Genomic DNA, 125,440 nt, shown 5'->3' with positions numbered 1-125,440 from the left:
TGAACACTTACTAGCCATGACTTTAGGCAAGTCACTTAACTGCTGTCTGCCACAGTTTCCTTATCTGTAAAATGAAGATAACAATAGCATCTACCTCCCAAGGGTTGTGAGGATCAAATGAGATAATATTTGTAAAGTGCTCAGTAGAATTTCTGGAACAGAATGCTTAAAAAAATGCTTGGTTTCTTTCTTCTTTGCCTAATGTGCCCAACTGAAGGGAACCCCATAGTCCTGTGTCTATGGCTCTCCTTGTTCAAAGCCTGACACTTCTCATTAAATAGCTCAGAAAGCACCAAGATCATTTTATTCCAGAGGTTTTTCATTCAGGGACAAACTAAAAAAAAAAAATTAAAAAAAAAAAGACAAAAGCCTGCCCTGTTCTTCTTCACATACAAAGATAATCCAGTGACTTACATCACCAATACTTTTGTGTTGTACCGTCGACATGCTCCCCCTAGTGAAACATGACATTCATTTTAGAGTGTTAGCCAGGGGAAAAGGACACAGTCCATGTTCAAAGAGTTCATCATAAGATCATATATCAGAGTTGTAAGGGATCTTATGAGATGATTTAGTCCAATTCTCTGATTTTACATGAGGAAACTGAGACCTGTTGAGGTGAAATGAATTGTTTAAGGCAACAGCAAGCTACATAGCAGCCAGTAGGGTCCAAATCAGACACCCTAGCGTCTCCTCAACTGATGTTAAAACCTGCCTTGCCAGAGCACAGAGCTTTCAGTTAAAGAATAGGCAATTCATGAAATGAGGCACCATAAACCATTTGTCCCTTAATCTTTAAGGACTGCATAGAATTTAACCAACAGCTGTATGTTCAGACAATAAACCACTTATAAAAATGCCAAGCAAATTACCCAAATTATACAGTATCATTGGAGACAAGAAGAAGTCACCCTTAAGGTTTATCAGAGTACTTCAGGACCAACTTTACCTTTCACTCTTTAGCCACAGTAGCTAATTATTAGCAATAACAACACAATACCAATTATAGGTGAAGCAATCAAACACAAACATTAGATTCCCTCTAGGAGGGCAAAGTACCACAAACTGAGGGGAAAAAAGTCCAATTTTCCTCCCCTTCGGAATGTGATATAGAACCTTCCCTGGGGTTGAATATAAGTTTAAAGGAGATTTTAAAATTGCTTTCAATCCAGTGAGGAAAAATTATTATTATTATTATTAGTCTTGAATGTAGAATTTATTTTGCCTCCTTCCAAAGTATTTTTTTAAATCTTAGATTACCATTTTCTCCTTCTTTGTAAAAGAAACATGAAGAAAGAGAGATGAAATATTATTTGGATTCTTTCTGTAACAATTGCCCCTGACTAGGAGGCAATCTAGACAATCTCTTATAAGGTCACCTGACCTAAAAAAAGTATTTTGCTTCCAAAAACTCCACCTCCTAAATTCCCTGGAAAACAGAGCAACAGCAAATGACCCACGTCAAGAGTGATGAAGAACCTACAAAGAGAAGGGGGTTGTTCTTTCAAATCGAAGTCCAAACTCTGAGTCACCTGAACTCTTTAACACTACTAGACATTGGGCAGCAGCCCTTCCATCTATGGGAGTGTCAGTTTCTGAATAATCAAGACTTGCTTGCCAATCAGGCACATAAAACATAAACAAAGAATCCTTGGATTCTCAGAAAAGCAACCAGGGTCACAGATTTAGGGCTGACAGGTACTTTTGCAGCCATGGAGGACAACCTCCTCATTCTACAGATAAGGAAACTGAGGCCCAAAGAGATTGATGTGCCCGCAATCCCCCAGGTAATAATGGAGTGCCATTCCTGAGTTCATATTTGACCTCAGACATTACTAATTGTATGACTCCAAGCAAATCACTTAACCTATTTGCCTCAGTCGCCTCATCTGTAAAATATGGATGCCAACTGCCCTTACCTCCCAGGGTTATTGTGAAGAGCAAGTGAGATAACCGTACAGCAATCAGCACAATACCTGGCACATAGTAAGCACTTTATAAATGTTAGCCATCATTATTATTATACGACAGAGGCAGAATTGAACCTAGGTGACTTTTCACGTGCAATGTCTTCCAAGACAAGATTGATTCATCTAACCATACACAGATAACTGACAAGTAGTAGCATTTCACCTTTGAAACACTGATAATTCAAATAGCAAGCAAAACTCCTCCTAGATAAGATTAATACCTTCCCTGTCTTCAATGCAAAGATCTAAACTTCAAAGCACATTAATGCATGACTGGGCAGTGTCTGAAGAGCTAACATTTACATAGTACCTGCTTTTAGCTTTACAGTCTTACATTTATTACCTAGCTGGGGCCTCACCACAACCCTGGGAAGTATTCCATTTTACAAATTAATAAACTGAGGCTACAAGAGGTTAAGCTCTTGGTCACACAACACAGTGTCAAAAGGCCAGACTCTAAGCCAAGTTTTCTTGACACACAAACTATCTACTGTGCCAAATTATTCTCCCCTAAAAGCCGACTCTGAAAGACAATGCAAAGCCTGCCTCCAATATGCAGTATTGTGAGCTCTTAAACTTTCTGTGACACACATATTCGTGATCATATATGCTGAAAAGGTTCCATGCACAAATGGAGTTGTGGTTTGTTTTTAGCAAGATTTTAATAAGACAGCACATTAAAAAACAGACCTCTCATTTACCAGAGGTCATTTGCTTTTGGGAGCTAGCTAGACACCCAAAATATAAAACTTAAACTTGACAAAATTTACTACTCAGTAGGGAAATAAATGATGAAATTACTTAGGACAAGCTATGCAGATGATAGACGCTCAGCAAGTCTCTACTGAAGGAATGACTACATTGTGATACAGTGAAGAAAGCACCTGAGGTGCAGCTGCAGCAGTAACCATGTGAATCTGTAAGTCATTTTCATCTAAGCCTTTTTCCTCAACTGCAAATTGTGAATATTTTTTGCCCCTCTCCCTCTCAAGGGGGTGTTATGAGAATGAGATAATACATGTGTGCTCTAAGGCAAACAAGAAAGCTAAGTAAAATGATTTACTGCAAATGAAATCTCAAAAACTTGTTCGTGATCAAGTTGATTTTTTTTTAAATTGTTTTTCTTTCCCTCAGTATCCTTCTTCAGGTGTGATTCAAGTACAAATTTTTTTTTACCTACTCTTATGGCAAATCTGATTTAAGTCACTGCAGCTCCAATTTCTGGGGATTTACCTTCTTTATCTATTAAGATGTCAAGATTAAGATTTTTCTAAGGTATTACATACTTTAACATAGTAGGGAGAAAAAACCTATTCAGAATATACCAGTCACAACATGCCAATTGATTGATAAATGACTGCTTTACTGCCCACAACTGTGTCAGGTAACCATATTTTTCAACTTACGCATATAAGAAATCCTGCCAACCTAGATGTACCCTTGGGAATAGGTAAAAATAAAAAATATATCATGACTAAAAAATACCAAATGATCTTTTCTGATAACTCAGATAAACTGCTCTAATGGTCTGCAAATTGGTGAGCTGTGAATTGGTCCAATTGTGAAAAACAATATAGAATTTTGCAAAAACAAGTAATTGTTCATACCCTTTGACCTACAGTTTCTACTACTGGACATAAATGGGAGGGGACGATGTCAAAACAAGGCCCATACTCAACAGAACTATTCAGAGCAACCTTTTCTTATGGCAGCAAAGAAATAGAAACAGAGTAGGAAGGCTGAAAAGCTGCGGTTTGTGAATGTTAATATTATGGTTTTTTAGGACTAAAATGAGTAATTCAGAGAAACATGGGAAAAATTAGCACGATGCATGAAATAAGCAGAACCTAAACATACACAAGTAAAAAAAAAAAACCTCAAAAAACACTAGGAGAGGCCAAACTTGTGCAACTGCAACAATTAGTCCTGGCGAACTAATATTTGGAAGGGAAAGGAGGGACTGGTGGGGCAGAATGTTACATCCATTTATCAAAATTAATCACTGTCTTTAACTATTTTTCTTTAACTTTTTGTTAGTAAAAATTTTATGAAGACCAACACAAAAAAACTTGTTGATTATATAAAAATCAGACTAAAAGCATCTAAGAAATCAACTGTTAACTCCAATGTAGCCATCTAATGCCCCCCCTTTAATTCTCTGAATTGAAAATATTGTCAAACAACAAATATTTGAGCACCTATTTATTATAGTGTTTCCTACTAGATTCTGAGGGTCACATATAAATAACATTAAGGCCTGATCACTAGTTTAGTTAAGCAGGTTGAACAAAATAACAGGAGGCAAAACAACCTGAATCCTTCTTGCTCATTAAAGCCTAATTCAAATGCAACCTTTTCCATGAAGGGTTCCTTATTAACCCCAGTCCTTTAATAACTTCCTAATCAGGACTCACAGAGAACCGGTTTTCAATTCACCTACCTTTATTATGTATAATGCAAGTAACTTCAGTTACTCTGGTCTTATTTGCCCAATAGCATGAGCACAATGCATACAGGTAAGGACTCTAATCTAAATGTTGTATTGTCTTGGAACACTAACACAAAGACCTACTGTTTAGAAAGCAGTATATTTGAATGGTGATCTTTCATGAGCCTTATAAATATAGGCTTTTTGAGTATAAAATCGAACTTTAAAGAGGCCTAGAAATAAGAAAGTGTAAGATGTCTTCCAAGGGGCAGTTATCCCTATAGAGGTATAACCAGCATTTCATATTTGAAAGAAAAATTGCAGCGGTCACAAATGAGATTTCCCTATCAATATAGTTGGTGTGGCAAAGGCTGCATTCAACGGCCTTTCCTAATAAAAAGCTTTATGCCATAGGTTAAGTGTGGGAAAGAATTTAGTTGGCCTAAAGGGTTGCTTTTGTAAACCATAAAATCAACTAGTTCTCAGTCAAGAAACCAGAGGAAACCTAACAAATGCCACCACCTGTAAGACCAAAGCTCCCTCTCCTGGCAGACTTTGTGCTAGGCCTGTGTACAATTCTTGTTCAATCTGAGAATCGCCTGGAGATACATCACTTAATTCCTAAATACATTTATGTGAAACTGCTGATCCTAAGTTTAACGGACACCAGAAAATAGGGCTGCTGATTTAAGTATGACAAGCCACACATTCCTCCATTTCACTGAATACTTTGGAACCTAAAACAAAAAACTTTGTCTACGTAATCCAACCATAGCAATAATGAAATCCCTTGCAGGAACAGGTCTTGCACTTCCCTTGCATAGTCAGAGGTCAGACTGGTGTCCAGAAGACTGAGCTCAGACACTTACTAAACTTATCTAAGATTGGAGTACCTCTTCTAAACGTGTTTCTTAACCTGTAACACAGAGGTCAATAGCTTCTATGTCCCAGTTAAGAGCTCATGTAAAGCTTATTAAGTGCTTATACAATGAGCTACGATTCACTTCATAACATGTACTATATATAGTAAAGTGACTGCAAATGACTGCATTCCTCAATCTTTTTCCATGTCATACAATGCTATTCAATGTTAAGTGCAAACTAATAAAACTTTGGTAATCAACCTAAATCTTTTAGTATTTGCATTCCTTGGATAATTTTAATAAAATTTTAAATGTGTGTTAATGACACTAAAAGCAAACCAGGAAGCTGATGCCACTTAGGTTAGGCTCAGGTGAGGGGCTGTTGCCTAGATTTCAGATACACCTGCTCTGAGTAGGCTGACCTAGAAGGGACCTTTAAAATACAGCACTCTTAACTCAACCCCTCATTGTGGAGACTGTCATACATGCAGCAACCTGCTCATAGTAAGTTAAATGTGATTAGGGTAACTTTAAAACACACATACCAAATTTATATATACTAAAAAGATTCAAACCTCTTGTCACTCAAAGGCATTGCTGTGTCTGCTTACACTCATTTTTAATACACCTTACATAATTCTTTTCAATTTGAATCTGACCTCCTACACTCTTGGGAATTCCAACTTTATCCAATTTTAAGTTCATTTCTATGAGTTAAACCAAAGCAGCTGTTTAAATGAACTCCAATGATTTATCATTTTGCCATTACTTTACCAGTTTTTCCACTGCCTCCAATTTGCCAAGCAATACAGCACAAAACTAAACTTGTCTCACCTTTACGTTAAACATTGTATGTAGAACAGTATGCTATGCAACTAAAAAGTGGAGTTTATTTATATATGAACCAGGTGAACTCTAAATGGCTACTGGTCATTATGCAGTTTTCCAAACCCCTATCATACTACAAAAAACTAGGGTTGTCTGTTCCCCCTGCTTTTAGAATTCTGCCCCCCCCACGAGCTTACACATCAAGAAAATGCCCACTTTTCCCTTTAGCTTACCTGTAATGGAAATGAGAATGTATAGCATTTTAGCACCAACCTTAGAGTTAAATAAACCATTTCAACCACTTAAAGAGATTCACTTACTTTGAAGCATGCTAGTACTAGTACTTCTCTTGCTTTAATCTGAAGCAATTAATCTTTATTACCTCATTTTTGCATTCTTTGGAGTTGAAGGATGCTTTCATCAGATGTACCTAACCAAAGCCTCTTACCATCTTTCCAATGCTTCCCCCTCATACTGTCTTCATACTTCTCATTTGTATGCTGCTAACCCATATTTCACCATACCTTTTCTAAAAGGTTATTTGTATGCAAGTGACCCCTTAAAATCTATTAGCTTTAGTAAAGCAAAAACAAGTCAGTTTAAACTATTAGTAATCCCTATGGCAAATCTGCTTATTTCTGTGCTTAAGTGCTTGCTTTAGATTTACTCCCAACTCTAATGGCTGAAACTAAACTTCAGACTAATCCATTTTACATCCTGAAATACATGGCTCCAAAATTCAACTGTCATCAATAAACACTGGAGTCTCCACAACCTGAAAATATCCCACTACTTGAGATCTTATTTTAAACAAACCAAAAAAACACCCCGAGCATTTTGGGAATGCAACAACTTTATTGAAAGAAAAGTGCAGTGAAATTACTCAAAAGCTTGAAAGAAACTTGAGGGAATTTAGACACCTCCCCTCAAGCGCAGGACCAAGTGCAGAGTGGATTCTTTCTGGATGTTGTAGTCAGACAGGGTGCGACCATCTTCCAGCTGCTTCCCGGCAAAGATCAACCTCTGCTGGTCGGGGGGGATGCCTTCTTTGTCTTGGATCTTTTGACATTCTCAATGGTGTCACTGGGCTCCACTTCCAGGGTGATGGTCTTGCCAGTCAAGGTCTTCACGAAGATCTGCATCCCACCTCTGAGACGAAGGACCAAGTGCAGGGTGGACTCTTTCTGGATGTTGTAGTCAGACAGGGTGCGACCATCTTCCAGCTGCTTCCCGGCAAAGATCAACCTCTGCTGGTCTGGAGGGATGCCTTCTTTGTCTTGGATCTTTGCCTTGACATTCTCAATGGTGTCACTGGGCTCCACTTCCAGGGTGATGGTCTTGCCAGTCAAGGTCTTCACGAAGATCTGCATCCCACCTCTGAGACGAAGGACCAAGTGCAGGGTGGACTCTTTCTGGATGTTGTAGTCAGACAGGGTGCGACCATCTTCCAGCTGCTTCCCGGCAAAGATCAACCTCTGCTGGTCGGGGGGGATGCCTTCTTTGTCTTGGATCTTTGCCTTGACATTCTCAATGGTGTCACTGGGCTCCACTTCCAGGTGATGGTCTTGCCAGTCAAGGTCTTCACAAAGATCTGCATCCCACCTCTGAGACGAAGGACCAAATGCAGGGTGGACTCTTTCTGGATGTTGTAGTCAGACAGGGTGCGACCATCTTCCAGCTGCTTCCCGGCAAAGATCAACCTCTGCTGGTCTGGAGGAATGCCTTCTTTGTCTTGGATCTTCGCCTTGACATTCTCAATGGTGTCACTGGGCTCTACTTCCAGGGTGATGGTCTTGCCAGTCAAGGTCTTCACGAAGATCTGCATCCCACCTCTGAGACGAAGGACCAAGTGCAGGGTGGATCTTTCTGGATGTTGTAGTCAGACAGGGTGCGACCATCTTCCAGCTGCTTCCCGGCAAAGATCAACCTCTGCTGGTCTGGAGGGATGCCTTCTTTGTCTTGGATCTTTGCCTTGACATTCTCAATGGTGTCACTGGGCTCCACTTCCAGGGTGATGGTCTTGCCAGTCAAGGTCTTCACGAAGATCTGCATCCCACCTCTGAGACGAAGGACCAAGTGCAGGGTGGACTCTTTCTGGATGTTGTAGTCAGACAGGGTGCGACCATCTTCCAGCTGCTTCCCGGCAAAGATCAACCTCTGCTGGTCTGGAGGGATGCCTTCTTTGTCTTGGATCTTTGCCTTGACATTCTCAATGGTGTCACTGGGCTCTACTTCCAGGGTGATGGTCTTGCCAGTTAAGGTCTTCACAAAGATCTGCATTGTCTGTTAAAACAGAAAGAAAATAATAATTTAAAGCACTGTCATTACTGCTTCCCTTATCCTTAAAGGCCAATTCAGTCCCTCTAGAAACATGAAAATAACTTCCTTGAAAAATAAACTATTTCCATAAATTTCTACCATTTAGCAATTAATGGTGGTACCTCAGTTGTGAAGATGAGAAAAGAAATTTAACCCAACCTTAGGGCTTCTTCACCCCTTTATACCTAAAAATTAAATGTCGAAGAAAAAAATTTAAATGCTGTAAAGTACCAAGTAGCTGATGTTTATTTAAAAATTGCTATTTTATTTTGAAATTTGAAAAGGTTCATCCTATCTATTTTCTTTGCTTATAGGCATTTAACCCAGCAAGAGTTTCTGCACCTTCATAACTAAAAACCCAATGTTAAAATAAAAATTTAAACACTAGATGGACCAAGCACCTATATAAAAACCATTTCATTTTGAAAGTTCACCTGTTTTCTTTGCTTCATGAGAAAAAACAAGCTGCACTGATGCTGTTTGATCCTTCTAATGTTTAGGTAAATACAAGAGAAAACACTTGAGACTTACTGCTTTTTATGCCAGGGCCCTTGTCCTTTTTCCTGACTTAAGTCCTGCGGTATCCACCCTGGCCCCCACAGCACCCCTTGACCGGCAAAAGAAAGCCCATCTCGAGCCAGGCTGCCCACCGCCCTCAATCCAGGATGAGAGGACAAACGGAAGGGCCGTATCACGTCACGTGATGAGAGGACAGACGCGCCACTCCCCTCCACGCGGCACGTACTTCCGGCCACGCCCAGCGTGCAAACGCAGACGTACGCGTCTTCCTTTACCTCCCGCCCCGCCCCCGACAGGCCCAGCTTTACTCGACCCTCCCTCCCCTGCAGGGTGCGCGCTTCGTTTCTCTCGCACAAGTCCCGGATGAAAGCACCTCCCCCCCACCCCCCCATCGGCCCTCCGGACCCCTCGCTCCCCGCTCCCCCGCGATTCCGAAACCTAATCTCCCGCCCTCGCGGGGTCTTTGTCTCGTCAAGACTCGCCACCGGCCGCCATCTTGCGGGCCTCTACCTCCCTTCCTTCTCCCCTCCCCCCAACTCCCCACGACCAGCCTATCGGTGACCTGGGGCCAGAATAAGTGCCACCTCAGGGTCGCGCCAAACCCTCCCCCAGGTCGCCTACCCCGTAACCCAGCAGCCACAAAACCCACCCCACCCACAACCCCACCCCTCCTGGGGTTCCGCGCTGCAAGGCGTCCCCTCCCCCTCTCACCAAGCGGTGGCGACGGCGACACACACACGAAAGAACAGAGTCAAGTCCTCTCCTCGGCGGATCTAACTGCGCCACACCCGGCGCGTCCTTATATAGGTACGCAGTGCGGTAGTTCTATCAGAGATCCATCCGCAGAAACGCCGAGAAGGGACTATTTCTTCCACGCTAGTTACCCAGCCCCGTCCCCGAAGCAGAAAAACGAGGCGACCGCTCTCATCGCCCCGACTGTAACCAAGTCGACAGCTTCCTCTCACGAAATTCTCTCCCGCGCTGGTTTAAGGGACTGGTGGGAGAGCAGCCCAGGGAAGGGGGAGGGGCATTGCGTGAGCGGAGGGATTCCGAACTTTGTAAAGGAGTGCTAGGACTGCGTATGACGTGTGGGGGAGGGGCGGGGGGAGTGGGCTGGCGCCAAAACCCGGCTTGGCCGGGCGGAACGGGCACCGCCGCCCCCACCTTCCGCAGAAAGAGTGGCCGACCCTTCCCCCCCCGCTCCCCGCGGGGCTCGCCCATTGGGCCCGAACGCTCAGGCCGCGGTGGGGGCGGGTCAGACAAACGAGAGATGTGGAAAGCTATCCCAAAAGGGACCACCCCTCCCCCAGCAGCCTTCCCCATAATACTGAGATTTGACCCCCCCAAAAGGACTTGGAGCTCCTCGCCAGGCTTAGCGTGCCCCATCCCCACACGGGTCCCTTCTCTGGGCCTCAGCTTCCTCATCTGTAACATAGGGCTGGGCACTGGCCCAGCTTCCCCACCTTTCCCCCACATCTTCACACATCCCCTCTCTGGGCCTCAGTTTCCTCCTCTGTCAAATGAGAGGGCCAGACTCAATGACCACCAAGGCCCCTTCCAGCTCTCGATCCTATGATTCCCATGACTGACGTCCTCGGAGGGTCCTCCCACCCCTGGGACTCTGTGGACCAGGTCAGTCAGAACCCTAATAAGAAAACCAGGGTTTTGCGCGAAGTGCTTTCCTCACCCTCCTGAAACCCCACCTTCAGTCATCTCACACGCAGGATATCTAAGTTAGGGCCGAATAGGGACCCAAAAGAAGGCTTCCCTAAGGGGCAAGGGCCCTTTCCTCACAACTAAGCTCAATGCATGCTTATTAGCTGACTATTAGTGTGTCTCTTTGTGAAATTGGGAAGTTAGGAGAGTGCTTCAGGGCTGAGTAAGCCCGTTGCTCACAGCACCGTGGCAGGAGGGTGGTCATCTGCTGCCCCAGCTTTCTTCAGGTGTGCTAAATTCCCACTTTCTATAAGACACACACACACACTCCCACACACCCCCTCTTGATCATATGTGTTGTTTGCATTTTGTCTCCCCCATTAGACTGTGGGATCCCTAAGGACTGTCTTTTGCCTCTTTTTGCATCCCCCAGGGCCTAACAGTGCCTAGTACAAAGTAGACTTAGTAAATATTGGTTGACCTGACCCAAAGACGAGTAAAGACAGTTAATAGAGATCATTATCCAACTCCAAGTTGAGCCTAACAAATGTTCACTAGGTTCTTGGGCAAGAATTGCAGTTTGATATCTTGGATGGGACAATTTGTTATCCTGTACATATCTAAATCATAAAGTGTTATATCGTTTCACTGGGCCTCAGTTTCCTCATCAGTAAAACAAAGATATTGGACTAGATGAGCCACGAGGTCCCTTCTAACTCTAGACCTACAGTCCTCTGTTCAATAAGGCCCTTTCCAGCTCCAAATTCTTGATCATTACCTCTTTTGGCAAAAATAGACAACCCTCATATCTGTGATCTCGTCAATGTGGCCATTTCCTGCACTCATAGAGATCTTTGGTGCTACTCTCATGAGTTTACTGCTGGTCATCCTCCCAATGTACTAGGGCAAGGGTGGGGAATTGTGGCCTTGAGGCTGAAGGTTCCCCAACTGAAGTCCCTAAGCTGCCAGAAGAACACACCGGATCTGTCTATTTCTCACTCTCTCCTACATGGCCAGCACACCTTTTTCAATGGCTACATTCTTTGATGTTATCCTTCCTAATTTGTAATGTGGGCCAGCCTGTTCATCTCTCCCATCAACCTGTACATTGCCCTTTGAGCAGTCCTTCAGTGCTTCAAGGAGTGTGTCAGGTATCAAAAGCTATTGGGTGTCAGAAGAATCAAATGCTGGCATTAAAACATAAGCCTTTGTTCAGGAACAAACTAGGAGTCATTAAAACAACTTTGCCCTTTTCCAAAAGGAGTCCAGTCTGCCAGCTTCCTCCTACCCAACTCTGGTCCATGATGGATGCCTTCCGTAGAGTGTCTGGCATCCTACTGCCTTTGCTAATCTGAAAAATAAACATTCAAACATTTTTATTCACTTGGTTTTCCAGGTGTGGATAGTAAAGCCTAAAGTCTTTGAATGGTATGGATATTATTTAGAAGACTGTAAGGTTTCTGGGCCTCTTTCTATTCATACACCTTCTCCACAACAGGAACATCTGGAAGTCTTCAAATGCAGAATGTCTTTTCCACATGGACTCAGACAAACCCCAAGTATAGATCTCCCTATTTTATATCCTAGTTAATGTTACTGATCAAGAGAACTGTAAAACAAGGCAGTCTCTGTTCTATTTTCCAAGGAATTCTGATATATGCATAAACTATATCAACAATACACACAGAATACAGGCCAGGAGACTCCTAATACTTTTGCTTTCGCAAACTCAGCAAAGCCAACATTATTTTCCCTCTGAACTACTCTTTACCCCTAAAAATTCTGTTAGTTTGGGGGTTTTTTTGTACCTCTTGTAATTTTCAAATTCAAAATCTCTACCTAGAGGAGATCAAAAATAAGCTTCATTGACATTTAGCTTAGCTCAGAAATTCCGAGAGGCTAGGGTGTTTTATTATGTCAGACGAGTCCTTATGTGGTCATTTGATGAAAAATCTTCCATAGAGGGAATTGTTGGCAAAACATATCAGAAGAGGGAAATGATTTCCACAGGGGTAGGGGGGTTCCACTTGAGAAAAAGGAAAATAGAGCTATAAATAAATGGCTACAAGTTAGAGTTGATTGAATTGACCATTATAATCACCATAAATCCCATTCCTAACAACCTACACTGCTTTATCTGTCAGCTCCCCAGTGGAGTTTAAGGTGTCAGCTATTCAGAAGGCTTTTCAACTATAGATAGGAATTTAAATTGGAAGTTCTTTACGTCATCAAGTCCAAAGCCCTTATCTTACAGCTCAAGTAACAAGTCCAATGACTGGCTCAGCATCAAAACAACAGAAACAGAACAAGATAGAAAAAAAAATTCATTTAGATATATTTGTACATTATATTGTTGACTGCTGTTTGTCCTTCTAGAAGAGGACCAGGACATCAGGAAGGTGAAGCCATGACTTGCAAATGAATCGGATTTAAAACTGGCCGATTTCCAGTTGGGCCACACAGCCCCTCCCTCCCCTTTCCCTTCCCCCTTCTTTGCCTTTCCTTTCTCCCCCACACAGGGTAGCACACCTTTATCTTTGGGTGCCCTGCCCAAAGGAACATAAATTTTGATGCTGAAACGTCACAAGCTATCTCAAGGTTTACCGGTTAGATTTCTTTCTTAAGGACAAAGCCTTAAACCCAATTCACATTGGCTTTCATTGATTGACCAACACTAGGTCCCAGTCCAAGCCCTACATGGTTAGTGGTCATTTGTTTGGGTCCTGATGGCTCAGAGTGAATGTAAATAGCAATTATTTCTGTTTTGGCCAGAAACTCTGAGGGTCTTCCCCTCCCAGAGCTGATTTTTTTTTGACTAGGTAAAAGAGACCATTCTTTGCCTCACTTCTTACCTAGTCTTAATCACTGAATGGGCATTGCCTCAGTTAAACAGACCTGTTAGAAACCCGAGCTTTAAGAGGCCCAAGTCTCCCGCTGCATGGGGACTGTCTGCAGTTGTTCTGATCTATGTCTTACCACTAGACCCAGATGGCTCCGGAGGAGAAAGTGAGTCTGGTGACTTTGCATAGCCCTCCCTCACTTAAATCCCATTCGACTGCAAATCTTGGTACCACCTTCCTGATGTCATGGTCCTCTCTAGAATGAAGGGCAAACAACAACATATTTGATATATTTAAATGTCTTCTATATTTAATTTATATATTTCATATACTTCATTTTCTATAAATTAATTTGTATAAAGTTGATTATATACATTTTTATATAAACCTATTTCTATAAATTTATTTTCTATGATGGATTTTAAATCTCTGCAGTCAAAAAATATTTCCCTTTCTGGCTTTTAAAAATTTATTTATAGAAATCTTCGCACACTTTAAACTATTTTAAATTATTTAAAATACAGCCTTTTAGGACAACACTGACATCCATATTACTGAAAATGAAACGTACAATGGAGATTTAAAAGAACCTCCCCACTCCAATTATTTTTTTCCTGTTGAAGCACAGGATGGGAACAAGCCATGTTTCTTTCTTTCGGCTGACCTAGTTTCCAGCGAAAACCACACCCTGCTTTTGTTGTATGTGTGCAGTAAAACTGGTGATTAATGTACACCAATCAGTTGGGTCACAAGTTTTGAAAGCCTAGGAGGGAAAACAGCTGTTAGAAGAGAGGCAGGGGCTGGGGATGACCCAGATTTGGGGATGGGGGGAGGGACAAATCCAAATTGAAAAATAGGAGTTCTGATGCCTGGCCCCTCCCCGACTCCTTTGCCAATATTGGAGGTGCACAAAGGGTGGAACATTGCCTGTACTTTCAGATTTTTAAATATGTTAATTGGTTTGGCTCTCTGAAGGAAGGATACAAAAGCTAAATATATCAATAAAATGCATTTTATAAAGATGTTATGATGAGGGGTTGGGAAGACCTTATGATGAGGAGTTACAGTGAATACCTAGAAATCCAAGAGAGTGCCCAAAGTTCAGGGGGATTTGTCTCAAGGCCAAGGACGTGGGGATGGGGGGGACATTCTAGGTCTAGGTCACTTGGGGGCAGGTTTTCTCTCTTACTGCTTTGCTGTCTAAGCAGAAGCTGGGCTGACCCTAGTAACAGATGCCCCTTTGGGGAACTAATGGGCATCCCTCCTTGCGTCAGCCTTCTCAACCTTGTCTAGCTTGGGAGTCCTCCACCTTGGGAACAGAGACCGGTTCAATCCATCCCCCCCCCCCCCCGATAATCCTGCCTTTGTATGCACCCAGTGGATGGAGCTGCCCTAGAGCTGGCGTTGGGAGAGAAGAAGGTGCCGCAGTCAGAGATAAGCCAATGGCAGACGGAGCAGGGCCCAGCAACAACTTCTTGATTGGTGGGGAAGTGAGCGCATGCGCGACCTCGCCGCAGCTCACAAAGGGGTTTGTGGGGTGGGGAGCGTGGAGAGGGGAGAGAGCCTCCCCTCCCAGCTTTTCTTTTTCTTCCTTCCTCCTGCCTGCAGAGAACGTAATCTCCCTGGAGAGTTACCTCATTGTAGTGTGCCTCTGTTGTTTGTCAATTAATTCAGCTTTAAGAAAATCCTGGTAGCTCGGGGCTGAGCCAAGAAAGGATGCTACCAAAGGAAAGAGAAGGGGAGGAGCCTGGCAGGTCTAGGTTTGAAGGGTCTGGCCACCTCCTGGTCTTCTGAGTGATGTGATCTTAAAGAACGTAAGAAGGGGGCCGGCAGCTAATCCACCAGCCCTAGGGGGTCCTTTGTTGTTTATCCCTGCCAGGCTCGGTCCAGGCTTAATTAAGTAACCCGTTGCAAAGAATTAATTACACTCAAACCTTTTCTAAGAAAGGGCTTTTCTCACCCCGAGCAGTCTCAGAATAAAAGCTTCTCCCAGTATCCTCTTTATCTTGATGCATAATGATGGCAGAATGATTTCATCTCGACCAGTGGAAAATTACTGGAGCCGCGATCCTACTGTCATTACTGCTGAACATTCCCGAGGCCCTTCCTTTCAAAGAAGCATATCCTATCTGTTTCTAAAGACAAAACCAGGCAGATGAAAATTCCGCTCTGCAAGAAGCCTTTCCTGGTCCCTCTTTATTCTAGCGCCTTCACTCTGAGTTAGTATTTGTGAAGCTTTAGCTCAGCATCCGGCACTTCGTTCTCTCGGCAACGATCCCGGAGTGGTTTGCCATTTCCTTCCCCAGTTCATTTTACAGTTGAAGAAACTGAGGCAAATAGGGTGAAGTGACTGGCTACTAAATGTCTGAGGCAGAACTTGAACTCAGGCCTTCCTTGACTCCAGGGCCAGCGCTCTGTCCACTGCTCTGCCTAGCTGCCCCAAGCATTACCTAAACGTCAATTACCACTATTTCCACTGTATCCTATCTATAGCTTGCTTGTCCGTAAGTTGTTTACACGTTGTCTCCCCCATTAGATTGTCAACTACTTGAAGGCAGGGATAGTTTTTGTCTTTCTTTGTATCCCCAGCCTTTAGCAACAATGCCAGGAATATAATGCTTGTTGATACACACCTTACAGATCTTCAACAAATAAATACACCAAAAATAAATAATCTCAACTAAGCGCCTCGTGTTATTAACTCTACCAATTCCAGCATCTTGGTTCAATCCATTAAAAAAATGTTTTTATTAATTTATTTTGATTTATCAATAATCATTTCCATATGCTTTTGAGTTCAAAATTTTTCTCCCCCTTCCTCCCCACCACCCTCCCCAAGATGGAGCACAATCCGATACAGGCTATACGTTTACATTCCTATTAAACATATTTTCACATTAGTGATGTTGTAAGTAAAAATTAAAACCAATAGGAGGAACCATCAGAAAGATGAAACAAAACTCAAAAGAAAAAAAAAATAGCAATTCAACTTCCATAGTTTTTTCTTTGGATGTGGATAGCATTTTCCATCAGGAGGCCTTTGGAGATGTCTTAGATCCTTGTATTGCTGGGAAGGGGTAAGTTTATCAATATTAGTCATTGAACAACGTGGCTGTTAACGTGTACAATGTTCTCTTGGTTCTGCTCATTTCACTCAGCATCAAACCATACAAGTCTTTCCAGGTTCTTCTGAAGTCAGCCTGTTCATCATTTCTTATAGCACAATAGTATTCCATTACATTCATATACCACAACTTGCTCAGCCATTCCCCAACGGATGGGCATCCTCTCAATTTCCAATTCTTTGCCACCACAAAAAGAGCTGCTATGAATATTTTTGTACATGTGGGTCCTTTTCCTATTTGTATGATCTCTTTAGGATATAGCCCTACGAGTGCTATTGCTGAGTCAAAGGGTATGCACATTTTTACAGCCCTTTGGGCATAGTTCCAAATTGTTGTCCAAAAAGGTTGGATCATTTCAAAACTCCACCAACAAAGCATTAGTGTGCAATTTTCCCACATCTTCTCCAACATGTATAATTTTCCTGTTTTGTCATGTTGGCCAATCTGATAGGTGTGATGCGGTACCTCAGAGTTGTTTTGATTTGCATTTCTCTAATCAATAGTGATTTAGAGCATTTTTTCATATGACTATAGATGGCTTTAATTTCTTCATCTGAGAACCGTCTGTTCATATCCTTTGTTGGTTCAATCTATTTGCTTTGTGGTTGAGTAATCCACTGTTGTCTTTAAAACAAGTATCAAAAAAAAAGAAAAGAAAAAAGATTAAACAGGATTGCTTAGTCTTTGAAATAATTTACACAATTTGGATTACCAAATGAGTCAACCGCCAGTATTGGGGTGTGTTACATGCAAAGTGGAATTAGGAAATGACTGCATTTTGTCATGATCAGATTGGAAAATTACTTCAAAATGTACGCCCCTCGCTTATCCGCAGAGGTAAGGAAGAGTGTGGAGCACTGCATACTCTCAGAATCAATTAACAATCGATCAAACAATTGCTGAATTGTTTCCCTTCCCCATCCCTCTTCCTTTTCTGCTGTTACTGCTCTGTGTTACTAGGGATGGCTAGCTGGATGGAGGAGGGAAGGGATACCTTCTGAAAAAAGGGTTGTTTAAATGCAAAAGATATCAATAAAAACAATTTTTAAAGTTATAAAGGGAGGGAATTATTTGAAATGAACTCGTGAAAATGGACTTTGTACTATTTAATGGGTTTTTTTAAAAAACTTTTTGGCTACAAGTTTAGTACTCTAATCGTAGTTTGGACTTTATTCATTGATACCACTTTTGAATGACTTGCTACATACAGACTGTGTGTCAGAGCTGCGGAGGGTCCGAAGATAAGCAAGCCCCATCCTTGACATCCTAGAAGTTTTCAGTCTAAGCAAAAGGGGACCAATTTCACAAATACCTAAAATAATAAACAGACTGTGACAGGTACCAGATGGGAAGGGTTTGGGAGTGGCATTGGGTGGAGGAAGGGATTACACAGTCATGTTTAGGGTCATGCTCTCAAATAGGCGTTCTTAACCTAGGGCTGTGCCCTTGTATCGTAAAATATTTTGAAAACTGGGTTACATTGTAATCCATTTCCTCCCTACTCCTGTATTTTCTATTTTATTCATTTAACAACATGATTCTGAGCAGGTGGGGTCCAAGGGATCCACCTCATTGGCCAAGGGGGGGCAGGGCACAGAAAAGGTGGAGATCCCCTTCCCTAAAATGAAAGTCTGGTATTGTAAAATACCCAGAAGTTGTAGTATATAATAGCCAACGATTGTTGAAAAATAGAGGTGCCGTTTTCATGATAACTGGAATGGATGCAGAGAGCGTTAGTAAAACAACAGGCTCCGCAAAGTTTTGCAAACAGAAGGATCTAAAGCATTTGAGGATACCTGTCCAGGGCGGGGCCTAGGTTATTCCATGCGTACGTTCGGGGGGGGGGGGGGGAGGTGTAACTGACAGCCGTTTGAAGCAAGAGCGGAAAAAGGCACTTGGAGATGCCGGGGATTGAACCCGGGGCCTCATACATGCAAAGCATGCGCTCTACCACTGAGCTACATCCCCAACCTCCTACTTCCAGCTTCCCGAGAAATCCCTAAAAAGGATGAGTCTCTTGATACGCTTCCCTCAGGAGAAAGGTTTCCTAAAATTGTTGTTTTAAAATGAAATGAAATCGTTATATATTTCCAAAACATTTCACGTTCTAGTTGGATAGCAAAACAATCAACAGGAAAAGAAAGCTAAATTTAAATTAAAAAAAAAGGAATCTGGCCTCTCCTTAATTCAACTTCTTGGAATCACAGAAAAGACTGTGTGCTTCTTGTCAAACTGTTTGCAGATTCTTTCGTTTGCAAGTTCCTATGTTCGGGTGTGACTCAGGAATAAGGGAGACAGAGGGAGGGGAGGAGAGGGAGAGAAAGAAAGAAAGAAGAAAATAAAGAATGGAAGGAAGGAGGAAAGAAAGAAAGAGAGAGAGAGGAAGGAAGGAAGGAAGGAAGGAAGGAAGGAAGGAAGGAAGGAAGGAAGGAAGGAAGGAAGGAAGGAAGGAAGGAAGAAGAAGAAAGAAAGAAAGAAAGAAAGAAGAAAAAAAAAGAAAGAAAGAAAGAAAGAAAGAAAGAAAGAAAGAAAGAAAGAAAGAAAGAAAGAAAGAAAGAAAGAAAGAAAGAAAAGAAAGAAAGAAAGAAAGAAAGAAAGAAAGAAAAAGAAAGAAAGAAAGAAAGAAAGAAAGAAAGAAAGTTATCAAAATATTTAAAAATAAACAAGTTTTGGAGGTGAATCTCTGCCCAGACAATAAGGAGCCATTAAAAGTTCTTAAGTGGTAGAAAGACTCAACCCGAGATAGACTTTGATACACTTGTGACTTCATGGAGATGAGTACACCCTTTACTGGTACGTAGGGTGACCTAAATGTGCCTTTTTATCTGGTATAACCTTTGCTAGATAATTTCCACAAATCTTCCAATGAACTTCCTGGATCATAGATTTCAAGGCAGAGAAGACTTTAGGACCATCCAATCCAGCCTCCTTGTTTTCCCGAAGAGAAAACTGAACCACAGGGAGATTAAGTGACTTACTCATTATCACAAAGCTAGTAACTGATAAAAGCAACCCTGATCTTCTGACTCTTCTGTTTCCAGGGTCCCACACTGCCCTTGCTCTCACAAATAATAAGACAACCCGAAGTGCTGCCTCCATTTATCATCCTTTGCTTATATTAAATGTCACTGGGGTAAAATATACTTAGTCTCTCTGGTCTGGGTTACTAGGCTGATTTCTTTTGAGGGGCCTTGGAGCTCCTGGAAGGACCCTTGTGCTGTGCCAAGCCTGGATAAAATCAGAACAAGGCTATCTTCAGAGTTAAATGAATTTTAATAATCACCCTCCCCAGAAATCGTGCTCTGATGCCTCCTCTTGACATAGAGGTTACCCACCTGGAAGGTCCCTTCACCACCAATCTGGCAAAGGATCATGGATTTAGAATGAAGGACCCCTAGACATCATCGTTCTCATGCTGGGGTCCACAGACCCCATAGACCTCGGAGGGTCCTTGAGCTGCGATTGGAAAAAAAAAATGACATCTTTCTTTTCCCTAACCTTTAACTGAAATATGGGGTTTCCCTCCATTTAGTTATGTTTTTAAAAGGAGAAGGTGGCACAGGTCTCCTTAGATTGCCAAAAGGACCCACCACCCCCTAAAAGATTAAGAAAACCTCTTCTAGTCCAAGCCCTTCATTTTGCAGACAAGGAAAGTGATTTCAAGAGACTGGCCCAGGCTAAATGGTGCAGCTAAGATTTTAACTCAGATCCTCCGACTCCACCTCAGCTCCCCAGCTGTGGCAGTTGTGTAAAAGTAAGACTGGAACCTGTAGAGATTAGTTGCCTTAAACTCCTTTGTTAGAAGGCAAGCTCCTTGAAGGCAAAGGGCAGTCTCCCTTCTGTCTTGGTGTTCTCAGCGTCCAGCTGAGTGTCTGGTGGTTAATAACTGCTTGTTGTTTGGCTGATTGAGGTAACCAGGGCAGGATACTGCAGGTGTCGTGTGATGGAAAAGGAAAATTAAATCCAAGGAGAGGAAGGGAACAAGCACTTAGTAAGAGCCTACTATGGGCTAGACACTGCTAAGCACCTTACAAAGATCATCTTATTTGATCTCACACTGATCTTGGAAGGTAGATGCTGTTACTATATAGGTTTATCATTATTTATTTTAATATTTTATTATTATACATAATCGATAATAAATATACTATAGTATATAACCATATATTATTATACAGATTCCCCATTTTACAGATAAGAAAACTGAGGCAGAAGAGGGTTAAAAAGGAAGAATGGCCAGAAGAAGTTTCTTTCCTTCCCTACTCCTGAGTAAATATATACTCAGGAAATGTGAGGTAATTATAATAACAGAGTAAGTAAACCATTATTAATAATAACAACCGATATTTATATAGTTTAAGGTTTACATATATTTTTCACTGGATCGGTTTAAATAGTGCATTTACTAAGCACTTACTTTGTGCCAGGCACTCTAAAACCACCACTGAAGAGGATTACAAGAAGACAAAAAGAAAATTTTTTGTATTATCCACAGTTTTCAATAACCCATACCACCTAGAGAGGCAGTGAGATGGAATGGATGAGCCCATCCCAATGTCTCATCAAGGTTTACCTTGGACACCCACAGTCTGTATGCCCCTTGGCCAGAATTTAACCCTTTCATGCTCTAGGCAACTTTTAAAGATTATACATTTTAGAGGAGATGCTGACCATCACTGGCAGTTTCCTCTCCAGGGAGTTCTCCAACCAGTGCAATGACAAGAGGGGCCATTTCCAGTTGTCCTGATCAATATCTGGCCACTGGACCCTAATGGCTCTGGAGGAGAAAGTGAGGCCCTCCCTCACCCAAATCAAAGTCAATTGCAAGTCATGGCCTCATCTTCCTGATGTCACCGTCCTCTTCAAGAAAGGACAATGCTCACACAATGACAAGATCAGTCTCTAGCCTTGCAAATTACTTAGCAGGGCATTCAGGAACGCATTCACTTTCCCGCCCTTACTCCACTCATCTTCCTGCCCATCATCTATTCCACTATGTGTCAACAAGATAGAGATAGGATAGGTGGTCTCAGAAGATAGGCAGGAAAATTAAGGATGATCAGGAAAGTATTATTGCAGAAGGCGGCACTTTAGTTGAGACGTGAAGGACACCAGAGAAGCTAGGAGGTGGAGAAGAGGAGGGGGATCGTCCCAGGCTGCTGTGGGACAGCCAGAAAAAATGCTCAGAGTTGGGAGATGGGAGTGTCCTGTTGGAGGAACAGCAAGGAGGTAGCTGTGTGACCCTGAGCAAGTCACTTCACCCTGTTCGCCTCAATTTCCTCATCAGTAAAATGAGCTGGAGAAAGAAGGAGCAAATGACTCCAGTGTCTTTGCCAAGAAAACCCCCAATGGGGTTAAGGAGAGTCGGACACGCCTGAAAAGTGACTGACCAACGAGCAAGGAGGACTCTATCATTCCGACTGCAGAGTACAGGACTCGAGCAAGACGACTGGAGAGCTTGGCAGAGTCCAGTTTTGAAAGTCAAACAGAGGATTTTTTATTCTGTCCTGGATGTAATAGGCATCCAATGAAAGAGACACGGTCAGGCATGCATTTCAGCACACGAATTTGACTAGTGAGTGGAGAGACTTGGGGCAGGGAAACCAGCCAGCCAGCTATTCCAATAGGTGGGGAGTGAGGTGCAGAGGAGAGAAGGGGGTGTATTCAGGAGATGCTGAGGACAAAATGGCAGGGGCTTGATCAGTGACTGGATGGAGGGGGTGAGAGATAGCAAGGAGTTGGGAGCCTGGGAGGATGGTCGTACTTCAATGTTAATAGTGAAATTAGGAAGAGGGGAGGTTTTGGGGTAGGGGAAGAGAATGAACTCAATTTTGGTTATGTTGAGTTTAAGATGCCCACAGGACATCCATTTTGAGATAAGCAGCTAGAGATGCAGACGTGGAGATCCGCAGAAAGGTTAAGGCGGAGAAGTAGATCTGAGACTCCCCTTTAAAGAGATAATCATTGAAATCACGGGAGATGATATCACCAAGTGAAATGGGATGGAGGGAGAAGAGAAGAGGGCCCAGGGCAGAGCCTTGGGGGGGACCCCAGCAGGCATGACCTGGGTGAAGATCCAACAAAGGAGAAGGAGAAGGCACAGTCAGATGGGTAGGAGGAGAGAGCAGTGTCCTGAAAACCTACAAAGAAGCCAGTATGAAGAGAGTGACTGACTTCGTCAAAGACTGCAGAGAAGTCAAGAAGAAAGATTGAGAAAAGGCCACTAAATCTGTCAATCTAGAGATTGTTGGTAACTTTGGAGAGGGCAGGTTAGTTTGAACGACAAAGTCGGAAGCTTGACAGCAAAAAAGTTAAGAAGAAATGGAGAGGAAAGAAAGTGAAGGCACCTATTGCAGACAGGTTTAGCCTCAAAGGGCAGAAGAGATATAGGACCATAGCTAGCAGGGATGGGTGGGTGAAGCAAGGGTTTTTGAGGATAGGGGAGACATGGGCATGTTTGTTTATTAAGAGATGGAGGGAAAGGGAGAGCTTGGAAGCGGCAATGGGGAAGCAAGGAGCATGCAGCACCCTGACCTGAAGAGTTGGGAGGAATGAGTGAAAATGCAGATTAGTGTGAGGAAGGGATGCCAGGGAGTCCGTATCATCAGAGGGAGACAAATCTCAGTGACTTCCAAAAGATGGAGGGAGCAAGAACGGAAAACATTCAAGATGAAATCCAGGTTGTTTTCTATGGAGTAGGTGTTCCAGACAGCACAGCGGAAGGATTGGGCAGCTTTTGGGTGGGAGGTTGGGGGAGGAGGGAGCAGGATTGGAGTGAGGGGGATGAGAATAGGGATCAGTCATTGAAGGATGGATCTCCAAACCACACTTCCCTGAATCCTCCTCTCCTTGCCTCTACACTTAAAAATATCAAGTAATGATTATATCCATTTATTTCCCCATCTCACTGCTCTCCCAAATGAATAATAAGAAATAACAAAACTTCTCAAAACAAATATGCAGAGTTCAGCAAAACAAATCAGACCCATCAAAAAATGGTTGTCTCATTTTAAATCCATCCCTTCCCTGGCAGGAACTAGGTGGCTTGTTTCACCTCCAGACCTCTGGACTCTTGGTTTATCGTGGAATCGATCAAAGTTCGAAAGTCTGTTAAAGATCTTTTTCTCTATAATATTGCTGTCATGTATACACTGTTCTCCTAGTTCTGCTCACTTCACTGCATTAGTTCATTGAGGTTTTTCCCATTTCCTCTGGAACTGTCCATTTCATTATTTCTTATGGCACTGTAATATTGCTTTTCATTCATATATCCCAACTTGTGTAGTCATTCCCTAGAAAGTGGTCCTCCCCTTTAGTTTCCAGCTTGGGGCTATTATGAAAAAAGTCACAATGATGTTTTTGTACATATTGGTCCTTTTTCTCTTTTTTTTTGATCTCTGTGAGGGACATAGATCTAGTAATGGTATTGCTGGCTCAAAGGGCTATGTACAGTTTAGCAACTTTTTGGTCATAGTTCTTCATTTTTTTTTCAATTTACAGAACAGCTGGCCCAATTCATAGTTCCACTAACAGATCATTAATATGCCTGTGTGTGCTCCTCCAATATTTATTTAGCTGTGTGACCCTGGACAAGTAACTTCAACTCTGTTAGCCTCACTTTCCTCAGCTATAAAATAGAGATAATAATAATAATAACACCTACCTTTCAGGGTTGTTTTGAAGATTAAATTTATGTAAAGATAATTTATGTGCAAAGTTTAAAGTGTGATATAAATATTAGCTATTATTATTAGTCATTTTCTTTTTTTCATCTTTGCCAATTAGATGGGTGTGAGGTAGCATTTCAGATTTGCTGTAATTTAATTTGCATTTCTGTAATTATTAGTGATTTAGAGCATTTTTATATGGCTTTAGTTAGCTAGGATTTCTTTGAAAACTGCCTGTTCATGTCCTTGGGCCATTTATTGATTGAGGAATGGCTCTTTGTCCTAAAATTTTGCATTAGTTCTTTATATAGCTTAGAAATGAGACCTTTATTAGAAAAATTTGCTGCAAAATCACCCTGGCCCCCGTTACCTGTTTCCCTTCTGATTTTAACCGCATTAATTATCAATGTGAGTAAAATTCCACAAAGGTAGACTAAGGCACATCCTCTCTAAGCAAGATAACATCTTATTAACAGGGGCACTACCTGCCAATAGAATGGGTCAATGGCTTGCCTTAGTTTAGCGCCGAGCAGGACAGATTCCTTTTTTTACTTTTTGGGGAGTAAAGAACAAAGAAGAGAACCTCATAGGTAGGGCAAGAATAGAATTGGTTATAGGGTTGGCAGCATTATGGGGATGAGGACAATGTCATTGATTACAGAGTTGAGGTGTCAGGGACAATATGATTGGTTTGAAATTGGGAAATGAAGGTCTAGAAACAGCCCCTCCTTCCATCTTGTGACTAAGAAAAGCTCACTGTTTGAATCCACATGTAAGGTCAGAGATGGTGGACCAGAATTCTTTGGACAGCACCCGGACATCCTTGAAGGACAGGTTGGTGGTGTACAGGTACTAGACCAGACTCCCTGAATCCCACAAGGATAACAGATCTCTGAGGCAAGAACGGAACAGAGATTAGCAGGAGAGCTGAGTTTCTAAACTTAGGCCAGCTAAATTTCTGCAATAAGTTTAGGGACAAAGAACCATGACTGATTTACAGGATAAAATCAATTAATTGTAAATAGGATCTATAAAAAAAATCAATAAAAAGCATTACATTTTCTCTCTTTTTTGTTTTTCCTTTCTTGTGTTTTTTCCCTTTTGTTCTGATTCTTCTTTTGCAACATGACTAATGTGGAAATATGTTTAATTATTATACATGTAAAGCCTATATCAGATTGCATGCCATCTTGGGGAGAGGGAAACATTTAGAACATAAAATCTTATAAAAGTGAATGTTATAAACTAAAAGTGAATAAATAAATAAAATTTTAAAATATTCTCTTTCAAAAAAAAAAGAATTCTGGCTTCTCTGTGTGTGTTGTCTTCCTCCTGTCAGAACGTAAGCTCCTTAGGTGTAGAGAATTTATCACTGTTGAGTTTGTATCCCCAACAGCACAGAGCTTGGCACATAGCAGACATTTAATAAATGCTTTTCCATTCATCCTTTTTCTTTTTTTTCTCATTATAATTATTTATGTATGACCATTTCCTCCTGTTGAATGGCAGGGAAGTTGAGCAAACAGCCTTAATCTTACTGAGACTCAGTTTCTTCATCTATAAAATGAGAATAATAATGTTCCCATAACCAACCTCAAAGCACTGTGAAAGAAGACCCTTAGTCAACTTTAAAGGACCACTTCGGCCAGAAAGAATAACTGACGTCAGGCATGGTGTCTTTGTGGTTCCCATGTCCAAATGTGAGATCTTGAACACAATAGGCGCTTCATTGGATTCTCTTGGATTGAAACAGTTTTCCATCTTAGCTTTTGAAATCTTTCTCTTCCTTTACTGAGCATTAAAGTTCAGTACTTGTACCATTTTCTCCATCCATCCATAGGCATTTATCTTATAAGCACTTACTATGAACTAGGCACTATGACTAAGGATAGAAGAAGAAAAACTGAGAGGCCCTGTCATCAAGGAGTTTATACTCTTAACAAGGAAAACAACCTCCATGAAATTTTCTTCTTGGACTCCCCCAGGCGAAAATAATTGTTCCCCTCTGGAATTTCTCCCACCAACAGGTTTGACCTGCCCTGAGCGCATATCACAAGCAACTTATTACAGTTATTTGCACATTTCTGTACTAGATTGCAAGTTCATAGGGGGCAAAGGTTGTTTACTTTTATTTTTGCTGTTCTTGGAACACCTGGACACATAGTAGGTCTTTAAGAAATGCTAGTGGACTGTGTGACCCTGGGCAAGTCACTTAACCCCACTGCCTAGCCCCCCCCCAAAAAAAAAGTACTTTGGGGCAGCTAGGTGTTGCAATGGATAGAGCACCGGCCCTGAAGTCAGGAGGACCTGAGTTCAAATCCCACCTCAGACCAAACACTTGACACTAGCTGTGTGACCCTAGGCAAGTCACTTAACCCCAATTGCCAAAAAAAAAAAAAAAAGAAAGAAAGAAAGAAATGCTAGTGGAATTGCTAAGTTGAAGAAATTTTGAGGTCCAGAAAGGTCAAAAGTAGATTTGGGAGAAGCTATGGGTTTTATCAGACTATTTCATGTACAGCTTCACTCTTCATTCAATTAAACAAGCATTTATGAAGCATGTGCTATGGATCTGCTATAATTTGAGGTAGAAGGCATAGAGCTGTTCTCTAAGCCTGGAAGAAGTGTGTCCACATTATGCCTCCCACACAGGGGCCAGGTGTTCCTAGGCAAGTCCCAACTTACAGGTCCATGAAGGTCATACCTTCATGCTAAGATGGAGGATGCACCAGACCCTTCCCTCCAGGGGCTTCCCTCCTTCTCCTCCATCACGCATCTTAAAGTTTGCTAAGTGCGTTTACATACACAGATTCCCTGAAGTAAACTTAGAGGCCATCTAGGCCAAGCCCTCCATTTGACAGATGAGAAAACTGAGGCCCAGGCATGTGAAGGAACCCGCCCAGGCTCTCTCTCTCTCTCTCTCTCTCTCTCTCTCTCTCTCTCTCTCACACACACACACACACACACACACACACACACACACACACACACACACAGTGGTAGAACCAGTAGTTACAGTGGATCATCTTAAGCCTCTGGTTCCCACAGTGAGGGAGAGAGAGCTGCAGTCAGTCAACAAGCATTTCTGAATGGTTAATTAGGGGCCAAGTGCTGGGGGTACAAAGAAAGGCAAAAACAGTGCCTGCCCTCAAGGTGCTCACCTTCTAATGGGAGAAATAGCATATAAATAATTAGGTACATACACACCCACGTCTATGCATGTACATATACATACACATATAATATACCATATATCATTTCCCATCTTTTATATATAATTATATGTAATTTATATATAATTATATATAATTTATATATATAGTGCTGTTATATTAGAAAGATGGTAGGTTTCTACATGTTATATATAATTATATAGGTGTATATATAATTGATGGGAGGTACTATCTGATATATGTATGTATGTAGCATGTGTTACATATGCCTTAACTATTTAAAGATAGATGATATAGACATCATATGTGTATATGTAGTAGACGGGAGTAAATATATATTGTATATGTGTTATACATGCATTGTATTGTGCATATATACATGTGCTATATATGCATTATGGGCATGTGTGTATATACACACACATATGTATACACACGGTGGGGATAATATGTTATATGCGTAGTATATATATGCTATATATGCATATAGATGGCAGATTAATCAGAGAGGGGAAGGCAAATCTAGCCCTGGTTAGGATCAAAGTCATTTTAATATAAGCACATTCAAAGATCATAATAGAAAAGGTCTGTTTATTTAATACAGGTTCAACATCTTTTAAAAACCACTTCATATTTGTGAGGAGTTCTAATTTAAGAGAACACACGCAATATTGTAATTGGAATGGAAAAGTAGCCATTTCTTCAGGTTAAAATACTGCCAAGCCTCCCCGTCGGGGAATCGAACCCCGGTCTCCCGCGTGACAGGCGGGGATACTTACCACTATACTAACGAGGACCGGCCCACACACGCTCGCGCCATCTGCACTTTTAAAGGCAGCTCCGACGCCAGCACTCCGCCAATAACGCTGCGCTCTGAGTTCTACACCCTCTTGATCGGGAGGGTTGGAGCCGTGGGATAGCTGCCCAAAGCCGCCTCGAGGCCCCGCCGCCTCCTCTTGCCCGCTTCCCTTTCCTTTTTTAGTCAGTCGGGGTCAAGGGCAAGGGCAAGGGCAAGGGCAAGACCGAAGCCCAGAGAGGGTTGGCCTTGGGTACGCACTCACACTGGCTGCTCGTGGCGCCCCCTTCCGTCCGCTCCGGGTGAGGAGGGGAAACCAAAGCGTGTCCCCGAACCCGCGGGGGTCCTGTCTGTGATTTCCGGGGAGGCCCTAGGGCACGCTCCGCGGAGACCAAAGTAAAAGGAATGATTTTTGCAAACGCACGGTGACCACACAGAGGAGAGTGAAAAACAAAAGCTAGCTTCTGCCGAAACCCGGGATCGAACCAGGGACCTTTAGATCTTCAGTCTAACGCTCTCCCAACTGAGCTATTTCGGCTGCTGAAGTGGCGCTTCCCAAGACCTCACTACTACCTTTTGCTCGTGGAGCCTTTCCGGAAGTTTCTCAGGCTACCCGCCGCGCTAGCCCCTCCTTCTCCCCTAGTCTTTGACTTCTACAACGCAATCCTTGCTTCTCCGCGCCCTCTTTCCCCGCTCGAGGCTTTGCGCCGGAGGCCGCGGAGCGTGAAGACCCCGCATAGCCCGGCCCTGCAAAAAGCCTAGCTCTGCTCAGAACTTCCCGGGGGATTCCATGACTCTCTGCCTCCGCGCCTTTGCACCGGCTCTGCCTATGTCCGCAATGCACACCGTCACCTCTTAGTTTCCCTGGCTTTCCTACAAGACACATTCTTCAGGAGGCTTTCCTGGTACCCTCAGCTTCTAGTACCTACTCCGAATCTATTTTGTACAGCCATCCTTATTTTATAGGTGGTCTCCCCATTTAGAATGTAAGCTCCTTGAGGGCAGGAACGGTGCTTTAATTAGATGCTTGTCAATTCCCGACTCAATCTGTGCAAACCCTGCTGGAGGCACCATTCCCCTAACGAAGTTAAATGGAGGTTAATAATGGTGGTGACCTGCCGAATCATGGCCTTGGGACAGGCATCCCTCCGCCTTCCCCACCAGCGAGCGTCCAGTGGAGTCTTTGGGGCAGCTTTTAAAGAGAGAAGTCCGCCTAGTGCTCAGTTGCCGAGGGCCTTGAATGCCAGACAAAGGACTAGGGTGAGGGCATTCCTAATTCCCTCCAGGCCTAGGGCTCCCCACCAAAATCACCCCCTACTTGGGATCCTGACTCTAGACCGGGAGGAAGCCTCAGAGGCAGATGAGGAAACTGAGGCTGGTTAAGTGATTTGACCAATATGCACATATTTATGTATGTTTTCTGCCCCCCACCCCCGCCCCAGAGGGCAGGAACTGCTTACTTTTTATTTTTGTAAATGCTAAAAATAACAATAGCTAGTTATGCAGCACAAAATAGATATTATCATTTGATCTTTACAACAACCCTGGGAGGTAAATGCTCTAAGTGACTTGCCCAGGGTCACACATGCAGCTTACTATGAGGCTGGATTTGAACTCGGATCTTCCTGACTCCAGGTTCCTCCCTCCATGCACTGCAAGCATCCATAGCAAAGTGCCTGACACAATGTTTCTTCAATGTTTGTTGACTGACTAGTAGACAACTGGGAGCTATTGATGATTTTTAAGGGAGAGCGGCTGGCCGGTGCGCAAAGAGTAATACTTTTGCAGCTGCACGAAAGAGGAGGTGTGAACCAGAGCTTTTGGGGAGATTGTTGCAATAGACCAGGTGGGTGGGTGCACTTCTGATAGGTGGTGAGAAGGGAGGGGGTAGATACTGGGAGAGGGAGGTGGACTGGACTGGGCAGGTCTAACAGCCGAGAGCTGACATTTTTATATCACGCTTTGAGGTTTCAAAATTACCTTATAAACATTATTACCTCATCTAGGTAAACTGATGGAAGGTTTCCATTAGGGGAGAGAGAGTGAAGGGAGGTGCCAGAAGACAGAGTTTTGGGTGAAAAAATACTGAACTCGATGTTAGACATCATGCCTTTGAAATACCTGTGGAACCGTATAGTTCAACTAAATTCAACAATCATTTTTATTAATTATCATAATTACTTACATATTTTTTAATATTTATAATTAATTATAATAAATATTATTATTCCTGATTCCTTCAGTTGACCTTGTTCCTCGGCTTACCCTGCCCACCCCCCTACTATATTTATATAAACAAAAAACACTTTACAAATGTCCTTTTTTGGAGACTCACAATAAGTTTTTAATCCCAGTATTAAAGAAAGCAGAAGCAGTACACACACACTCTCTCTCTCTCTCTCTCTCTCTCTCTCTCTCTCTCTCTCTCTCTCTCTCTCTCTCTCTCTCTCTCTCTCTCAGTGGCTGGATTTGAGCTTACATTCTACTGGTTGGTTAAACTAGTCCTGGAACATTTGGAGACGTGGGGTTGGAGCTTCCAGGAGAATAATTACAAACGGAGATAGAAATTCGGGACTTGTCTTCAGAGGTTATGGGAGCTAATTGGTAAGCATGGTTAAGGATGAAACCTTGAGGAACACCAAATCAGGTTTACAAGCATTTATTACGCGCCTACTATATGCCAGGCACTGTGCTAAGGGCTGGGGATACAAAGAAAGGCAAAGGATAGTGCCTGACCTCGAGGACCTCACAGTCTAATGGGGAAACAACATGCTGACAACCGTGGACGCCCAAGTTTTATACCGGAGCATCTGGAGATGATTGGCAGGGGGGAGGAGAGGATCAGCGGTCAGGGAGAGCTATTGTCAAGGCAGAGGGAGGAGAACCAGGAGAGCGAGGTGTCTCTGAAGCAGTGGGAAGACAGAGCATGCGGGAGGATGCCGTCCCACTGTTAGAATGTATGGGCGGGGACTGGCTCCCTTTTGCCTTTGGACCCCAGGAAGAAGGTAGGACCCTGCCTGGCACAGAGTAGGCACTTAATATAGACGTGTTGATTAATTGACTTGGAGACCCGAGTTCCAGTTCTGCCCTTGACATTTATGAGCTGGATGACCATACTGCTCTGAGCCTCAGTTTCCCTATTTGTAAAAAGTAATAGCTTACAATACCTAGCATTTAGAGAGTGCTTTAAGGTTTGCAAAGTGCTTTGATTCTGATCAATGCGAATAATAATTACTGCACCATCTACACCTCCCCCCCCCAGGTCCGCTTTGAGGCTAAATACACTCATTCATGTATGAAGCTTTGTCTAGGAAAGCCCTATATAAGTATATGATATCTTAAAATATTTTAAATTATATTTTTATCTTTTGGTTTTTTTATGACTATTTCTGAATATATCCGCCCCCTCCCGAGTTTCCTACTCAACAAGCCCTCCTTTGTTACAGAAAAGAGAAAAAAAAAGGGGAAGTGGGAAACCCTGCAGTTCAGCAAAATCAACCTGCAGATGAACTCCGTCTGACTTTATAAAGTTGCAGTATTGCAATTTTCTCACGCGCTCCCGAGGTCAGGCTGGAAAGCAAGAATGCATTTTCGAAAAGGAAAGAAAAAAAGAACGCATGCTTTTCCTCAAAGTCTTCTAGATTCCTAGGCTTTAGAGAATGTCTCTTTCAGAATAGAATTCCTTTCTGCTGCCTCAATTTTAGATTTTCCTCCTTGGATAGAGGAAAAACGAGCACAGCCTCCCCGTCGGGGAATCGAACCCCGGTCTCCCGCGTGACAGGCGGGGATACTTACCACTATACTAACGAGGATAGGCCTTATTCAGTCGCCTTCAGGAGCCCCCATGTATTTACCACGTGTCTCGGTCCTCTGCCACGTGTTCCTGCAGTCTCCAGATATATGTGTGAGCAGGATGGAATTCAGGGGTCAGGCCTGGGGGCTTGCATTGTACCCTAGGTCTTGCAACTTGCACCAGTGGCACCCCCTCACTCCCCTCTGCTCTCCATTTGCAAAGGTACTTCTTCCTACCAGTAGAAATCCCCCCAATGTTTGTGCAAAGACAACAAACAGGCAAAAAAAAAACCCTTCATAAAAAAAAAAAAGGAAATGCCTTCCTACACCATCCTTGGCAGAAAATGCAGCTAACGGGCGTGGGGATGTAGCTCAGTGGTAGAGCGCATGCTTTGCATGTATGAGGTCCCGGGTTCAATCCCCGGCATCTCCAAAGCGCTTACATTTTTTCCCTTTTTTTCTTCTCTTTCTTTCTTTCTTCTTTTCCCCCCTTACATTTGACCTCTAAAGTTGGGGGGAGGGGCCCACTCTAACTCAAAAGCGCCTAAGCATCCTTGCCCGGTAAGCCAGCCGGGCTGCGGCACAGAAAAGGAGGGGGTCTGCCTGCCCTCCGGCTCCCCCTAGTGGCCAGAGACAGCAGGCTGAGCTGCGAAAGGTTGGGCCCACTTTGCGGATGCTCTTCTCTCCCTCTGCCCCAAGCTTGGGCCTGACACCCAACAGAGGTGCATCCTCCGTGCATCCTCATGCGGAATCACGAGTCATGGGGTCTCTCATTCTCCTGGGACGGTTTAGGATAGTGCCACCAAACCTTTCTAGCGGTGCATCCCAATCCCGGCTAAAAACTATTGCTGAGCCCATGCAATCAATCTGTGCGTATGGACTTATCTGTAAATCAGACAGCTAGAGGGTGTGTAGTGTCGGGGACAGAGAAGTGGTCCCTGAACCCTCCATGGGCTGGGCTCCAGTCCTGCTTCCAAAGCAGTACTGTGTGACTCTGGGCAAGTCCCCTTACTGTACCAGCACTGGGATGCTGAATAGATCTCTGGGTGGTCTGTGAACTTGGAATCTCTCTCTACGTCTGTGTGAGACACAGTTATTAAGAAGTTATATGAATACAAAGAAAAGTGATATTGCAATAGTTTTCAAAGTAATTTTTAGACTATTTTACCTCTACTTGATGTGCTTAAAAACATTATCCTGAGAAATTCCACAGGCTTTGCCAGACTGCTAAAGGAGCCCAGGACACAAAAAAGGTTAAGGACCCCTGCTCTAACCAGTAAGTTGCCCAGAAAGTGCTGCCTTGAATTGGTCAAGTGAATTCCCTTTAAATCCCACATCAAGCACCCTTCTCTATGGCGGAAGGTAGAGACGGATGCACGTCTAAAAGGAGCAGATCCCAACAACGTGGCAAGGCTAGCTAATACACTGGAGCCCTGGACTGAATTTATTGCTCTCCCTTCCCCCAGGCCAGACAGCCAACTCCAGAAGTCAACTAGTTCAATACCTTCCTTTTACAGACAAGCAAAATGAAGCCTAGAGACGTCAAATGATTTGCCCAGCATCAGAAAGTAGGTGGCTCAGCCAGGGTCTGAACGCAGGCTGGCTCCAGGCCGTAAGCCCTTTCCCCTGTACCTCCCTGAAACGAGCAGAAACACCACAATCCAGAATATTAGTTAAATATATTTATTTCAACCAAATGTCTATTTACATCAGCTAGCATAAGAAAAGGATTTGCTTTCTCAGGAATAACCTACTTCTTGGTGTTCATTCCTACTGCCATCACAATTAGGGGTGAGGTACAAGGGAAATGGGGAGACCAGTTCCCCCTTGTCTCCAGTGAGTGAGGACTGGAATTTGGTGATTGTGGGAGGGGAGGACGAGCTAAAGAAATGTTTATTGAGGGCCTGTCTGCGCAAGGGACTCGGGAATCCAATAAAGCGTGAGATGTGCCCCTAGTGCTCAAAGAGATTAGATCTAAGGGAGTGGAAAAGGGGAGAGGACAGGAGAGGAATACTCAGTCCCATGCAGTTAGGAAGGGAAGATAGAAATGCTCATTTTGAAGTTAGAAATAAAAAAAATAATTTAACAAGAAAAGGACAAAGTTTTAGTTCATAACAGATACTGCACTAGGTCCTGGAGATCTAAGTATAAAAGTGAGATAGTCCCTGCCCTCAAGAAGCTTACAGTCCACCTGAGGGGTACAAGATGTTCACGGTCCAGTAAATCTAAACTACATACAACATCCACAGAGAAGTGGGGGCAGGGGACAGGATATGGTGGCAGTAAACCCAGGTAATTAGGAAAGGTCTCTGGAAGGTGGTAGCACCACAACCTCGACAGGATTGAGGGGCTCTCAAAGACTGGTAAAGGAGGAAAGCATTCCGGGCATGGCAGGGTGGTTGGTGTCATCAAGGAGGGGAGGCAGAAATCAGACTGCTGGGAAGAGCCCTGGACCAAATCATGTCACCAGTCTGGAGACACAGGCTAGGCTGGGCCGAGCCCAACTGTGAAGGCCTTAAATAGCAAAGAAGGGGAGTCTGTCTCCCTCCTATAGAAAATGGGGGCCCCAAGTGCTTCCAGAGGAGGAAAGTGACCTGCACAGATCTGGGGGTAGGAAGACCCTGTGGCAGACGAGGGAAGGACACCTGGGAGAGGGAAGAGAGCAGCCACAGGGAGCCCAGGAAGGCAGGAGGTGAGAAGAGAGGTGAAAAACCAGAAGGTACTGGGAGGTGACACAGTCTATGGGCCCAGCTCACAAGGCTGTAATAACACTCCTAAAAAGTCAGACCAGAAAATCCAGGATTACTGTGGGCTGTGTCATGCAGACAGAAGGAGATGGAGCCTGGCTTCAGAGATTTAGATCTGCTTCCTCGGAGCACGCCAGGGCCACCCAAGACGATTCACACTCTGTACCAGGGGAACAGGCACTGAGTCCTTCAGAAAGAGGCCTGGTGCCTCCCCGGCCCAGTGAAAGGCCTGGTGCCACAGGAAAAGCCAGAAGCTGGCGAGGGTTCGGGAGGCTCAGGGTTTGCAGGGGGGCCAAAGTGTGGAGACTTCATTGTGTATGGCCTGGGGGAGCCACTCACAATACTCAGACAGCAAATCTGAAAGAGACCAGAGATCAGTTAGTTGCAAAGAAAACAGCCTGGGGTTCCTCCCTGCACTCACCTGCCTGCCACAACCCTAGCTGGCTCTCTAGGGCAGGCCGGAGGTCCCTGGAGCTCTGGGGAGGGGACTAGGCCTCAGCATTCAGTGGGAAGAGCCCCGGACTTGGGTGTCAGGAGTTTGGGGTCTGCATCCCACCTCTGACACTACTGGTGTGACTAGGGCGTGTCATTTCACCGTTCTCAGTCTCAGTTTCCTCACCTGGAAAATGGGGCCCTGATAACTCTTACACAACCTAGCTCATGGGGTAAAGTGCTTTGTAAATGTCTTTGGCTGCTGTCACAATGTAACCGATTCTTTTGACGCAGCCTCAGAGAACAGCCGGCACTGATGGAGCGAGCACTTCACACAGATGCTCTCACTCAATCCTCACAACCCTGGGAGGCAGGTGCTCCTCTTAGCCCCATTTTATGGAAGAGGAAACTGAGGCTGAGAGAGGGCTTCACCCCACTGGTGTCAGAGGAGGGATTCAAACCCATGGATCTCCTGACCCATGTCCCAGGCTCTTTCCACTGATTCTGAACTCGGGACTTTCTGACGCGGTCCAGCGTTCCATCCACGGCATCCCTTAGCGACCTCCCTTATTCTTTTTAAAGGAGAAATAAACCAAATCCAGGCTTTAGCCCAGAAACTGAAGGGCCGTGCAACTGGCAGGTGTGTCCCCCTGACCAGACCTGGGCTTCGGGTGGGACATTCAGGGCTGGTCTCATACTTACACTTGGGCTCCTGCTTCCAGGCCTTTTTTAAAGCCTCTCGGCAATCCGCCTTCTTTGAAACCAGGGCTTTCAGGAGGCTCTCTGTCCTGGGCTGGAGCCTGAAGGTCAAGAGTCCCCCCAAATACCAGTCAGATCCAGAACTGGCAGAGACACCTGCTCGTCCTCACCCCCAGGACCCGAGCCAGCCTGGGTGTGTCCCTGACAAAAGGGCAGCAGAGGCTCAGGTGGCTCCCTCTGGTCAGTCCCTGGGTCAAAAAGGCTGAGGCCCACAGGCCCAAGGAGCTCTGCTCCCCAAGGCCAGCAGAGAGAAGGTAAATAATACAGAAGCCGCCCCTTAGGCCTCTGGCAAACTGAGACTGCCACTCTCCACCCAAAGGAAAAAGGGAGGGGAACGTGTAGGGTCGTTTGTCAGCCTCCAAGTTGTACGGTATGGGGGAAAAGGGCACTGCGGGGCAGCTGGGTAGTGCAGTGGGTAGAGTACTGGCCCTGGACTCAGGAAGGCTTGAGTTCAAATCCACCCTCAGACACTTGACACTTACTAGATGCCAAGTCACTTCCCCAGCTGCCTCAGCAAAAACAAAACAAAGCAAACAGACAAAAAGACGAAGCAAAGTCTGAAGGGCTCATGGACAGGCCTGAGGCAGAGGGGGAGGGCCGAACAGGAGAGGTGAGGGAGAGAAAGGAGGAGAGGCCAGTGGAAAAGAACACAGCAAAGAAGAGGGCACCGCTTGATGCCTGACTGAAGAGGCCAGCCCTTCCTCCCGGGCCCCCAAAGAAGGCTCGGGCCCAGCCCTCCAATGCTCATCTCTACAAACACCACTTACTTGGCCCAAGTCTTGAGCATCGTGCTCGGGCTCGACAACAAGCAGCTTCTGTGCCGGGCGAGCTTTTTAAAGACCTGAATGGGGGAGGAAGGAGGCCAGTCTGGTGAGAGGGGGGTTTGCTCCGTCTCCTGTTGTTGCCCCAGGGCCCCGGACCCCAAACGCTTCCCACACCTTCCAAGGAAAAGGGGGCTGTCTACCTCTCCTTCCAGGAAAAACTTGGCAAAGAACTTGTAGCGCTCGAGCCCCTCGGGGTAGTCCACCTGCACGGCAGGGAGCTGCCAGCCCACGCGATCTGCAAGGCGGAGGCACACCTCCATTAGCAGGTCACCACCCCGGCAGGAGAACCGGGGGCCCAAGCGACAGGTGTCCCACTGCAAGCCATCATCCCCATAACCCCAGGGCTTCTGGTGAGGCAGTCACGGGAGAGACAAGGGACCACCCCCTCCCCACCCCACACTCACAGAAGGTGCTGGCCCGGTGACACACGACCCGGCCAGTCTTGGAGCAGTAGGAGGGGGGAGGGTCCTCGAGGGGCTTTTCAAAGTGGCAGTAAGAAGGCAGCAGGACCGGAATCCACGTGGCTTCAACTGCAGAGACCCCTGGAGAAGGACACAGGAGGCATAAACACTGCCTGGCTGCTGGCATCCTGTGGAGGCAGACCAGGATGGGGGACGGCAGCTCCAGCAACCACTGGGACAGGACCAAATCTCTGAGACCTGGGACCTCAGAGCCCATCCTGGCCAATGCCCTCATTTTACACAAGAGGAAACCAATGCACAGACGGGTCAAAGGCCAGTAGAAAAGGGAAGCCTGAGACTGGCGCCGCCAGGGCTCAGGTGCTCACTGCTGGGAGGCCGCCCGGCCCTAGGGTCAGAAGGCCTGGCCGGGCGCTGCCTCCCTTCCCCAGCTGCCTACCTCTCATGTACATCTTGGTGGTTTCCACAATCTCCTGATAGACCACAAACTCGGGGAGCTCTTTGAAGAGGACTGAGCTGGGGTGGATGAAGACAGGATCATCGAGCAGAGGGGTCTACAGAGAGGCGGGCACCCAAAATAAAAAGGGAGGCACAGGAAATCATCAATCAGACACTCAGATTCCAAAGTGCCAGGCTGGGAGGTAGAAGCAGCCTTAAAGGTTACTGAGTCCAGTCCCCTCATTTTACAGATAGGGAAACTGAGGCCTAGGGAAAGGAAGTGGTTGAGGACACACAGAGGGCGAATGGCAAAAGCAGCGTTTAAACCCGGGTCCTCTTATGCCAGATACAGCACACACCTACCATTCCACTGTCCCACATTGCTGCCCAGAGAATCCCAGCTCAGTGCTGGATGGCTGTGTGACCCTGAAAAAATCCCTCAGTGTCTCTGAGCTTGTGGGTGCACACCCAGAGGATCTGGGACGTGGGCAGAGTCGGACACACTAGATGGGAAGAGCCCAGGCACTAGCCCTCTGCCTCTGGCCGGCTCGGGACACAACTATGAATGTGTCCGTTTGTCCCTGGCAGGTTTGGGGATGATGGTGTCTCAGCACAGGACGGAGGGACCCTGGTCTGGCCAGGACAGCTGGCTGTGCCCAGATCTGGGCTTTGTGCTACAGTGGAAAGAGAGCGCTGCACTGGGAGTCAGGGAGCATGAGGCCAAATCCTGCCTCAGACCTTACTACCTGTGTGACCGTGGGCATTTCACCTAAGCTCACCGGTTCTGTTTCCTCATCTGTAAAATGGAGAGAGTGGACTGGACGACCACAAGGCCTGGGTTAGCTCTAAATACTTTCATCTGGGGAAAACAGAGAATGTTCGTAGATCAGAGGTCACCCCCCAGCAACGGAGCGCGGGAGGTCTGATGTCTGACTGTGCCCTTTACGTCAACACCTTCCCAAAATCACGATGCTGATGAGCAGAATAAAAACCCCAAAATGATCCGATGGATACACCCACTGGCTGAGTTAACACTCCACAGAGGAGGGAATGGAGGAGGAGGGGGAGGAGAACAAGGATAAAAGGCCTACTACGCATCAGGCGCTGTACTAAGTGCCTTCCAAGTATTACCTCATTTAAGCTTAACAACCACCCTGGGAGGTAGGAAACTGAGCCAGGCAGGTGCTAGAAAGTGTCTGAGGCTGGATTTGAACTCAGGCATCTGTTCTATCCACTGGGCATCTAGCAAACAAGGATATAAAAATATGGGACACACATACCCATTCATCACTAGTGGATCTTTTGGGACAGCAACCTGGTGGCATTAAGTAAAAGTAACAAAAATAATATTCCACTGTGGGAAATACATCCGAAAAGTCCTACTGCAACCAAATAGAGAGCTCTCTGTGCCAAGATTCTCATAACAGCCATCCATCTGGTTACCAATAACTGGAGACAACTTACAACACCCAACAGCAGCAGAATGGTTAAATAAATAAGGAGTGTGTTACTTACCATGACCTAGTTTGACAGAAAAAAATCCACTTGCCCACCATTTTTTGCAAAAGTGGGGGGCTATGCAAATGTATTATTGCATATACTGTTGGACACCCTTGATGTGTAGGCTCATGGCTGAACTGATTTTTTAAAAAATTTTAATTAAATTTTAATATTTTTCAATCACTGAAAATCTAATTTCTCTCTCCACCCCCAAATGAGACAGAAAGAAAAACAAAATCCCAGTTATGAACATGTACAGTCAAGTAAAACACATGCCCGCACGGGCCACTTCTAGGACAAGCCCCCAAGCTCAGCAGCTCTCTAACAGGTAAGGGGCAGGGTCTGTTCTGAGGGGTCTCCTGGGATTGTGACTGGTCACCGGGTCCCTCAGAGTTCTGACGTCTTTCACAGCTGTTTAACTTTCCATACTGCTGTTGTTGCCACTTATGTTTTATTCTTTGTTACAAGTATTGGAAGGCTCAATGGGGAGCTATGCAGAAATGAAGGCCAGCTAGGAGGACACTGGTGGGAGGGAATACCGCAACCATGATGTGTGAGGACGGACGAGTCTGAGAGGGACCCAGAGGGACCTTAGGAAACAAAGAACACCCAGCGCCACAGAACCGCGAAAACGGAAGCCACGCTCTACATTCGTGGGAGGACAAGGACAAAGGGTCCTGAGGGGGCCTTAACTCACAAGTGTGAACAGCAGCCAAGGTTCGTTGGCCGCATTAATGTTTTTAATGAAAGAACTGATTACAAAAATCAGCAGAGACAAGATAAATGAAGAAGCTGGCGGGCCCCTTTCTGCTGCAGACAGCGCTCGCCCGATGGTGATGGGAGCCGGGGACGCGGCTGGGGCACAGCGCCCTGGCGAGTGAAGCCACAGCCTTGGGGGCGGGCACCTACCTTATAGCCATTCTTCCACTTTTCATCAAGCAGCTCCTCGCTCTGGATACGCCTGGCGACGTGATCGCCCAAGCCGGCCAGCACCATCTGCCGCAGAAAATTCACCTGGTCTTCGTTTGGGGGCTTCATTTTGGGGTCCACAAAGAGGCCTGCAGCGTGCTCACTGATGGAGGTCACTGATGGAGCCCGAGACAAAGAGGGAAAGACCCCTGAGGTGAGGAAACAGCAAGAGCCTGGGAAATTGCCTGGGGATTTCACTGAGCCTGTGAGTGCCTTGGGAACATGCCCCCTGCTCTGCCTACAAGCGGGCTATGGGAACAAGACCTGAGGCAGGAGGCAAGCCCACCTCAGACGAGGCAGCCCTGTGACCCTAGGCAAGTCACTTCAATCTGTCTGCCTCAACTGTAAAACAGGGACCCTAACAGCGCCAACCTCCCAGGCCTGCTGCAAGGACCAGATAAGGGTCAAACATTTACACAGTTCCTGGCACATGGCAAGCGGCAGCTAAGTGCTAGCCAGCAGTCGTAACTGTTTCGAGGCCACACTTGAACTCGGGCCTTCCTGACTCCAGGCCCAATGCTCTATCCACTTGGCTCCTAGCTAGGACGCCACTGATACCAGGAGCTCCCAGTGAGAAGACCCCTTCCACAAGTGCTGCAGAGCTCCTCCTCTGAATGTTACCGTCTTAGCCGGTGACTGGCCCAGGGCCACACAGCCAACACACGGCAGAGGCAGGATCTGTAGCCAGGTCTTGCTGACTCCCAGGCCAGCTCTGTCCACTAGGCCTTGGCTATGTCGACTGCAGGTCTTTGCTCTGCCAGGGTCACTTAGCCAGTGAGGGCCAGAGGGTTCTAATCCAGTTTTCCCTCTCTAGAGGAGTGAGCTGCATGACCCTGAACCTCTCTGTCCCTCAAAGGGCCCCTTGGGAAGCCTCTGCAGGCTCCTCTCCTGCTCTGCTCATGACCCCAGCCCCCATGACCTCAGAAACAAAGGAAGCCTAACCCCCTGAAAAGGCAGGGGCAGCAGCAGCGAGGCTGCAGGGAGGAAGGTGCACGGGAGGGTGAGAAGGCCCCGTGAGAGGCTGAGAAGATGGGCGGGGGACGCCGAAGGCCTCCCGGCCCTTCCTAAAGCGGCCTACAGCTCAGAGTGGGAGGTACCTGCTGTCGTCAGCTGCCCCCGAAGCCGCCGCACCTCCAACATGGCCTTGTACCGCAGACCGTTGGCTTCGCAGAATCGTGGCGTGCAGCCCGAGTACTCGCAGGCCCCCACTGCGCCTACAAGACAAGGACGAGCAGGGTGGGTCCACACCCTGGCCGGGCCTCACCCATCCATCTCACACACATTCACAGGGAGTGCCCAGGTGGGCCAGGCGGAGGCTGGGGATGCCCACACAGCCCAGCAGGGCAAGGGGCATGCGTACCGAGCAGCACCATCATGTCACCCAGCTTCAGCGAGGCTCCCTGGCCAGCCCACAGTCTCTGCATCTGGGACACACGCGCCTTCTTCCCCTTCAGCTGGGCCTGCTCCTGCTCGCTGGCAGCCGGTCTGTGAGCACATGAGCACAAGCGACACCTAACATATCAGCTCTCAGAGGAGGCAAGAGCAAGCTCGAAGGAGGCAGCGGGCTGACTATGCCCTCCATGCCTCTGGAAGCATCAGGGGCTCCCCATCGCCTCGAGGAGGAAAGGCAGGCTCCTTCCCTCCCTACCGGACTCCACACGCTCCCTCTCAGGCGCCAGGCGCTCACACCAGATGAGCCTCTTTAAAATCGCTGTGATGCAGTGTTCGTTTTGCGCACAGGCTATCCGCCCTCCACACCTGAAGTGCCACCCCTCCCCCCATCATCCTGGCTGCTAGAAACCTGAGCCCCCTTCAAGGCTCCGCTTCGGGGCGGCCTCCTGTGAGAGGCCATTTCCTCTCTCCTCCCTACCCCATCTGTGCCCCCCCCAACATGTGTACATGTGCACGCATACATGTGAGCTAGACGGGTTGATTTATACATGCACATATGCATGTGTATATACGATCCATATCTACATGCTTACATGTATACACACAGCACTGTATATTTACATGTGCACTGTACATATAGTGTAAACATTTTAATCTGTGTGCAGATATGCATGTGCACATAATGTATATGTTATATATATATGTACATACTATACATATATACACACATGCATAAAATGTTTAAATATTTTTTTCATGTGTATGGATGCATGGTTATCCACACACACATACATACACACCTAACTGTACATATGTTTACGTATACACAGGGGTGTGTGTGTGCGTGTGTGTATATACACACACGCACACACATACATACATGTGTATATAAAAGAAATGTCTATGAGTTTAAACATTTTATTTCTACATACTTGTATGTATATACATGTATGTGGGTATATACATATCTACATGCATACATGCATACTCATACAGAAATGTTTCAAAAACACCTTATTTCTTTGTGACCGTATTGTAAGCTGAGGTAACCGTCAGCTCTGGGAAGTGGGTCAGGAATTCTTCACTGTTCTGTCCCTGTCTCCCCAGGACCTGCCACAGCACTTGCCAGGCACACAGTAGGTGCTTTAGAAAGGCTTGCTGAATTCAATGAAGTGGAAGGGCTTGTGTAATAAGTGAGGATGTGGGTTTGAATTTACATTTACATTCAGGTAAATTCAATAAGAATTTTTTTAGTACCTGCTATGTGCTAGACAAAGTGAGAGGGCAAAGCAGCAGCTCTCCTTCTACTGGAGGATTTGCAGCATATTCAAAGACAAATAAATACCAATACACACACATATATAATATGAGGTTTTTTTGCAGGGGGGACCGGGGGGGGGCTAATAACTGGGGAGGTTAAGTGGCAGAGAATAGGAGACCCGCGTTGTAAAGGGGCTCTTTAGCTATGCAATGTCAGGTCCAGGATCCCTAAGAAGGACTTAGTCTGCAGCAGATCAAGAATCAGGGTTCCTGACCTCCAACCTCACCTGCGTCAGCACCGCCTGAGCAGGGACCGCCTGGTCCGGCGTGATGCCCAGCCTCCTGAATCTGACCCAGAATCCCTTTTACAACAGATGTGGGTATGGCCTTCAGGCTTTGCTGAAAGAACATGATCAGGAGACCCCACATCCTCCCTCCCCTTCTGGGAAGTCCTTTGTCATATTAAGGCCAAGTCTGCTACTTGCTCAGCCCTCGAGGCCAAGCAGAATGCCACCCTGCTGCTCTGTCCAGGTCGCCCATGGCGGCTCCCTCTCCGTGGGCCCTCGTCACCCACCCGTCTAACTCCTCAAACAGCTCCCGGATCGTCATGGCGGCCACGATGGTGATGATGTAGGGCAGGCATTCGTGCTGCTGGCTGAGGGCCAGCATCTTGGCGTAACGAGGAGCCACCGGAAAGGTGGCCATGGTTCTCCCCAAGGGGCTGATTGGGCAGCTCAGCTTTGCCCCCTGCAGCTGTTTCAGCCTGGGGAGAAAAATGCTGCAGGTGACTGACTTCTGGCTTTAGGAGAAGGCAGCGGAGGGGGAAGGGGTCATCAGGATCACAGATTTAGAGCTGGAAAGGAACTTGGAGACCACAAGAGTCCAACCTCCTCATCTGAGAAGACAAGGAAACTGAGGCAGAGGTTAAATGACTTGCCCAGCTAGGAGTGTGTGAGACAGGATTTGAATTCAGGTCACATTGATACCAAGCCCAGCCAGCTGACCACAGTCAATTTGGACCTTATTCAGCTTGTGATACTTTCTTCGTGTGTAGAGTAAGGAGAGCAGACAGCAGGTCAGCTGGTGTCGCTGCTAACCCCATTGAGCCCTGCCTTCTCCTACAGTCCCAGCAGCCCCAGGCCCAGCATACCGTCCCGTCTGCAGGGGCTCCTGCAAAGCCCCGAGTGCTGTCAACAACTCCTCTGCGGCGACCAGGGCCTCCATGGGGGGAGGGGATGGAAACGGGAAGTTGACAACCTATAAAAAGCATTTGTGGAGAGTGAGAAAAGAGATGAGAATGAATACAGCAAACAGCCGGAAGGTCTGCATCGGGTTCAAGGCCAGGGACCTGGAGCCCCACCTCACAGGAGGGCCACCTGTGGTTCTCGCGGATCGCTCCCCTTTAATTTTGAGACAACGCTAATTACGAACGAGCTTCTTTCTGCTATCAAGTCAAACCCCGTCTCTACCACTTCTCCCTACGCCCCTGGTCAGCCTCAAACAACAGATCCACCACCAACAGGAGTTTATAAATCACCTGCCACGTGACTGGCACCAGGTCAAAAGGCCTGCAGAGAAAACTACAGAGAATGAAACGAATGCCCACTTGCTTTTAACATTTTTGGAACCCACATGGAAAATTCTGCCTCTTCGCCTCGTAACCATGCCTCTATTAGGCTCAGCCCAGCATTCCCAGTCTCTCTGACCCAGAGCGTTTAGCCACGTTCCCCAGCTACATGGAATCTCCAGCTGTGAAAAGCCTGCATGTCGTCTCTTCCTTTACCCAACAAGCCTCGCACACACATGCCCGAAGCACACCCCCTTCCAAACCGACCTCCCACCCTAAGAAGCCTCTCTTCCCTCCAGGAAAGCAGCCGGGAGAGACAGCAGTAAGCTGAGTGTGCCCCTCTTCCGTTTCGGGGAATTCCACCTTCTCTCCCAAAAGCCCGCTCCCTGAGTAGCTACCTCTCACCTTTTCTATGTTCAAAGCTTTCATCTGAAGGACCAGATCCTCGACGGGCCGCCGGGTGATTTCAGGAGGAGAAAACTTCTCAAAATCACTGAAAACGGCCGACGAGTAGAGCCTGTGGGGGACATAGAGATGCTCCAGACCCTGCTGGGACTCAAATGCCTCCTCTGATCAGTCCTCAGAAGCTCTAAAGTAATGCTAGTTTCTAGAATCCTGCCCACATGATGGCAGGTGTATGTGAATTATTGCATGTGAGCTTCGTGAAAGCATCCTCCCCATCTTACAGATGAGGAAACTGAGGCTCATACAGCCAGTAAGTATTGGTGGGATTCAAACCTGGGTCTTTGCTCCAAATCCAGCACTCTAACCACTGGGCTAGGCTGCCAAAGAGAAGTGCATTGGGAGGGTGTCCAATTTATCATTTGTTTGACCGTATTTACTTTTTATTTTTTCTTTAGGGAGGAGGAGGAGTTACAGGGGGGAGTCATAAGCATCAATGAAACATTTAAGAAGCACATAGAAGAGAGAGGCAAGATTGCTTCAACTATCGTGCTAAATTTAATATACGCTGACAAAAACCCGAGCTCCACATAATCAAGACTCATAGTTTCACACAGAAACCTTCTTTTTTGAAGACAGCAATATCATGTTTGTCGAGAGCGTAACAAAAAGTAATGCAACATAATAATAAAAAATATTCTCCCTGTTGCCGCTCTCCTTTTATAGGAATGAAAATTGGCAGTGGGAGTCAACCCTGGGTTCCAATGCCATCTGAGCCACTTGTTTGCTGTGGGACCTTGATCTCTGTGTCTGCCTCAGCTGCCCCATCTACAAAATGGGGCCACTATCAGCAACTCCTTCATAGAGCCTTAATGCACTATATCACGGTTAGCTAAGCCAGACGAAGAGTGAAGTGCTATGAGGAGATCCCTGGGGACAACTCAAAGAGTCTAAATCTGGGGCTGAGAAGGACCTTAGAAGACCTTGAGTCCAAACTCTTCATTTCACAAACCGAGAGGCCTGGGGTTTAGGTGACTTCTCCAAGGTCACACAGCTGGACAGTGACAGAAGCAGGATTTGAACCCAGGTCCTTGGGGTTCTCTGCCATCTCCTGCTGCCCCTCTCAGTCCCCTTTCCCCACTGTCCAGTTCTGGCCGGCTGCTCTCCCGCAGCCTTGCTGCCAAGTCCCTGCCTACCTGTAGCAGTGGCCTGGCTCCGTCCTCCCGGCTCTCCCTGCTCGCTGATCGGCCGATGCCTGTGACACCCATGTTACCCGGAAAGAGGACACACCGGTCACTTTGTCATAAAACCTCTTCTTGACTTTCCCGCAGTCGACAACGTATTTGATGCCAGGGATGGTCAGGGACGTCTCAGCCACATTGGTGGCTACCACACACAGTCTGCATCCCTCCGGGGGAGATCTGAACACCTAAGTCAGGGAAAAGCAAAGCCCTGTCAGTATGAATGGGACCTCCACGTCAGGAGGCTCAGCTGGATCCCAGCATGCTCCAAGTGGGAATTTACTTCAGGCCACAGCACTGCAGGGCTGGAAGGAACCTAACAGAGCATCAAATGCAAAACCCACACTTTCTAGAAAATAAGGCTCAGAGGATGGATCTTCCTAAGGTCACACTGGTACTATCCCAGACTACAGAACTTCACAGGCCCTCATCAGCTGTCTACTCTGACCCGCACCCAAAGAGACTCCAAGGACAGCCCAGCCTGGCTGCTTCGAGCTCAACTAAAGCCCTATCTCCTTTCCCAACTCCTCAGTGCCTCTGACTTTCCTCTGAGACCTTTTCCAGTCTATCCTGGTTGTATCTGGTTTGTCCACAGTGGTCTCCCCCAGTAGACTTCGAGCTTCTTGAGGGCAGGGACTGCCTTTTGACTTTTTTGTATGTAGCACTCAGGCTGTGCCTGGCACATTTAATAAGTGCATCCTGACTGGCTGGCTGTTTGATGACCTCCAACTAGGGAGAACGCACCACCTGGCCAGCGCAGCCCACTCCACTTTGTGGCTGTCTGCTCTCTGCTCTGGCTCTGACCTCTTCCTCTCCAAAAACAAAGCCCTTGTAACAAACACGTGATTCCCACACTGGCCGTGCTCACAGAAGATGATGGCAGGGACCTCCACAGCTTGGCTAGCCCTCCCCTGTCTCCAGGAGCAAAGGGATGAGCATGTTCCAGCCCTAAAAACAGACCCCATGTTGCCAAGATACAGCACGTGGCTTAACTTCTGCCAAACACCAAGTCTTGGGGAAGGGCACCCCTTGCCCAGGTTCCAGAGGGCAAAGTGAGAGGCTCCTGGCCCTTGGCTCACTGCAGTCCCAGGAGTGGCCACCAGGAGGAAGTGAGCAGTCCTCAGAGCTGCCAGCCCTGGCTCGTGTACACCTCCAGGCTTACCTGGGCTTGCTTCTCTGGAGCTAGCAGTGAATACAGCGGGAGGACATGAAGGGGGAGGGAGGCATCCGGCTTCTCATCTGTTACAGAAAACAAAGGGGCTGAGGTCAGGTCGGCAGGGAACCCCCAACAAGCCTCAGGGTCAGGGTCCCAGCGACAACACACTTAAGACTACTGTTATTAATATTAACATGAATTATAATTATGATTAAGAATATTATTTATTAGCATTAATTATGAATGCTAATGTTAATTACTGTTAAGACTAGTAGCATTATTATTAGTTAGCTGCCAGTGGAATCATGCAGATGAATATTCTAACAGCCAGCATACACACCCTTAGTTTTGCAAAGTGCTTCCAAATGATATTTAAGTTAACCTCCACAACAACCCTGTGAGGCATATGCTTATTATCCCCATTTTACAGATGAGGGAATTGAGGGTAGGAGGAATTAAGCAGCTCGCTCAGAATCACACAGACAGAAAGTGTCTGAGTTGGGGCTTGAACCCCGGTGGAAACAAACCACACGTCCAAAAATGGAAAAGCCCTTAATTTTAATAGAATGGAATGTTCTTTGCTCAGGGACGTGTCCACAATGAGGAAGCTTGGGTTTCCAGCTCTGTTCTCCACAGGTCCATTCACATGGGCCAGGGAGGTGGCCCCAGCCTCTCAATGCCTCGAGGGCAAGGACGAGGAGAGGGACCAGGGTTCTCTCTGCTCTGTGCCAGGCAATCAGTGTGCATGACAACCTGGCATTAAGAGCAACAGAGTTCTGGATGGTTAATCTAAAAGTGGCATTGAGGGAAGAAGGATGAAAAGCTCTAACTGGATGCCATAATAACAACAGCCAGTATTCATATTTTTTATATATATGTGCGTGTGTGCGTGTATGTGTGTGTATGTGTGTGTGTGCGTGCGCGTGTGCATGTGTGTGTGTGTGTGCGTGTGTGTGTGTGTGTGTGTGTACATATAGACATAGAGATAGGGACAGATGTAGCTAGATATAGATACAGATAGATACACAGGTTTTGCAAAGCGCTTCACAAACGTTACCACACTGGATCCTCACAACAGTAGTAGGTCTATTATTATCCCCATTTTATAGATGAGGGAAACTGAGGCATGGAGAGGTTAAATGACTTAGGTGACTTAGCCAGGACCATTCATGTAATAAGCAACTGAGGCGGGATTTGAACTCGGATTCTCCTGAGTCCAGGGCCAGGGGCTCTAGCTACTACACCACAGTGATAGCTGTGATACAGCACTGGCATAGCGCAAAGGTTTACAAAGTACTTTGTGGACCTTATCTCATGCCATCCTAAAAATGAGCCTGGGAGGAAGGGTGCCACTGCCTCCATTTTACTGATGAGAAAACGGACACTCAGAGAAGCTGTGTCATTTGCCTAAGGTCACACAGCTCGGATATCTGCAGTGGGGCTCAAACCCAGCTCCCTCCTGAGCAGGAGTCTGGAGCTCTAGCCACCACACCATAGAAAGAAACAGGGAGCAGGATAAAAACCAGTTCACTGTGGAAGCCAAGAGAAGCCCATCTCAGGGGCAGAGGAGGATTACTGCTGTGGGTGATTTCAGAGAGAAAACCCTGGCCACGCCAACCTTCTTCAGCTTCCCCATCTCCCAGGTCTAGGTCGAGATCGGATCCCACAGCTTCCTCTTCCTCATCCATCTCTGACTCCCTGTCCTCGTCCCCTTCATCCACGGGCAATACTGAGTAATTATCCAGATCGATTCTGGGCAGCGCCTAAGAGGAAAAGAGAGATCAATACGACTTGCTGAAGGAGGCCTGTCTGCCTGATGAAGCTTATGGGCCCTCCTCAGAATAACGCTGTGAAATAACTGAAGCAAATGGTAACTCTCAGTTAGATCAGGCCACCAGGGCATTAGAAAGAGAAGGCCTCTTCCTTCTGGGCAGATAATGGGAAGTCTGGCTAACTTCTTACGTGCCCTTAAAGCTACGTGCCCTGGTGGCCTGAGCCCCTACTTAACCATGAGCTAGCCACTTAAGGGAAGCCCAGACTGCTTTCTTGTCTCCAGCACAGGCCTCAGAGGGCAGCTCTCACAGCTGGCAGACCCAAGGTGCCTCTCCACATATTAAGTATTTATGTCTTCTGTGTTAGTGCTCAGCACGGTGGCGCCTACTGTTCTGCGTGGTCAGGGACACTGGGCCGCTCTTCAGCTAGCCTTCCACTCAGGGGAGGTCCCCAGCACTGCAGGATCCGGGAAGTCTGGTCCTTAGTGAGGAGGGAGACCTGCCTTCCCAAAGGCCCTTCTTCCATGCTAGGGATGTTCACTGACCTGTTCTAAAAGGGAACAGGCTCATAAATGCTTTATAAGTTTTTAAAGCATTTCAATCTGATTCACCTGGGAATGGGGCTTTAAGGGCAAATCCAGGCAGGAGATTAGGAAAGGAGCCTGTCCAGGGTTATGGATGGGGGCAGATGCAGGACACAGAGTTTGTGTGTGTGCTCATCCCTACCCCCACCAAGCAGGATGGAAGCTCCTTGAAAACGAGGCCTACTTCAGTTGTGTCTCTGAATTTCCAGTGCCTAACACATAGTAGGCCGTCTAGAGAATCAGAGATCTGGAGCGGGAGCCCCAGGGGCCATCTAGGGATTCTAGGATAACCTCCCCTCATTTTACAGAAGAGGAAACTGAGGCCCACAAAGATTAAGTGATTCAAACAAGGTTACAAAGGTATTAAGTGTCAGGGGTGGGAGCTGAACACGGGACCCTCCACATACAGAGTCTGAGCTTCTTCTACTGGACCATGTTGTTTGGTGAAATGAACTGAATGGAATGAAGCTGGAGAAGGGGCCCATCCAGAAGGTATAAGCAGCAAGGAGAAAGAGCTAGACATGGTACTTTGGCTTCAGGGGCCCGGAGTTACACGAGCAGCCCCAGGGCACATCTCAGTTAAGTCTAGGCCAAGGAAAGGCCGAGGCTCCTGCCCAAGGCTCAGCACAAAGTCCCAGGACAGGTCTTGCTTTTCACATTGGAGAAAGGTCTCCCCCCTGAGGCTGCATGGGCAGGCCAAGGGCACAGAGAAGCGGTGCCTGGGGAAGGGGCCTCCAGACAACCTCGAGGCGGAGAGTGGGGACTCCAAGGAGGCACAGCCCAGGTCCCACCCTGACTGCCTCCAGAGCTGCCAACATACCACAGGGCCCTTCTTGCCTCGGGACTTCTTGAATTTTCTCATCTCTTCTACGGAATCCACCTTTACTTCTGTTCCTTTAAAAAAAAAAAGTGAACCTGAGGTGGATTTCTTAGCACGTTCCTCAATGAGCTAGGTAGACTTCCATGCCCTTCCCCTACCCCCTGTTCCCCCCCCCCAGCCCCCCGGCACAAGCTGGGAACAAATGCCTTGTGCCCCAGTGTCCACTGGAGCCCACACCAATGATCCGAAGGGCACCCGAGGCAGAGCTGCTCTCTCCTCCCATCCCTTAGCTCACTTAATGAGCCCAGGCATCCCGGCAGCTGGTGTACCTCTGGCACTGCCTCTAAGGCATGGGAAGGCCCTCCGGAGTCTTCGGCAGAGCGAGTGCACCTCGGCCTGTCCCGTCAGGAACACCAAAATACCTCCTGGGGGAAAGAGGACCAGGAGCTGATGATCTCAAAGTCGTGAGGCCATAAGACACAAGCTCAGCTGGTGCCAGGCAAGGTCCTTTCCCAAGAGCTTTTACCCCTTCCGTTTCATGGCTGGAGAGAACATTCAGGGATGGGGGGAACGGGACAGCTCACGTATCTGAATGGCCTCCCCCTTAAGAGGGATTAAATGGACTGTTTGGTCAAAGAGGACGTAACTAGGAGCCATGGAGGGAAGAGTCACCAACGTAAATCTAAGCCTGGCACAGCAGCGCTGCCCCAAAGCAGAGGTCGGGACTCCCCCTCACTAGAGGTCTCTTTTTTTCTTTTTTTTTTTGAGGTAACTGAGGTTAAGTGACTTGCCCAGGGTCACACAGCTAGTAAATGCCTGAGACTGGATTGAACTCAGGTCCTCCTGACTCCAAGGTCAGTGCTCTATCCACTGTGCCACCTCGCTGCCCTCCCAGAAGTCTTCTAGAAGGGAATTCTTACTCAGGTACAGATCGGTTGAGAAGACCCTTAAGGTTCTGAGAATCTAACAGAGCACGTAGGGTGTGCGCCCTCATCCCCCTTTTACAGCAGAGAAAAGTGAGGTGCAGGGAAAGGCACTTTGTGCTTCAAGGAACTGAGGGTGAGTGATGTGTCTGTAGTCACAGAGCTACCCAGCGACAAAACCGGCCTTCCCAACCCTTCTCTAGTACTGCAGCAGCTTCAAAAGAAATGAAGACGACTGTGCAGGCTGAAAGCAAGGGCTGGCTGCCTCACCTGGAGGTAACATTCGGTGGATCTTACAAACTTTCCGGAAGCACTCGCCACTATAGTCATGGAGCGGCGTCCTCTTGTTAAAGTGTACGGTCACGGGGAACTGCCTGGCGTCCACCTAACAACAACAACCAGCAGGCGTTGTGAGGCCACAGACCCACGTGGCCGGGCAGTGTCAGAAGGTCCCCCAATACTGGAGGTCTCCCAGTAGAAGCCGCGTGGCCACTTGGCAAGGATCCTTGCACATGGCAGAGCAGGCAAGCTCTGAGGTCCCCGCCCTCTCCAGACAGCAGTGCGGATTGTAACGCATGTTTCTCTGGCCTTTCAACTTACTACCAAGGAAAGGTCATGGGAACACGGATTTATGAGCTGAAAGGACCCTAAAGGTCATCAAGGTAAACTCCCTCATTTTACAGATGAAGAAACTGAGGCCCAGAGAGGTTGGGCCTAAGCATCTTGCCCAGGCTCAGCCATATCAAATGCAAACAAACCCCAGTTTTTCCTGGATGGTCAGAATGGAATGTTCCAGGGGCTCCAACCTCAGGCCCTCCCCCGCTTCCTCCCTGTCCAGGACAGGCCCCTCCTGTCCCTCCCCCCCAGAGCAGGGCCCACCACGAATATTGACACAGAGGAGGAGGCTTACCTTTACAACAGGGGGAGGCACTGAGAAGAGCCGGGAGTTCTGGGTGAAGTCCTCCACGCGGAGTGTGGCTGACATGATGAGCAGTTTCAGGGGCTGCTGCTTCTGCAGAGACACAGACCCACCACAGTCACACTGGGGCTAGCACCGGGGCACGCGAATGAGTGAGTAAGGGGGGCCTGGTCAGGCTTTGGGAAGCTGGTCCTCAATGTACAGTCAGCAAATGTTTATGGGTCCATGGAAGGCAAATGAGGGTTGGACCAGTGACTTCACTGAGGTGAGCAAGTCTAGATGAGGAAACTCTCTGCCAATGAAGGTTGCCATTTCCTCTACAATTTATAGCCTTAGCACAGAGAGGTGAAGTCACTTTCCCAGAGACACAGGGCCAGTATGCACCAGTAACAAGACTTGAACCCAGGATTCTAGGAACAGACAACCAAGAGGTTCAGCTTTGTTCCAACCACCAGCCTTTACTCAGCAGCTGTCTCTTGGATAGGCAGCCAGTCTTGCCACCTAGACCAGAGACCACACCCCTCCAGCTCTCTGGAGATCTCTGGGGCCCACCCTCCTGATTAGGGAGGACTTCATGGAGCTCTAATTCACACTCAGCCAGGCTGCACTCTCTTCCCTGGCAGGATTCTTTCCTGGCAACCAGCTGTCACGTTCCTCAAGCCTTCCTCTCCCATCCCACTGTCCCATTCTAGGAGTAAAATGGAAGGAATGCCCCTGTGGCTTCCCAAACAGAAAGACCCCGTCCCTACCCAGCAGCCACCATTTTCCTCTAGGGGTTGGCTGCACCCATTAGAATGTAAACTCCTTAGGAATACAGAGAAGTGTTGGAAGACGTATTTGAACTGATGCAAAGTGAAGGCCGGGGGGCCTCAAGAAGGAGATACGCGCGCAGACTCTTCCCGCCGCTCCCTCGCACAGGGGCAGCCCCCACTCCCAGATGTGAACACTGCATATAACGTCAGCTCCTTGACGAGCTGTTTGGCTTTGCTGAATTTCTCTCTCTCTCTCTCAAAAAATGATCTGTGATAAGGAATGGCTCTTTGGGGAAGGGACCCAAGAGGAGAACTAGTCAATACGAAAAGAAAACATACAAACGAAAATCTCTAGTTTAAAAATGCGGTAAGCTTCTTGAGGGCAGGGGCTGTTTTTGCTTCTGTATTTGTATCCCTAGCCCAGAGCCTGGCATACAGTAAGTGCTCAATAGCTGCTTTTAGTTCACTCCTCTAGAAATGGTTTAAGAAATGCAGATATTCCCAAATCCCCACAGGGATCCCACCCTCCGCTGTGGCTGTGGAGGAGCTGGCTAGAACACAGTTTTCTATCTTCTTCATAAAGCTTATAAAGCAAGGAGGCAGCAAGTCTACAAAGGGCTTTCCTCCACTGGCCAGCGGCCCTTGCTTTCTCAGGCTTCCGTGCACTGCAAAGGAGTCAAGAGGGGAACGAGGGGAAATCCTGCCAGGCCCGAGACAAATGGCTTCCTTACAAGCAACTGCGAGGCTCCACTGGTTCAGGACCAGGCATTCCTGCCTAGTGCTGGAATCAGAAACTCACACCCTGAACAAAGGACTCTGAATGTGTGGGGGGAAGCCATCGTCCACCTCCAGCTAACCATCGAGTCAGGAGGGGGCAATGAAAGACCATCCCCCCAGAGGACCCAATGCAGGGCTCTGCCCACAGGGGCCCTCGAGAAGGGCTGGCTGAATCCAACAGACGCAGAATGAGGAGTCAAGAGAAAGCAGGGGAGCAAACACCAACATGGGGACAGTGACTGAAAAACGTGGCCATGTGTTCTCCACGTGTAAGTATGTCATCTTCACCGAGAAACGGAAAACCAAAACCAAATCTCATGAGCCAGGGAAAGGCTACCTTTCCCCCACTTTTGGCCAACTGTAAATACTTTACAGTGATGGTTTTCGGGGACTTTGTTTCTTATTTTCTCTGTTTGTACATTTTCTATTGATGACTGCTAGGTTTTTAATAAACATGGCTCTTAACTGCAATGCTTCCATCCTCTTGGGTGTGGGCAGGGGGGGTCTACAGGAGAAGAAGGCTGCAAACACTGCTGCTTGTGTTTAAACTGTTTTTCTTTGTCACAAAGAAAGATCTGAATGGGGGATGGGGGCAGCAGGAGGACAGACACCTGATACCAAGCAATGACTGCTGTGAAGGACCAAAGCCACTGATGATTCTTTTAAAAAACTGTTCTGGAGGGGCAGCTAGGTGGAGCAGTGGATAGAGCACCGGCCCTGGATTCGGGAGGACCTGAGTTCAGATCCAGCCTCAGACACATAGCACTTACTAGCTGTATGACCCTGGGCAAGTCACTTAACCCCACTGCCTAGCAAAAACCAAAACCAAAAAAAAAAAACCAAAACTGTTCTGGAGTCAGTAGACCTGGGTTCTGCCTCAAATACTCATTGGGCCTCAGTTTTCTCTTCTGTAAAATAAGGTCCCTTACAGCTTCTGGAGCTAGAATGGCAGTCCAGCATAACACACAGAGTGGTGCTGGGCTTGGAGTAAAAAAACCAAACAAACCTGAGTTCAAATCCGGCGTCAGACACCAGCATGTCACTTAAACCACTGGGCCTGTTTCCTCCATAAAATGAGGGAGGGGAACCTGATGGCCCCCACGGTTTCCCAGCTCCAAATCGCAGATCCCGTGACCTACGACTGAAGGCTCAGTGTCCAGGGTCACGCAGCCTGGGCGGGCCAGATGCAGCACATGAACCTAGGTCTTCCTAACTCTGAGGCCTACTCTCTATTCACTGTGCAATGCATGCTGCTTATCAGATAAAGAAAAGCCAAACCAAACCTGGATGCTGAAAGTAAAGCGCTGGGTGAGCTCTGAAGCATCACCTGAATGCCTGCCTCTTACTGTAGGAAGGAGGCCCTCAGAAAGCCCCGGGAGGAGAGGCGCTAGGAGCAGCAGCTTCTCCTCCCCTGCCCTGTCCTGGCGCTCATACCTTTGCCCGAAGAGACACGATCCTCGACAAGAGGCCAATCAGAATGTCCGTGTAGACGCTTCTCTCATGGGCCTCATCGATGATGACCACTTTGTACTTGGAAAGTAAGAAGTCCTACAGGAGAAATGGAAGACAAAACATTCAAGGGAGCATGAGCTCTGTGGGCAGGGAGGCCCTCCTCCCACTGGCCCTGACGCCATCTTCCCAGTTCAGTGATGAGCCACTGCGCCATACCTGGCTGATCACTGATCGATCAGTCAAGCAACAAGCATTTATTAACCACCATCTATGTGTCAGGCTGGAGGCAGGTGGGTCCATGGATAGAGCACAGGGCCTAGAGTCAGGAAGACCCGAGTTCAAATCTGGCCTCAGACACGTACTAGCCGTGTGACCCTGGGCAAGTCACCTGACCTCTGTTTGCCTTAATCCCCTGGAGAAGGAAATGGCCACCCACTCCAGGGTCTTTGCCAAGAAAACCCTATGGACAGTATTGGCGTGTTCGGCGTCACGAAGAATCGGACACAACTGAATGTCTGAACAACAACAAACATGCCCAGTGCTGCATGCACAGTAACTGCTTCATCCAAACTATAAAGTGTGAGGACTAAAATTTACTGAAATAAAATTTGATTTCACAATAAATTGATAATAAACATTTGAAATGAGAACAGCACCTTCTCAAAGGGGGATCATCGCACACATTCTGCCCTGGGTTCAACTTCCACCTCCAACAGCAGCCGTGTGACCCTGGGCAAGGAACCTCTGTGCCTCCGTTTCTTCCTCCATAAAATGAGGGGACTGGACACGAAGGCCTCTCTGGTCCTTTCCCATGAGTCCGTGACCTACATGTGGAGCAGAAAGGCTCCTTCCCATTTTGTACAGTACTGATGGGCTCAAACACAGGCCTCCGGGCCAGCCTCTTCGTCTTGTGAAATTGAAATCCATCCCACCTTTCCGCTGGGGTGAAATGCCCATGGGGCGAAGCTGAGGCCTCCTGCTCTGCTGAGGACCCAGAGTTAGATAGAGCTGTCCTCGGAGGACCATGAGAACAGGTGGTCTGTCTCCCCCCCACACCACTGTACCTGATATTAATAATACTGATAATAATACTGACTTAAAAGCATGACCATTTCTACAGTGCTCTGAAATTTTTGAAGTGTTTTCTATCCAACGCCTCATCTGAGCTTTCACAATCGTGGGAAGTCGGTAATACGGACATCAATGTGCCCATTTTACAGATGAGGAAACTGGGGCTCAGAGAGAGGTCAAGTGATTTGCTCAGCATCACACAGCTAGTACTGTAAGGGCCAGCAGTGGGGTTTGAACCCTGGGGCTCCTGACCTTCCCGCTATGCCCCCTGGTGGTTCACGTTAAGGCCAGGATGAAGAACAGTACAAGGGTTGCAGGGCTGGATACTGATGGCAGGCAACAGCCTTCAATATATGGCAAGACGTCCACGGCCGGAATCTGGTGCTCAGAATGGAGGAGGCAACCAGGATCTCAGCCAAGCACACATTCATGCCTCCAAACCAAACCTGGGCTCTAGAACCCAGGAATAATTCTATGTCAAAGAACTCTGTACCCATACAACCATGCTAGGAGCTGCTGGTCATTCATGAACCCCCCCCCAAAAAAAAACCACACTCCACCTAAAGTGAGAAGAGTTAACACCTTCTTTCTGTTTTTTTTTGGGGGGGGTTTGGTGAGTCAATCAAGGTTATGTGACTTGCCCAGGGTCACACAGCAACACCTTCTTTCTGAAAGACAGAATTCCCATGGGCAGCAACCAAGAAGCACCTCCTTGGGTACAATATCCCCCCACCCCCAAGCAATTCCCCCTCCCCACACAGAGCTCTCCCCTTAGAATTTCAACAATTCAATTTAACAAGCATTTATTAAATGCCTAATGTGTGCTGAGCACTGCTTTTGGCACAGACAGCACAAAGACAAAAGCCCCCAACATCCCCTGCCCTCAGGAAGCTTATGTTCCACTGGGAGGAGACAACATGTATACCAGGAAAGAACTCTGTGAGCCTCAAAGCAGAAATGTGAATGATCACTCAGCCAGGAGTCGGAATGGATGGTGAGAGGCCTACCTTCTGGATCTCTCGGAGCAAGACTCCGTCTGTCATGAACTTGATTTGGGTGTCCTCTGTCACACTGCCTTCGTATCGGATTTGGTAGGAAACCACCCTGTGTGGGAAACACTCGAACTCACTACGCAGCACATCCCACGGGGCAAAGAAACAGCCAGAGTTCAGGGGGAGGGGTGCCCTGAGCCCCTCAGACCCTGACGCCAGAGCTCTTCAGCTCCCCCAAGCCCCGCTCAAAAATCCTCTCCCAGAAGCCCTAGGTCACTGCCTACCAATCCCGGCTGCTTTTCTCACTTCCACATTGTTCTGTCATTTTCCCTAGCTTCAGGCCTGCCTGTCCCATACCTCCCCCAACAGACTGTCCACCCTTTGAGGGCAGGTGCCGCCCCAGGCAGAACAGGCTCCCTGCCTGCTGGGCATCTTCAGGCAGAGGCTGAAGCACCGCTCAGTGGATGTGCTGTGATGGGGATTCTCATTCCGGGCTTCACCTGGACAGACGGGCTCTAAGGACCCAGGCAATTCTGAAACTCGGAAGTGGACTCCGCTCCCCTGGCCTCATGGCTCATGCAGTCTGTCACATGACAGCCCTTAGCCACCTCCGCCCTCCACCTTCCCATCCTGCCTCCTTCCCTTCTCTTGGCCAAACGCCCCTGGCCCTTCACCATCTGGTTGTTCTTCTCTAGAGGCACAACTGCTCCACAAAGCCTTTTCTAAACTGTGGACCCAGATCTGGACGCCATCCTAGCAATGTGGCTTGAGTGCCTGGTGAGACTACTGCCTCCTCGTTCCAAGCTGTTATGCCTCAGTTAATGCAGCTTTCCTGGCTGCTAAATTACTTGCTGGGGCATCCTGGCACGCTACAGGCTGGACTATGGAATTCTGTGACTCCTGCCAGGGGCCTAGCCAAGTGTTGAGCCCAGAGACGTGCACTTGGTCAGGCCTTGAACTACAGACAGCTTCCTAACTTCTGTCATGATAGAAAAGGGATACAAAGGAACCAAGTTCTGGTCTCCTTCCCCCTAGTGCTCAGCCCCGACCCCACTGCTCCTGCAAGGCCAGGAAGGACCCGAGCTTTCCCTCTCACCTTTGGGAAAGGCTCATCTCCTTGGCCACCCGCTGGGACATGGCCAGGGCGGCCACTCGGCGAGGCTCAGTGATCCCGATGAGGCCATCGCTGCTCAGAGAAAGGGAAAGAATTAGTTCTAGGCTGGTGGCTCCTCTTCAGCAAACACAGCGAGTGTCCCACAAATGATACAACACATAGCCATCTCCACTATCCACACGCGGCATAGCTAGGGCAAATGAGAGACCCCAGGAGGGCTTTCTTTGCCTCCCAATCAATCAAGAAACAAGCATTTACCCAGTGCCGACTACATGCCAGGCACTGGGATACAGAAACAAAAACGACACGGTCCCTGTCCTCAAAGAGCTTACATTCTGGTAGAGGAGTCAATGTATACTCATGCAGCCCTCTTCTCCCCTCCCCAGACTGGCACATGACTACAGAATGGAGACCTGGTTTATCATCAGCCCAACAAAGCGAGACCCAAGAATTGAGAGACAAGACGTTGAACAAAAGAAGGATGCATTTACAGACAGATGATCCAGGCCCTATTCTCTCTCATCAGTGCAGATAATCTAGAGGAGATTGTGTAAAAAAGCCACGGCCTAAGTGACCCACTGGGAAAAAGGAACACAGAAGTATTTGCTCCATTCGATTCATTCCAAGATGCAATTATTAAGTGCCTACTGTGTGCCAAGCACTGAGCTAGGTGCTAGGAATACAAAGACAAAAACTAAAACATCTCTTTGCCCTCAAGAAGCTTACATTCTGCTTGAAGACAGTACTCCATGACAACCAGAGAGAAAGCAAACCATAATACACTGAGTGTATGGAAACCAGGGGCTTACCTCTGTCTCAAAAGCGTACGTCCTTATTCCTCAGCTAGATCCAGACTCTGTCAGGAAAGGATGCCACAACCAAGAATCAACCTAGCACCATGACCAAGTGAGCATGAAACTCTGGTTGGACATTAATAACCTAAGTGCTTTTTTTTTCCTAAGTGCTTTTCCAAGAAGAAATTCCCAGAAACCTCATTTACCCAATCACCAGGTCTGAGGAGAACTCCTGACACTCTGCCCCAAACAGGGATTTCGTAGAAGCCATTATGGCTTAAAGAATTAGAAGGGGAGGCCAGGGACTGTTCCCATATGGTTTTTGTGGCCCCAGAGTCCCCTATGGTGCCTCCTAAATAGGCACTTAATAAATGTTCACTGAATGGAATACAACATGAATGGCTTTTCTCCTGGGCAGATGGCTGAGGCATATAAATGCCAATATACCTCAAGGAGCTGTTACACAGGATGACATATTTTGAGCATATCATATATAATGTTCATATAATATAAATCATACATTTCCATTAAGAAACCTTAGGGGAAAAAAAAAGAAACCTTAGAGGTCACTGAATCCAGCCTCCCTCATTCCCAAGATGAGGACAGTGAGGCCCAGAGAGGTTAGCTGACACCCAAGGTCACACAGGTTAAGTAGGTGGCAGAGCCAGGATTCAAATGCAGGACTTGTGACTGGAAATTCAGCATTCTTTCCACCATGCCGTGCTAGGACTGGCCTAAAGCAGTTATAAGAATTTCTCAGTGGAAAACAGAAACACAGATGCTTCTGATAATCACTATTTTGGGACCCAGCTGAGACTCACAAAGTAGCTGACTTTCTAAACACAGGAAGGGATGTGGCTTCTTTCAAGCCCCTCGCTCCCTGGGTCCAGCCTGCTCTACCAGCCTTCTGAACATTTTCCATGCCCGGAATGCTGTCACGTCTCACCTCTGCCTCTCAGAAGCCTTCCTTCAAGCTCTGCTTAGGTGATACCTCCTCTGGGAAGCCTCCACCCGATCCCCAGTAGTTAACGATCTCAACTTCCACAAATTCATATGGATTTCCTTATCTGGTCACTAGGGCCCGTTTTCTTTTTGTTTCTGTATCCCCAGCACCTAGAGTAGTACTTTGTACACAGCAGCTCCTTCTATTGGCCGAGGTTGGCCTCCCAAAGGAATATGAAAAGATCCCTGCCCTCCTTCTTTGCAGAAGTGAGGGACCATGGGTGTGGAACACTGCATATAATGTCAGATTTTGTGATATATTGGTTTGGTTCTGCAGAACTATTTTGCCTTCCCCTTTTAAAATAAAACAATTGAAAAAGCAGTGACTTGCTTGAGCTCTCTCCCAAACCCCTCCAAGTACCTGTAAAAAAATGGCTCTAAAAAAAACCCCCATAATTAGAGGAGAGAAATATGGAGGGAAATAAAGGGGATGTGAAAACAAAGAACAAGAAAAAGTTATGTAAAACCTAGACGTTTGTTATATCAGATTCTTTCAATTTGTCTGATCGTGCTACAACATTCATTTATGAATCTCACACCATGCTAAGCAACAGAGATACAAAGAAAGGCAAGAGCTCCTGTCCTCACGAAGCCTACTTTCTGATGGGAGCTACAGCTGCCCCTCATTATGCAGCAGCTCAGAACTAGCTGAGACGGCTGGTGGCGCCACTGTGCAGAGAGCGCTAGGCCTAGAGTCAGAAAGACCCGAGTTCAAATCCAGCCTTAGACACTTACTAGCTGGGTAACCCTGGGAAAGCCACTTTTCTTCTGTCTGCCTCAGTTTATCCACATTTAAAACAGGGATATAATAATTGCACCTACCTCCCAGGGTTGTTGTGAGGATCAAATGATAACAATTATGAAGTGCTAATCTCCTCTCCCCCCCAACATACCATTTCTGAGTCAGGGCACAAATTCCAGAGAACTTACGACAATTTTGCTTCTTTGAAACCTCCAATGAACTATAGGAGCCCTCCTTGCACAGACACAGGTTACCCTAACCTGTCTATGCCCTGGTAAAGAGTCTTCGTAAGCTTGGGGGAGCCAGAAAACTTCATCCTGGGGAAGCCTCCTTTGGAGGTGAGCCTCTCTGAACTTGGCAAGGCGACCTTTATTGCAGGGCTAGGCCTGTCCTCTAAGTCTCTTTAGCTAGGTGGAATCTACCAGAGCCAACCATCCATTGACCCAGCCCTTGAGAACCCGATGCCCCTCCATGCCAGGAGGCCTGGGAAGATGGTGTGATGCTGAGGCTGCCCAGACCCAACTTTCTCTGGAGTGGGCATCAAGCAGCTACCTCTGCCATGGTTCCCTTCTCCCCACACCTTAAGCCTTACCCACTAAACCCTCCGTAGCAAGGACCCAGGAAGCTGGGATCCCTGGGTCCCACCCAGGAGCAAATCCTCTTTGTGCAAATGTGTCTACAACGAAGGAAAGACTTCAAAAGGGAGAATCCAGCTCTGGGAATACTTCTAATGGTCATGTTGGAACCTGAGAAGCTAGGGCAGGGGATGCCCTGGGAGAGTGTCATCTGGCACACACCTGCTATAGCCAGCTTCATACAGAAACTGGGGCACCTGAGTAGTCTTGCCACTCCCTGTCTCCCCACATACGATGACAGTGGGGTTCTCAGCAACAGCCTCCATGATCACTTGCTCTTCTGAAAGAATGGGGAGCTTGAGCCGGGCTTCCTAAAAAAGAAACAATAGCATCAAAATCTAGACTCACGGGGCTTCAGAAGCACTGATTCAGAGCTGGAAGGGTTCTCAGAGGCCACTAGGTCTACCCCCTCCCACCCCCACTTTGAAGATGACAAAACCAAGGCACATGAATGTCATAGGATCATATATTTATACCAGAGAGAACTCTAGAAGCCAATGGGGCAAATCCCCTCATTTGACAGATGAGGAAACTGGGGCCCAGAGAAATTAGGTGACATTCCCAGGGTCACACAGTCCTTCATTATCTAAAATTTTCCTGACTCCACATTCACTTGCCTACCCACTGAGCCACACTGTCTCCTACTCTGCTCTTATACTACACTGGCTCTCTCGGGTTCTTCTCCTGAGCAAGGGCGCATAATATGCCAACATCAGAGATAAGGCCTCTGAAAACATCCCACCCCAACTGAAGTTTCCCAAACCAGGACCTAAACAGTAAAGGCAGGCCCCCACTTTAAGAAAAGCAAGACACACCAGATTGCTGAATCTGAGTTTGTAAAGCAGACAAATCAAAGGGCAATCTTTTGCGTTGAGAAAGGACGCTTTAATCTGTAAACAGGGATGCCACTGGCAGACAGGGTAAGCAGGAAGCATGGTACTGGCTTTGGAACCAGAGGACCTGAGTTAAAATCCTGCCTCTGTCATTCACTTCCCCTGAAGTCCAGTTTCCTCATATATAAATGAGGGTGTTGGCATAGATGACCTCTACCTTCTTTGACCTTAGGGATACAGTGTTGGAAGCTATAGCTAAAGATCAATCAGAAACCAAGACAGAGTTGTTCTGAAATTACAGATGTAAACGAGAAAGTAAAATCTATTTTGCAAAAATATTATTTATTTTCTTTCTTTACTTATTTTGCAGAATATCACAATTTTTTCCCCTAAAAATGAAGCAAGACTATTAGCCACTCCTCTAGGAACTCCCAGACATAGGCCTTGGTATTTCTATTACTGGTCACCTCAATGACTAGTTGGAGAGAAAACGGAATTTCAGAACTGGAGGGAACCTGGTCATCCATCTAATTCAAATTCAACCCATTCTGGTAAATGATTTGGATGTTAAAGGATGATATCATAAGTAAATTAGGGGAGCAGGGAAAAATTTACCTGTCAAATTTATGAATAAGAGAAGAGTTTATAACCAAACAAGAGATTGAGAGGATCACATGAAGTAAAATGGTAATTTTGATTCCTTGAAATTAAAAGGGTTTTGCACAAACAAAACCAATGTAGCCTAAATCAGAAGGAAAGTAGGAAAATGGGGGGAAATATTTACAGAAAGTTTCTCTGATAAAGGCCTGACTTTTCAAATCTATAGGGAACAGAGCTAAATTTATAAAAATATGAATCACTGCCCAATGGATAAAAAAGTCAAAGGATATGAACAGGCATTTGGAATTTGGAACATGGAATCTGGAAATCAAACTTTTAAAAAATGAATGTTAAAAATTTTTTTGTGAGGGCAGCTAGGTGGCGCAGTGGATAGAGCACCACCCTAAAGTCAGGAGGATCTGAGTTCAAATCCAGCCTCAGACCAAACACTTGACACTTACTAGCTGTGTGACCCTGGGCAAGTCACTTAACCCCAATTGCCTTAAAAAAAATTTGTGTAATTGGCAAATATTTAACACAAAAAATATATATTTTTTGAAAAGTTAAAAAAAATTCAACCCATTCCTCTATAATAGACCCACCAGTGGGTATTCCCACTAAATTTTATCTCATTAGATTCTTAGGGTACATCAATTAAGAGGTGCCATCAACAACTAAGATTCCAAGGGGAAAAGAACAGGAACAATCTCATGAATGCAGCAAGATTGGGACCGAGACCAAGAATGGAAAAGAGAAGGAGAATGGGGCTAAGAGCAAGACCGAGAAAGAAGCAGGGATCAGGAAAGAGAGGAGGAGAAGCAGCAACACAGAAGCCCACGGTGGATGATAAGCCCACCGACACTGACAAAGGGCCTGGATCTGCCAAGGAGTCGATGAAGTCCATCAGTGAAAGTCTGCTGGTTCTGCTGCCTGGAAAGGGTGATGAGGCGGTGGACTACAGCAAAACGGACCAGGGTGACAAGAAGAGACCGCTGGGTCGATGGAAGAGCATGGTGAGCATATGAACAAAGAAGCTCTGCCTGAAGATGCATTCTAGTATGGCATCAAGATGTGTCAGAAGGTCGGAAAACCAGATGTTTGAAAGAAACAAATGACAATGCAAAGCTTGATTGACAGTGGAAAAAGATCAGTGCAATTATTAAGAAAAGAAAAAAAATGGAGGCTGATGGGGTTGAGGTCAAAAGACAAAAATATTAGTCCAGCACTCCAGTTCCTGGAAGATTGCTTACCTGGGTATTTCTCAACTTTTTATCTCCCTTAGCACTTTCTTTAGAGAGGCTGCAGTGTTAATGTGTATGTACGCACGAAATTGCATCGTTTTGACTATTAAAATCCATGATAAAAAAAAAAAGAGGGCCCCAGTTTCTAGGAGGTGGTGGTCCATTTTCACTTTACATGGTCAAACCGCATCTAGAGTACTGTACTCAGCTCTGGGCACTCCATTGGACATTGATAAACTGTAGCGTCCCAACGAGGGCAACCAGTATAGCAAAGGGGACGTCGTTTAGGCCATGTAAGGTCTGAAGGTATTTGGGATGTTAATATGGAGGAGAGAAGGCTCAGGGGGAACATGACAGCTTTCTTCAATCATCTGAACTTCTGTCATTTAAGATACAGATTGGTCTTCCAAGACTGAGTCTCTCCAATGGCTGTGTGTGTGCATCTATATCATCCATCTACCTAGGTCTCGTCCATAAGTGAAATTCTGGGGCTCCAGGATCCTGCTGTGACACTCGTCAGCCCAGTGACTATGAATAGATCACCTCATCTCTGAGCCTACCGCTTTGGCATAAAATAGTGATAACAAAGTACTGGGGGACCCACATCATGGGGTAACACCAGAAGGAAAAAAAGAGATGAGATGGCCAGTGTAAAGGGCTGTGGATTCTGGGGAACTGACAAAGCCAAGGACTCATGGGAAGAATCCAGACTTGGCCACAAAGTGATCTAAATGCACCTCTGCTTTCTTATTTCTAGACAGCAGAGCACAGCTCCTCTCCTTTCCCCATGAAGGCACGTTCTCTTGGAATAGACTAGCTCTGATCACTCTCGATCCAATTCCATCCAAGTCTGGTCAACAGTCATTTATTAAGGGTCTACATGTAAGCCTTTAATAAATATGGTGGAAAGCCAGCTGAACCTGGGAGTCACAAAGACTTGAGTTTGAATCCTGCCTGGGACACTTACAGCTGCTGGGGCAAGGCTTCAGCCTCAGTTTCCCCATCTGTGAAAGAAGACCAACAGCCCCTACTCTGCAGAGTGGCTGTGAAGATCAGAAGAGATAACCTGTGAAGGGCTTTGCAAACCTTCAAGCGCCACATGAACCAGCACCATAACCGTCACCAAGATGGTTTCCAAGCAGCATCGGAGCACTAGCTTGATAATGACCTTCCAGGTCATCTAATCCACTGCATTCATTTCAGAGCAGAAGCCAGGAACGAGCAGAGACCAACCTGGATCTCGGCAGACCGGTCCACCGGGACGAAGATGGCCGGCTTTACCGACAGCGCTTGGCGGGCGGGGGGAGGAGGTGCCAGTGCGGGGGCCGGTTGGCGGCCGGAGGGAGAGCTCTTGTCTTCAGTGAGGGGCTCGGCAGGCTTCATGGCCGCCGGCATCTCCGCCTCTGCACCAACTCCAGTTGGTGCCGGGGCTTCTGAGCCCTCGGCCTCGCTCCCTGTCTCAGCCTCGCTGGAGGACTCAGCCTCCTCTTCTAACGGCGGCCTTCGTCTTTTTCTGTGAGCACCACTGAGGCTACTAATCTTCTCCAGAGCCCCAGGTCCAGTCTCTTCTGCCTTCCTGGAGGGGCAAGCAGATAAATCACAGGGATCAAGCAACAGACCCAGGTAGGCTTGGGAGTCAGAAAGAACTGAATTCGAATCTTGCCTTGGACAATACTAGCTGTGTGGTCAATATACTGGGATTCTCTAGTACGGGAGTCAGTGACTGGCCCTGCAGTTACGTGACCAGGACTACCACCAAAACATCCCTCCCCCCCATTCCTCCTCCATGTACCCTAGGCCAACACCCCCCCCAACACACAAGGCACAGGGCATGGGATCACAGGACATTAGATTCAGAGCTGGCAGGGAGCCCAAAGCTCAAGGCCAACCCTCGTCTTACAGATGAGGAAACTGAGGCTGAGAGAGATTAAGTGACGTGTCTGGGAGTCACCCCACTGGCAAACGTCTGAGGCACCACTGAACCCAGGTCTTCCTGGACCTCTCCACTACAGGCTGTGCTGCCTGGATGGCAAATCTCTTCAGCCTCCTTTTATTTCTTCTTGCCCACCGCTAACATCTCAACAGGGCATACACATTTGTCCCCAGAAACACCATTTATGCAGAAGTTAAGAAAAGGTTACAGTTATTCTTAATAATAAAATTATTCATTGTATTCATATCATTAGTAATGATCAAAGTAAATTATTACTATTTTATAAAAATAACTGACATGGATTATTGCCCGACAACAGGTAGTAATGCTGGGTAAAGTGTCAGGCTGGGAGTCAGGAAACACTGGCCTGAATCCTGCTTCAGGCTCTCTGTGTCACTCTGGACAAGGCAGCTGGTGGCACAGTGGTGAGAGCACTGGGCCTGAAGCCAGGAAGACCTGAGTTCAAATCCAGCTTCTGACACTTACTAGCTGTGTAAACCACTTCACCTCTGTTTGCTTCAGTTTCCTCAACTGTAAAACAGGACACGTGGGATTATTGTGAGGATCAAATGAAATACTTGTGAAGCACTTTGTAAGCTTGAAAGCACTACAAAAATGCTACTAAGTCCCGTGGCCTTTCTAATCAACAGACATTTATTAAGCTCCTAATTTGCGGCAGGTACTGGGCCTCTCCTCCTCTGTAAAATGCAGAGCACCTACTCACAAGGTTGTTGTGAGATTCAAAAGGAAGGAACACAAGGAAAGTGCTTTGTAAACCTTAAGGAAACAAGATAAAGATGACCCATAATGAGGAAACTGAGGCTCGTGAGAAGATAAAAGATGAAGCGGCTTTCCTAGGGTCACACAGTTAGTAAGGGCCACTGGCAGAACTCAAACCCAATCTCTCCTGAGTCCAAGACCAGCATTCTTTTCATCAGCCCTGAAGCTTTTCTCAGATTTGCAGGAAAATGTAATTACATATATGTGTGTGTATGTATGTATGTACACACACATATGTATATGTGTGTGTGTATGGTGATACAACTATCCATCCATACATTTCCAATACATACACTTGCCTATAAACACACAATCACAGATATACACGCGTTTCCCAACACAATTCCCTTTGAGCATCGGCAAACAAAGTCAACCAGGTGAGCTACAGCCTGGCCATTGGCATGCCATCCCACACTGTGGCCTCAAAGGGGCCCTCCCAATGGGAGGGGGAGGCCCAGGCCAGAGGATACCTCACCTTTTGCTGCAGTACATTCGCTCGCCAGTCCCCAGTTTGGAGGTGGTATACAGAAGCCGCATTTCTGCCTCAGAAGCCTGGACTTCACTCAGTTTCTGCAGTAATTCGGCTCGCTGGAGGAAAGGCGGGAGAGAAATGAGGAGGTCAACCATGTAGGGCTACTGTCCTTTCTCAGGATGTCAGAGCAAAACTTCAGAGAGATGGTCAGGGAAACAGTCTAACAAAGCAGGAGAGCCAGGCCTGGGGATGATTCTCCTTCTAGATGGGTATGCAAGGCGGCTGGGCATAAGGGCCCAGGCTGTCTGGGGAGATGGCTTTGGGGAATTAGTAGCCCCCAGCCCCAGGGAGAAGAGGCTCAGGCAGCCAGCCACCAGACCTTCTCCCAGAGGCAAGACCTCACGTCAGGGTAACCACAGCCAGGCCTAGGCAAGAGCAAGCTCATGAACAGGGCCTCATACTCATTAGCTTGGGAAGTATTTGTTCGTTCATTCATTCATTCACTGGACCATTTGATTCATTTATTCCCCCAAAGACTTATTCATCACCTACCAAGGACAGGGAACCACCCTGCTAGGTATTGGGGATACAACGATGAATAAATATGGTCCCTCTCATTCTGCCGGCTGCTTGTCAAGAAGATGCTGGCAGTGAGCCTACAGAAGACGGGCTTCTATCTTTTCATTCAATTACAATTTTATACTTTCATTCAATTAAGAAAAGCCATTACTCTATACCCTTAGGCATCAGTCTACAGAACATAAACTATTAAAAGAATCATAGCAGGATAGTGACTTGTCCCCGCACCATTCTACATGAATGCCATGAAAACTGCCACCACAACCACCATTGCTACAGCACTTCCAAGGACTGCGTAGGGCCACGGCTGGAGGGGCCTCGGCGCCCACCTCGCCCCCATTCTTGGAGCTGCACAAAGATGCCCCACCCCTAAAGGTGGCAGCTGGGGGAGTGGGGGAGAGAGAGAAATACCTGGCTCTTTTTTTTCTTTTGCTCCAACACTTTCTGTAGGAGCTTCTTCTCCTTTTTGGTCAGGGGCTTCTTCTCCTTCTTGGAAGTGGGTGCAGCCTTCTTCTTCTTCTCTTTCCGTCCCGGCAGGACAAGTGCGTTGCTCTCATCCACTCCTTTCCACAAGTCCCTGTCTGGAAGGACACCCATGCCTGAATCCTCCAAGCCCACAAAGGCCTCAGGATCCACCTGGCCAGCGGGGACGGGCACAGAATGGGAAGGGCCAAAGTCTGGTGTTGCCCCGGGAGCCCAAGCACGCAGATGGCAAAGATGTGAATATTGGGAAGGATTTTATATGAGAAAACCAATTATCCAATCAGACTAGGACAATCTTATTTCCTTGTTTTGATGGGACAACTGATTAGGCGGAGAGACCAAGGGAACACTGGAGCCGGGGTTGACCTAGATTTTGGCAAAGGCTCAGATAGAGTAGCTCGTGCTACTCTTCTGGAAAAGAAGAGGAGACGGGCTCGGAGATACCATGTACTCAGGTGGACTTGGGACTGGCTGAAGGGCTGGGCTCGCTCCAGGGGCCATTACTGGTTCCACGTCACCTTGAGAGGAGGCCTCAAGCAGCCACTGCTCAAATCCCTCCTCTGATGCCTCCTACCCAGCTACCCTTGGGCCCCTCCATCATCCGTAAAATCCAGCTCTAAGTGGAGAATTCCTAAGGCAGGTCACGGTGGAGAGGACCCTGGGAAGGACAGAAGAGCTGCAGCAAGTAGGAAGCCAGTGATAAGAGGCAGCTGCATCTCTAGGACAGCAGCCTCTCAGGGCAAGTATGAGCATCACCATTAGACTGAGAGCTGCTTGAGGGCAGGGGGCTGTCTTTTGCTTCTTTTTGTAGAAGCCAGCACTTAGCATGGCACACAGTAGGCGCTTAATATATTTCTGTTGCATGACAGTGACCTTAGAGATCACTAGTGCACCTCATTCATTTTTATAATAATAACAACAACAACAATTAGCACTTGACACAGTGCCTTAAGGTTTGCAAAGCCCTTCACAAATATCTGATTTGATCCTCACAATTCTGGGAGGCAGGTGCTATTATCCCCATTTTATATCAGAAGACACTGAGGTAGGCAGAAGTTAAGTGATGTGCCCAGAGTCACAAAACCAGTAAGTGTCAGAAGCCAGATTTTAACTCAGCACCACACACCTAAAATCCCAGTTTTTCTACTCAAATGGTTATCTAAATACATCTCTCTGTCCCATCCCTGTATGATTTTATTTCTGAACCTAAATATGTGTGTATATGAAGATGTGTGTGTACGTATGTATACATATGTGCGTGTATGTATATATACCTATATATGAAGCTACATATATTACGCAATGCATGCAAATGTGTGTGTATATATGTATACACACACATACGCTCACATATATTGTATGTGTGCATTTATATACACAGCAGCTCAGGGGATAGAGTGCTGGGCCTGGAGTCAGGAAGACCTGAGTTCAAATCCAGCCTCAGAAGCTTACTAGTTGTGTGACCCTGGGCAAGTTACTTCCCCCAGTTTGCCTCAGTTTCCTGATCTGTCCAATGAGCTAGAGAGGGAAATGGCAAACCACTCCAGTATCTTTGCTGAGAAAACCCCAGATGGAGTCACGGAGAGTCAGACACACACACACACACACACACACACACACACACACACACACACACACACACACACACACACACACACACACACACACACACCACACTAATAGGTACTTTTGTGTATTTATGTGGGTAATGCAGTGGATAACTTGGGCCTGACAGAGCTGAGTTAAAATCTGGCCTCTGACACTTACCGGCTTTGTGACTCCACAAAGGTGAGCCCCACCTCTCTGGCCTCAGTTTCCTCATCTGTAAAATGTCAGGGCTGGATAGATGACCTCTAAGATGCCAGGGTCTCCTCCAACTCCGAGAATCTGTGATTCTAGGAGCTGCTTTGACAGATCTGATTAAACCTACAGCCCAAAGCCACATAAATATCTAAGTGGTCACTAGGATGTCAAGCTGGCTCAAAGAGAGGTGACTGGTCCAGGGTCACACGGAGCTAATGATAATAATGACAGTCCTCACTCACCCCTCCCATTTCTCTAAGGCTTCAAGAGACAAAACATTTTCCACACAGTCAACCCAATGAAGCAAGAGAGATGGCAAATTATCTACATCCCCACCTCATAGATGAGTAAACTGAGGTCCAGAGAAATGATGAGACTTAGGGAACACGGAATCCTTAACTCCATTTTGCAGATCAGTAAACTGAGGCCCAGAAAAGAGAAAGAACTGAAGAGACAGAAGCTCCTCTATGCCCGTTTTACAGAGAAGTAAATCGAGGCTCAGAGAGGGGAAGGTACTTAGGGAACACAGCTCTTTTATGCCCATTTCATGAGTGAGCTGCTGCTAGTTAAACAGGCCATTCTTTGACTCACTTTTTTTACCTAACCTTAATCATGATTGAGTAAACCAAGACTCAGAGAGGAGAAGACATTTAGAGAAGGAAGCTTCTTTGTGCCCATTTCACAGATGAGTAAACTGAGGCCACGAGACGAGCAGGCACTCCGAGAACGCAGCTCCCACTTACGGAGGAAAAACCCGAGGTTCGGAGAAGGGAAGGCCCACGCAGGGAGCCCTTACCGTCCAGCTCCAGCTGCACCTGGACGCCGGCCGCTCAGGCTCGGGCCCCGGCGGCGGCTGCTGCCGCCCTTTGACGTTGTGGCGCCGCCGCAGCTTCCCCATGACGCCGGCTCTCACACCCGGAGCCCCGGCAGCGGAGGCGGCACCAACCGCAGAGACCACGCACGTGCGGCGGCACTAGCCCCGGAGCGCACGAGACTTCCGCCTGATGATCTCGCGAGAGCCGCCGGGAGGGGGAGACGGAAGGGGCGGGGGAAAGGGCGGTGCCTGAACTCGATGGGGCGGGGTGGAAACTGACGAGAAGGGAGGGAAGGGAGGAGCGCGAAAGGTGCTGGGCGGGGACGGGAACGGGAACCTGAGGGTTGTGAAAAAGGGATTCTCCCTAGCTTTGGTTCTGCAAAGTGGACACAAGAATGCGCCCCGGCCGGTGATGGAGGGGGAAGCAGCGCACTGGGGGCCTTTGGTGGAGCCTTCCCCAACTCCTCTTCATTTCTCTGCCTTCCCTCTCCTGATTACTTCCTACTTGCTTTTATACATTTGTTTACGTGTTGTAGCCCCCATTAGATTGTAAGCTCCTTGAGGGCAGGCACAATGCCTGGCACATAGTTGTTGTTTTTCTATAGTTTCAGTCCTGTCCGACTCTTCATGATCCCATTTGAAGTTTTCCTGCCAAAGATACTGGAGTGGTTTGCTATTTCCTTCCTCATTTAGCACATTTAGGCACTTAATAAATGTTGATTGATGGATTGGCTGCTTCCCCTTTGACCCAGCTATATCACTACTAAACCTATACCCCAAAGAAATAAAAGCAGGAGTTAAAGTTCCTAAACATCTAAATATATTTATAGTTGCTACAAAAAAGTAGGGGCAAAGGACTAGAAATTAGAAGAGAGAGGGGGCTTTATCAATTGTTGTGTCCAACTATTTGTAACCCCATTTGGGGTTTTCTTGGCAGAGAGACTGGAGAGATTTGCTATTTCCTTCTCCAACTCATTTTACACATGAAGAAACTGAGGCAAACAGGGTTAAGTGATTTGCCCAGGATCACACAGCCACTAAACGTCTGAGGCAAGATTTGAACTCAGGAAGATGAGTCTTCCTGACTCCACGCCCAACCAGCACTCTACCCACTGTGCCACCTAGCTGCCAATCACTTAGAGAAATGGCTAACAAATGATGATATATGAATGCAATGGAATATCGTTTCACCTTAAAGGACACCCTAGGGTTTTAGAGAAACCTGAGAAGACTTGTATAAACTGAGGCAGTGAAATGAGCAGAAGCCAATTTACTCAATAACAACACTGTAACAACTTTGAAAGACTTAGGAACTCTGATCAACATAATGAAAACAATAATTCCAGAGGATAGATGATGAAGCATGAACCTTTTGACAGAGAGGTGATGGCTTCAAAATGTAGAATGGACCTATATTTTTGGACATGGGAATTTGTTTTGCTTCACTTTAGATATTTATTTATGAGGGTTTTTCCGCCCAGGCGGAGAGAGAGAAAGTAATGCTTGTTAACTTAAAAACAAGATAAAATAAAAGTGGTAGTTTTTTTTTAATGACAGCTGGAAGTGACCTTGTAAACAATGTAGTCTCCAGGAGGAAAATGAGTCCCAGAGAGATTGTCACTGTCCCCCTGTTAGGGGCAGGGCAGGGGATTCACTCCACATCTGCTGACCTCTCTCCACCAAAAACAATAGTTTCCAGTTCGTCCTTGGATCCTTACAAGAATCCAGTTTCCCTATCTGTAAAATGAAACAATTATTCCTGTCATCTCTTCCTTCCTCAAAAATGAAATAAAACAATGTTATTTGATACTCAAAACAGCTGTGAGGGAGAGCAGGCTGGTTTTATTTCCATTTTTTCAATTCTACATTTATTAAGCACATAGTGTGAGAACATTAATTTGTATAAATCTCCAAGGCTTGCAGTGTTTTGAACACATTCTCTCACTTGAGAGAGGATGGATCAATTCCCATCTCTGATACATACTAGCTTAAACCACTGGCATGTCACCTAACCTCCCAGTGCCTCAAGCAACTCTCTTGAAGATTTCAGAGCTGCAGATCTGCTTGGGACTAGGGGGATGTTTCACACCAGAAGTTTCCTAGCGTAAAACATATAAAATCACAGGGTCCAAACCCATCCCACTTTACTGGTTCCCTGCCTTTAAAAAAGGGAGGTTTAAGGTTTTTTAAACCTTTAAAAAAAAAAGTAAAAGGAACTCACTATCCTAGAAGAGGAAGAGGAAACTGGATTAAGAGAAGGGAATAACAGGGTCAGGACTAGGATCCAGATTTCCTGACTCCCAATCTATCAAGAAAAGCTTTGGAGGAATGTAAGATTTCACTATGAGGCCAGGCAGGCAAGGATCTCCAGTATACCAGTTGGGTGTGCTTTGAAAGGGCACAGCTAGAGAGAGGGAACACCCAAAAAAGGTACTTTGAACTTTGAATTTTGAGGCAGCTATGTGGTGTAATACTGGAAAAGAAAATTGCAAACCACGCCGATATCTTTGCCAACAACCCCCGTGGACAGTGGTGGTGTGCTATGATCCCCTCCCTCCTCTCCAAGACAGTGCGTAATCTGATACAGGCTCTACATATACTTCCATATTCAACATATTTTCACATTAGTCATGTTGTAAAGAATTAGAACCAATGGGAGGAACCACAAGAAAGAAGAAACAAGACAAAACAACAAAAAAGAGAACAAACAGTACATTTTCATCTGCATTCAGACTCCAAGGTTCTTTCTTTGGACGTGGACAGCATTTTCCATCATGAGTCTTTTGGAGTTATCTCAGGTCCTTGCATTGCTGAGAAGAGCGAAGTCTATCAAAGTTAGCCATTGTACAACATGGCTGTTGCTGTGTACAATGTTCTCCTGGTTCTGCTCACTTTACTTTGCATCAGTTCGTGTAAGTCTTTCCAGGTTTTTCTGTTCATCATTTCTTATAGCACAATAGTATTCCTTTACATTCATATACCACAACTTGTTCAGACATTCTTCAATTGATGAGCATCCCCACAATTTCCAATTCTTTGCCACCATAAAAAGAGCTGTGCTACAAGTATTTTTTGTACATGTGGGTCCTTTTCCCATTTTTATGATCTCTTTGGGATATAGACCTAACACTGGTATTGCTGGATCAAAAAGTATGCACAGTTTGATGGCTCCTTGGGCATATGAACTTCCTTATTTTGAAAGGGGAATTACTATCCTAGTCACTTGGCTAAGTCATTTTTGACTGTGCCTCCTCAAGTCTCCCTCACTTCACACATCTAATCAGTTGTTAAGTCCTGTCAATGCTACCTCCACATGCCTTCTCTCCACTCATGCCGCCTTATCATCATCGCCTCAAACCTGGACTATCACAAAAGTTTTCCTCCTTGAGAGGGGGAAAATTTAGAATTCAGGTAAGTTTTGAAAACTAAAAATAAGTAAATAAATTTAATTTTAAAAAAAGTCTCTCTCCCTGACTCAAGTCTTTACCCTTTTGACCTATCTTCTATACAGTGAAAAGAGCACTAACCCCTTTGGAGTGGGTTCAAATCCCATTTCTGATGCTTACTATCCTTGTGACCTTGGGCAAGTCACTTCACCCTGTTTGCCTCAGTTTCCTTGTCTGCAAAATGAGCTGGAGAAGGAATTGGCAAACCACTCCAGTGTCTTTGCCAAGAAAACACCAAATGGGGTCATGAAGAGTCAGACACAAATAAACAACAACAACAAATATATTGCATCATGAATTTTATGGTCCACCAATGGGCCTTCTTGCTGCTTCTGACACACAACCTCCCATCTCCTGCCTCCATTCTTTGCACAAGCCATCCCACACACCTGAAACAGATTTCCTCCTCTCACGGCCTTTTAGAATCCCTGGTTCTCTTCAAAGCTCATTCAACTGCCAAGCTGGGGCCTTTCCTAATCTCCACTCCCCTTTCCCACTCCCATTAGTGCCTTCCTAAATTACCTTGTATTTCTATGCCTATAAATATCTGTGCATCTACTTAGACACGCGCACGTCGTCTGCAGGAATAGAATGTAAGCTCTCTGAGGGCAGGGACTGTTTCACTTTTGTCTTTATATCCCCAATTCCAGCACTTGTTATACGCTGGACAAATTCTTGTTTGGTTTTTAAATATTCTATTTGTTTTAATCAATCAAGATCTGCCCTCTCATCCTCCCTCTCCAATCCCATGAGAACACAAGAAACACAAAACCCTTACAAACATATATAGTGAATCAAAACAAATGTCCACATTGGCCACAGCCAGAAAAAACGGTGTCTCATTGTGCATTGCAAGACCACCTTTCTATCAGGAGGTGGGCAGCATGTTAACAAATGCTTGTTGACTAGTTTATTGGGGTTCTCTATTGGAAGGTGGCTCTAGGATCAGAGGGAGCTAGCACCCCATTACCACCCACCCGAATTCTTGCAAAAGCTTCCCAACCAATCCTCCTGCTTCTATACTCTCTTCCCTTTCCTCTCTCCTTCATATTGCTGCCTGACTCATCAAAGATCTGGCCGCGTCATTCCTTTGTTCAAGTAGATCTCAAACTCCTTTACTATTGACATTGAAGATCCTCCCCGATCTGGAGCTTTCCACCCTCCCAAGCCTGATTCCATGTTACTCGCCTCCCCCCACCCCTGTACTCTGTGCTACAGCTTAACACTCTATTTTTTTTGCTCTCCCATTTCTGTGTCTTTGCTAAACTCCTCCACCAGCCTCAAATGCCCTTCCTCCTCATCCCTCTGCATCCCTCCCCACCTCTTTTGTCCACACACCACCTTTTAAAGCCCAATTTAAATACAGCCTTTCAGAATTTCTCCCCACACAGTATCCTCAGGCTGCACGTTGCAATCCTCTAACGCACTTGTATTTTTTAATTAATTCTTTTCAATGAACAAGCTTTTATTTTCTCTCCCAATCCTTCCCGACCCCCAGGGAAAAAAAAACAAAAACAAACAAAAACAGAAGCCTGCATTGATCCATCCCAAAATGTGTTTCTCCTTATGTAGATGTAGTCCATCACGTCTCTGTCAGGAGCTGTCTATGTAGTAATTCATTTATACTTCAATATTCCAAGGATTCGTGGTTCCGTCAGTGTGGAAATTCCTTCCATCAGCACAGATCTGAGCTCCTCTGTGTCTTTCATTCCCCATCAATGCACCAACCTGGCCAGGCTGGCAAGTAGCTTCTCTAGATGGTCTGTTGCCTAGTGCGGTGTGTGGTACGCTCCAAAGAACAGTGCATTTGAAGCCACAGGGTTGGGTTCAAATCCTCTCTGTCTTCACTCTGGCCAAGTTATTTCATCTTTCTGTACCTCAGTCGGACTAGACACCCCTGAGGTTTCTCCAAATCTATGATCCTGTGACTTTCTAGCTGGACGGAACCTACCAGAATTTGTGTGTTCCTGGAATATCCTCTGATTTAATTAAAAGCTCTTATTAAATCACTACCTACCATGTGGGGGGAACTGTACCTGGCTGGGCATACCAAGGCAAAAATAAAACAATTCCTATCTTAAAAGAACTTGTTTGGGTTTTTTTTTTTGGGGGGGTGGAATATAAAGCAGGCAGATAAATACATGCAAAGTAAATACAGAATAATCTGGTGGGGAGATCAGAAAAGGCTCACCGGAGGAGGTGACACCTTAGCTGTTTTCTGAAAGGAGCTAAGAATTCTACCAGCTGGAGGAGGGGAGAGAGAGCATTCCAAATACTGAGGACAACCTGAGCAAAGGCCCAGGAACATTCTATATGGGGAACATCTACCAGGTCATTTTGACTGGAACAGAGAGCATATAAAGGGAAACAATGTTGAGGGCCGATCTTAAGAGTCTGATAAGGGTTTAAGATCCAAGGCAGTTTGGCCTCTGCTCAGGCTTTCACCCCAAAGGGCTCATGGATTAAGTGGTACGGCTCCCCAATTCCTTCCTGATAAAGAGGTCTCTGAGACATCCCTTCTCTCTCTTTGAACCTCAGATTTACATATTTACTCCTCTACGCAGGTGGCGCCAAGGCGCCTGGGAAAACCTTGGAATCTACAGCCCAATCTAGGAACCCTGATAAGGAGGAAATTCATGATTGTTACATCCTCAGCAGATGTTCTGGGGAGTATCTCACGGGGAGGACTCTTTGAAGTTAGGCTAGATCTTCCATATATATTCTGTGCCCTCAGATGAATAAACGGAGTCAGTAATTCTACTCCGCCTGGCCCATGTCATAAGTTATTTCATGCCTCTCCGTTCGGTGTACAATCTGGTTGTGGGCAACAAAACAACATGAAATAAAACCAAGGACAAAAGGCATTGGAGAATTTTAGTGGAGGTTTTGACTAATTAATTCCTATTGTGTGATTCTCTACGGTTGTATGTATATTTGCTTCATTAAATATTTCCCAATTATATTTAGAACATTTTTTAACATTCATTTTTTAAAAATTTGAATTCTAAATTCTCTCCCTCCTGCCCCTCCCCATTCCTCAAGAAAGCAAGCAATATGACATCTATTAGGCATGTGAAGTAATGCAAACCATATTTCCATAGTAGCCTCTATGGCTGTAGCTTAACTTTCTACTCAGAAAGAACCAGGTGGACAGGGACCCTTGTCCCATCTAAAGTTGGTACTTCTCCCATCACATTGCAAAGTGGGTACTTGATAAACATTTGTTGAATGAATGAAACTCCTGGGGACAACCTTCTGGAGAAATTACTAGGTTAGAGGCTTCAGAACACCTGGGTTTGAATTCCAACTTTGTCATTTATGGCCTGTGTGACCTTGAGCAAGTCACTTCATTTCCTGGGCCTTAGTTCCTCAGATGGAAAGAGGGGCTTGGACTAGATAGATGGTCCCTAAGATCCCTCCAAGCTCTATCTTAATGGTTCTTAAATGATGGATTCAGTGATCATTTTTGTGATTTATTAAGCACCTACTATCAATCAATAAACATTGTGGAAGGTGGGAATTTAGCTGTCGCAGTGCTAAGCACTAGGGACTCATATAAGGCAGAGCACATTCCCTACTCTCACTAAGCTTACTCACAGTCTAACATAAAAGACAATATGCAAACAACTATACGTGTCAAATCAACAAGCATTCATTAAGCACCTACTATGTGCCAAGCACTGTGCTAAATGCTCAGAATACAAAAAGAGGCACGATGGTCCCTGCCCTCAAGAAGCTTACAGTGTAACAGGGGATACAGCATGCAAACAAATCAATATAAAATAAGCCATATACAGGACAAATAAATAATTAACAGAGGAAAGGCACTGGAATTAAGAAGGGTTGGGAAAGGCTGCCTGTATGCGTACGTGTCAAAACAAGGAGCATTCATTAAGCACCTACTATGTGCGGAGCACTGTTCTAAGCACTGGGGATACAAAGAAGAAAAGCTCCTGCCTTCACAAAGCTCACAATCTAATAGGGCTTGGGGGGGGCGATATACCTATGCAAATCAGTATGAACAAGCAGGAGAAATTGGAGACAAATGTTAGAGGGAAAACACTGGCATTAAGATCTGAAAACTATTAATAGTCATTGTTTGCAGCCTCTTTACACTAAACCCTTTAATGCATGGATGGAAGGAAGGAAGGCTGGATGGAAGGAGGGAGGGAAGGAAAGATGGATGAAAGGTAGGAAAGAAGGATGGATACAAGGAAGGAGGGAGGGAAGGTGGGAAGGAAAGAAGGAAGGATGGACGGATGGATGCATGGACGGATGGAAGGAAGGAGGGAAGGTAGGAAAAAGGGAAAGTAGGAAGGAAGGATGGATGGAAGGAAGAATGGATGGATGGAAGGATGGAGGGAGGGAGGGAAGGTAGAAAGGAAGGAAAGAAGGAAGGAGAGAAGAAGGGAAAGTAGGAAGGAAGAATGGATGGAAGGAGGGAGGGGAAGGAAGGATGGATGGATGGAAGGAAGAAGGGAAAGATGGATGGAAGGAGGGAGAGAAGGAAAGATGGATGGAAGGAAGGAAGGAGGGAAGATGGGAAGAAGGGAAGGTAGAAAGGAAGGAAGGATGGGAGGATGGATGGATGGATGGATGGAAGGAGGGAGAGATGGAAAGATGGATGGAAGGAAGGAGGGAAGGTAGGAAGAAGAGGAGCTAGGAAGGAAGAATGATGGATGGAAGGAGGGAGGGAAGATGGAAACAAGGGAATGTAGCAAGGAAGGGAGGATGGGAGGATGGATGGATGGATGGAAGAAAGGACGCATGGAAGGAAGGAGGAAAGGTAGAGGAGACATGCACGGGGGGCGAGGGAACTGGGGGGGCGAGAGGGGGGCCCAGGGGAGTGAGCGCGCAGGGAAAGCTGGACAGCCTCCGTCCCGCTTCTGCGCCGGGCTCCGGTTCAGGTTCTCTCCTCCTGCTCGGCGCCCGCGTGCGCCCGAGGCGCGCGCGGGGGCGGGGCCGGCCCCGCGCGGCGCGGCGTGGCGTGGAGCGGCGGCGGCCGCCGGGGGCGCTGCGCGGGGCTGCGGAAGCGGAAGGAGCTCAGCAGGAGCAGCGCGGGGCGGAGGCGCAGGCGGGCGCCGGGGCAGAGCGTGCGGGAGGCGGCGGCCGGAGGGAACGCGCAGGAGGCCGCGCCGGGGTTCTCGGGGCTCGCCGAGCTGACGGGACGGACGATGGGCGCGCGCGCCGGGCCCCCTGTGCAGCTGGCTGCGCTGCTGTCGCTGCTGCTGCTGCTCGGGCCCGGCGCGCAGGCTGCGCGGGGACGCGGCGCCGACAAGCAGAACACGTTCCGCCGGGCGGCCAGCGGCGTCTACCAGAGCGTGAGCAGCCTGTGCGGGGAGGACAACGTGCGAGCCGTGCAGAAGGTGGGGCGCCCCCCGTGCGCTCCCGCCGCTGGGTCACCTTGCCCCTGGGCATCCTCACCCAGGGAGGCAGGCTGGGGAAGCGGTGGGGGTCAGCCGGGAATGCCGGGGCCCTCCAGGATCGGGGGAGCCGCCCTCAGCCTCAGGAGGGGCAGTGTGGCCCAGGGGCATTTGTGACGCGCCTAGGGTCCTGGGAGGGGAGGGCTTCTCTCTCCAGCTTCCCCCTCCCTGCCCCCCATCCATCTTTGGGGTCGGGGCTGAGAACGAAGGGCACTTTGGCCCGTGGGTACCTTGGGCTCCCTCTCTGGTCAGCCTGTAGTCTTACAAATCCCAGCTCACTCTAGATTTTCTCCTTGGTCCCGGCTCCTTGGTGGACTGTGCCGAACTGCCTGGGCCCCAGCCTCGGGGGACCCCCAAGGAAGGCTCCCTGCAGCCCTTTTAACAGATTGCTTCGCGGTGGGGGATGGGGTGGTGGTGCTGGCCTTAGCTGAACCCTCTGGGAATCTGGGACTCAGAGTGGGGCCTGGGTGGGCCTCACTACCCTCACTTAAGTAGACTGACCCCCTTTCCTCCACCTCATAGTACCTTGTGTAAATAACACCTAGTTTAGTCTTAGGGTTTTTCGTCCTACCATGACAAAGCCTCAACCCACTTCCCCGGGAAACTTAACAGCACATTATCCTCTTTAGGAAAATCCAACAGAGCTTGGGCACAAAGTGCCCTTGGCACTCTTTTCTGACTCAACTCTCTTGAGTTGCACCCACATTTGGCTTTCTTTCTCTTATTTCTTTCTTTATAAAACTTAGCTGTTTGATTTAGAGGCTGTGACAGGTCTTCTGGCTTTATCTCCTCACTGAACAGAGTTAGGGAAAGTACAAGTTGTTGCCTTGACAGTGGCTTCCTGCATTAGGTTTATGGGACAGAGCACAGGGTACTGATTAGGATCTATCCACGACGGTTGAGGCAGTTGCTGATACTGGCAGAGTTCCCAGAAGTAATGACCTTTGTTCATCTTTCTCAATTGTATTCTACCTCTTCTAATGGCTCTGAAGTTTTTTACCCCCTAAATGGTAGGTACTTAGACCAATTCTAAGAACTAAAGTTATTGACTGGTACCTCTGATTCCCAGAAGAAAAGGAAATGGAGCATTCTAGCTCTGGGAGGATTGGGGAGAGCGTGTGGGTCAAAAGTTTCCTTTTAGAGAGAGGGAGAACCAGGGGACCTCTGAACCAGACCCTCAGCCTTCTTAGCCTTTTACTAAAAGGTTTGGTGGAATGACTTTTTCAGCGAATGGTCTTGTTGGGAGTATTATCCTATCCTAATCTACCATTCCTATGAGGAGTTATCTGGTTATAGGACTTACTTTTTATCTCTGAAGTATAATAGTCTTTGGATTTCCAGCCTAAGGGATCTAAACATAGTAGCAAGACGAAGAGAAAGTGGGGAGCTTGTGTTCTCCAAAACATTAGCTTGTTTCATAAATGAATTTGTATCAAGTCTGTGGAACAAGGTGTTAATTTCTTCACCAGATACTGAAAGGAGACTTTGAATCTTGAGGAAGGTATCATAGTGTGACATAGATTTAGAGGCTTAGGTTAGATTGTAAGCTCCTTGAGGACAGGGACTGGTTTTGCTTCTTTGCTTAGCACAGTGCCTGGCATATAGTAGCTCTTAATAAATGTTTACCGAGTGATTGAATAGGAAGGATCTTTAGAGGGCATTAAGTACAATCCCCTCTTTTCATGATGAGGAATTTGAGTCTCAGAGTGTAAGCAGCTTGCCCAAGGTTAAACACCTAATAAATAGGAGGGTTGGGATTTGAATCCAGGTCCCTTGATTACAGACCTAGAGGAAATCAAGAGTTTGTTTTTGTCTTTAACTTGTGATTTCATTGGTATGAGAAACACCTTTTGTTGGCACTTATTGGCATCTGCTCTGCCATTGGTAGTGGGAACCCTGAGAGGTTCTGTGACTTACCCCGTGGCAGAAGTGTGACTTGAACTCAGGTCCTCATGGCTCAGGGCTGCCATTTTAGGTCATAGTGTCTCTCAAATCAAAATAAATTCAGGACAAAGAAAGTCCTTTTACTGATTTGATTTTCCATGGAATGTAATGACCACCTCATTTGGCAGTACATGCATTTATTTTTGAATCTTTAAAAAAATAAAAGTGGATACTGGTAGAGCCCGAGCTTTTCAATAAGGCTCATTTAAAGGGTCTTTATTAGGATTGCTCTGGTTAGTCCCAAAGGTATGACACGGTGGTTAGACATCAAGCAGAGTTCGTAAGAGTGCTGGACCCAATAAGGAAGAACCAAGTTCGAATCCTGTACTTCAAACTGTGTGAGATGGGCAAGTCACTTAACCTCCCTTCTCCAATGGGGATAACTGTCTGATGAAAGAGTCTCTAAGGAGAGAATGTATGTAAGTGCTTCATTTGCTTATAAATGTCAGTCATTGGGGTGTGTGTGTGTGTGTGTGTGTGTGTGTGTGTGTGTGTGTGTGGCTGGCTGGCTCTGTGGGGGGTGGGGGGAGTGTATATGTAACTGTGTGTCTGATAGGAACATTCTGGCTTTTTGTTTGGTCCAGAGTCATAGAGCTAGCTATGGGAGGGAAAAAGTGCTGTTACATATTTACTTTTAAAAGATGTGTCCCTACATCCAGTCTTAAGAACTGGACAGAAATGTCTCCCTTGGAAGTCTGGTGAATTGAATTACCTTGTTTGAGATGGCAGCAAACTTATTTCTTTGGAAGATTTCTGAAGTGGCCAGTGTAGATGGTTGACCTTGCTAGCAAACTGTTGACCTCTGATGCTTATTTGCCTGTATGACCTTGGGCAAGTCCCCTAACCTGCCTGAGCCTCATTTTTCATCTGTAAAAGGAGGGGATTGGACTAGATGGCCTCTGAACTTCCATCTAGCTCTGGGTCTGGGATCCTGTAATTTCCTTGGACCTGCCTAAAGGGCATTGAGGTACAGTACCAGACTGCTGTGAAATGAGAGCTTAATGTGTACTTGGGGCAATGGATAGAGCTCTGGGCCTAGAGTCAGGAAGACCTGAGTTCAAATGTAGCCCCGGCTGTATGACCCTGGGCAAGTAATTTCACTGCTGTTTGCCTCAGTTTCCTCATTTGTAAAATGGAGATAAGAATAACACCTACCACACAGGGTTGTTGTGAGAATCAAATGAAATAATTGTAAAATGCTTAACACAGTGCCTGGCACATAGTAAGTGATATATAAGTGTTAGCTGCTGGTATAGAAGTTGTAGTACAAAGTGGTGTAGAGGTAGGGTGGTACAAACGAGCCTAGCCATGGGTTCCATGCTCAGGGAGCTTGTGATCTGCTTGGAGAGCCCACATGTATACATGAAACATTTAAATGGCCCTACCAGGCACTGCATGCCAAGTGAGACAAAGAAATGGGATGCAGAGTGCTGGGGGAGGCCAGATATGGAGAAAGAGACATGGCCCTAAGAAATCCGAGGGCCCCATGCAGGGGCCCTGAGATCTGAAGGAGGGAGTCGAGGCGGGTAAGGAGGGCATTCCGGGCAAGGGGAGTGAGCAGGACACGGCCAGGGAGCCCACAACAGCCTGCTTGGTTGGACGGAGAGTGTATTTGCTGCTAACTCGGCTCAGTGACCTTGAACAAGACACTTCCCTCTCTGAGTCTGGGTTTCTTTACTTGTAAGGAAAGAGTATTAAAAGTAAATGGTCTTGAAGCTCTGCTCTGCCTCCAGAGCTGTAGGAGTCTTGAGCTGAAGAGGAGCAAAAGCCTGGGGAGAGGGAGGGGAGGGCTTTGCCTGCTTTGGGCTTACCCCTTTGTGAGCAGCAAAGATAACAACAAACATCTGTCCTATCTTTCCCAGGTTCATAGAGTAGGTTTGCCTTCAGGGCTGGCAGAGATGGGCCCCCCTTGTGTGCCGCATCATCCCTTTGTGGTGAAGCCTTTTCCGGGCCACAGCTCAGTTTTCTTGGGGACCGCTTGCAGTTTTGCAGGAGAGTTGGGGAGGGGGAGAGGGAGAGATGGTGCTGGCCAGCATTGCTAGGGGCCTGGGTGGCGAGATGATCAATTGTGGTTTGTGGTCAGGCAGAGGTCAGTGGGTTGTGCCCCCTGCCCCCCAAGCAGTGGCTTGACAAGCTACCTTACTTTAGGTTCCTGGTCAAATGGTTGATTACACCAGGCCCAGATTGTCCCCTAGATCACTTTGAACACTTCGGAAAGTCCCAGTGTTCTCAAGAAGTTTAATAAGAAAGCAACCCCTAGCCAAACAATTTAAGTCCACTGGGAAAGAAGGTGTTTTTTTGTTGTGTGTGTTTTTTTCTAAATGTATTTCTTGAAAAGACACGTGACCTTCTGCTCTTTTTTTTTTTTTTGGCCAAGTTCCAGGGGTGGGGAACCTTTAGCCTTGAGGCCACATGTGGTCCTCTACGTCCTCAAGTGCAGTTCAGTCAGAGGGCTGCATTTGAGGACCTAGAAGGCCACAGGTCCCCCACCCCTGTATAGGTAATTTCTCAGTTTAAGTGGCCCAACTTTAGAGCTTGAAACGGTCCTTCAAGATGAGCAACACCCAGCTCGGTTGTTTTATAGGTGAGGGAGCTAGGGCCCAGAGAGGTTGATTTACCCAGGTGGCAGGCGTAGTTAGCGCTGGTACTTAAAGCCAGGTCTTTCATCTCTAAATTCTGTGTGCTTTTCACTGGGGCATGATTCCTTTTCAGTAAAAGATCCTAATCGGTTTCCTTTCTTCGCTAAGGGTATGTTAGATTGCTTAATGGTACTTTGGGCCCTGGACAAGGTAAATTTCCCTCAGCTGTCAGATTGGAAGTAGCTGGTTTAGAATTTTTTACTGTATTAATACCACAACAGAGCCTGTAGGATCCATGACAAATGTGAGTGGTGGGATGGGGAATTTCTTGAGACTTTCCTTTAAAACACCACCCTCATTCCACCCCCACCCCCCAAAAAGGGATTTCAGAATTCACATCTCACAGAGTATTTATTTAGTTCAATTCAGATTTGAACAAGAATGTTTTCTACAGTGTTCATAAGAAGAGGTTGCTCTTCATTTGCTCAGGAGCCTTCCAGTGAATGGAAACTGTTCACTGCCTTCGGAGGCAGCTGATAGTCTACCTTGAGATGTGTCGTGGGGGACCCCCTTCCCCCTCATTGGTACTGATTAGTGCTTTGTAAACCTTAAAGCACCATGTGAGTGCTGTTATTAACTTTTTTTAAAAGGCAGGTTTTTCTTATGTGTAATAGTGAATGTTGTATAATTCTTGCCTTCACAATGGGTGAGAGATGGGGTGAGAGGGAGGGAGAGAATTTGGAACTGAAAACAAAAATAAAATATTTAAAATAAAAAAATTATAAAAGACAAGTCAGTAAAAACCAAGCTAAACATTGAGCCTGACAGTAGATGCAGAATCCATCCCTGTTGTTCTTCTGCCTTGGCAAAGAAGGGAGGGGAGGTACATTTTCACATCTCTTGGGGCCGGACTTGTTCATTACACTTAGAAGAAATCAGTTTTGGTTTTCGTTCCATTTATGTTGCGGTCATGGCTGATCTCATCTCACTTTGCATCAGTCCATACAAGTCTGTCTGTGCTTCTCTGAATTCCTCACATGTGTTTCTCATAGCGTGGTAGTCATCTCTAATTCTTAGGAAATCTTCCCTTTCCAAGGATCCTCCCTCACTCCCCATCTCCCCTTGGACTTCTTCAGTCTTCTTGGTGAAACAAAAGAAATCTAATTCCTCTTCCACACAGCAGACAACCTTGCAGGTCTTATTTGGAGGGCCATTTGTTTTTCTCCATGCTGAGTTGGCCTTTTTTGCCAGCCTTTCCTCCCTAAAGTGCTTGCTGAGGACACTTTTTCTCTCTATTCCTGGTCTGGTTGAGCTCAAATTTCCTCACTGGTGCATCATTATAAGAGTTGTCACCCACTCCTGCCTCAAAGGTGGTGAGCCTCTTGGATTCTCCTGGGCTACTTACTCTCTCTCCCCCAGAGTCTGTATTTAGCTCTCAGGGGGTCAGCACGTTGACCCGTCTTAGACTTTTTATAGGGTCCCAGATCATTGTTCCTGGAGATAGGCCTGATTTATTTGAAGATAACAAGATGGCGTCCCTTCAGTGGCTGGATTGTTCTGAATGTGGCTTCAAAGGGTCCTTGGGTTCCTTCGAAGTGGCTACATTCTTCCTCTTTACTCTTTCCTCTTTTCTTCCTTCTCCGTAGGAGGACAGCCCAACCAGCATATTGAATTGATAATGATGTCAGCCCCTTGTCTTTATTTATATTTAGCAAAAGAACTCGGAATCCTTCAGCACCTCTGTCTCATTATTACATCTTCCACATTACCCAGCTCACGGTCCACATAAGAGGAAAAACAGGATGTTAAGGGAAGGGAGGGATTACTTCAGAATCATTAAGTGGTCTTAAGTTGTAGTCCAGCTTTGGACAGATGACCTTTCCCTGAAGGGCACACTGGAGAATAGCCTCTTCTTCCTCTCCCACTCCCCCTTCTGCCTCCCGTGCTGCCTGAGCCAGGGGTTTTGTGTTTGTAGAAGCTTTTTATTTCTGGCCCTCCACCAGAGTGTCCTCACTGTCTGTCTTCCTCCCTTCCCACTCCCCAACCATTTCTAACACTTTTTATCTTGGGCAGGGAACAGAAGTTCATATGTAGTCCACCCATGACCGGTCATGGAAGAAATTGGAGAAATGAATTCATGGGCTTCCTTACTAACGCTTTCTTTATTTTTTGGTCTTTGTAGTTTTTCTCCAGGTCAACAGAGAGGTTTGTAAATGGCGTGGACATCTTAGTGGAGACGCTGTGGAGACTCTGGACTGATCTGCTGGATGTTCTCGGAATCGACGGTAGGTAGACTGCTGACTCTTCTGCTAACTGGTTGTGTTCGATTGGGTCAGGGAATGGATCAGTAATACAGAGTTTGGAATAGGTGACAGTGTTCTGGGGCCTTGGCTCCCTCTGACCACATTCCTAGTTTGTTCATCACCTGTGCCTCATGTCACTTCCACCAAAGGGTGGGTGGTATTATGGTTCCCCCTTATCACCAGTCGAGGGACAGGCCCAGGGAGGGTCCCCTTTCATCTTGCCATCTGTCCATATGTAGCTGGTATCTCTCTTTGCTTTGCATTCTTTTGGGGTGAGGGGGGGTCTTTGGGACCAGTAACTGGGCCTGGCCTACACCTCAGGCCCTTGTTGCCTCTCACTTGGACTTATGCCGTAGCTGCCTAATTACCCTTCCCCCCCCCCCAGCACATGCTTCCCTCTCCATCCTCCACCCAGTGAGCACACTGGCATTTCCCAGAGCACGGGTGTCATTCCTCTGCTCAGGAAGCCTCATTGGCTGTCTATTCCTCTGTCCCAAAGACGGACTCCTCTTGGGGACCTGCTTGCCGTCTACCTAGCCACACCAATTTCACCCTTCTCCTCATATACTCTTCCTTGTACGTGACTAGAAGGCTCTCCTGTACCACCTCCTGGAATCCCTAGCTCGCTTCCCCGCTCAGCTGATCCCCTCCAGTTATTACAGTGCCTGCTGCCCTGCCATAGCCCTGTAAAAATTTACTTTTACTGACTTATCTCCATATGGGTGTAGGATGTAGGCTACTTCAGAGGAGGGGTGGTTTCCTTCTTGTCTTTGTACCTCTGGTGCCTGGCACATAATAGAGGGGCTTAATATTTGTAGAATGGTCAATGAATGATTCTGAGGGCTACCTGCTTTGTGTGTCTGACAGACAGGCCCAGGTTCCGACCCTGCCCAAGTCCAGATCACAGGGAATGCCTTGAGGAGAGCGGTCTGGCTCATTCAGGGATTGCTTTTGGCCTCCTCTTTTCCCCCTGGACCTTTAATAGTGGCTCTTGGGAGACAAACCAGATAAAGCAATTTCTTGCAATCCCATGTAGATTCTGTGTTTACCATCTTCCCAGATTACGAAATCCCTTTGAGCAAGCCCTGAAGAACTGAACCTGATTACAGGAGATTGCATGTGACAGGGCAGCAGCTATATGAACCTTAAGGCAACAGTGCCTGCATCCTTCCTGAGCAGCCAGTGCTAAATCAGTTACCAGACCCCCAGAGAGCTAGGGCCTGGCACCCGCTGATTCCTCTGGGCTTTAGTTTTCATACTTGTAAAATAGTAACAGTGGTATCCCAGCCCCCTCTGCCCTCTCACTCAGATGTTAGAGGACGGTCAATAAATGGGAAAGGGAAGGGGACCAGCGGTAGTCAAAATGCTAGGCACAGACACATTGACTCTCTTGTTTGGGTGGTTTTCTGTAGTGAGTTTTCATTCCAGGCCAGTTTTCCCCTATCTTCTTGTCTTCTCCTTACGGTACAGTCATTTTGTGCTCTGGGAATCCCAGTTAGTGAAAGTGGTGGCTTTTGTACATTGTCTTTTAAGTTTTCAAGGGGCATTATTTATATTGTGGCAGTTCCTCCCAACAACGCTTCATAGTCGGTTCTCTAGTTATTATCCTATTTTGAGATGAGGAAACTGAGACAACCAAATATACTCAAACAGCTGAAAAACTACTACTATGTATATGTGTGGGTGCATGTGTGTGTGTATAGTTGTTCAGTCGTATCCAACTCTTCTTGATCCCATTTGGAGTTTTCTTGGCAAAGTTACTAGAGTGTTTTGCCATTTCCTTCTCCAACTCATTTTACAGATCAGGAAATTGAGGTAAATGGGGGTGAAGTGACTTGCCCAGGGTCACACAGCTAGTAAGTGTCTGAGGCCAGATTTGAATTCAGGAGATGAGTTGTCCTGCCCACAGGTCCAGTGCTTTGTGCACTATGGTGCTTCCTAGTGTACAGACACACACACACACACGCACACACGTATAATTTTTACATTATATTATATAACAGTGGAATTGGCTGTGTTACAAGATAACTCATGTTTCCTTGCATGGTAAGTCCTACATGGTTCAAGGCAGGCATCTGTTTAGCACTGTATGGGTATAGTGGTCCTGGAATTAAGTCAGGAAGGCCTGGTTTGAATCATTCCTTCAATGCTTTCAGTCAGTCAGTAAGCATTTGTTAAGTGCTTACATGTGTCAGGCACTGTGCTAAGCACTGGGGATACAAAGGAAGAAAAAAGACAGTCTCTGCCCCTAAGGAGCTCACAATCAAACAACAGGTTGTAGACAGGATAAATAGGAAATTATTAATGGGGGGAGGCACTAGAATTAAGAGGGATTGGGAAAGACTTCCTGTAGAAAGTTTCTAACTATGCCATGGTCATGTTTACTAATAGTAAAATGGGGATAATAACAAGTTTGGGCTTTTCTTGGCATAGCCCAGGGTGACCTCCCACCCCCAGGAGGGGTCAGACCAGGACTGAGGTGGTAAATTAGCACCAAGGGACTCCTACTTCTGAGACAGGTTCAGTCTTTGCCCTCATGGAGCTAACAGTCTCTAGGAGAGGGGAGGTGGTAGTTCCTGGGAGGGGATTTGCTCTGGGGACCCATAACTGTCAGCATTGACTGTTGTACCCATCTTGTCTGTGTCCAGATTTGAATTGGGGGGTCCCCCAGTCCCTTGCAGGTCATTCAGTTCTTTTTTCTCCTCTTCCCTGTTTTTCAGCCTCCAACCTGACGCATTATTTTAGCCCCGCGGCCGTGGCTAACAACCCCACCCGTGCTCTGCTCTTGGTCGGCGCCGTCCTCCTGGCCTACTGGTTCTTGTCCCTCTTCCTGGGCTTTCTCTTCTATCTCTTGCACGTCCTGTTTGGTCGCTTCTTCTGGGTCGTGAGGGTCACCCTGTTTGCCCTCTCCTGTGTCTACATCCTGCAGAAGTATGAAGGGGAGCCCGAGCAGGCGGTCCTGCCCCTCTGCTTGGTGGTCGCCGTTTACTTCATGACGGGCCCCGTGGGCTTCTACTGGAGGAGTGGAGGCACCGGCGGCAGCGGCTCCAGCCTCAGCCTGGGCAGCCCCAGCCTGGAGGAGAAGATTGACCACCTGGACAGCCAGATCAGACTACTCAACATTCGCCTCTCCCGGGTGCTCGAAGGCATCGATCGAGACGGCGACAAATGAGGCAAGCCAGGCTGATCACCGTACGCCAGCCCTTGGAAGATCAGCAGGCACCGTCTTACTAAAAGTTACAAAGCAACAAAACAGCACATTGTGAGGGTATTGGACCACATGACAACTTTAGGCTGAGAAGAATTTTTAAATCACTTGTGTAGAACATGGAGACACCCTGAGAACCATTAGTTGTGTAAAAAAAAATATTTTTTCGAACAATAAAACCCACGTTAACCATAGACTAAAAAAATTATCCGTGCATAGAACATACAATTACTTTTTTCAAGTGTTTAAAGACATATTTTGTAAGGTTTTTATAAAGGCAGGTCGAGTCAAGTCTATTAAAACTTTAGAGTGAGTGATTATGTGAATTTGGCGTTTTAGAGAAGCTTGATCCGTAGGCATTTGCTCTAAAGAGAGAACGTGGGTTCCACGTGTGAGGTGTTTCCCTTTTCACAAGTTGTAAGCTTTGAGGGAGGGGGCCCCCTGAGTGTCAGTCGGGGTGTGAACAAGTAGAAAGCTTTGAGTTCAGGCCGACAGACCGAATTATTAGAATTGTCACTGCCCCTTTCGAGTCTCCTTTAAAAAAAATTAATTTTTGTTTTCTCGAGTCTCCTTTAAATGAATGATTCACTTTTGCGAGCAGACCTGGGGTTTGCTCCGTATTTTGTCATACTTGAAACTGGGGATTTTCTTCCAAAGGGTTTTAGAAAGTAGAAATCCCAAGGATCAGGGAGAGAAATGTTTTTGGACTTTGAGTCTGAAGTTGGATAGCAAGATGGCGGTCACATGGACACTCTCACCAGGCAGGTCTTGGTTTGATAAGCCTCTTTTAAGGGTTGCCTTGGACCCAGACAGGGCCTCGGAAAGGAATAAACCCAGGTAACACAACTCGCAAGTTGTTTAAGCATCCTCTCAGGACCACTGGGCAGCAATGAGCACTCTTTGGGTTTTATTCTTAACATTTTAATAGTAGAATCTCCAGGTGCTTCTTGTCTGAATCTGCAGCATCCTCATTTTCAGTGATCCTCGGAGAAGTTACCACAGGGCAGTAGGTTGGAATCATAGGAGGATTTGAGGGTGCTTCGTTTGGTAGGGGAGTCACCAACAAGACCAACATGTTCTGGTTTGCCATTTGGTACGCTCCCATCCGCTTGAGTGAAATCCGCTGGAGCAAAAGACAGACCCTCAGGGAAGTGTGCAGAGAAGCTCCTCCAGATTTTATGGGTGGTGGATGTGCCCTAAGGTGCTGGTACTTCCCCTGCGGATTTCCTCCCTGACCACCTGAGTGCTCAATTTCCCTGTCAAACCACTGAGTAGAAATCTGACTTGGGGGGTTGAGGGGAATTGGTGGAAGCAGGAACCTGTCCTGCCCAGAACCCAGAATTTAGCAACCTCATATGATTTTTTATTTGGAAAAACAATTTTTGCAAATTTTATGAAACTGCTATTTTTAAGTTGCACATAATGCAACACAAGGCTGCTTTGATCGGCTTCCTGTCAATTCAGGAAGTGTTCATTTAGATTCAGTGCAGTTGAGCTTTATGGGTATTGGTGGAAACACAGATTTTTCTGGATTGAAATGGTTCCAGGCACGTCCTTCTAGCTTGTGTCTTTTCAGCACCTCTGGGAGCTGGGCTCAGGGGAAAGGGAAGCATTCTCGTTCTTGCTTAGGTTCCAGGACCTTCCCCAAATTACTTTTTGGAATTATTGTTGATTCTGTAGATACTTAACCGCTTTACAGTTTCCTCCCTACCGTAGAACATGTGTCATCTACCAAATGGATTGAGTTTTAGGTCTTTTTTTATTGGTTGGTGTGTGTGCTTTAATTTTTTTTCTTGGAGTGAAATTACTTTCTTTATTTTTCATTTTTCAGAAGTTGTAAAACACATGAGAGTCTCTTGCTAGACAAAGAACAAGACCAGAGAAGGAAAGGAGGTTGACTTTTTAGTCAATTTGAAGGACACAGGGAGGAGTATGTGTCTGTGTGTGTGTCTGTGTGTACACATGTACATACATGGGAACAAGCATGTCTGTGTATGAGAGAAAATGCCCATGAGTCTTGTAACAGGCACCATTCCTCTGAGTAGCAAGAAATATGAGATTCATGCCTGATTTTTCTATGGAAGCTTGTCTGTGTCTAGTTTTATACTGTTTAATGTACAGGTAGGGAGATACCTTTCTCTTTTTAAACAAAGAATCTTCAGCTGGCGATAACATTCTTAAAGGGTTGCCTGTGTTTTAAAAGGGATCAGAAAACTGAATGCTAATGACAGAAACATTCACCTTGAAGATACTGCATACAAACCTTTGACCTTTGGCCCTGTCTTGTTTTCATCTACGAGGGGACTTTTGTAGAGAAGATCTTCAGCTGGCTGAAAAGCTGATGTTATACAGCCACTCCCCTCTGCCCTTTGCTTCCAGCCTTTTCTTTTGAGCTCACCCTTTTGTATGTGGAAAAATATATTTTTGTACCATGTGTCTCATACCTTGAACAACATTTTGTATATCTTAAATGCTGTAGGATAATAATACAGAGCAATACTTCTCATGATAGATTCTAATGAATACTATGATGCTATTATAAGTATAAACTGACCGCGTAAAATTAATCAGTATTAATTTCCCCCCTATATCTATATCATGATGGCTATTTACTAAGGATAGTAATTTTGAACAAGATAAATACAAACTGTACATCTTGATAGAATCTCCTGAGTTGCCATACTGAATGTGAATGTGAATGTTTGGGAGAAATTTTTTTTTTCATCAGTGTAAATTTTGTCTTGTCACATTGTATACACGTGACATCTTAGTGCATCCCCTTAATATGTTGAAATATATTTTTCCATACAAAGTTCTGTTGCTGTCTACCACCCCACCTCCCACCTTATTTCTGCTTTAGTTTCCAACTCCAATCCCATGGGTGTGGTTGGGGAGTAGTAAACTTGCCTTTTTTCTTTTCTTTTTTTGGTTTGTTTTGTAGACAGTTGGGGTTAAGTGACTTGCCCAGGGTCACACAGCTAGCAACATGACGAATGTTTGGTCTGAGGCCGCATTTGAACTCAGGTCCTCCTGACTTCAGAGCCGGTGCTCTATCCACTGTGCCATCTAGCTGCCCCCAAACCTGCCTTTTTTCAACAAGATTTCCCAAATGCCAGCTTTGCCTTGCCCCTGGAATAGTCAGGGATAAGTTTTAATTGCTTCATTTCTGCTCATCCTGACACTCCCCTGCCTCCCACCCCTACTTAAACAGACCTTGAGAAAAAGGACATCTCTCTTGCTGGTTCATACTTGGTGGCTTTTGAAACTGGCTGATCTAACTATAAATTCAGCTGTCATCTTACAAAGTGTTAGGGTTAAAAGCTTAAGGCGTCAAAACTCTTATGCTACGGGGTGTGCATTGAAATGCATCACAGTTCTACAAAAGTTCCTCCTCCTAGGGCAGTTTGTAAATTTCAGAGCTCTGCCTCTTCTCTATAGATAATGGAATTCTTTCTCTTTTCCGGATGTGATACAGTGCTTTTAATTGGTATTGGGTGTCAATCAGTACGCTGTACAGTATCTGGTATAAATCAGCCTTGTTCCTGACTATTGCATTCTTCTGACTGTTTTGCTATGAAATAAATACCTTGTCGATGCCCTGTCCTGTGGAATATAGAGTGCTACCAATTTAGGCTTTTCGATGGCTGTGTTTCTGACTGTGGTTCGCATTCCATACCAGTTATCTATACTTGGCAGCTAATGGAGTTATTGACCATATGTCTAATGTCTATTTTTAAAAATATAAAGGTTTTACTATAACGTCAACTTAATTAACCGCATGTGTTGAATCTCTTGAATCCAGCGTTTCATTGAATTCTTGTGATGGTAATGTCAGTTAGCACCCTTCAGCATCCAATGAAACAGTCATCCTTGTTTGCCCTATTCCGAACTGGAAGTTGTGTCTTTTAGTATGACACCAGTTGTCAGCACTGATATGAGTGATTTCATATTGTTTCCTACCCAGATTTCAGATTTAGATAGCATTTACGTTTGTAAAAGTTGTGGGGTTTTTTGGTTTTGCTTTCCTTTTTTTGTTCGTCTGTAAAAGAGCTTGATTTGTTGCCAGTGATGTATGTAAGACTCAAGGCATGTGACCCTTGGGGAATCAGGTCTACTGCTGTTGTTGTTGGGAATCCTAAATATATCAAACTTATTTTTACAAAGGTATATATACATTCCTTTATTTATTAAATGATCACCAGATTGATGTTAATGTAGTGAAATATTTGTAGGCTGATTTCAGAACTGAAATAAGATATTGTGAAAATTAAAGCTTAATAAATGTTTACCGTAATTTTGTTGTAAGGATTTCCTAAATGCCTTTGCTTGATTAGAAGTATCCGGCGTTTCCATGAGTTTGTCCACAGGGACCTTGGGTTCTTTCACACACTGCTAACTGATTTGGATGGTAAGATCCTTCGGTTCTTTTGAAATGCATCAGATGTAATGTTTGTGCTCAGGTGTGGGATTTCCAGTCTAAATTCTAACCAACATTTAAGAAGGCATGGAAGGGTCCTCACATGAGGGAAATGTGTGTTAACTATTTTGGGACTCTAAATACTGCCCCAACCCTCTTTACTGCTACCATTTCCTATCAGATTTTTGCCCAAGCTGTCGACTCCCTGACATTTCAGTCCCTATTCCCTGATGCTTCGGCCACCTGCTCCATTCTCCTTGTACATCACTGGCACAGGGTTCGTGTGCTACAACCCATTTGTGTGAGAGAGATGTATTTCTCTTCCCTCCTTGGGTATGAAAGGAACACTCCTTTTTAGTAACAAAGAAAGTGGGAATGTTTTTGCTTTATAAGGAATACATTAACATAACCCAGGAGTCTTGCATATTTCATTCAAGTGGAGGGGGTGGTTTGGCAATGATTATTTTTAAAGCCCCCAAGCATCAGTTTTGACAGCTTTGGGTGAGGATTCATCATGTCTTAGATGATTTATTTTACTGTGTGAGATCTCCTTCATGTACAGAATAATGATAGAAAGAATAGGGAAGCAGGCTGGGTGAACGTTTGCATCAATGTATTCCATCACTCCTGTAGCTGTTTTTTCATAACTAGGGATGGGACATGAAAATCTGAAGATGAAGACAAGAGATTAGGCTCCAAGTGACTTGGAGATATCCTATCTTACTTGCCTTACTGGTCCTCTAAGAAGGCCATTTAGGAATCTCAGATTTCTGTGTATCACTAGGCTTACTGTTAAGCATTTACTCAACCATAGCTGAAAACACTAAAGATGTAGTGAATGGGAGAAGAGTTAATATGCCATCCAGTAAACTTCTGTAGTTGCTTATTATGGTTTATGTCATCTTCATCAAGGCCAAATCTCAGACTTACCACTTCTGCCCACAAATTCTGATTGTCAGGATTTTTCTTCAAAAGTCATGGGTTAGGAGGGCTTTTTTTTAAATTTTATTTTAGTAGGAACCTATGCTAGAGTTGGGGGGTTTCAAGGAACATTAACAAAGTCTCTTACTGGACTTTATCACTCTAATACCTAGTTGGGCAAGTGGTAAGCTGTGCATGAACCCGTAGTTCAGTTTTGTTCCAGGCTAGTGGTGGGAACTTCTGTTTAAACAATTCTGTGGCAAGCACTGCCCTAGGTTTGTTGGGAAATAAACATTGAGATGAAAACGTGACCCTGCCCTCAGGAAGCTTATAGTCTAGTAAAAGAATAGGACACCAACACACATGTCTATTAAGGCAGTATTACACAAAACATTAGAAAACGATAAGACAAATGGGGCTTGAATGGGAAAAGGTCATTGCTGAAAAGTAATAAGGATTACTGGAATTACAGAAACTGGAAGCCAGATACCAAAATTCACTTAAAATGATAAGGAAGTGAGAAATGGCAGCAAAAAAGGAATAGGTGGTACAAGTAAAGAACATAGACCTGAAAAGAGATACTGGTTTCGGAATCAGAAGGCCTGGGTTCAGTCCCTTCTCTGACACTGTGTGACACTGGGGAAGTAACTTGACCACCCTGGGCCTCAGCTCCTCATGTTGAATAAGAGGTTGGACTAGACCTTTGACCACCTTTCTGCCTCAATATGTGACCCTATTACCTTAAAAGGGGAAAGCTGTTGAAATGGTGGCATAGAAATGGCATTGGAGACTGAAGGGTCCATGGATGCCCAATTCTGTTGACTCTGAATCGGAGAGGAGGAGGAGGAGGAGCCACAAATGAAAAGGGTTACATTGGTTGTGGTCCCAGGGGAGAGCCAGTTTTCCATTAAAATAAGGAGATAAAAGGAATATTAATTTAAAACTTTGAGAATTCTGGGGAATTTGTAAAATGGTTTACTAAAATTCTGTAGAAGAGATATAGCTAGATAGGCCTATCAAAAGTACTTTTAAATGGGTTTGGAATTGACTGAGGGGATGAACTCAAGAAACCATCTTGGGTTCCTTGTCAACTTTGAAGGTCTGGCTGATGGCCTGAGGGATTTGGTTGACAAAGGATATCCGATTTGAGCAGGTAGGTGGTTGCACAGTGGGTAGAGTGCTGGGCCTGGGGTCAGGAAGACCTGTGTTCAAATTTAGCCTGAGACACTTATTAGCTGTGTGGCCCTGAATGAGTCATTTAGCCCTATTTGCCTCAGTTTCCTCATTTGTAAAATGATCTAGAGAAGGGAATGGCAGACCACTCCAGTATCTTTGCCAAGGAAACCTCAAATGGGGTCATGAAGAGTTGGGACACAACTGAAAAAACAACTAAACAAATTATAAGGTTTACACATGATACAAAGCGCAGTACACTGGATGACAGAATTGGTATCTAAAAATCATGACAATCTAGAAAACAAGGCTAGATCAATAAAATCTATAGATATAAGATCAATAGAAATAAGATTATGTTTAATAGAGATAAATGTAAAATCTTACACTTAAATTACAAGTACAAGATGGGAGAGGCATGGCTAGCAGTTTGAGAAAGACCTGAGGTTTGAGACGTTCAATCAATAGACATTTATTAAGCACCTACTGCATGTCAGGCACTGTGCTAAGTGCTGAGGCTATTGAAAGGCAAAACAATCCCTATCCTCAAGGAACTTGCAGTCTAATGGGGAGGAGACAACATGCAAACAAATATATACAAAGGGAGCTATATACAGGATAAATAGGAAATAATTAAGAGAGTGAAGACCCTGGAATTAAGAGGGGTTAAGGAAGGCTTTGTGTAGGAATTTCAGTTGGGACTTAATGGAAGCCGGGGAGGTCAGTAGTTGGAGCAGAGGGGGTAGAGTGTTCCAGATCCGGGAGACAGCTGGAGAAAGTGCCCTGAACTGAGAGATAGAGTATCTAGTCTGTGGAACAGCCAGGTAGCCAGTGTCACTAGATCTAAGAGTACATGCTGAGGAGTTAGGTGTAAGAAGACTGGAAAGGAGAGGCAGGTAGGTGGTGCAGTAGACAGAGCTCCAGCCTTGGAATCAGGAGAGCCTGAGTTCAAGTTTGGCCCCAGACGCTAGACACTTACTAGCTGTGTGACCCTGGGCAAGTCACTTAACCCCGATTGCCTCACCCACCCCTCAAAAAAAAAAGTTGGGAGGGTCTAGGTTATGAGGGCCTTTCAATGCCAAACAGTGTTTTGGTCTTAATCCTGGGGGAGTGATAGCGAGCCACTGGAGTTTATTGAGTAGAAGGGGTAACATGACTGGACCTGAGCTTTAGGAAAATCACTTTAGTGGCTAAATAGAGGATGGACTGGAGTGGGGAGAGACTTCAGGCAGGCTGACCCACCAGCAGCTATTGCAATAATCCAGGTGTGAGGAGATGAGGGCCTACACCAAGGTTGGGGCAGTGTCAGAAGAGAGAAGGGGACATATTTGAAAGATGATACAGCAGCAGCTTAGATAGGTAGGGAATAGGGTGAAAGAATGAGGAATCCAGGATAACTCCCAGGTTGGGAACCTGAGATAAAGGAAGAATGGTGGTGTCCTTTACAGCAAGAGAGAGGGTAGAAGGGACAAGGAGGCTTTAGGGGGAAAGATAGTGAGTTCTGTTTTGGCCGTACTGAGTTTACGACGTCTACAGGACATTTAGTTGGAGATGTCTGAAAGGCAGTTGGAGATGTGAGATTGGAGGTCAGCAGAAAGATTGGGGCAATAAAGGTAGATTTGAGAATCATCAGCATAGAGATGGTAATTAAATCCAGGGAAGCTAATAAGATCAAGAAGTGATAAAGGGAGAAGAGAATAAAGAGGCTCAGGACAACCTTTGGAAGGTGTGATCTGGATGAGGATCTAGTAAAGAAGACAGGGGAGCAGGAGAAGAACCAGGAAAGGTGTCCAGAAAACCCAAAGAGATGAGAGTATCATGGGGAGAGCCAGTTTTCCATTAAAATAAGGAGATGAAAGGAATATTCGTTTAAAACTTAAAGAATTCTGGCAAATTTGTAAAATGGTTTACTAAAATTCTGTGGAAGAGATATAGCTAGATAGGCCTGTCAAAAGTATTATTAAATGGATTTGGAATTGATTGAGGGGATGAACTCAAGAAACTGTGATCAGCAGTGTCCAAGGCTTCAGAGAGGTCAAGGAGAATGAGGATTCAGAAAAGACTATTGGATTTGGCAACTAAGAGACCATTGGTAAGTTTGAAGAGAGCAGTTTGGATGGAATGGTAAAAACAGAAGCCACATTATGAGGGGTTAAGAAGAGAGTGAGAGTCTAGGGCTAGATCCCAAAGAGATCAAACAAATGGGAAAAGGACCCACCTGTACAAAAATATTCATAGCAGCTCTTTTTGTGGTGGCAAAGAATTGGAAATTGAGAGGATGCCCATCCATTGGGGAATGGCTGAGCAAGTTGTGGTATATGAATGTAATGGAATACTATTGTGCTATAAGAAATGATGAACAGGCTGACTTCAGAAAAACCTGGAAAGACTTATATGGTCTGATGCTGAGTGAAGTGAGCAGAACCAAGAGGACTTTGTACACAATAGCAGCCATGTTATGCAATGACTAAGAATGTTAAACTGAACCCTTCTCAGCATTGTGAGGATCTAAGACATCTCCAGAGGCCTCGGGATGGAAAATGCTGTCCACATCCAAAGAAAGAACTATGGAAGTCGAGTCGCTATCACTTATTTTTACCTTCTGTTGAGTTTTGTTTCATCTTTCTGATGGTTCCTCCTATTGGTTTTAATTTGTAGTTACAACTTCACTAATGTGAAAATATGTTTAATGGGTATGTAAATGTAAAGCCTATGTCAGATTGTGCGCCATCTTGGGGAGGGTGGGGGGAGGAAAAGGGAGAAAAATTTTCAACTCAAAAGCATATGGAAAAAAAAACATAAAAAAAGAAGAAAAAAAAATAAACACCAAAAAAAAAAAAAAGAAGAGAGTGAGAGGAGAGAAAGTGGAGACATCTACTATAGTGGCCTTTTTGAAGAGTTTAGCTACAAAGGGCAGAAGAGATACAGGATGATAGTAGCACTTGAAAGATCAAGTGAAGGTTTTGGGGGCATTGGAGTGACAGGGACATATTTAAGGGTAGTAGAGAATGATCCAGGAGATTAGGAGAGATTAAAAATAAGTGAGAAAGTGGGGATGACAGAGGAAGCAATCTCCTGGAAGAGACAAGATGGAATAGGATCTCTTGAACAAGTAAAAGGATTAGCTTTGGTAAGGAATATGGCCACTTCATCATGCAAAGCCAGGCGTCAAGGAAGAGAGAGGGGCAAAAGGCATCTGAGCTATAGGAGATGAGGAAGAGAGGAGAAGAGGGAATTCACAGTGAATGGCCATCATTTTTTTTCTGTAAAATATGAGGCACGATTCTCAGCTGAGAGAGTATGGGGAGGGGGAGCCATGGGAGGTTTAAGGACGGCTAAGTCCACGAGTGGCATGTGAAAGATAAAAAGGTAATGTATTACTGGGCTATATCAGAGGAGTCACAGATTTTAGGAATGAGGTGGTTATCTACTGTACTCTGCTCAGATGACATCTGTAGTATTCTGTTCAATCTGGAGTGTTAAAAATTTATTTTTAGGAAAGATGTTGATAAGCTGAGGAGCTTCCAGATGAGAGGGACCAGAATGGTGAAGAGGTTTGAGATTTGAGTAAAACTAACACACTGACCATGTCTGACATTCTATTATTAATTTTTACTTTGTCCCTTTTTATTTTTCTGGTCCCTTCATACCTTACAGCTCCCCTCCCCCAAAACTCTGCAATCATACTACACTGGTCCACCTGTAGTTCTAGAATGTGATATTCCACATCTTGGGTATGTGACCTAGCCCTGATTATTTCCCATGTTCTGCTGCCTCTCTTAGCATACCTTGATTTCTTCAAGCCTCAGTTCAGGAACATCAAGGGAAAAAATAAAAGAGGTAGGGATGAAAGGGGAATAATCCTTCTGGATCTTAAGCTATATTATGAAATATTCATAAGATCATTTTATTTTGGTTAAAAAGTAGAGATTATGTAACAAAATGCTTACTGTCTCAGGGAGGGGGGAAGTGAGGGAGGGAGAGAAAAAACTTGGAACTTAAAATTTTTAAAAATGAATGTTAAAAATTGTCTTTATATGTAACTGGAGAAAAAATATTTTTTAAAAATTTAGAAATAAAGCAAAAATAAATAAAAAGTAGAGGTTAGATCAGTGGGACAAACTAGACGGGAGAATCAGAAGTAATGGAATTCAGTAACTCTGTGTTTAATAAACTGAAAAGCATAAATTACTTAGGAAAAGAACTCTCTATTTGACAAGAACCGCTGGGAAGACTGGAAAACAGAATGGCAGAAATTAGGCTATGTACCAAGACCTTACACCATATTCTACTATAAATTCTAAATAGATATGTGACTTTAACATCAAGTTCATAATTTAAAAATTAGAAGAAAAACAGATCATATACATTATGGTTGGGTGATGTATTCTTAACCAAATAAAGGGTAGAGGCAATTACAAAAGATACAATTACAACAGATAATTTGGTTACTTGAAAGTGAAAAACTTCACAAACAAAATTAACATACTTAGAATAAGAAGGGAAATTGTGTAATTGAAAAAAACTTTGTATACACAAAAAAATTATGTATGCACACACACATACATATACACACACACATACAAATCTATGTATACGTTCCCTATAAGTGATCAAAGATTATGAAGTTATCAAAAAAATTCTATTAACAACCATATTAAGGAATTTTCCAAGTCACTAATAATAAGAGAAATGCAAATCAAAACAACCCCAAGGTTTCACCTCGTAGCGTACAAATGGGCAAAGATGACAAAAGATGGGAATAGTCAATGTTGGAGGGGTTGTGGGAAGATAGGCACACTAGTACATTGTTGGTGGAGCTATGAATCAGTACAACCATTTTAGAAATCAACTTGGAATTATGCAAATAAAGTGGCTAAAATGTCCATATCTTTTGACATAGAGATTACAACTTTATTACAACTCCTCTTCCTTGGGATAGTCACTGTATATGTATATGTTTATGTATATATCAACACTAACAATCATTGCAAACAAAGTAGGTGCCTAATGATTAGGAAGGGCAGCTAGGTGGTGCAGTGGATAGAGTGCTGGACCTGGAGTCAGGAAGATCTGAGTTCAAATATGACTTCAGACACTTACTAACTGTGTGACCCGGGGCAAGTCACTTAACTCGATTTGCCTCAATTTCCTCTGTCATCTGGAAAATGGCAAATCACTCCAGTATCTTTGCTGAGAAGACCCCAAATGGGGTCCCAAAGAATCAGACATGACTGAAAATGACTGAAGAACAAAAAAGTGATTAGGAACAGTTATATAAATTTCAGTCCATGATGACAATGGAATATTGCTGTGCTGTAAGAAATAATGAATATGATTACTGTTCATCATATGTATATGTATATATGTACACATATACAGTATACATACATTCACACATATATATGGACTGAAGTAATCAGAGCCAAGAAGACACCTACACAATGACTACAACAATGTAAATGGGGGGAAAAAACCCAAACATAAAAATAAATATTGCAAAATTAAAAAGAATTAGCATGTCTTCAGAGGGGCAGGTGCCAACTTACCTGTTACCCAATTTCAGGTCACAGATCTAGAGCAGACTGACAAATCCCAGTCTCTGGGGATGGCATTCTTGGGTAGAAGAGTCCTGGGCAGTATACTGAGAAAGGCAGCAGAGGGCTCAGATCCCAGGGCCAGAGCTGGGTCTCAATTCCAGCTTCTATCTCAGACAGAAACCTGCAAAGAAATAATGAAGGCAGGAATCCCAGACCAGAGGCAAACCTACAGTTTCACTCTGAGCCAGCAGATCGTTCCAGCTGGCTGGTAACAGATGAGGCCAGCAGCAATATATTATTGCTCAGACCCAGAAGCAGGTCAGGAACTCACAGAGCTCAGGCTGGGGTAAATGGGAAAAATAGAAGAAAATATAAAATATCTTATAGCAAAAACAACTGACCTGGAAAACAGATTGAGGAGAAAAAAATTAATCATTGGACTGTCTGAATTCTACGACCAAACAAAAGCATAGACATCATATTTCAAGAAATCTCTCCCTTTTTTTTTTAAAGGCAATTGGGATTAAGTGACTTGCCCAGGGTCACATAGCTAGTAAGTGTCAAGTGTTTGGTCTGAGGCCGGATTTGAACTCAGGTCATCCTGACTTCAGGGCCAGTGCTCTATCCACTGTACCACCTCGCTGCCCCTCAAGAAATCTTAAAGGAAAACTGTCCACATCTCTTAGAATCAGAAGGCAAAATGGAAACAGAATCTACTGGTCATCTCCTGAAAGAAACCCCAAAATGAAAACTCCCAGGAACATTATAGCTAAAATCCAGAGTTTCTAGGTCAAAGGAAAAAATACTGCAAGCAGCCAGAAAAAAGAATTAAAGTATCACAGAGCCATAGTTAGAATCACACATGATATAGCAGCCACCACCATGAAGGAGTGGAGAGATTGAAAAATAATATTCCAGGAGGCAAAAGTTTATAGCCAAAAATAACTTATCCAGAAAAACTGAGTAGGGAAGAAGGATACACTGGGGGGGAGGGAAGGGAAAGGAAGGTTAGAGAAAATTATTTCACATAATCTGTGTTAGCAAGTAGATGTCTATACTTTTTGAGGGCATGGGAGAAGGCAGCTGACACTTCAACCTCACTCTCATCTGAACTGGTTGAAAGAGGGAAGAATACACACACACACACACACACACACACACACACACACACACAGAGTTAGGTATATGTGAGAAATAACTCATTCCTGAGTCATTCAGACTCAGGAGGGATGAAGTTAAAAGCCCAATTTATTATGCAGTTGCAACCATGGGTGTCCTATGGACTAGGACACATTGTACCAAAGCAGGAGTGAAGAGGTCTAGGGGTTTTGGGGTGCTGGGACCCCAAGATCACGGTACCAGGCCCTGTCTGAAAGAATTCAACTCAAATCTTCTTCAGCCAGAGGAAAAGTTTATTAGTGATAAAACATATAGGCCGGGTGACGCCCATAAAGATGAGCAGGCATGAGAGGTTCTCAGCCTTGTGGACCTGAGATTCTCAGCTGGGTGATGCCCGTAAAGACCAGCGGGCAAGAGAAGTTCTCAGCCTTTTGAGTGTGAGATTCTCAGCATCTGAATGAGGGCCAAGGTGGATCTTAAATACTAAAGTAACTTTGGGTGGCCAGAGAAGGGGGCTGGGCAAAGGGTGTAGGTAACAATTCTAATTGGGGAGGTCAGGTGAGACTGAATAGACAATGGGAATAGATAATGGAGGAACAGGAAGGCAGAAGTTTGAAAGGCATCTGCACAAAATCAAGGTGGGGCTAGGACTTTCAAAAGGAGACAAAGGAAGGCCTTTCTGGGGCCTATAGACAAGAGGGAGCCAGATTCTATTCAGGGCATGGGTTGAAGGTGCATCTGAATAAGATCTAAAGGTAAGCTAGGGCTTTCAAGGGAGATGAGGGTCTGGGGCCTGTGAGTCAGATTCCCTTTGGGGCAAAGGGTGGAAGATCTTGGCTTGGGCCCCACCCTCATCAGGAGTTCACTGTTTATCTCTAATCGTGGCCGCGAGGTCCTTCCTCCATTTCCTCATTGGCTGAGTACTCCAGAGTGTACAACTTTCCGGTAAGCCTGTTACACATTTACTCTTTGACATGTCATTTCTCCTTCTTCATACATCCCATGTTCAGAAAATGGTGTCTTCTCCCCTCCTGGAGGTGGAGAAGCTAATATTTATAAGCCTATTAAGCATGCGCACTCTAAGCAAAGCTTAACCTTTGTTCTACTTACTAACTTCTATCAGCAAACAAGGTAAGACCAGCTTTATCCTATTTTACCTAGTTACTTTCAGCAGTTTCAATTTTATGGAATCTTTTGTTCTGATTAACTAACTTCTATCAGCAAAACATGAGACCTACTGTATCCTGTTTTACTTAGTTACTTCTCTAGCTGTTTGCTCCAGATTTATGGGAACAAACATTTTCATTATATCTGTCAGTATGGAAACACATTTCACTCAGCAGGGAAATCAGAGGGAAAGGGGAGGAGGAGAAGGGAAATTAGAAGGAGGGCAGATTAAGGGAGGGATTAGCTCTAAACAAAACAGACTCTAAGGATGCACAAAGATATTTATAACTCTGAGGTAGCAAAAATTGGGAATCTGAGGGAGTGCCTACAAATTGGAAAAAAAAGACTGAACAAATTATGATAAAGACAAACAACTCTGAAAAAAATAAGCTTGTTGGTATGATAACCAACCATGATTTCCATTGCCTCCTTATTTCTATTCCACATCCCCCAATTGCACCTGAGGCTACTACTGTTCATTCCAGTGCCCCCAGCGGGCAGTATTGCCCACTTTGGGAATCTATGTGAAAGAAGGTTAAAAACAACAACAACTAATCCATGAATTGATGCCTACCTTGAGCTTCCTCAGTGTCCCCTTCCTACTGCCTACCATGCTGTTTGTGGCAAGACTACACTAGGTGACTCAGGGACCTGATCCATGGGTTTGAAATACACAGATGTGGAGGACAATCTAGAAGAAGAGAAGCAAAAAACAATTAACATGAAAACATGCTCACTCTGCAAGCAAAACATACCACATACTCATACTCAAAGCTAGGATGTGTGGAGACATCCTGAAGATCATAGGTCTTCCAGAAGAATATGACAAGACAAAACACTTGGCACCATAATGCAGGAAGTAATATCGAGAACTGCCCAGAATGTGAGAACACAGTAGATGAAATACCAATTGAAAGCATTCATACATGACCTCCAGGAAAACAAACAAACAAAAACCCAAGGTTGCAAACTCTAAGAAACAGTGGTTAAATTTAACAATTCGGTTCAGAAGCAAGTTCTGCAAGCAATCAGGAGAAAGACCTTCAAAGACAAAGAAAATTCAAATAACACAAGATTATTCTGCATCTACCAGAAAATGCAGGAGAGAATGTGTTCCAAATGGCAGTGGAGCTCAGGATGCAACCCAGGGTGATCTATGCTGCAAATCTGAGCTTATTTTTTTTTTTTGTGGGACATTACAAAATGGGAGGTTACATGAAAGGAGGAAAAGGCAGAGGGGAATATTTGATGTGCCCAGGTGGAATTGAGGGCTAGCAATGAGGGGAAGGTGATCCCTGTAGTCTCTCAGGAAGCAAAGAACCTGCCAGGGAATGGGTAAAGGGAAAGGGGGAAGGATTGAAAATGAGGGGAAAAGGAGGGAGACCTTGCTTTTGGGAGGGGGTTCTATTGATGAATGCTCTTGTTCTGTGAAGGGAATGAAATGAATGAAAAGGCCAAGAGAGACAGAGTTTCTGGGTAATTAATAATCAATTTATTAATTAGGCTAGCTGATAATAAATTGATGGCCAGTGGTTTCTCCCAGTAACCAAAGACAAAATCATGGAGATCCCTGAATGCTTAAATACCTCTGGAAAAGGAGGTGTCCCTGACAGGTGAAAATCAACCCTGATTGGTGAACAATTACTGGGAGGGTGGGCATATTAATAAGGAGGTAGGCTGAGTCTTCAGTTCTTCCTGCTGAGAACATGGCTTGATCATGAAACTCAGTTGCCTTCAGCAATCTGGACAAAGGACTCCATTTCTACCCAGACCACTCTGGTTGGTTTTCTCCTTCATAAGCCAGGTTACCTTAAACTCCATTGGAGGGGTGCAAGGACATGGCCTTATTTCCTAGGGAAAAGAATTCACCTAGATTAGATTCTGTTTACACTCTAAACAGAAGTAAGGTCTTCTAGTTGGGTGGGGTACCTGACCAAGATCCCAAAAATCACAGAGCATGTTCCTGAAGGATTTGGGAATCTCATCTATCAGTAATGTCCTTCAGAGACTGACTGACTCACCTACAGGTCATGGTCCTTGAATGAGGAAATAGAAAGGAAAAAACTTAATTTTCATTTAATAGTTGGTTATTAATATAATAGAAAAATACTCACTTATTTCAGGAGATTAGAGACCTTATGCTAGGTGTGGTCTGAGAGATTTGGTGCCTAAAGACCACTTCTACCTGGGGTGGGGGGAGTTGGAATTCCTGGGGGGGGACAACTGTCACCTGGGGGAGGGAGGGCATGGATAAAGGGAGGAGATTTGGGGGCAAATGGGGAAAAGAAGGTAATCAAGGGGAGGGTATAGATCGGTGGGGAGCTGCATAATCAGGCACATGGTGGGTGGGGCTCTACCATGGTGCAATGTCCCCTCTGTCACTGGCATTGTTCTGGGACTGAAGCCCAGTGGAAAAGGGGAACCCGAGGGATGACCTCTGCAAGGCAGTAGCAGAAACTGTCCAGAGGGGAGGGCCCAGAAGGAGATGCCTTGGAAGTTTTGATTCCATGAGGCACGCAGACAATAGAGAGGGACTAGATAATTATAGGGGCAATGAATGAGAGAATGAGGATTTGGAGCAAACAGAGAGGATGGATAATGAAGAGAGTGAGAGTAATTCTGTCTGGAAAGGGATGCCAAAAAATGAAATTTTAAAAAGAAATGAACAAGACTGATTGGAGGGGAAAAGAAGAGGGGAATCTAGTCAATAAACATTTAAGCACCTATCATGTGCCAGGCCTGTGCTAAGTTCTGGAGATACAAATATGAAAAGACAAAGACAGCCCTTGCCCTCAAGGAGCTTACAATCTAAAGGAGAAAGACAAAGCAGAAAAGGTAGCTGGAAGGTGGGGGAAGTGCAAAGTGCAGCCAGATGGACAAGGAGACTTCTGAGCTGGGCTCCCTCCTTAAAAGAAGGTTTGGAGCTCATGGCCTTCCCTCCATCAGAGAGGCAAAGGGTAGAGATGAGGTGGAGATGAGGCTGATGAGATCCACTTGACGAACTGAGAAGGAAAAAAAGAAGGAAAGAATTAAATAACCAGATAAAGGCAGGAAAGAAAAAGGAACTAACAAGCAGAACCCCCAAAAGAATGAGAAAATAAACAAGAAGCAGGGATCAGGGTAAGGGAAAGAGAAGCAGTAGGAATAGAGCCACTTTAAAAAAGATTGAGTTAAAATAACTGAAGAAACTTACTACTGTGTTTACAGAAGAGGGAAAAAATCATAACTTGAAAAAACTAATATTGGAGACAAATGGAGGAAAATATTTAAAAAATACATTTGGGATTTCCTTTCTCTTATTGACTTGGCTTTTAAACAATACTGTTATTTATTGAGGGTTTATTTTGTAGCCTACAACTTTGCTGAAATGATACTTAAATCCTACTCTTTCCTCTTTTTGCTCCTTATTTACTTTTTATTATAAGCTTCCTTCCTTCCTTCCTTTCTCCTTCTCTTCCTTCTTTTCATTCCTCCTTCCCTTCCATCTTTTTTCTTCTTTCTTTTTTCTTTCTTTCCTTCTTCCTTCCCTCCTTCCTTCCTTCCTTCCTTCCTTCCTCCCTTCCTTTCCTTCTTTCTTCCTTCCTTCCTTCCTTTCTTCCTTTCTTTCTTTCTTTCTTTCTTTCTTTCTTTCTTTCTTTCTTTCTTTCTTTCTTTCTTTCTTTCTTTCTTCCTTCCTTCCTTCCTTCCTTCCTTCCTTCCTTCCTTCTTTCTTTCTTTCTTTCTTTCTTTCTTTCTTTCTTTCTTTCTTTCTTTCTTTCTTACCTTCTTTCCTTTCAACCTTCTCTTCATAATCCCCTCCCCTCTAGAGTTTGTCTTATGACTAAAACTTCCCAGAACCTACCCTCCCTCTTATTCCCCACTTTCCTCTGGTCTAGTTTCCTTCTGTCTCCTTGTTAAATATATTTCCACACCAAACTCTGTGTGTATGTATATTTGTGTGTGCCCATGTGTGTTCAGTCCTCTTTTGACCATTTCAAATGAAGTGCTGTAAGTAATGCTGCTCCCCTCCTTTCCACATTTGTGTAGATTTTTGCTTGTATATCCCAATTATATGAGATAATATGTTCTTCCATCCTTTCTCCCTCTTTTTCTCTAGTGTAGTCTTCATCTCTCATTTCTTTTTTCAAAATTGTCAGAGGAAAGCAAAATCTCTCCTCGGCCCTTGGTTTCATTTGATTCCTTCTATGATCTCTATGACATTAAAGTTCTGAAAGGAATGTTGATTGGTATCTTCATCCCATTAAAATGGAAACCATTCATCCTTATAAAGCCCTTTCCAATTGTTCACTTAGTAACTTTTTCTGTTTCTTTTGATTCCTCTGTATTTTAAAGTTCCTTTTCAGCTTTTGGTCTTTTCATCAGGAATGCTTAGAAGTCTTCTATTTCATTGAAGATCCATTTTTTTCCCCTTGTAGGATTATCTCAGTTTTTCTGTGTAAAAGTTATTCTTGGTTATAGACCTATATCTAGTTTTTTGGAATATTTCATTCCATGCTGCCCACTCCTTAAAAGTATTAGATGTTAAATCTTTTGTTATCCTAATTGAGGTTCCTTGATATTTGAATTTTTTTTTTGGCTGATTGCATTATTTTTACTTGATCTGAAAGCTCTAGATTTTGTCAATGGCATTCTTGGGCATTTTTATTTGGGGGTTTCTTTCAGGAGTTGATTGGTGTATTCTTTTATTTTCACTTTTCACTCTCATTTTGATATGTGTAGGCAGATTTCTTTCACAATTTAAAAAAATATTACATACGGGTTCTTTTTTTGGTCATGGATTTCAGAGAACATAATGATTCTTAAGTTATCTCTGCCTGATCTGTTTCCAAATCAGTTGTTTCTGACGTTAGACACTTTACATTTTTTTCTATTTTTTCTTTAATCTTTTGACTTTATTTTAATATTTCTTGTCTCCAGGAATCATTAACTTCTATTTGAGCCATTTCCATTTTTAGGGAGTCTGTTATTGCATAAGATATTGAACCTTGTGTTAAGCTGTTAATTGTTTTTTTAAGTCTCTCTCTCCACTCTATCTCTTATTTCTTTTCCAGTTCTTTCCTTTATCTCTCTCATTTCATTTATAATGTAATTTTCAATTTTATTTTATAACTTTTAAAAATTAAATTTTATTTTATTTTCAGATTTACATTTGAACTTTCTCACACATACCTCCATTAATTGAGAAAGCAAGAAAAACAAAACTCTTGACCTAAATATGTATAGAAAAATAAAACTCCTGACATAAACTTGTATAAATAAGCAAAACAAATAGCTGCATTGGCCATGTTCCCCCCAAAATGTCTCAGTTTGTACTCTGATTTCATCAGCTCTCTGTATGGAGGAGGATAACATGTTTCATCTTGAGTCCTTTGGAATTATGGTTGGTTATTGTGTTGATTAGAGTTCCTAAGTCTTTCAAAATTGTCTTTACAACATTGCTAATATTATATAAATTCATCTTCTAGTTCTGCTTATTTCACTTTTTTTTTAAGTCTTATTTCACTTTTCATCAGTTCATATAAGTCTTCCCAGGAGTGAAATTCATTTTCAAGGAATTTTTTTGTTCAACAAGATAAAAATTTTATCACTAGCTTCATGGTGGCTCCAGATGAGAAAATGCTCACCCACCCATAGTCCTCAAGCAGAGTACCAAAGCATTTCTTTCTTGTGAAAAAGCTTGTGACTGGCATAGTCCAAACTGTTCAGGGGGCATGTATACTAAGGCTAATAAGCCCAGAGATTGGGCCACCTCCCCTCCCCTCTGCCAAGCCTCTTGCTGAATGGAGTAGCTAGAATTAAGTTCCCTCCATCCCTGCCCTTCATTCCTTAAGAAATAAATAATTATTTCTCTCTTATATTAGTAATCAATTTTGAGATTAAGATTTTCCTTTTCCTGTTTTCTCCTTTAAAAATAAACCCCTGTAGGCTATAAAGCCAGGCCTTATGAAGGACATTGTTGATAGATAAGATTATCCAAATTCTCTGGGTACATGCTTCTAAACCGGAAGACCTTACAAGGACAATCTAATCTAGGTAGAATTCTCAACTAGGTTGAGAATAGATCCTTTTGTATAGGTTGCCCAAGGGAGGAGTAGCCTGGCTTGTGTCTTTCTTTCTTTGAAAATCTTTCTTTGTCCTTTAGTGACAAGATCAGAGTCCTGTACCCAGTCCCCATTAGAATAAGGCTACCTCTCAATATAATATCCATTCTCTCATTAATTGTTAACCAATCAGAGATGGCTGTTGCCTCTTAGGAACACCTACTTTTCCAAGGTTATATAAGCATCAAGAGGCTGCCATGAGGGTCTTTGGTTTGCAAGAGAAAGCCAAATGATCATCCTTTTTATTAATTATTCTCTAGTTATAATTAATAAAATGATGGTTAATTACCCAGAAATTATGTCTCTCAAACTTTTCATTCATCACACTTACATCCTTACACCTTATTACATAATTTAGAAAGTATCCTTATTTTACTGGTCTTGACTATACTATAGATGACAGGGAATTCTCCTGTTGGTTGAACTCTGGCTCTTTGTCTAAAATTCTATATAAATTTGAGTCTTGAGGGCCTCTGGACCTTTTAATGGAGTGGGAAAACCACCGTTCATAGTTCCTCCTCAGGAAGCCACTCTGCTCCCTGTAGGCTTCCTTGGCACTAAGGACAATGGTGGCCAGATATTGTCTCTGTTCCCTGTTAGCATCTCTTCTCCTCCCTTTGTGAGTGATAGTAATGTTCTGTTAACTACCACCCCTCTGTGGCTCTGCCCCTCTTTATCTCTCCCTTATTATAGTTCTCACTCATAGTCAGAGAAGAAAAGACTGAGTCAGAATTATTGGAGTCTTCTGTACTTACACCCAGTTCTATTTCAAAATGGAGACCAGGGTCCTTCCATTCCAAGTCATCGTCAACTTTTGGAAGCACCACATGCTCGTTCTCCCAGGATTGGGTTCTTCATTGGCCAGGTCCTTTTGGGCCAGGAAGAGAATTTAAATCTTCCAGGTGTACTCCTGAAAGATAATCCTAACTATCTGAAATGAATCTTGTCTTCAGTTGTTCCTAAACTATTTTAGAAATGAAGCCTATGATACTGATGAAAGAATCACAACACTGAGAATCAAAAGGGACCTTAAGAGTTTACCTACTTTTTCTATTTTCATAGGATTGCGGTTTTAGAGCAAGAAGGGACCTCAGAGGTCACTGAGTACAATTCTCTGCTGGAAAACCACCCATGTCCCACCCTCAAACTGTAGTTGTCTTCCAAAGCTCTGTCCTGAGCCCTCTTCTCCCTATACCTCTTCTCTTGGTGGCTTCATCCGCTGCCATGAGTTCATTATGTAAATAGTTCCCAGATTTACATATCAAACCCATAGGTGAACCTACAGGAACATACTTTAATGTCTCAAAAGAAATTTTGTATTGTGTCTCATTTTTGAAGTAATAATAATCAGTCTTTACGTAGCACTTTAAGGTTTGCAAAATGTTTTACAAATATCATCTCATTTGATCCTCACAGCAACCATGAGGAGTAGGTATTATTATCCAGAGTTCACAGGTGAGGACACTGAGGTATAGGTCAAGTGACTTGCCCAAGGCCATATAGCTAGTAAGTTTTTGGGGTCACATTTGAACTCAGGTCTTACTGAGTTCCAGCACTTCCTCCAGTTCCTGTGCTCCATCCATTTTGCCATCCAGCAGTTAACTGTATAGAGGGTCACTGAATCAGTTGGTTTTGGTTAATTATATGTTTTTGTTACAAGGAAGGATTTCTTTTCCAGGGTGTGTTTGTGTGTGTGTGTGTGTGTGTGTGTGTGTGTGTGTGTGTGTATAGATCCAGAAATGATTGTTATTTAAAAAAAAAAGGCATCAATACAACTTTTTTTTTTTAAAGAAAAAAAAATAGGGCAGCTACGGAACACAGTGGATAGAGAACCAGCCTTGGAGTCAGGAGGACCTGAGTTCAAATCTGACCTCAGTTATTAACTGTGTGACCCTGGGCAAGTCACTTAACCTCAACTGCCTCCTCCCCCAAAAAAACTTTTTTAAAAAGAAAAATTCAGGTTTTTTTAGTTTCTTTAGTTTAATTAATAAAATATTCTTTATGATCAGTATTCAATAAATGTTAACCTTTGTGGGCAGCGAAAATATCAATCTGCAAAAAAACCACTGAGGCAGAGCTCCAAGCTAATAACCATTTATTAAAGGGACATGGCCCACTTTATTGAATGGCACCTCAGATCTTCCTCATGATCTGAGATGCCCCCTTCCTCCAGGGCCTTTGTTTTATAGTGCTTGACACTCAGATGATACATAAGAGGCAAAGTAAAATACAGAGTCCCATTAGTTGATAGACCTATATTTTGACCTTCCAGGAGAAACTTCAGGTCATGCTTGCGGTCACTGACTGGTAGAAGATGTCCAAATATGGGCAGAGATAATGGCCATTCAGTAACCACGTGTTGGGTAATAGAATCATAGGCAGCTCCAGTAATGCTAAGACAGGGGTTATTCATTGGTCAAGTACTGTTGGTCAAGTGCCCATAGGCTTCTTTCCCTAGCAAAGGGACAATAAGGGTGGAGGGAAAATCAAAAATAACTGGGAGACTTTCCATATCATTGAGTCATCTCTGTTATGCTGGGCTTGGTCACTTACTCATTAGGACAAAAGGGTGGAGGTCCTTTAGTCAGAATCTTGTGCTTAAGCAAGTGAGCTTCATAACAAGCAAGTGAACTTATAAGCTATATGTAAATATGTGTTGATATATGTCATTCCTATACTAGTAATTGATAGACAAGTATAATACTAATAGGGGCCATGGCCAGTCATCTTGATTTATGTCTTGCCATTGGACTCAGATGATTCTGAAGGAGAGAGTAAGGCTAATGAGTTTGTCAGCTCTGCCTCACTTAAATCCAATTGACTCACAAGTGAAGACATCACTTTCATGGGGCAGCTAGGTGGTGCAGTGGATAGAGCACTGGCCCTGGATTCAGGAGGACGTGAGTTCAAATCTGGTCTCAGACACATAACACATACTAGCTGTGTGACCCTGGGCAAGTCACTTAACCCCAGTGCCTAGGCAAAAAAACAAAAAACAAAACAAAACAAAAAGACATCACTTTCATGATGTCACTGGTCCTCTTCAAGAACGAATGATGATCTCAGCAATGCAAGGATCTAAGACAACTCCAAAAGACTCATGATGGAAAATGCTATCCACATCTCACATCTGGGAGAATTCTAGACAATATTACCTACTCCTCATGGTTGCTGTGAGGATCAAATGATATGTGGATATCCACATAGAAAGAACTATGGAGTCTGAATGCAAATAGAAGCATACTATTTGCTCTGTCTCTTTTTTTTTGGTTTTGTTTTGTTTCTTCTTTCTCATGGTTTCTCCCTTTGGTTCTAATTCTTCTTTACAATATGACTAATGTGAAAATATGTTTAATATGAATATATATGTATAGCTTACATAAGATTGCACGCCGTCTTGCAGAGGGGGGAGGGAAGGGAGGGGTAGAACATTTAGAACTCAAAAGTAATAGAAGTGAATGTTGAAAACTAAAAATAAAAAAAAAATTTTAAAAGAATGAATTATGAACCCAACAATACTAATAATTACTACCCTTATAGAATCATGCTAAAATGATTAATACTGATTAGAATAAAATAGGTGCCAAATTAATCATTCCTCACATCTCAAAAAATTTTTAAAAAAATGTCCACAGGTAATAAAATGTGCTATGCATATCTATGATCCTATGCTAGTCTCTTGCTTACATCACCAATTGGATGTCCCATAGGTATCTCAAACTTACCATATCTAAAACAAATGAATTCTCCTTCTCTCTAAACCCACCCCACTTCCTCACCCTTCTATTTCTGTTTAGGGCACCAGAGTCCTTACATTCAGTCATCCTTCCCTCTTCTCTCTCATTCATCCACATAGTAATCAAGTGCCCAGTCTTATTCCTTCTATGTTTGCCATGCACGCTGCTTCCACCACCTTCTCTTCATTCTCACAATCACCACACCAGGATGGCACATAGCACTTCCCTCCCAGACCATCACAATAGCCTCCCAAATGGCTTTGCTGCCCCAAGTGTCTCCCCTCTCCATTCTTGATGTAACCACCAAGCAGATGTTCCTAAAGAACACGTCTGACTCAAAAATGTCCTGTGGGTGGTCCCTTCTTTCTTGTAGGACCAAATATAAACAGCTTGCTATCTTGCCCAACATATTACACATTATTCTCCATCATACACTCTCTGTCACAGCCACACTGACCTGTTTGCTGACTCTCAGCCTACAGGTAATGGACATAGAGCTGGGCATGGAGTCTGGAGGACCTGAGTTCAAATCCTGCCTCAGACACTTAATAGCTGTCTACCTTAGTTTCCTCAAGTGTAAAATGTGGATATAGCTTCCATGCTTATCGTGAGAAGTAAATGAGATAATATTTGTAAAGCACAGATAGTAGGTACTTAGTAATGGCTTGTTTCCTTTCTTTCTCATCCTTGACATTTCATCTCCTATCTCTACCCCTGTGGCTGTTCCCCATGCCTGGAATACATTCAGGGCAGTTAGGTGGTAAAGTGGGTGGAGTGTCAGACCTGGAGTCAGGAACACCTGAGTTCAAATCTGGCCTCTGACACTTACTAGTTGTGTGACCCAGGGCAAGTCACTTAACCCTGTTTGCCTCAGTCTCCTCATCTGTCAAATTATCTGGAGAAGGAAATGGCAACTATTCCAGTATCTTTATCAAGGAAACCCCCAATGGCATCTTGAAGAGTTGGACAGCCATGCTCCCTCTAAACGTGGCCTGGTCAAGGACACACTGGGCAGATGACTTCTGTCGACCTGAAAGTTTGGTTAAAGAAGGCAAACAAGTTCGGTGATACATAATTATGTAGTTTATTCCCTTTTAGCTAGCGAGTCATGTCAACATGGAAGCCAGAAAGTGATTCTGACTCCGAGATTAAGCAAAATGAGAAGGGTTTTTATACAGTTTAGAGTGATCAGACTCAGGATGTCTGTGTTACAAAAAAATACAGCCTCCATATGTTTCTTTAACATATAGCATGGGAAAGGAATTTCCCTAATTGAATAGGTTGTATATACAATAAAATAGGAGAATGTCAAAGTGACAATAGAAACTCAAGATAAGAAAAGTCCCATTATTCAAGAGAGCATCTGGTCCCAGACATCCGGAGCTTAGTGATAACAAACAGGAAGAATGCTGATCAGTTCTATCTGGTCCTGGAATTTGCTGACACAGGAAGGGGTGTTTTTAGTTCACTCAGAGGGAAAAAGATTAATTCAGGTTTTTGGCCCTTATTGGGGCTCAACTGATCTTAAATGATTATCACTTCTCAACCTTGCTCCCCAGAGAACACCTTCTCCTTCTCTAGACCTCAATTTCAGCTTCCCTCGTTAGAATGTAATCTCCTTGAAGGCAAGAAGGGACTTTCTTTTTACTTGTGTTTATATTCCTAGTGTATTGTTTTACCTAATCTAATCTCTTGGAATCCCTGGTTTCTTTCAAAGCTCAGCTCAAGTACCATTTCCTATTGTTATTGTTATAGTTTTTGTTTGACCTTCATTCTGGAAGTGGGAGTGAGGCTAATGACCACTTCCTGTTGGAGGCCTTCCTGATACCCTTCAGCCTCTAGCTAGGGCCTCTTCAACTCCCTTTCCAAAATAACCATTTATTTTGTGTCTATTTATATATGATCAGGTTGCTTCCCTGCTAGAATATAAACCCCTTCAGGGCAGAGATGGTTTAATTTTTTGTCATTGAATCCTCAGTGCACAGCCATAGTAGGTGCTAAATAAATGCTTGTTGGTTGTCCACAGTATGTTGGTTAAAAACCATCAGATTCTAGTTCTGTGGCCTCCAAGGCTGGGTGGCAGTAGATATAAATTCTAGTCCCCACTCTGCAATGATTAGTGATTTTAGATTTGCTGATAGGGTTTAGGTCAGAGGTTCCCAAACTTATGTAGCCTACTGCCCCCTTTTAAAATAAAAATTACTCAGCACCCCCTCTGGAAATCTACTTTCTTTAACCCTTTGATGTTTCTTTTTTTGCGATTTGAATCATTTTTTAAAAATATAAAGTGTATATATATTTTAAAATGATGCACCTAAAATTTAATGATTTATTGTAAATTTGTGGGTTTTTTCCTGCATTGAAATTTTGGTGATGCAATATTGCATCATGTAACTGTATAGTATTGTAAACTATATAAACAAGTCATTACACAAACATATTCCTGCCAGTGCATGCTAGACTTCTCAACAATGTGCAACACACTCACCTGTCAACACTTGCTTGTTAGGACCTGTTAGTGGCCCTGACCACTGATTGGTTATTAACTTGCATTTTGTATGTTTATTTGGAAAATAATGTAATCACTACCACTTTAGCTCTGTTACACAACAGATGAAACATGTACAAACTGTTTTTCAAAATTTTCTTATCTTCTCTTATTATCCTTCCACTGCCCCCTTATTTTTATTCAACGCCTCTCAATTGCACCCAAGGTTATTACCACCCCCCTTGGATTGTTCCAACAAGCCCCCAGGGGGAGTATCACCAACTTTGGGAACCTATGGTAGGGGAATTTGGAGGTGATCTAATTAGACTCATTAAACCTGGAGAAGGAAATGGCAAACCACTCCAGTATCTTTGCCAAGAAAACCTCACGGATAGTATATTCGTGCCATTGTCCATCGGGTCCGGAAGAGTTGGAGCAGACTGAATGACTGAACAACAATATAACCCATTCATTTTATAGAGAAGTGATGTGACTCACTCAAACTCACAAAGCTAGTAAATAGCTAAGGCAAGATTTTGAACCCACATTCTCTGAGTCCACATCAGTGTTTTTTGTCATGCCCTGTGTCATGGATAAAGCTCTGAATGTCATGGCCCCAGTTCTGACCAGGCCTTGGATAGGTAATTGATGTAATCTAACACGTACTGTATGGCATTCGGTTATCTTGTGATTTGGGGTAAATATTCTTGATGGCTGCCGCACCTGCAAGCTGTTTGCTAATGGCATAGCCTACATTCTCAAAGGTCACACCAGGGAAGTCTAAGCTCAGCCTCCTCCTACAAATTGGAAAGCCTTTGACTATGCAACTGGCAAAGAACTGAGTATCTTTCACCTAAACACCAGAACTGAGCTCAGAGTGGCTCTTTCCCAGAATAACATCTAGGTGATGTTATTTTTGGCCACAGCAACTCTTAAAAGAGCCAACAAGTCATCGTTTTATAAGTTATACAAGTTACAGAAATAAGTCAGTTCTGCTATAATGCAATATATGTGTGATGATGATTTTTCTTTTTTATATATTTAACATATTTTATTTGTTTTAATATATTTTATATTTTAATTATTTTTTTCATTATGCCATTCTTCTTGGAGTGGCATAATACATTTTGGGCTGACTCCTATTTTCTGTTCACATTAACCTCACCTAGCTAAAACCTGACTCATGGAATGATACTATTTTTTTTTATTTTGAAATAAGTTTTTATTGCTGTCTTCTTTTTTGTTAACATCACCATAGTTATCCCTAATAACCATCCATCTCCCCCTCCCAGAGAGCCATCTCATGTAACAAAGAGTATATATATTTTTATAAGATGTGTTTTCAAAACTTTGGGTTACAAATTTTCTCCCTTCTTCCCTCCTCACCCACCCCCATTAAGAAGGCAAGCAACCTGATACAGGTTATAGATGTGTAGTCATGCAAAACACTTCCATAGTAGTCATGTTGTGAAAAACCAAGTATATTTCCCTTCATCCTATCCTATCCCCCATTCATTCTATTCTCTCTTTTGACCCTGTCCCTCCTCAGAAGTGTTTGCTTCTGATTATCCCCTCCCCCAATCTGCCCTCCCCTCTATCAACCCCCTGCTCTCTTATCCCCTTCCCCCCTTATTTTCCTGTAGGGTAAGATAGATTTCCATACCCCATTGTGTATGTTATTCCCTCCTTAAGCCAAATCTGATGAGAATAAGATTCACTCATTCCCTCTCACCTTCCCCCACTTCCCCTCCACTATAAAAGCTTTTTCTTGTCTGTTTCATGTGAGATAGTTTACCCCATTCTGTTTCTCCCTTTTTCCTTCTCCCAGTATAATCCTCTCTCACCCCTTAATTTTATTTTCCAGATATCACCCATTCATCTTCAACTCACTCTGTTCCAGCTATCTATCTATCTATCTATCTATCTATCTATCTATCTATCTATCTATCCATACATATAATTTTTTCCCTCCCACTACCCTAATACTGACAAAGGACTCATAAGTTACAAATATCTTTCCATGTAGGAATGTAAACAGTTCAACCCTAATAACTCTCTTATGATTTCTCTTTCCTGTCTGCCTCTTCCATGTTTCACTTGAGTCTTGTATTTGAAAGTCAAATTTTATATTCAGCTCTGGTCTTTTCCTCAGGAATGCTTCAAAGTCCCCTATTTCATTGAGTGACCATTTTTTACCCTGAAGAATTATATTCAGTTTTGCTGGGTAGGTGATTCTGGGTTGTAATCCTATGTCCTTTGCCCTCTGGAATATTATATTCCATGCCCTCTGGTCCCTTAATGTAGAAGCTGCTAAATCTTGTGTTACCCTGATTGTGTTTCCACCATACTTGAATTGTTTCTTTCTGGTGCTTGCAATATTTTCTCCTTGACCTGGGAACTCTGGAATTTGGCTACAATATTCCTAGGATCTCCTTTGGGGATCTCCTTCAGGGGGAGATTGGTGGATTCTTCCAATTTCTATTTTGCCCTCTGGTTCTAATATTATCAGGGCAGTGTTCCTTGATAATTTCTTGAAAGATGATGTCTAGGCTCTTATTTTGATCATGGCTTTCAGATAGTCCAATAATTTTTAAATTCTCTCTCCTGGATCTATTCTCCAGGTCAGTTGTTTTTCCAATGAGATATTTCACACTGTTTTCTAATTTTTCATTCTTTTGGATTTGTTCTACTGTGTCTTGATTTCTCATAAAGTCACTGTCTTCCAATTGCTCTATTCTAATTTTTAAGGAAGTATTTTCTCCAGTAAGCTTTTGGACTTCCTTTTCCATTTGGCCAATTTTGCTTTTTAGGGCATTCTTCTCCTCATTGGCTTTTTGGACCTCTTTTGCCATTTGGGTTAGGCTATTTTTTAAGGTGTTATTTTCTTCAGCATTTTTTTGGGTCTCCTTTAGCATCACTCTCAGTTTTTCCTCTACTTCTGTTACTTGCTTCTCAAAATCCTTTTTGAGCTCTTCCATGGCCTGGTACCAATTCATATTTTTCTTGGAGGCTTTGGATGTAGGGGCTTTGACTTTGTTGTCTTCTTCTGGTTGTATATTTTGATCTTCTTTGTCACCAAAATAAGATAATATAGTCTGACTCTTTTTGTGCTGCTTGCTCATGATCTCAGACAATTACTTGAGTTATAAACTCTTTGTTAAGGTAGGAGTCTGCTTCCAGTGTGGAGAATGTACTGTCCCAAGCTTCAGGGATTTTGTGCAGCTATTTTCAGAGATACTTCTAGGGACCTGTAAATTTTCAGTTCTACCAAGGTGCTATGATCAAGGGCGAGGTGTTTACTCCTGTCCTGTCCTGTGCTCTGCTCTATGAGCGACCACAAGCACTCTTTTCTGTCTTGGAACTGTGAGGAGGATTTACTCTTCATAGCCACTATAAGCTCCATCATGCCAGCATTCCTCCTCACCCCAGGACCACCACCCAGAACTGTGACCCAGATCCAAGCACAGGCAAAGCAAGAGAATCCTGCACCAGCAGAGAGATCCCTGCAATCCCCCTCTGATTAGCCACTGGATTCCCCCTCAGTCTGTGGGCCAGAAGCTCAGAAGGCAGCCGCCGTCCCAGGGCTATGCTCAGGGAATGGGGCTGGAATACTGTGCTTCTCTCTAACTGCAGAAACAGACTTCTAAGTTTTCTTTGGTGTTCGTGGGCTGAGAAGTCTAAAAACTGCCACAGGTGCCATGATTCAGTCCTCTGAGGACTGTGTGCCCACGCCAAACTGTGTTCCTCTCCGCACCTGGCAGTATATACCTTTCTGATCAATCATCCAGGTTGTCTTGGGCTGGAAATTTGTTTCATTCTGTCTTTTTGTGGGTTCTGCTGCTTTAGAATTTGTTTAGAGCCATTTTTTGTATAGGTATTTGGAGGGGTATGGGGGAGAGCTCAAGCAAGTCACTGCTTTATTCTGCTATCTTTGGAATGATACTATTAAGGGAAGACTTTTTGACATTTCCTAGATATGTCAGGGTAACAGATAAGAAATCAAAGGAGACTTTTGAGCTTCCTTTCCTAGGTGACCTAGCAAACTATTTGTGACGGAATTCTACTGGTTCTGACTCTGTCATTAACTTTGAGGCATGTAATTCTCCTCCCTCAATCAGCTCATGGTGAACCTTCTAAACATAATTTAATCTCTAACCTGACTTAGTTTACCTATAAGGGCTATTTAAGTTTGTTTCCTTAGGGATGTATGAAATTATGATTCTGTTTAAATCTGTTCCACTTTTATGACATTGAAGGAAGCATGGCATTATCAGGCTGTGAGAGATGATTTCTCAGAAGTGAAGCCTCCTCAAAGGGTCGATAATTCTTGTTAATAGTCCTTGTATTGTTTTCAAAACCCTCCCCCACTCAGACCCTGTTTTTTTTAAGCAAACAAAAATAATTGCCCTACCCCCAACCTGAACTGCTTGCTTTTGCAAAACTTCCCACCTTTCCTTGTCTCCAGGCAAGTCTGTGAAACTGTTTTTGTTCTCTGTTGCTGGGTAGATTTCCTCGAATAGATTGTACCCTCAAGGCTTGCACCAATAAGCTTAGAGGAAGGGGGTTAGGGAAGGGGAGTTGTGGCTAGGGATCTATATAATCTTTCTTTGCTGAGCACACCCTTGCACTCTTCCACCAGAGCCATTTTAGGCAGATGGAGGGTGCCCTTTCTCGAGAAAGCTAATAAAGAAATCTTTCTCTTTGCTACATCTGAGTCTCCAGAATTTATTGGTAAGGGTCTTCATGTCCCACACAAGGCTTTTTAATCTTTATAGCCTAAAAGAATGTATGGGATTGCGATATGTGAAAGATTATTTCTCTCTCTGATGTAATTTCTTGTTAGAAAACTTGTCAGAAATTCTATTCAGGGTTCAGGGTTATTTTTTGGAATCCTAAACCTGTGCTTAAGCTTAATAAAACCTAGGTTTTTACCTCTATAATTTCTATGTTGTGGTCAGTTTATTTAGGCCACCATAGTGTGTGGGACAGAGACCACCTACCCAAATTAAAAACCAGAGTCTTGACAAAAGTTTGCAAAAAGGAGGAATCTCTTTATTGACTTTCTCAAGAAAGGGCACCCCCATGCTGCCTAAGCTGCCCCAAGAGTTCGAGTGTTCTTTGTTTAAGGCAAGATTATATAGACCCTAATGCAGCAGCCCACCCTACCCCACTTCCCGTCGGCTCATTGGCTGAGCCTCAGGTGTACAATCTATTCGTGTAAAAACTACCCCAGTAACAGAGAGAACAAAGAGGTATAGAAATTATGTTAGCATGTTCCCTTTTTCAGGGCCTCGCAGTTTCGGCAGCCTTTTACCCAAGGTCATATAACTAGCTAGAGGATGAGATAGACAGGATGCTCTTATGGCTCAGGAATTTCTGCTAACCCTAACTAAGAGTAGGGGAGGGAGAAGGCTAGGGGAGGGGGTCTTGTATTCTGAAGGGTCTTCACTTAGTGTTGGTACACATGTACCACTCAAAAGCAACAATACCAGAACCATTAACAAGAACTAATGACCCTTTGAGGAGGCTTCACTTCTGAGAGATCATCTCTCACAATTCTCCCTCTCTGTTCTTACAGTTTGAAGCCTTCTCACACCCACTAAACCTTAATAACCATCAGGGTGGTCTCGGACTGGCACCCAACTCTGACTCTTCAGAACCATCAGCTTAATTTCTTCTTTCCCTTCTATCTTAACCAGGCAGGATAGGGAGTCCTGCATACAGGGGAGACACACCGAGAGTAGGATAATAATTCCCCTCAAATTTTACAGTCTAAGAGTTTTAGAAATACAATACAATTAGAAACAGTAATAACTTTTGTAATACTAACGATAAACTTAAGATAACATCAATTGCATTTCCATATTATCACATATAGAAATTATCATTCTTATGGTAACTTTAACACTTGGCACTCTTGGTACCTTTAACAATTACACGAAATAATAATAATCCTGCATTTTAACATATGCCATTGTATTAAGCATTTTACAATCACATAATAATTTTATAACAATCACTATTATTATTATTTTTTTTAAACTCTAAACACATTGCCCCCAGGAGGGACACAAAGATAGCAATTCAAACACCTAGCCTTAGGATTCTATTAAATCTGAATTCAAATTCTTCTCAGCTCTTTTTCTTCTCTCTCTAACCATCACCCCTTTAAATAAATACAGAAAGGATTGATCTATGCATTGACAAATCAAAGGGGCAGTCCCTTTATAAATGCAGATACAGAGACTCAGAAGAAAACAATAATGCAATTGTCCCTTTAAGATTCAAAAAGTCTTTTCCTATACAGCTGTCTGGCAGGGAATATTGTCAATAAAGTCCTCTCGTCCTTAGTATTTGTTCCAGCCATCTCCAGCACAGCATCTCAGCATCTTCTTCTTCTTGTCTTCTTGTAGGAACAAGCTCCTGAAAAAGTGACCTTAGCACAATTTTAAATTACCATTTCTAATCCTTATAACCCTAATCATTTTTACAAACTCAAAATTGGAACCATGGTCAATTGTCATGTTTAAGAAATTCACCTCAGAGCCCAGTGTCTTATACTTTACATTAATCCATTATTAATTTCCTCACCAGGAGGATAAGATTTCACTAAGGGGTTAATAACAGGCTCCAGTACATACATAAATATATTAAATAATCAAATTTAACACAGTATATATAAAATCTTAAACTTTTAGTCTTGCCATGTTTCTTTGATGGCGTTTACAAAATAAACCACAAGCCATTCTTCTTTTGACATTATTAATTGCAACAAAACTGTAGACAAGTATCATATAAACCAAATAACAAAATAGCCTTCTCACAAGCCCCTGACCTAATTGTCTCCATACCGTTACCAAGAATTAAAGGACCCTAACTCATATGGGAACACACACAGGAACACTAGTCCCAGTTCTATAGTAATCTAAGATGTTCCATAATCAATTATTTTAGTAACTTTGTTACTGTACTTACAAAATCTTCTGATTATAGAAACTTGCCACTAAGAGATTAGAATAAGGGAACAACATTTTCCCCAACTTCCTGTCCACTCCAGGCAGAGTGTTATGTCAAACTGCAAACTGCATTGAGCCAGACTTAAAGCTGGCCAGGTTTCAGTTAAGGAATCAAGTCAAGAGGGTCCCACCTCAGCACATGCAGAACAGTTGTCCTCTCAACCTTCCCATGAAATTATACCTGCAGTTCATACTTGCCCCTCACAGGGATACTGGCATCATGGATCAGTGGCTCAGACAGCCTTCCTTGATATTTACACCTGGAGTTAGACTCAGAAACAGTCATTAGTCCCAGCAAGTTCCAACAATCAGTTTAAGGTATGACTATAATCTCACATTGCCTAAGGAACATCTCCAAAGTGAGCCCTGAATAGCTTGCATGCATTTCCACTGTTGTTCATAAAATCTTACTAAATCGGTGCGAAAGTCCTTAAATAACACAAATTGTAGAGTATTATCGAGAAACTAAATTCCTACTTATCACAGAATCCCTATATATCACAAAGTTCCTTGGTCAAAAGGTGTTATAATAGAATCTCACATTGGTAACAGTAAGAGACTGATTACATGAAAAATACTACTGCTGTTAGAATTCTTTTAAACAAACGGAACATGTTAAGGTGCGTCTTAAGCAGTTTGCATAAGTTTCTGCACAGGTTCTAGTTCTAGATAAAAATATCATTAGATTTCCCAGTAAGATATCACAAAAGAGTTCATATCTTACACTGAGTACTTGCTCTAATCATAGAAACTTACTATAGAAGGAAAAAGAGCAGGGACATGTGCCATATCAAATATAACAAGATAAAATATCCTTAACTTTGTTTAAATTCAGATAGAGTCACAGTTCCCCAATCATCCAGTATCTGTTTCTCCTTACAGCCAGACTCAGGAATAGTCAGGTGGGAAACATTCCTTTCCAAAGGAACACAATGGGGAAACTGAGTCAGGAGGTTCCCATCCTAGATTGCGGCTATGATTGTCCCCTCGGCTTCCCCCCCCCCCAGATGCAGACCTCTACCTGTTCTGGGTAGCTTGTGGCATTTCTCTCAGATACTGATTTCAGTAGACAACTATACCCAAATTCAAACTCAAAACAAAATTAGTTATAGTCCCAAGAGCCTTTTACCTCAAACAGCAAGTCTCACTAATCACAGCTTAAAGCCAGATACAGTTAATTTTACTCTCATGAAGTTGCAATAAGGAATAAAGAGTTAGTAGGACTCAACATATATAAGAGATTTCACTTAACATCTTTCTTTCTCCAATTTAAACTTGTTCTGGTGTAAAAGCCAATTATTAGAAATAATTTCTATACACTTGCAAATTCTCAGCAAGCTAAGTTCGTTGTCTAGGAACTGCATAATCCTAACAAGTTCTTTTCTCATGGTTTCCGGGGGACCTTGGCAAGTTTACAAAAGAAGGAGAATTGCCACAGCCGTCAGAGAGGGCTGATACTGGTGCCCTTGAATGGACAGAACCAACCCGATAAGGCTGTACACTATTCCCTTCTTTCCACATACAGTAATTAATTAACCCTTTTAGGTTTTAGCATGAAAACAGTAACCCCAAAGAACTTAGTTAACAATCTCACAAATTTCATAAATGATAGCAAAACAATTTTAACTGAAAATTCCCTTTAAATAAAGACAAAATTTGGAAATTTTATGATTTCTGAAATTACAATACTTAAAAGGAAATGTTACAAAACAGGATCATATAGAATGCCCCAACAGGCAAATTCATTCCTTTTTCTCTTTTCTTTGAAGGCACAATTAATTTAACATTCTAGATTATAAAAGAAATTGCCCTTCCAATAACATAACTAATACAATTGCTTACTGGATTACATCATATAAGAAAATTTAGAAATATGTAAGCAGCATATTAAA

At 44.8% G+C, this 125,440-nt stretch overlaps 3 protein-coding genes, 1 long non-coding RNA gene and 5 other non-coding genes across 9 annotated transcripts; 3 read left to right on the top strand and 6 right to left on the bottom strand.

Moving 5' to 3' along the window:
- Positions 1 to 7,373: 7,373 nt before the first annotated feature.
- Positions 7,374 to 9,746, bottom strand: LOC110220335 (polyubiquitin-B). The gene is given in 3 exon segments (XM_021004342.2): positions 7,374 to 7,952; positions 7,955 to 8,372; positions 9,639 to 9,746. Coding segments are annotated over 2 exon segments (810 nt in total). The 5' UTR covers positions 8,370 to 8,372; positions 9,639 to 9,746; the 3' UTR covers positions 7,374 to 7,557.
- An 8,698-nt stretch (positions 9,747 to 18,444) lies between these two features.
- Positions 18,445 to 18,516, bottom strand: TRNAA-UGC (transfer RNA alanine (anticodon UGC)). The gene has a single exon. It is a non-coding gene; the product is annotated as a tRNA-Ala (tRNA).
- Positions 18,517 to 28,109: 9,593 nt separating this feature from the next.
- TRNAD-GUC (transfer RNA aspartic acid (anticodon GUC)) lies at positions 28,110 to 28,181 on the bottom strand. Its single transcript has one exon. It is a non-coding gene; the product is annotated as a tRNA-Asp (tRNA).
- Positions 28,182 to 28,646: 465 nt separating this feature from the next.
- Positions 28,647 to 28,719, bottom strand: TRNAF-GAA (transfer RNA phenylalanine (anticodon GAA)). The gene has a single exon. It is a non-coding gene; the product is annotated as a tRNA-Phe (tRNA).
- A 2,215-nt stretch (positions 28,720 to 30,934) lies between these two features.
- Positions 30,935 to 45,389, top strand: LOC144457117 (uncharacterized). The gene is made up of 2 exons (XR_013486460.1): positions 30,935 to 31,186; positions 45,141 to 45,389. It is a non-coding gene; the product is annotated as an uncharacterized LOC144457117 (long non-coding RNA).
- TRNAD-GUC (transfer RNA aspartic acid (anticodon GUC)) lies at positions 31,922 to 31,993 on the bottom strand. Its single transcript has one exon. It is a non-coding gene; the product is annotated as a tRNA-Asp (tRNA).
- On the top strand, positions 32,335 to 32,406 carry TRNAA-UGC (transfer RNA alanine (anticodon UGC)). Its single transcript has one exon. It is a non-coding gene; the product is annotated as a tRNA-Ala (tRNA).
- Positions 33,641 to 71,152, bottom strand: DHX37 (DEAH-box helicase 37). Its single transcript, XM_021004352.2, is given in 28 exon segments — positions 33,641 to 35,077; positions 35,855 to 35,952; positions 36,679 to 36,752; positions 36,876 to 36,970; positions 37,140 to 37,277; positions 37,594 to 37,708; positions 40,002 to 40,177; positions 41,159 to 41,275; positions 41,422 to 41,546; positions 43,288 to 43,476; positions 43,864 to 43,970; positions 44,686 to 44,797; positions 45,879 to 46,111; positions 47,086 to 47,162; positions 48,698 to 48,842; positions 50,256 to 50,329; positions 50,585 to 50,680; positions 51,449 to 51,563; positions 52,089 to 52,190; positions 55,061 to 55,174; positions 57,157 to 57,253; positions 58,238 to 58,327; positions 61,591 to 61,739; positions 65,336 to 65,678; positions 67,291 to 67,403; positions 68,278 to 68,447; positions 70,949 to 70,973; positions 70,976 to 71,152. Coding segments are annotated over 28 exon segments (3,447 nt in total). The 5' UTR covers positions 71,051 to 71,152; the 3' UTR covers positions 33,641 to 34,994.
- Positions 71,153 to 79,456: 8,304 nt separating this feature from the next.
- On the top strand, positions 79,457 to 94,163 carry BRI3BP (BRI3 binding protein). The gene is made up of 3 exons (XM_021004343.2): positions 79,457 to 79,778; positions 86,541 to 86,643; positions 89,382 to 94,163. The coding sequence occupies exons 1-3, from the start codon at positions 79,587 to 79,589 to the stop codon at positions 89,831 to 89,833; spliced, it is 747 nt and encodes a 248-aa protein (XP_020860002.1). The 5' UTR covers positions 79,457 to 79,586; the 3' UTR covers positions 89,834 to 94,163.
- Positions 94,164 to 125,440: the final 31,277 nt, after the last annotated feature.

The sequence above is a fragment of the Phascolarctos cinereus genome, unplaced genomic scaffold, assembly GCF_003287225.1.
Source record: "Phascolarctos cinereus isolate Bilbo 61053 unplaced genomic scaffold, phaCin_HiC Scaffold_4;HRSCAF=312, whole genome shotgun sequence".
NCBI lineage: Eukaryota > Metazoa > Chordata > Mammalia > Diprotodontia > Phascolarctidae > Phascolarctos > Phascolarctos cinereus.
Note: the sequence above shows the minus strand (reverse complement) of the source record. Positions and strands in the feature narration are given on the sequence as shown.

Coding starts and splice junctions, on each gene's coding strand:
- BRI3BP (XM_021004343.2), top strand. CDS start 79,587: ATGGGCGCGCGCGCCGGGCCCCCTGTGCAGCTGGCTGCGCTGCTGTCG. Junction 79,779..86,540: donor ACGTGCGAGCCGTGCAGAAG/GTGGGGCGCCCC, acceptor TGGTCTTTGTAG/TTTTTCTCCAGGTCAACAGA. Junction 86,644..89,381: donor GGATGTTCTCGGAATCGACG/GTAGGTAGACTG, acceptor CCTGTTTTTCAG/CCTCCAACCTGACGCATTAT.